The sequence below is a fragment of the Haemaphysalis longicornis genome, unplaced genomic scaffold, assembly GCF_048455015.1.
Source record: "Haemaphysalis longicornis isolate Haplotype H1 unplaced genomic scaffold, Haemaphysalis longicornis Haplotype H1 scaffold_3, whole genome shotgun sequence".
In the NCBI taxonomy this organism is placed as follows: Eukaryota; Metazoa; Arthropoda; class Arachnida; order Ixodida; family Ixodidae; genus Haemaphysalis; species Haemaphysalis longicornis.
The window spans coordinates 89,890,495-90,034,673 of record NW_027526335.1 but is presented as its reverse complement, the minus strand read 5'-3'; the positions used below and the strand labels follow the sequence as shown (position 1 = coordinate 90,034,673).

General features: G+C 46.4%; 1 protein-coding gene and 1 non-coding gene across 4 annotated transcripts; both read right to left on the bottom strand.

The window, feature by feature from the left end:
• Window positions 1–52,049: 52,049 nt before the first annotated feature.
• Window positions 52,050–52,122, bottom strand: Trnai-gau (transfer RNA isoleucine (anticodon GAU)). Its single transcript has one exon. It is a non-coding gene; the product is annotated as a tRNA-Ile (tRNA).
• A 35,257-nt stretch (window positions 52,123–87,379) lies between these two features.
• Window positions 87,380–122,099, bottom strand: Up (Troponin T, skeletal muscle). Of its 3 annotated transcripts, none has more exons than XM_077703747.1 (12): window positions 121,940–122,099; window positions 113,909–113,957; window positions 111,957–112,073; window positions 108,115–108,201; window positions 105,825–106,016; window positions 103,938–104,159; window positions 102,397–102,467; window positions 101,045–101,066; window positions 99,537–99,617; window positions 96,795–96,917; window positions 93,964–94,213; window positions 87,380–87,574 (listed from the first exon to the last, which is right to left on the bottom strand). In XM_077703747.1, exons 2-11 carry the CDS (start codon window positions 113,933–113,935, stop codon window positions 93,986–93,988), a joined length of 1,170 nt encoding a protein of 389 aa, XP_077559873.1. In that variant the 5' UTR covers window positions 113,936–113,957; window positions 121,940–122,099; the 3' UTR covers window positions 87,380–87,574; window positions 93,964–93,985. The 3 variants fall into 3 exon arrangements, with proteins under 3 accessions (XP_077559873.1, XP_077559872.1, XP_077559871.1); XM_077703746.1 differs by lacking the exon at window positions 99,537–99,617 and adding an exon at window positions 99,267–99,347 and having other exon boundaries at window positions 93,960–94,213; window positions 121,940–122,098; XM_077703745.1 differs by lacking the exon at window positions 99,537–99,617 and adding an exon at window positions 99,267–99,347 and having other exon boundaries at window positions 121,940–122,098.
• Between the last annotated feature and the right edge of the window lie 22,080 nt (window positions 122,100–144,179).

Here is a 144,179-nt window from a genome sequence, read left to right as displayed (position 1 = left end):
CGTGTCTTTTAGGAAGGCCAAAAAGGCTTTTCTAGCACTAGAGGCACGTTTGTAAGAATTCTAGGGACTAATACGCCCCTCAGTTCAGGTCATACCGAGAGCGACCGGCCCAAAGACACTGCGAGAGACACTCTTTGCGTCTTAAAGGGACACTGAAGTGATATGTAAACATTGCGGGATTACTTGCGCAAATTGTAGTCCGGAGTCCCCAGACCATGTTTCGACCACCCTGGGCGCGTTTACGCGATTTTATTTAGTAGAAAAATTAATTCGAAAATGCTGTCCTCCTCTCTTTACGCTCGCCCATTTTCTGCGGCGTTTTCGTGTGACGTCAAGAGGAGCCGAGCTCGCAATTGGCTGCGCTACTGCACGGCTCCCCTGCCTCAGTCGGCCCAGCGTTTCGTCCGCCGGCCGCCGACGGGTCGTCGCAATTCGTTCGCTCAGTTGAAACGAAGCCAGGACACGTTTGTGAATGGTAGAATCTGCCTTTCTTTACTTGGTTAGTTTGTACACTCTATCTAGCTCCAAGTCAAGTTCGCTTCACACAAGCGCTGCACAAGCGCACAGCAGACTGGTACGCCTGTAGGAAATATAAGGCCTTTTGAAGGCGGGAGAACGGTCAGCGAAGTCAATATAGGTACTGGAAATAAAATCAACTGATATTTTTACCGTACAGCGTAAAACTAGGGTGCGGGAAGCACTTTTTTGCGCTGGGCGAACAAGCACAGCGGTCAGCAGCACGACTACGCATCTGCGAACGCTTTTCCGTCTACGAAATGCAATTGCTAGACGTGAGCTATTGTGGAAACTCGGGCGACGCTTACTGCACGAGCGCAATACAACAAATAGTCACCTAAGCTGCTTGAAATGCCAAAACTAAATAAAAATGTAAACTGGTTGTACAATATATACCCTATATTACCAAGGCCAGCGGAGCCCGCTCCGTGGCCGAGTGGTTTGGTGCGCTAGATATGCCACCGCGAGTATTTTGCAAGTAAGGAGTTCGAATCCCCGCGGGTACGTGCTTTTTTTTTCTGTAAGTTAACTTTTTCGTTTCCCCTCGATGTTTTCTATATTGAGTTCACCTTTTTTTCGGCCGCAACGTTCATGGCTCCACGAACTAGTTCACAAAACGCGCGCAGGCTGGCACTGGCGCGCTAGCGAGTTCTCGTTGGCGTGCTGTTGCCATAAGCACCGACTGCTTGCAGGCAGTGGGCAAAGGCCAGAATGAACAGACCCTTGGCCTGGTGCGAACACGCTTTTTACGATACAGGCATGAGGGAGGCAAGCTCCAAATATGGGGGAAAAGCGCATGACATTTGGGCGTCTGCGGGGACGCGGAGGGCGTTCATGCACTGCGTAGGTTTCGGCTAGTGAATGCTACGATTCCAAGCCGCCCTAGGAGGCTTATCTTTAAGCATTTTTACAGCTGACAACATGGCAGAAGCGCGGTACGACGGTTACTGAGTTATTGAGAATGCCCATCCAACAACGCCAATGGTTGTGTTTTACAGAACCGAAACCGAAACCGAAACTTGTTTGGTTGCTCACCTTGGGCATCGTCCAATCACGGTGCCCGCTCCTCCTAACGTCACAGCTTTAGTTGGTGCGGCCGACGCAAACCACGCATGGTAGTTTTTCTTCTTTCGCGCTTTGTAAAATAATTACCGATTTGTCAATCGTAAAAACGATGAAAAGTGTGCTAATTTGAGCCAGTCTACGCAATGCAAGCAAAAACGGGAGCTTGACAAATTCACTTCAGTGTCCCTTTAAAATCGTCGTTTACAGTTTCCCTTTCCAACCCCCTTCACAGGGGGGATCGGCGCGCATTTTTGTCCCCGTATTGTTTATAACTTATATTAATGACATCGTGGATCATCTTCAATAAGCTGATTGTGCGCTTTGGGCCGATGACACAACATTATCATGTGCCCACGAATCCCTCCCGCCCTTGCTTCATTGTTAAAGCGTGGTTTAAGAAAATCCATGGATTGGTGCCAGAAGAATCACCTTATTTTAAGCCCCTCAGAAACTATTATGTTATTTAGATCGCAACACGAGCGGGTCCTCTTTTCACCAGCGACAAATCTTCGTTCTGACTCTATTCATGTATCTGACCATGTCATTTTTCTTAGCGTTCATCTTGATTGGAATCACGAAATTTGCAATCACTTCAATTACTTAAGACGAAAAACTGCTTATGGAATTAAGCCCTTATAAAGGCTCATCAGTTGTTTTCACATCGAGCGCTTCTATCATTATATTTTGCTTTTATTTTTGATTGTTGCATCGGATAATACGCATATTTATCAATTTTCTCACGCCGAACATGTCCAAAGCGCAATCATCCACATAATCACTAGAAGCTTGTTCTATCCCAACGCTAGCGTACTTCTTGGTCAAAATAACGTATTATCAATTTGCGGACTCTTCCAATATAACCTTAGTATATTGTTTTCAATCTGATGACAAATCAACTTCTTTTACACTTCATTGATTTAGGTTGTCTCACCAATCCCAACCAGACTAAATTCGCTGCGAGCTTCAATTATTTGCTTCCCTCAGTTTCACCAAATTGCGGAAAAATGACTTCGCCTTTATCCGCAATTTCAAACAGGAATAGCCTGGGGGATGCAATTACATCACTCTCATCTTTATCATAATTTAAAACGCACCTTAAGAGCTTCTGGTAGTTTTGATCCATACATGGTAGTTGTGTAAATGTGAAACTTTGCGTTTTTATTATTATTTGTTGCACAATTGCGTGTTGTCGGTTCTATTGCAACTGCATATTTGTGGTTCTGTACAGCTGGTGGGATACAAAAATTTTACCTTCCACGTAAGTTACATTTCAATTCAATTTGCATCTGCATTTTTTTTCTTTTTTCAAGTTGTTTTGCAATACTCGGCCATTGAACTGCATCAGCTATTACCCCTCGTGCAAAAATTGTTTAGAGATTCCGCTTAGATGCGCTGTTTCATCTATTCGTTTTCGTTTTTTTTTTCGGCTGTTTCGTCTATCCAAACCGTTGTTTTGCTTAAAACTCTGACGACATATATAATATATTGTATTGCTTTCAGTATTGCTGTTATCTTTTGTTTTCTTTTTTTCATTTATTTGCCTTTTTGGTATTTCTTTTCTTTTCCTTCTTTTGTTTCAATTGAGTCTGTCTTAGTAATGTTACAACATGAGTCCCTTGCTTCGTATTGGTCTGTGGTTACTTTAACTCTAGGAGTGTAACTCTCGGATTTCGGACTACGTAAATTCTCTCTGGCTGCTTTCACTGTATTTTTTCTATGTATGGAGTCACAACATTTTTAGTAACCCCAAGTCATACGGTGTCTCGGGTAACATGTTAAACACCTTGTAAGTCCCTGTCAGAGAGAACCTTTCGCGTGAGAGTCGGTAGTGCACTCTCAAGGGTTAATGTGCAAGAAAACGGCGTGCCCCAACGTGGAGTATTAAGCTGAACTCTTTCCATAGTTAAGATGAACTCTCTTAGGAAGGCATTACCACCCACAATATCTTATGATATGTATGTAGACTACAGCCAAATATCCTTGAAATCATGTAATATGACAATCTGTGAACGTCAATTCAAGCTTGGCATCAAGAAACTTGCCAGCTGGGCAGACGAGAATGGTCTTACACTTACCCGAGAAAAATCTGTCATTGTGTTCTCCAGGAAGCCTGGGGTCCATGCGGACCCAGACATTACTGTGAACAAGGAGCGCAAGTTTTTAGGTGTTGTGTTTGACCACAAACTCACATTCGTTCCTCACAACAACGAACTTCAGCATAAATGTCTGAAAACAGTGAATAGCCTTAAGCTTCCCTCTCACCAATCCTATGGTGCGGACAAAGAACTCCTGCTGCGCTTGTATACTGCTTCGGTTAGGTATCGTTTGGACTATGACAGTGTGGTGTATGGGCCGGGGGCTAAAACAGCATTGCAAATCTTAGATCCAGTGTTACGCTTACGGCTTCGTCTCGCGTCGGAGGCTTTCAGCACCAGCTCGGTACAAAGTCTGAATGTTGAGTGTAACAAGTGGTACCTTGAGAGCCAACAGATGTACATGAACTTGATGTATGCTTTTAAATTTTGATCGCCGAATAACCGTTCTTTTTATCCTGTCTTTAATATTACATTTTACCTGACTTTGTCCTGTCTTTAATTTTACAGCCATAAGCTCAATTTAAACCCTCATCTCTGTTGGCATCCCCTCGCAAGGGTCTCATCACGAACCAATCACCCACACGTTATTATGCTCTACACACCAAGAATTGGCACATTTAAAAACACTTTTCTTGTAAGAACGATTGTCGACTGGAACTTCCATGCCGCAGATTTCTTTGAAAATGTAGACGCAGTTGAATCTTTTGTTGCTAAATTAAAATTGTCATTGTATGATGTAGTTCCCACTATCTAAAAGCCGGACAGGGCTTACAGTATTGTGAATAAATAAACATCCACATCTCTGCTGTTTGTAAATCGCCCGTCCATCCCTGCGCCCTTTTCTCTTAGAGTGGAAGAGCGGGTTCGGACCTCAACATTTCGTTTTTAGGTGTGTACAGATCATCTTTTTCAGACAATTTACCGCCTTAGCGAGCGAGCTCTGTGTCGTGTAACTTTTTTTTTATGAAACTTGTCAAAAATCGCGTACCGCGAACTGCAATCACGTTTTGTCCGTGCAGTTTAACCCTGTAATGCCCAATGTATCATAAGATACGCCATCTTTCGAAATTTTCTACTCGCACCTGGGCCTTTCGACCGCCAAGAAATGCCCACTAGTGTATTTCAAGAATCTATAGCTCGATAACTAGCCCCATTGAGTCCCAAATTCAGTTTGCAAGATGGATTCCTCCGTCGTAATTGGTCCCAGTGGGTTTGCACCTACATTCAATGGTTGTATGATACACTTTTTTTGCCGGGTGTACGATACATTATATACCAACTTTATATGTAGGTATACATATACCTACATGTAAATTGATATACGCTACATTGTATACCTACATTTTCTATGTAGGTATATATATGCTTACTCTTTATGCGTTTATGATACACTAGGTTATTTTGAAACCCTGGGGGAAAAGTTTCTGTTTCTTCGCAGTTTTTTATTGTGTCAGTGACAACCTACAATGTAACAACGCATTAGAAGTTTTAATCTATTGTTTTCATTGGCTGGGCATTACAGGGTTAAATACCCATCTATAGAATTTACTGTGATGCTTCTAAAACCTACGCTATGGTGTCTTGTGCTGCTCATGGTTCTAATTTTAATGCCGCCAGAACCATGAGCATACATACCACCATTTTTTAGTAGAAGCATATGGAATATTCCTTATTTTACAACACATCCTTGAAAATCAAATTCCCAATTCCATCATCAATACATATCCTTGGTTGTTGTTTGAGAATTGTCATACCACAAGACCGGAAAAAACCTCCTACTTAATCTCGTTTTTAACACCATTATGTCTGTTTATGCACAAAAGCATCAGCTGTTCCTGTGCTGTGTCCCAGGACACGATGGGATCGCTGGCAACGAGTTGGTAGACGAGACGGCCGCTGCTGCTGCACCCAGGAATACTGTAAGCATAACAACAGTACCCTATACAGACCTCAAGCCACACACAAGACAACACTTGCGTTAAACATGACAAACACAGTGGAGTGAACAGAAAGACAACAAACTACACGTAATAAAGCCACACTTGGAACAATACACAACTGAATCACACAACAGACACACAGAAGTCGCCTTGGCTAGGCTACGGATAGGGCACCCTCATGTAAAGCACTCGTCTCTGCTCACGGGAACTTCAAGACACCAGCGCAGCAGGGGCGCAAAGGCCCTTTCCGTACTTCACGAATTCATGAAATGCAAGGCACTCAATATCACACGACGCAAACATTTTCCTGAGCTGTACAGACAACACATCCCGCTACACCCATCACTTCTTGGCCGACAGCCCAATGCTTTCTATAAACGTGTTTTGAGTTTTTATCACACGTCAAGTTTTTATAGCTCTTTTCATATCAAGCAAAATCGCCCTGGCCCTATACACCAGCGGTCTTCATGGATTTTTAGTCACCTCATTTTTGCTTTTACTGAGATCATGTAGTATTTAATTGCACATCTGAGTTATCTTCAAAGAACCTTCTCTTCGGCGCTTTTTGCCTTTGTCGGCCTTGAACTATGAAAACCAAGCCATCATCATTTTTTTCTGTGATAATATAGTGAGGGTCCCGATGCAGTATCAACGAGGGGACGCTCGTTTGGAGAAATCGGCTCATGTAACCTTCCTCTTTTACAAGAGTCAATGAACTTATCTTTCTACAACGTTTGGGTTAGTTGCCTTCTTCCAGATTAAAACTTTAAAGGCAGTCTGAATCCTTTCTGCACAAAATTTGGTTGTCGGCGATTTTTATGCTACTTCTTCACGGCGAACAAATGAGCACGCAATTACAACACTTAGTGTAACCGAACACAGTGCGGAATACCAAAAACAAAACTCAAAAATACAAAATTATGATTCCCGAGTTTTCGAAATTCAGCAAGAATAGTGCCTTCTTAAGTACTCAGGCCCTAAGCTGGCCTGTTGAAAGCGACATCAGTTTCCGGAAGGACCTCTGAAAGCACACATACTTAATTAAATTTTCCATCGTCTTCCTCCTCCTGCCCTTCCTTCTCTTCTAGTTTCGAGCTCATTTGTAGTATTGTTTACAAGCCGTGCTATATTTTAACCCAATAAGGTCTCTTTGCACAAAATAGGTCGCACAACTGTTTTCACGTGATGTCGCACCGAAGTGCGTGCGTGCGTGTGTGCGTGTGCGTGTGCGTGTGCGTGTGCGTGTGCGTGTGCGTGTGTGTGTGTGTGTGTGTGTGTGTGTGTGTGTGTGCGTGTGCGTGTGCGTGTGCGTGTCCGTGTGCGCTTGCGTGCGTGTGCGTGTGCGTTCTGATATTAAAACAACGAGACAGTGAGTGCCTGTGTGTCTATTCACTGCCTCTGTTCTCGTGTGTTTGCCCCCTAATACATGATGACGCCGATATCGCCACATTAACTCCTCACACCAGTATTACTTGTCGCTACCAGACTATACCAAAGAGTCAGTGTTTTCAAATAACGCTCCTTCATTCTTTCATTTTTTTGCTCTCGAGCGTAGAATAAGTCCGGACACTTTCTGTTCGGCTTCGTACAACACTCGTTTGAGATAACATTGAGAACATGGGCGCTCCACTCACAGCGGGCCTCGTCTTAAAATACTCTTCAATACTCTGCCTAAGTCACTAATCCAGTTCTTCCTTTCGGGGTAGAAAAAAATGAGAAGATAAATGGCGCCTGAATTTGCATTTCAGTGTCGACTCCAACCTTCATTTCCATACCTATATCGCGAGCGTTGTTAGAGACGAGTGCACGCGCACCACCTTTGGCGCGAGTGACGCCCAGCATGCAGATGGCACGGGCGCCCCAAAGCGTGACCCGAGTGCCGATGCGAATCGTGCTTCTATAAATCAATCTTTCAAAGGGAAGCGACATGGAAAGGGATCGCCTGTTCCCTCTATGCAGAGAGGGAAACGTCGCTCGATATGCAGAAATATTTTTCTCTCGCCACCTTTGAACAGTGTTCCTCGAGCCGTCTGTAAATGTGCGGGCTGTACTTTACTTACCTGGGGAGTTAAAACAAAAATGTTTTTAAACGTGCAGCACTCTTTGGCTAGCAACCGTAGTTTTGGGAAGTTCACACCAAACTTTCACCAATGCGTTTCCTGTTTTGTGGTTTCTCATGGTTAAAAAAACGACCAACGCCATCTACGTGGCATCTACAATAGCAAGCCTTACGACAACATAAAACAATACGACATCTTTCGAAACCATTACGACTGGGACATGCTCAATTCATTTCAACACTAATCCGCATCCATGTAGCCTTAAAAACGTTGGAAAATAAATTATGATGGAAACTAAATGATGGAAACTAAAATTAGAGTGCACATTTATGGAAAGTCAACGTCGGACTGATCCCTTTGAAAATAAACTTGAAAAACTGGGCCTAAAGGATGGCATCAAAGCGAGCAAGAAGAAAAGAAAATTGGCGCAGCTTACACTGTACTCGGGTACAAGTTAAGAATGGCAATGTAATTGGCCGAGGCGCCTTATCACTGCAGCCGGTTGTTACTCCGCGCGGCGCAAATAGCTCGTTACTGGGAATATTTTGAACATGGCACAAGCCGTTTTCGTGATATTTTGGTCTTAACATGCTTATAAACTACTGCAGTGATGACTAACAAACTAAGTGAGAAAAGTCAGACGATACCACGCATTCATAGCATCTCTTTTCAAAACGTGCGCCGCAGTTGACATCGGGGTCCTTCGCTTAGGCGGAGTGATGCCGTAGATGAGCTATTGCGCTCTTAACTTCTTCACGAGTACGGTGGTGCAAGGCTGGAGGAACAGCGTAGCTAAAGGTCGACCCTAGCTTCTTCGGGCATTGCTACGTTTCGCTATGTTTTGCTAGGCTTTGCTAAATTTGTTAGGCTTTGCGATGTTGTTCTTTGTCTAGGCTAAGTGTTGAGGGGTGAGGCCAAGTTTAGCCGGATTTTGCAAGGCCGTTCCGGTCGTTCCTTCACGCTGACAGCGGATCCCAAGGGGAAAGAAGGAATGTTGACCCCAAGCTCCGCTCTTTATGCAGCCCTAGTGCAAGCTGTGGCAAAACGTTTCTCTCTTTTTTATGCATTTTAGTAGTCCAAGAAAGACTATCACCTTTAAAAAAGGTATAGTAAGGGATACGCAAACGTGTACGTCCTCACGTGAGCAGTTGCGAAAGCAGGCTTCACTTTTATAATTACAGGCGACGCAGTTTTTTTTCGGTATTTTTTTTTTTTTTTTTTGCAAATGCCACCGGATCAAGCTCAATCTGAAAGAGCTCCGCTTTTAAAATAAAGGAATAACAAAAAATCAGAGTATTTAAGGATGCCCACATTTGAAGCGCGAATGCAATGCGCTGCTGCCGCTGCAAGCATTTTGTGAAGGCGAAAGTTAGTGTACTCTCTAACAATTCGAGCACTGCTTCCACAAAATTAGCATTCTCGGTGACTTGGGTTCACCTGTATTCTTCACGTGCCGTCACGTGCACCTTTCACGGTTCATGGCGCCAGCACCGCACGTCCTATAGGCTCTTTTTCTCGGTCACTGAAAACGTGCTGTGTTAGCGCCTTGTTTACGCACTCTCCCCAGCGACCCGGATTAAGTTCCCGTATCAACTTCCATGTACCCTAGGTTCTTTTCAAACTAAATTGTTTTCCTTCTTTGTATTTAGTACACATACGCACTTGCACAAATCCCGAGATATTGTATATGCATTTTACTTTTAGAGCTGCAGCTGTTTTCTGTGCGGGACAATGGCAACGCATAATTTTCACGTAATGAGAAACTTTCTTTCCGGAGGACCCCGGGATTCCGGAGTACCTTTGTTCTTTCCAACTCAATCAGTTATATGTTTTATAAGAGATACCCTGGGAAATTTTGCGTCATCTGGCCTTCATTGACGTCCTTTTTATCATTCTGGCCCGGCGGCCATTTTGGGGCCATGATCGCCGGATTTTCACCCGCCGCGGTGGCTCAGTGGCTAAGGCGTTGCGCTGCTGAACACGAGGTCGCGGGTTTGATTCCCGGCCGCGGCGGCCGCTTTTCTGATGGAGGCGAAAAGCAGAAAACGCCCGTGTGTACGAGATTTCGGCGCACGCTTAAGATCCCCAGGTGGTCAAAATTAATCCGGAGCCCTCCACTACGGCGCGCCTCATCGCCTGCGTTGCGTCGGTGCGTTAAACCCAACAATCAATCAATCAGCGCCGGATTTTCGCCCAAACTATAGAGTTAACAAAAAGTTCGCATTAAAAACTTTTTAACTCGTAAGAAATAACAAATAAAAGGCTGATGGCACAGTGCTTATGATTCTCGTTCCTGAATCTGAGGGGAACCAGTTCGACCCACAGAACTTCCGAACTGCCGAAACCACGTTGTCCGTCCGATGTTTGCCCAGCTGCGCATGCGCCAAATCTGCGCATCTGCGCACGACACCTTCATGGCGATCGGCATGCAGCGACGCCCACACGGTCGTGTACACAGTTCGATTTGCACACCTCGATGGACAAACAGCGACAGACACAGGCCGTTAAAAACAGCCTTCAATATTACAATATTGACACCTGTCGCTACAGAACAGTTTTCGCGACTCGCACTAATTGGTGCGAAAGGGCCGACGACAGTCAACACCAAAAAAGAGCAACGGAAGTTTCGCACCCAGCAAATAATTGGGGCGCTCAAAAAGAAAAAAAAAACTGCCCTTGCTAAGAAAATCTAAATTTCGTTTAAAAAAAACCATTTCATAGTCTGGTGTGTTAGACTTCGCATTTCTCTCGTATCGAACATACCCAGAGTAGGAGTGCCCAAAGTTGGCACCGGTTGCAACTCTGGAGTTTCGCCATGTTCCCTTTCCTTGCAGCCATAACTTATTTTATTCCCTCGCTTAGGTTTCCTTTCACCATATTTTTTTTTTCCATTCCCTGTGCCGGTTTACATAGGATAATTCTCACAGATGATGCCGACAATGCTCAAGGCGTGGCACCTGAAACGCCCCTTGCTCGGCTGAATAAACCCGCTTTTGAGCAGTTCGGTGCCAGCATCGTTCGCTGAATAACAAAGACCCGGAATGAATGATAATTCAGCTCTACAGCTCGATCAGATCAATAACAACACGGCAGCAGCGCGGGCAGCCATTCTATCGGTACAACTATGCGTCCTTTTCTGACTCCGCCCACGCCAAAACTTGCGGCATAGTGTATTCCGATCAGCAAACGTTTTAACGAATACTTCGAGGTGCCAACGAGAATTATACTCAGCGATTATAGTGCCTGTAAACCAAAAAAAAAAGAACATTTTAGGACGAGTAAAAGAAGACGCAACGTATGATAGCCTTTTCATAAAAGGAGTCATATGCGGTATAAACTTGCGCTAAATGTGGCGCGGGAAAGTTTATCTTTAACACGGTGTTTCAAGAATATGTGAGATCGAACACGTATCCACCATTTGGGGGCAGAAACACTTTTGAATTACTAAAGAGGTACCTGCACCTGTGCCGATGCGGCAGCGCAAATACAATTTCGCTCGAGTTCTTTTCCTAGGCCTCTTTTCTTCGGCTAAGGTGCTCATTGAGCTCTGCACGGAACATCAAAATTCGTTATTGCCAAGTGGATGGATCCTTTTAAAGAGCTTCGCTAGAAGTTAAATGTGTTAGGTTACTTCTTGCGGCCAAAGAAAGGGCTCTTAACGGGCATGTAAGCGTCGGTGATTAATGGCCTACAAGAGTCGGCGTGAAAAAGTATCCACAGCGCAGCTGTAAGTCCTTAAGTGATTAACATTTCATGTCGGTGTCTTTGCTGAAAAACGGCAAGTTCTGATGAACGCCCTATGAATACTGTCGCAGTCGATGGGAATGTGCGCTGAGTGTTTTTATAGACGATAGTTTTGCTCGGGCTACTTATAAGCAATATTTTGGTCTGTCTGTCTGTCTGTCTGTCTGTCTGTCTGTCTGTCTGTCTGTCTGTCTGTCTGTCTGTCTGTCTGCCTGTCTGTCCGTCCGTCCGTCCGTCCGTCTGCCTGTCCGTCTCTCTGTCGATTAAGACGCCTGGTGTGGCTAGGACCGGAGATAAGGTGAAGGAAGAGAACAGAGCGACGAGGCGGAACGGAGGTTGCAAGTCGGGGCAGGAGGAGCAAGGTTATCGGCGAGTTCTCTGCTGGGACAACCAGGAGACCTCAAGGCCCACCCATATCCTCCATTTGGTCTTCAAGATTGTCAACCACGTCCCTACAACATCTGCAACGTGACTAGCGAGCGCACAAGCTTCAACGCAGCTTAACCATCTCGCAAAGGCCTGCGCCCACGATAGGGGCCGCGCACGTGAGCCCGAAAATTGTTAAGTAGGGATTTCTTTTCTTACAACTATGCTTATTTGATTAGTTTGGTTTTAATTTTGTATGTCCTTTCTTGTCTCGTCAATACAGTTGGTCCTTGTCTAACGTAACCCGTATCGTTTCTTCTCCACCAGTTACGTCTAATCCTACTCATCAACAAACAACCTGCTTTACACCCTGTCAAAACTTTAGGGGAGCTCTTGAACAATACGTTTATATATTAGCAACGCATTTCTAAACTATAAATCGGAGGACAATCTTTGTACTTGTCGAGATTGTTGAGCAAAAAAGAAAACATTATACACAATCGAGCCAATTCTCCAATACATGTGATATTTGCATTGTGCTTTTGATTAAAAACACATGGCTCCTTGTCGTGTGCGACAGCAAATAAAAAAATACTCTCTGAAAAAAAATCTCATCTCAAATTACAAAAAAACGCTAGCGGCGCCCCTTTGTGGCAGTATTCAGAGTTTAAAAATAACAAAACGTTCCAGTAGATAGCGTGGGCTGTAGAACCCTGCCAAATTGAACTGAATTGAGCAAACCACCACTTGGTTTGTTGTGGGAGGGGCGAAACGAGAGAGGAAGAGCGGGTTAGGTAGGCGGGAAAGATAAAAGAGGAATTTACGGGGCAGGAACGGCAGAAGACAATCGTCTAAGGATGAAATTTGCAGCGAAGTGAGCAGTTACGTAGCCAATTTTTTTTTGCCTATTTTTGTGATGCACGTCATGCAACATGTAGTAGCCTAGGGGTATGGAGCGCGTGTCTGCAGTTTCTTTATGTGTCATTAATGACGACAGACTTTCTTGGTCTACTTAAACGCAGAAATTTTGGTCTGTCTGTCTGTCTGTCTGTCTGTCTGTCTGTCTGTCTGTCTGTCTGTCTGTCTGTCTGTCTGTCTGTCTGTCTGTCTGTCTGTCTGTCTGTCTGTCTGTCTGTCTGTCTGTCTGTCTGTCTGTGACTCTATTTAGCCACCCGGCCAAAGTCAAGCGAAGTCTGCGCAATAGTCCTATACACTCACTCCCAAATCTAAACGTCCAAGTCTGTTGCTAATGTTAATACTTTTCAACATTGTTGAAGAAGAACAAGACATTCCGCAAATATAAGGCAGAAAATGAGTGATACTTACAGTGTTCCTTTATTAAACAATTCACGGATGCTTGGTTTGTGTGATAGCAAATGAAATACCACATCAATGACAGAAAATCGCCGCCTGCTGTTGCCCTCGCTACCTGGCGATATTTAAAAAAATCAAACGGCAACAGCAATGAAAGGTTCCACTAGATTGGTTCCACGCTCCGCTTGGAAAGCTCGTGGAGTAGGGCAACGTGGTTCTATAAACGTTGAAGTAGGGTGCCTCGATTCACGCAGGGCTCTGCCGCACGGTAGCGCTGGTATCGAGGCAGGCGACCTGGAGCAGTGGAACGCAGTAAATTTAAATTGACTTGCGCAAACCTCTGGCGTGTTATCTTGGGAGGAACGAGACGGGAGAGAAACAGCATGAGAGGTGAGCGGGAAAGAAAAGGAAGGCATTTACTTGCCAGGGGCGCCCGTCAACGATCGTCTTCCGCCAACATTTGCAAGGAAAGGAGCAGATACGTGAACTTTTTTTTTTGCTTGTGTACGCGCGGGTATGGAATGGGCCGCAGTCAATGGTGACTGAGTGGGCATCGACTTAAGTTTAGCTGTTTCGTGAACATTTTTACGGACGCCAGCCGAGTGCACGCCCACTCAAAATTAGGACTCCCGAGAAGCAGCGTGACTACGGAAGGGTGGCAAACAAAAGGAACAAAAACGGATATACGACCAGGGTCTCCAGGCTGCCAAAACTGATTAACTTTCTTCCCAAAAGACTGGGTGCAAGCGCCAGGAGCATCCGCATATTCTTGCTCAAGAAGCTCGGTGTCAAAGACAAGCCAGGCTAGATGTAGACGCGGAACCCACCATGGTTTGCTTCAGCGACCATAAAGCCATTAATGTTACTACCATCACGGAAAAGTAATAAAACATGTCACACCCTCTTTAGCAGGTGCAGTGTTTTTGCGATAGCTGCACTTCAGCTACACTTGCGCAAAACCGAGAGAGCGAGTCAGTTTTTTTGTTTTCTTTTTTTTTTAGTTAGTGCATGTTATTTGCGCGCACCTCACTCTGCATGAACTTCAGTGTGAGCAAGCGCCCGCAAAGCTTAGGATCTGTTCGCGACGTCTCTTACGCATATGTGGGAAGGAAAAGTATCTAAGTTATTGAAAATGCCGGCTTAAAAGTATTTTATTCACTGTATCTTGCGTTGAATTATTTAATAAGCAAGGGGTCTTCTGGGCCATTTCTGGACAGCCGATGCGAATGAGTGAACAGTATTTCGCTGCCTAACAGCACGTGCGTAATACCACTGCAACATTTTCATACTTCATGCTGGTTAGCGATTTTTTGAAGCGGAAGGTGTGAGGGGACAGAAAACTATCTTGCTGACGTGGAGAGCTCCGTCCCAGTTGCTCTTATTTTCAGTTAACATTTGATGCATGCCCTGAGGGCATGCCGTTGCTTCCCGGTCTACCTTTTCATGACACGCCATCCCACAAGACCGCTCCAGCGAAGTGATCACTGGCGTGGTACATACATGCGTTTCAGTAACGTATGCGCTGGCATGGCAGACATCCGAATTGGATACCCGTATGCTGCAATGGTTATAGAACCAACGCTAGCTCAACCAGTCTTGCTCTTTTTGAGAACAAAAATATATACCTTGTTCCGTCACGACGAACGAACTATGCATGAGACGGGTCGCAACACCTCTCCTAAATCATCTATGGAGTGATTACATTAGAGAACAAACATGCGTGTACACGCGCCTTTTCTGCTCCTTTTTCAGATTTTCATGCAGTTATGCGCAAGCCAAAGAATAAATTAAATCAGCAATCCGTTTTCCTCTAGAGTGCGTACTTCACGAGAAAACAATTTGTAAAGGTGACGCGACTGAGGCTCGAGTTTAGGAGGCCGCATTTTTTCCAAATTTGGGGCTTTCCGCACGGCAAGGTTTCATCTGTCTGACTTAAATTTCTTTTAAAACAAAAACTACACCCAAATGAAAATCAGGTAAAACCAAATTGCGGGTTCGGGCCTGAACAATAAAGTGCGAAAAAAATGGGAAATCGCGCTAGACGCTAGACTGTCGCTAACGGCGCCTGTTATCTCGTATCTGTAACTCCGAGGAACTTGTAAGTTACAGGTATTTGTACATATATCTGTAAAATATTCCTTGTTAAAAAATATAAATATACGCGAAAAAAGATTGACTGCTGTGCTTTTACTAATAATGCATAATTTTAGAAATCAAAATAAAAAAACCGGTCTCCATTTTTTTGGAAATTGGGAAAAAGAGACACCTCAAGACGGCCAACAATAGTGCTGAAAAACATCTTCCATCATTTATTTGTACCAAAGTTATAAGCGGCTCAAATAACGCGTTGGAGGCTCGTCTCCAAACAGTGAGCTCCGAGACTGCCGCTGCTTTGCTATATTCGCGCTTTGATAAAAAAGTGTCTATCCGTCTACGCAGTCACCTACCGCGGTGGCTCAGTGGCTAAGGCGTCGTGCTGCTGAGCAAGAGGACGCGGGTTCGATTCCAGGCCGCGGCGGCCGCTTTTCTGATGGAGGGGAAAAGCGAAAACGCCCATGTGTACGAGATTTCGGCGCATGTTAAAGATACCCAGGTGGTCAAAAGTAATCCGGAGCCTTCAAGTACGGCGCACCTCATCGCCTGTGAATCGTTGGTGCGTTAAACACCACCATCAATCAATCAATCAATTCTGTGGCCCACAGCAGGTACTTTTCAACCTTTGACGTCCTTTAAAAGAAAAAGTCGCGTTTTTATGTATATTTTTTATCTGCATGTTTCACTGAATAGGCGTTAGAACAGCTACGGCTGTGGCGAAGATGTGCCAAAAAGCGCGCCTTCGTGGTCGCAACGTTTCTTTTAACAAAAAACAAAAAATAGGGTAATATAAAAAAGAATTTTCTTGGTGTGAAACTCCCGTAGCAGGCCACGTGCCGGCTACTTATTAAAATGGGCACTTGTTAAAAAAAACCACTTGTTGAAAGAATGAACAACTAAAAAAAAAACTGCAATTGATTTTGATGTCGCAAAAACGCAAACATTAACGAGTGCACGCCTACAGCGTGCGATATCACGCTGTGCAATTTAGTTATGACAGAGTTCCGGTCACAGCACGAGTAAACTGACCGAAAAAGTCGTAGGCGTGAGCGCTCTGGCACGACTAAACGCGCGCGCCTGGTAATCGCTCGATGACGTGGCAGAGATTCAAAAACGTTTCTTTTCTACTTAAGCCTCTCAGAAGACATGATCGTAGCCATAAAATGAAAGTGCAATTCCTATAACGTTTTCGTTACAACATGGACGTTTGCACATTATAACACAGCACACCAAATTTCTTGTAACTGGCATATGAAAAGTCTCCTTGCTGCTGTGGTATGCAACCGAAAAATAGACAGGGCTGCATCATAAAAACCACAACAAATTTCAGCCAGCTTTTCATGTTAGGTACTTTATTACAACCGACTCTTAAAGGGGCCCTGAAAGGCATTTTGAGCACACTAAATGACCTAGCGCAACCGTTAGATTGGGTCGTCAACGTCCTCTGTGCCAAGTATTACTCGTTTACACGCAGCGGAAAGCTCACACTTTTGTTGCAAAGTTTGTCGTTTTTTTTCTCACCCTTTCCTTCGTGTTTTTGGACGCCGCCATCTTCACATGTCTACATCATCGATTCCCAGATGTTCGTCATGAGCTAGACATCCTGATATTGGGCGGCTTTCTCACGCACTTCCGGCAAAGAGATGAGTCGTCTGCTCAGCGTCGGCTCGCCGGCTGATCTGCCAGCGGAGTGCCGGAGTGCTTGGACATTTTACGACAAACGAAACAAGTGTAAAACAAACGCTTAACCGTTTGTATTGAATGCAACACGGCCATAACACGACATGGATATTCTCTTACCTGAGTACGTTCCATAAAGAAAGCGTTGAAGCCCCGTGGCACTTCTTTCGTGCAATCGCAGAGCACGCCCCGAGCCGAATGCCCGGGTTTGACGCATACATTTTATTCAACTTCAAAACAATCCAGAGATACGTTTCTAACGAACACAACGTCACAACATGCGTTGAAAGTCTGAACCACGATTGACAGAGGATGGGTTGCCTCCTGCCCGTCGTAAATTCGGTACTCACCTCGCGCGCGGTTTGCGGGGACGAACAGCAAGTCACTTAACTCTGGCGCACAAGCCGATGGCTTTTAGCCACGCACACTGCACATACCCTATGCGAGGTTGAGTCGTACGTCGCTGGAGAAAGATAATCTAGACCATGGGAAGCACTATCCACCCGCAGAAGCACAACGTCGCATTTCATCGCGAAACAAAGGCGTCCACAACACACACAACATCGCCTCCTGTAATGCCAAACGCATCTCGCACTTCCCAATGGGAGTGAGTGGTACGCCTGCAGTGCCCACATGTCGCGAAGTGGGGCCCCAAGCTGAACCGGGACCACGCAACCGTCACTGACTTCTGGAGTGGTTTGTGCCTTGTTGCCAAGGCAACCGATGTTTGAGATTGTCAAAGAAATGGCGCTCGCTCCAGCGCTAGAAAGCTCAGAGCCGCGGCGGAGCATGTTTTGCCAACGTTGCCGCTCTCCACCACGCGTCGCCCCAAGCTGAACTGGTCACATGATTGAAGCGTTTTGTGCACGGGTTCTGTATCGGTTTAATATGACTTTTTCACATGCCGCCGGCAGGAATTACCACCGCTGCAAAATAAGACCCGGCACCAGCGGGGCCAAATCTGATACGGCGCTTTTTGGATAAACAGTGCGCGGTGCATCAAGGGAACGAGCACACGACCCTCCCCGTGCGGCTGCGAGTTCGCCGCCGATAAAAAGTCATGTGCCGCCAGCAAAGTACACCGCGAAAGGGCAAGGCCAGGCCGCCGCATACATGCAGCCAGATTTTTCGTTCGCTTTTCCAGCCTTGCGCGGAGTGCGGGATTCCTGGTGTCAATAAAGCTTTCCCGTAGCAGACGACAGTCTGAGCAGCGCAATAGCGGAAGTACGTCGCGGAGCGCAGCATCATGGGAGGCAAGGCTCGCGCGCCGTCAACAGCGGAGAGTAAGTCGAAAGGAGGAGGAAACGCGGAGCGACGATAATGCGCGGTTTTTGATTTACGATTTCTCAGCTAATACTGATCGCTTTAACAAAATTTTTGCTGGAGGAGATTGCAAATACATTGCTTTATTTGGGTACATGTACGTTCATGCATCGGCGGAAGGTATTTCAGGACCCCTTTAAACTACCCATGGTAAGTTCGCGCGCTCGCGGCGTGCACCTCCCAGGATCGACGCGTCACAGCCGCTGCTGGAATTAAAGTTCTCCATACGCAGAAGCTCGCCATATTACTGGTTGTTTCAATAGTCGGTATATCTGTGCAGACCGATGTTATGGCTTTGTTGGAGTTCGCCCAACTTGTCTCACCTGCGGAAATGTGCCCGTCGCGGAGGGGCAGGGAGTTTTTCACTTTTGTTGCCATTTAAGACCAACGCACCGTCCCTGATGCACCTGCCAAACACTGGGTCATACGGCAGTCGTCACACAAAGAAAACTCTTTCGTTTGTTACCGTACCCTTTCCTTTTTTGCTAAAAGAAACGTTACGCCCGCAAAGGCACGCTTTCTTGCGCATCTTCGCCACAGGCGAAGCTGCGTTAGCGCTTATTCAGTAAAACAGGGCAAATAAAAAAAATAAAAACGCAAATTTCTCGATTAGAAGGATGTGAATGGTTGAAAAGTACCTGGCGCGGCCGCAGAATGCGAAGAGTTACTTTTTTTTATTGTAAAAGCGCGAAGCCAGAAAAGCATCGGGTGTAGCGGCCCTCACGGCACACAGACGCGTCTGGCCGACGTGATTTCAGCCGCTTATAACTTCGGTACAAACAAAATTATGCAGGATGTTTTTCAGTATTGTTGTTGACCCTCTTGAGTCGTCTCATTTCTACGAATTTGAAGGAAATCGAGGTCGGGTTTTTTCTTTATTTTGGTTTTAAAGTTACGCATTTCTACAGAAAGCACAGGAGCCAATCTTTTTTTGCGTGAATTTATGTTTCTTCTAGACATGCGATATTTGACACAAATATTTAAAAATATCTGGTCGAGATTACTTATCTCTTACAAGTTGCTCACGGTTACAGATACGAGATAAGGGGCACCAAAGTTTGCGACAATATAGCGTCTGGTACGAATTCCCATTCGTTTTCTTAATTTTTTGTTCACGGCAGAACACAAAATTTGCTTTTACCTATTTCTCATTTTGGTGTAATTTTTGTTTTAAAACAAATTTTAACCAAACCGATTTAACTCTGACATGCGTAGAGCCCCAAAGTCGGAAAAAACTGCCTCCGATGGAAATCGCACGTCATCCGCGCCACCTTTGCAATTTTGTTCTCGCGAAGTACGCACGCTGGAGGAAAACGCATTGCAGTTTTAAGCTAGTCTTGGCTGTGCATAGCTCATAAACCTGGCGAAAAATAACAAATGCGCGTGTACACGCTTGTTCGTTATCTCGTGGAGTCACCCTACAATGAGTGAGACTCGGCGAGAGCGAATTGGTACGGGAGCTTTTTTTTTTGTTGTTGTTTTAATTCGGCAGCTTCACATACACTAAAACTCGGTTATAACGAACAGCGTGATTCAACGCGATTTGTTCGCTATACGAAGTAGTTCGATGTAACCAAATCCGCTCATAGAGAACTTCAGTATCCAATACATTATAAACAATGCGAACAGTTTATTGAAAACATCATAATGAAAGAAAGACCATGCCATTCGCCAGGAATGGTAATCTGCTCCAAAATATATTTATTGCCGAGAATTGCACACCTATTTCCAGGAGACAGTGATTTCCACCTGAACACTGCTCTTTGCACCATCAGTGAGAATCGCATTCTCGACACGCGAGATAATTTCAACGAACTCTGGTCCACTTCCCTGTATTTCGGCTCAGTGTCTCCGCAGCGCATTCGTCGGAGAAAGGACAGCTGGGAACGTCGGACGAAGGCGATCCTCCGGTGGCGGCTCGCCGGTGGCGGCGGCACCACAATGCCGTCAGCGACTATTTCTAAATCCAGCGGGCTCACTGACGCAGCAACCTCGTCGTCAACCGTCAAAAAGTCCTCCAACCCAGTCGAAAATGACAACAGTAAATTTTCCGTAGTTTGTCGTTTGTCGTATTTTTGCGTGTCGTACAGACATCTTGTCGTATTCCTGCCGTTCCATGGCTCTGATGTTTTTTGTGTGTCGTATTCCTGTGGGAATTCCGATGTTCTGTCATGAGCCTGATGTTCTGTCGTGTGCCGCAGTCCTGTCGCAGTTGTGAGGTTCTTTCGTATGCCGTATGTCTTGTCGCAGTTCTGATGTGTTGTCGCAGTCCTGTCGCAGTCCTGATGCTAGTTCGTGGTATGCATTCGTGACGCCTGCTCCAACTTGTTGTGCAGTGCATTCATCACATTTTGTGTTGCAGCAAATATCAGTGTTTTTAAATCTGGCCATGCGTTGTATTCGGGATATTCACTGAAGGTAAGCAGCCAAAGCAGCCCAAATATTTCGTGAGCTCATAGAACAAAAAAAAAACTACAGAATCCAAAATTTTATTTTACAGTTTCAATCGTGCAGACACCGATAGAGTTCCATGCTCTAAATACAAAAGTACAGTAGTACCATTAGAATCGGCTTTCTGGCCGAGCGCCCGGTAAATCGGAGAGTTCTTCCCAAAGCGCAGCGTCCCGGAGACTTGTTGCAGCCGGCGCAGAAGCTCGTTGGCGGGCGTCGTTTGGTGACCAATCGCGCGCTTAGTGTTCCATATATCCAATGTTTAGTTCATAATAAAAAAATGTGTTTTAAATGCATAACGGCAGAATAACTTCGAGTGTTTTTATGAAGCATAATTCGCTCTATCCGAGTTTGTTTTATTCGGGTTAGAGTGTAATGTTCCATAAAGTCTCACTGACAGACTAAGTTCGGGAGTAACGACACAGAAAAACGGCAGTGTGGAAAGAACGTTTACTGCAGAACCAGAATATCAGGAAAAGAATGCCTTCGAGTCGGTCATGTCAACAGAGTTCGAATACCGACACCCTCTATCTGAAGCACTTTTTGACCTGGGGCTGCTTACGGGATATGGAAACCTTAAAGGATGCCTGTCGCAATGGGCGCTGCCTAAACCGATGGGAAGCTCGAGATCCTCGAAGAGACTTTGCAAAAATCGAGGCATTGTTCTGCACCCCCAGAAATGCTGGTGACAGTAACCAATATTTCTGATTTCACCAGACACAATAAGGTGTGGAAAGGAGACATTCATATTACAGGAAATCAGTTTTCAATAATACAAACGAGTATCAGGTTATGGTTTGTTTTAAATGAAGCGCAAGAAAAAGCATTCGGCATTCTCGTCAACACTTTGAATCAATGAAAACTTTGCTCTTGACCTCTTCGATGCACCCTAAAGCTCCGAAAGGCGTCATAGAGAACCGTACCAAAGCGAGTGGGGCCGTCGGCGTAAAACTTATAAAACGGTTGACGTGAGAGCGCCGAGAACGGTGGGTTCGACATCTGCGTTCTGTACATCGTCATTTACTGCTCTTCGACCGCTTTGACGCACAGCTGGTTGTTTCAGCTTTTGCTAACCTTAAACTGTCTGCTTAACTGGTTTTCCAGGCAGACGAGTTTGGTGGCCTGTCAATGGTCTTGTTTTGCCACTGCTGCGCTCTTCACCTAGCAGGAACGAAACAGATGAACAGAGGGAAACAGAGGTAAGAGATGAAAAAAAAATTGTGTTTGCGACTAATGCCTAAAGAAAATGCTAGGAAGGCACGCTATTTCTTTTCCGCCTTCACCGAAACAACTCTGTTGTTTATGCTCACTCTAGCGCGGAGAGTGCGTTTTCAAGCGCTGACGGTTCTAATCTCGAACCCGGCCTTTTTGCAGCAGCGTTCGCTGTACGCGGCTGTGACTTTAGGCGCACGTGCCTAGAAAGGCTATATATATCTGCAGGAAAGAAAGTGCCCACGTGACTTCCTAGCTGGCGCAAGGAACTCCCACCCTTTAGCCTCGATCGGGCTGACTTTGGCGGGGAAGAAACATAAGGCCACCAAAGGAGAACAACAGAATCGAACTGAGCTTATAGGTTTCGCTCGCCCACTTGACTTTCTCGCTTTTGGCGCGCGCGTGGGGCCAGACATAAGACATCGAGATAAGGTGGATACGTGAGTTGTTTCTGCGAGTTCAGCAGCTTCTTTCCGGGCAGAAATTGTCGCGTACGTTACTATATGAAGGAGAAATAAAATAAAACTTTCAAACCTTTTCCAGCGATATACAGTAATGAACAAAGAGATAGCCCACAGAAAGGGATTAGAGAGACCTATAAAAGGATGAAAACAACGCGCGAGTGGCTAAGATGCAACCAGAATCAATAGGTTGGGCTCGAGCAGTAAATTGGGAAACCCCGCTTGCTTGATATCTGTGCCATTCGCCCAATGCTTCACCTATAATTGCAAAATGATGACGATCGTAAATAATTGTTTTTTAGTAAGAATGTTGGGTTGCAGATAAAGTAACGGCATAAAAAGGGGGGAGGCGAATGATACGTGGGAGATATCGTTTTTTGCCAGCGGTGACGTCTAGACCAGTTTAGGGCTTAAAATCCTTGACACAAGCCCGTAGGAAGAATCGCACGCCTGGCGGTTGGGATGTTGGCGATATTCCTGGCCGCTCTATTGCTTCTATCCTTCATGCCTGCTGGTTTTTTTCTCGTCAAAGTTCCTCTTAGCAGGCGTCATTATTTTGGATGTTCTTGCAGCGATCCTACACCGGGGTTGTGAGGTGCGCTGTAGTTCAGGACCGCGGAATAATTTAGACCACCTGGGATTTCCTTAACATCCCCCGAAATCTCGTGCCATGCATTCGGAAAGGATTACTGCATGCACAAGTAAGTGTTTCTGTAATAAATGTGGGGAAAGAAGGGAAGGGAGAGGGAGAACGCCGAGACTTGGAAGATGATAACTTTGGGCACGGTGGTGGCCTCAGTCCGGTGCTAGTGATTAAACAAGAAGGTTCGCCGTCATGAAGGCACCTGTGGCCCTCCAAGCGTCACTGCCAAGCCCAATCGATCCCCTCCCGCCGCCAGATCCCCTGACCTTAAAGGAATATCACCCATACCTGGCTTTCCTAGGCTTCTTGCTGGCTGTCACTTCTCAAGGATGTATATCCCCATTTCTCTCTCGTTAACTGGCTCGTCTCAAACGAATCCCGCTCTCACACACTCTCTTGCGCCTCCTATCTCTGTTGGGGGGCCTACCCTATTTAAAGCGGCCCAAGGAGACGAGTGATTACTGCTTCACTTATAAGTCAAGCAATGCGAAGCGCCAATAACAAGGCGTGTTCAGCCTTGCTTCAGCACTGCACAGCCTTTGGAGCTTTTGGAAACCAAAACTCATAAAAATGCACCCCTTTCTGCCCATGCAGTACTAACAAACAGATGGATGGGGAAGCGATAGGTAGCGAAAACCTTCTCGGGGGTAAATTGCTCAACTGGAAACGCTGGGCAGTTCTCACGCAATGCCGGTGAACCCATGAAAGTCTTGCCAATTTCCACCACGCCCCACCCCCCACCCCCCACCCCGCCAAAAAAAAAAAAATACGTTTTACCCTCGCCCGCTCACTAGGTGCTCGCTCAGCTTGCATACCTACGTGCCGCTTTGAAGTTCCCTGCATGCCGCATCTTTTACTTTTATTTACCTCAATTTTACGTCCCAGTGCTCAAAAGTTGTTGCACGGCCGCGGGGGCCAGTTTTCGGTTACCAATTTCGTTCAGGCGGCATGTCAAACACACGCTGCTTCTCGGCGAATGCACTGCGCGAGTTATAGCGACCAACGGACCCGAACGGAGAGAGATTATTTCTAGCCACGGAAAAACCTTTCGCAAATTGACCATTTTTCACCGCCGGAAAGTGGACCCGGCTCGCACGCCCGCGGTTGCACGCAGGCAACGAACCGGCGTGCGTGTCGCACGCAGTTCCCTTTCCGCCCCCGCAAGCACTCAATACCGTCTAGACAGAAAAAGGCCAAAGCGCAGACGCATTATTTAGCACATTTTGTTAGGATTTGGGTGCCCACGTTTACACCACAATGAGGAGAAAAATGTGAGGGAAATCTACTGTGTGTAGGCCTAAATACGGCGTTTCTAGCTTTCCCGTGGTGTCGATAGGCAAAGAGTTTCCAGATCTCTTATCAGGAGGGTGTCGATGCACCTTCAGGTGCGAGTACATTGGAGTGAGCAGCAAGCCGCAGTATCGCTTCATCTTACGCTGCATCGTAAGGGAGACGCGAACAACGCGACTGTGCATCCCTCAGTGGCTGGGTTAGAGGATATGGCGATTGGTCACATATGGATGCACGATGACCTAACCACCCAGACAAAGGAATTCTAGAGACGACATATGGGGGCTTTGTTCAAGCCTCCGAGAGGCTGTTGCCCCTGCTGTGTTTTTCTGCGGGGCACGTGTCTTTCCGCGAGAACAGCGGCTGTTGCGGCAGCAAGAAAAAGGTTCAGAGAGGACGTATCGCGGTATTCAGGCTGCGACGCCGGTTGGTAAGTACGCTTCGGAAACAGAACGCGCCAACAGTGAATTGGCAGCGCCGTTTTCACCACTCGCTTTGTAATTTTTTGTCCCGGAGCGACGATTATGATCGGCGCGCGATATTTCGCTAAAAAAATGTAGCTGCCAGACGAAGCTGTCCGGGTCACTTGGCCAGGACAAAGGAGAAGGAGAAGAAGAGAAAAACGGGCTGGCGCCGCCGGGCGACAAAAGAGCCTAGGACGATTGAAGCGCTCTTTCTCGCTGAACCCTTTTCTCCCTAGAGTTCCGGATCCCCCCGACGCCTCTCGGATGTGTGTGGAGAGCGCGAACTTTCCGTCCGGAACGACCGGTCTCCCGCCAAGCGCCGAATGCGCGCAAAACGTTTGCTCGCGTGTTGATTGAGTGTATACGATGTTGCGACGAAGCCCTAAGCTCACTCCTCCGCCTTCTCGCCTGCAATAGCTTTGCCCCTGGCCGTCATTGTCAGATGCTCTTCTTGCGGGATAGGGCAAAACCTTCGTTGCGTAAACGCACGCTGGTGGCTTCTCTTGGCCGCTTATCTTCCCGAAGCAACAGGAAAGATCACCTCAATCGTTACGCCGAAATGCGCGAAGTTTTACACTGAGCGTAGGAGTCAACAAATAGCGTGGGCTGCATTGGCTAGTGTTTGGATTTTGATTTAAGTCTAAAACAGTTAGTTGGATTTAAGAAATTAAATTCAATAGAAAGTATTGCCGCTGATGTGAGGCTCAAGCAAAGCTTAGGAATTGTTGAGAGTAGATTTCTCTGGGAACACAGTTGCTGATGCTGCGTATTAATTTCTTGCAAAAGACGCCCGTCTAAGATGTCATCACCTGTATTTTCGGTGTTTCGATCTTTTCACACAATTTACAGAGTTTGTGCAAAATCAAATCGTGTTCATCGTGTTCAAACGAAATCAGTCCTAGAAAAATAGGGGCTTTTCGAAAGAACTTTTACCGCACCCATTAACAGAATTGACAAACGGCACCTTCAGTACAACTGTACGCACAGTGCCGCTGTGTATGTATTCATTCATACCACGCGGGCTTATCTGGCATAATTTTAACTCCCCTGCAACTAAGAAACACTCGTTTACCTTGTACAGCAATGAAACGGCGGGGCCACTTATTGTAGTACACTCGCTCACCCCGCCAGAAAAAAAGAAATTCTATTTTACCAAGCCTGCAACCTGCGTTTACGCTGGCTAAGTGAGAAGCTTTTTGTGCAACTCATCATAGATGGCAGCAACGCCCGGGCTTGGTCGGTCGCTGGCTAAGCTCTAAGTGAGGGCTGCAGCATGCATGTGCTTGCCCCTACGTTGTAATAACCGCAGCAAATCCTACCCACTCTAAAGTTGCAATAGGAATACCGCAAAAAACCTAACAAGAATTCCTGTCATGCAACAAAAACCTTTGTTGGGACAACAGAACTCCTCTTGTTCCGACAAAGCCATCTGTTGTTACGACAAACCTTTCTGTCGTAACGACAAAGTCAATTTTCTCAATGACATACGTTCTTTTAGTGACAACAGAACTGTCCTTTACGCTACTCTTCCCAATGGGCAATAACACTCAAACCATGTGCAACTACTGATGGAACATCAGATCACGACAATACAGGAATTCGGCATGACGGGACATCAAACTTAGGACAGGAATGCGACACACGACAGAACATCAGAATCACTACACGACAACAATACCAGAAGACGACAGTACGACACGTGAAAATACGACAAACTACAGAAATTTTTCTTGTTTTTTTCTACTGCGTAGGGAATAAAATGTGAAGTACAATAGTTAATAATGTACAGGTGCCGTAAAAAGTAATTAGAACATGGTCTCGTAAATTTACAGACATTTCTTCACCCGAAAACTGCTTGGCTGCATTGGTGTGCGTTTAAAAGAGTCCTGCCTAATAGAAGAAGCTTCCTGTAAACCGGTACTGGCTGTCGTAAAGCCGGTAAGGCAAATATTTTGTGATATTCCCAAATCCTTGTTCCAAGTACTTATGACGGCACCAGTACGTAGTTGGGTTGCCTTGAAACACGCTTATAGATTAAAAAGTAATTAAGATCGATACCATACGCAATTAGGTAAACAACGAGGAAGTTATTAGAGATACCATGTCACAAAATTGAGGAAAAAGTACCCTCACCCGATACGCAGGTTCACTTCGCAAGACGACGCTTTAAAGTTTCTGACGGCATTAGCATTGCGACTGAAATAATTGTTATTTGTAATGTTGAAATCTTTCGATAGTAGCAGGATATTGTTACCTTCGTGTTATTTATTTCGAAATAAAGAAAGCATCGTTTAGCACACAAACTAACAAGGAGAGCTGTAAAAAATGCCTCCTTTTAGTTACAACAAAGAAAAAGACATTAATTCGTTAGCACCCGTACAAGCACCGCCTCAGTTTCACCGGTTGCTCCTATAATTTTCTCTTTTGTAACGAGCAGAGGTTCGGGTAAGCATAGGGAATCAATTGGGAAAACGGTGAAATGAGCTCCTAGGGAATGGTTTACACAAGCTAGAAATTATGTTTCACAGCTTGAATAAAAAACACTCAGAAAAGTAGCGTGACATACATACGGGACCTTTCTCTGTGAAAGTCAAGGAAAATAAACGCTGATGATCTTATAAGCTCAATGATTCGGTCACCGACTGCCATACATAGATTCCCCGACATGCTGGAGACTCCCCAAGGAACGGGTGTCACCGTGTGTGCAATCTTGAATCCCGGAAAACGTGACCGGTACGACAAAAAAAAAAGAGAAGAACGCAAATCCGGCTGTCTTTTCCGAGTGAGAGGGGTGTGTGGGTATTGTAACATTTACTGAGAAAAAAATCCAAGGCCACCTCCACTAGCGCTAAACCTAGTGAGAAGCGAAGCATGCAGTTTTTAAGTGTATTCTTGGCGCCTTGGCGTTTTTGCCAGCCGAGATGAAACCGCTGGGGGTAGAGGTCTACATGATTGATTGATTGTAGGGTTTTAACGCGCCGACGCAACGCAGGCGATGAGGCGCGCTGTAGTGGAGGGCTCCGGATTAATTTTGACCACCTGGGGATCTTTAACGTGCGCCGAAATCTCGTACACACGGGCGTTTTTGCTTTTCGCCTCCATCAGAAAAGCGGCCGCCGCGGCCGGGAATCGAACCCACGACCTCGTGCTCAGTAGCGCAACGCCTTAGCCACTGAGCCACCGCGGCGGGTGTAGAGGTATACAGCTTTGCTGTAAAAGTCTCCGGTCTTTGAAGCAGAAAGCTCGCTAGCGCGAGGCGTAAACGAGTTTACACGGTGTTTTAGTACCGTGACTACATGAGACGAACGACGATTACGACGGCGACGATGATGACTACGAGAGGAGACGCTAACAGCCCCAGCCCCTAAGGGGCTTCGCCCCTAAAACACGCGAGTAAGAAAAAATCAAAACCCCTTTCGTAAAAGAAAGATGGTTCAAATCAGAAGCGTTCTCCATGGAAACTGAGTCAAATAAAAAGTCCATGCTCACAAAGTCAGAAAAACAAACTGCCCAAGTCCACTTCAACTCAGCCAAAGTCCAACGCCAACGCCCGGGTAACGAACCCAAATGAAACGCTGAGCGACCCGAATGCTTTCATTGAACGTCCATCATCATCAATGATTCTATCACAAAGCTAATGTGTCGTCCAGTGCTATAAAGCGTCGTGCGTTGTGCGTAAAGACCTCCTATTGTATTCGTGTGTGATGTGATTGATGTGCCTTTGCGGAAACCCGTTGTGTACAGGTGGTTTTTCTGCAGTGCGTTCTGACGTAACTACATGAGAGCTAAGCCAAATGCAGCGTATGAAACAGCCACCGGAGATCAATTACGTTAAACAGTGACTCTGGAGTAGATATTACGAGCCGCGGAAAGCTGAAAAAAAGAATACCAGGCCACCTCCACTAACGTGAAACCTGGGGAGGGGCGAGGCATGCAGTGTATAAGTGTATTCGTGGCGCCTTGGCGTTTTTGCCAACAGAGATGAAAGCGTTGGGGGGTAGATATATACAGTTGTGCTTTGAAAGTCTCATGTCTTTGAACCACTAATCTCTCTAGCGCGAGGCGTTGGAAAACGAGTGTCCCGGTATGTTCTCTTAATACGTGTTACGTTCCAGGGAGAGGCGTTTGAAAACGAGTGTCGCGAAGTGTTCTGTTAATACGCGTTCCGTTCTATGGCGAGGCATTGGTAAACGAGTGTTTCGTTGTCTTAGTACCGGGACTACATGATACTACGATGACATGAGACGCCGACATCCCAAGCCCCTAAGAGGCTTCTTTCCTGAAAAACATTGGTGCCGTATTTTTACAGTGAATCTGTCTTGTGCTACGCTCTGAACAAAATTGAGTGCCTCTATCAGGTCATCTCGAGAAAAGAATCACATGGGCTCACTCTACAGCTAATGTAATATGCTCTGTAGCTCTCAGTCTAAAGCTCTTCAAAAGCATTTAAGTGCATCGTCCACCGAGACAATTTTATAATTACGCCGAGCCTAATTTACGCGTTATAATTAGTTCAAAGTGATGTTGTAAACCCTACAGAATTCCTGCACGCTGTTAATGCATGGACTCTATTGTTACAGAAAACGCTCTACCAACTGAGCTAACCAGGACGCCAGCCGTGTGTAGTGAGAAAGCGAATTGATGAACAATTCGTTGAACTAGGCGAAGCCGTCTTTTATTCTCTTCCCCCCCATCCACCAAACACACTTCTCCCAAAGAGTTCAAGCAAAGGAAAATAATAAATCAAAAAGGGTCCTTGAATTCTTTAGGAAGGGGCGGCAACAGATGAAGAACGAACGCACCCCTGGCTTTTCCAGGTAACGCTAAGCGGCAACCGATGACACCCCGAGAGGGAAGTAAGTTAATCAGGCGCGAAGGCACTGAAACGGACATCGCCGTGCTTCAAAAAAGAGATGTTCCCTCGTTCGCTCGACGACTCCGGCGGGACGAGTAAGGCACTGCCGGTACCGGGAGGTGTACATGAGTAAAAATAACTACGGCAACTTCGCTACACCCCCCTCTTACGGAAAAGAGTGTCCCCACCCTTGAACAAAATTACGGCAAAAGCTTTAGACAAGGACACATGAAAGCAACTTAAAAAAACACAGGGAACAAGATTTGCATATACCTACACGCAGGGGCTGAGGGCGGAGATGAAATCCGCAGTCGTTAGCAGACTGGTTCCCGGCGGCATTCCCGGTTGCATGGAATATACTAGAACAGCCAAGCCTGCGGTTGCGCCCGAGAATCTCCCAGAGTTTGTTGTGAGCAGCGACTCTCCGATGGATCGAGGAGCGAGCACAACACCCCAGTGGATGAAGGCCTTGCATAGGAGTTAAGCATGCTATGACGGAAACCAGCCCCAAAGACAGAGTTGGTGCACTTTCCGGGCAGGATTCCTGTGTTTTAGGCAAAATCCTGGGATGGTTTCAGGTGAAAGTGTTTGTCTTGGTCGCCGGGCATGACAGCGTGGCACAGATGGCCCGTCACAGTTAACACTCGGCCACATTAGCTGGTGGCAGTCTGCAACAAATCGCATTTTCACACACGGCTCATCTACACTTGCGCGCAGTTCGAGGCCACCCTAAAGACTCTTTACTAAGAAACAATAAACATGTTTAGTCTCTCTCTCTCTCTCCTCTGGGATGTTTATTTGATCCACTGGCCAGACGTTCTCTCATCGCCTCGAGCGGGCAACGTCATCTATCTCAGACGGGCTTCACGCCATCAAGGAAGCCATTCGGTAGATTCTCCGCCAACCGCCGCGGCAATGGATCATCTTCAAAGACTTCAAGTCAGCTCTCCAAAGCTTTCTGTTAAACCTACTGTTGGACTAGCTGGTATCGAGACAAGAGGAAACGTAGAACGTTGAAGTTTAAAGGAGCCATGAAGAGAAAACACAAGTTTGGTTCATTAGAAATATTGCCTCGTTAGAACCATACTGACACCACTTTTAACGCCAACTTCGCTCAAATAAGCTACATAATTGGGAAAAAAGGGAATGACCATACGACCCACCAGCTCATTTCCCGCAACAGAACCTATGATATCACACTAGAATGCTCTGCGATTGGCGGAGGCCGGCAAAAGCAAACGCAAGCTAGGCAGGGCTTCAGTTTACATAGTGAGCTATATGCCCGTTACACATACTGCACATTCCTTTTATGACACTAAGAACGGTGGGGTAAACGGTTGAAGTTCCGAACAAACACGCAAACGTGTGCGCCAATTCGTACGAAACTACCGCGGGCCGAGCTCGACATCTCGCCGTCGCGCAGACGAATTTTCGGGTTCGAGGCTCTTCGGGGCCAACGAACCGTTCCAGCACGCACAGCCGCGACCTTGCTTGGTGTCTTAATCCCTTGACAGGAGGCTGGCCGTCATATCGTCAACCAGCAAAGGTAAAAATAGAAACGAGGGGAGTAAGGAACAGCAAGCAGCGACGAGATAGTGCCAGTCGTCGCAGAAGTTTCGCAATGGTGTTGGCTTGCTGCTGTCGTTACGAGCTCGTTTCCAGTTTACAACCACTGAAAACTTCAGTTTGTTCGAGTACTTTACAATGAAATTTCGTTGCTGCGTCCTGAAATGCCCATGTAGTACGAGCAAATTTGTCGAGGGAGTGCGACATCCCCGCCGGGGAAGAGATCTCCTTTCATGTGCTGCCCAACGACAAACCTTGGCGAAGCAAGTCGCTACGTTTTGTGAACTTAGCAAACGGAGGAGAAAGGGAGCTAAAGAAAGTACGAGTGTGCTCGCTTCATTTCCGACGAAGTGATTACGGCAGAGAACCTTACGTTAGCTCACTCCTGGGACATGCCGCCGCTCGTCGCCGACTTCGTCAAATCGCCGTCAAAGCGCTCTGAGCTTGGAAAAAAAAATACCGTACACACCGCGCATTGACGCTCGTATCTTTCTGGCCGGAGCAGAGAACTCGCGCGAACGGCTTTCCATACACGACACCGGCCAACTGGCATAAGCGATACTGCTACTGAAATTGAACTGTTATTAACCGTAATAAAAATACGGCACATACGTACCAGTCCGTATTCGTCCGTCGCGACGGGGCTGACGAGGCAGCGGTGCCGACGGCTGGGCGTTCGTCTGTTGCGAGTATCGCGGAATGGTCGCTTTCCGGTCCATCCGTGTATCGCACAAAACCTGCCCCACGTGCACTTAGATGCATTGAGCGTTCAAGTGGTGTGAGGTTGTTAAATGCAAGCCCGAGCTCCTCGGCGAGAGTTTTGTTGTCCGGACCAGGCGATTTCATGACTAGGGCTGCGGGTGCACTAGGTTTTACTAGTACTTCTAAAATGGCCGCCGTCTCGGGTTCCTGTCTGACTCCCGCGTGTGGGTGCTATATGGAGTCGACATACTAAGTGTCTGTTTCATGGACCGGCTTGTATGACGCCATTGTTCACATCACGAAATGTGCAATTTAGCGGGAGATTTCAAATTTTGGCTTAAATTGCCTTATTTCTCAGTGAATAAAGCGTCATTTGCTTCCGGGTAAGTGCTTGGGGTACTATGAAACACCTAATCTTTCGAATAAAACAAACTTTTGTTTTCTCTTCATGGCTCCTTTAAAGAACGGCCACAGAATCCAGGGGCAAACGGAACGGCTGATGCGCTGTAAAGCGACTGTAAAATTTTAATGACACAGAAAGTGTATATATGCCCCTGCCACCATTTATCACATCCGTGTACCCACGCGTCTCCTATCAAATCACACAATTTTTAGATACTAATTTTCCCTTAAAAGAAGTACTGACGCACTCACCCTCAAGGCCCGACACAATACAAAACGCTTGGCAGGTTTCCCTTCTCACTCTGTCACGAGACTTGAACAGCACCTTCGTCCTACGGAAAGCTGGAGCGCGCTTGGACTTAGTGCAGTGCTGTGCAAGATTGCCCAATACAGCCGTCAGCTGACACAGCGCACGGTGTTCCTTCCGCCACTCATTAAGACGCCATCCCGATTGTCCCATATAGTACTTTTGGCATGTAAGCGGAACTTTGTACACCGTGCTCACAACCTTGCGCAAGTCCGCTACTCCACAACCCTTATCACTGCTATGGCTTTTTTATTGCACTCTAGCGCTTTGTCTGCCAGATTGCACAGAGATCCAAGTTTATCTGGCGCGAAAGGCCGCGTTCAGACTGTTGCCGCAACTGTCGTAATATCTCTAACGATTGACGTCATTTCACGTCTCAGCCAACCGAGCAGCGTGACATGCTGTTTTTTTACGTCCATAGATCACGAAATGGCGTTTACGTTGGTTGTCTGAACATAGCCGAACAGACAACTGGACATCATGTCTGGCACCCCAGTTAATACGATGGACTAAAACATGTATGTACGGTATCACCACCATACATCTGTTTGGTTTTTTATCCGTGGTCTGCTTTCCGTTTACAACGTCAGATATAATCGTTCTTGCAACAGAACCTATCAAAGATGGTTGATAGTCACCTTTTTCTTAGCCTGGCTCTGTGGGTATCAAGGCTTTCTCCTATGGCATGAAAACAGGATTTTTTTACCGCCTGTGAGACATGCTCTGACTACGCCGCGATTTACTAATTTGCTATGCTCAGAATCAATTGGAACAGCTGTTTTTTTCCCCTAATATTGTAACACCAGCAAGTGTGTCCCGGTTCGAAGTTAAGTCTTAAGTCTAAGTATTGAAGGCAGTTATCTGTTCGTAATTCAAAGATGAAATGTAACCCTTCGTGCACTTCTTTAAACATGCCCAAGACATTCTGTACAACACCTTCAGTAGCACTTCCGGGAGCCACGCACATTAGAAAATCATCCACAAATCTGAAGCACCTAATCATACCAAGGCGCCTAAAGCTTGCTTCCAACACACGGGCAACCCGCGCCAAAAAGATCTCACATAGAACAGGTGCAATGCACGAGCCAATGCTGATGTCATATTTAGGTACAAGCATAGCAGCATCTAACTTAATTTACAAAGAGCCCAGATACAGGCCAATCAGGTCAAGAAAATGTCTGGTACCTATAGCAGATTCATTTTAAAATCTAACCTTCCGTAAATATCGATGCGTTGGTCTGTCGCTGCCATAGCGGCGGTGCGCGGCACGCCATAAAGAAGGTCTGAAACATCGATAGAGACACATGACAGAGTTGTACAAGTTACGGGTCTTCCACGGGAAGCCTTGCTGGATGCCCTTGCAGGAGCTTAGCAAGTGCATTCTGCCACGTTGGCATGTCCACTAAAATTGTCCTGAAAGGAAATGTGTTTTAGTGAGTCTTGATGCTGAAGAATGGCTTTACGGTCAACAGTTTACTTTGCCTGATGCTTGCCGCCACCGCTTCCAGGATAAGGTCATCGCAAGCTTTTGCAGCATTGGTCTTCAATTTTAGTCGCAACTCGTTGACTTTCCGCGTTTCTTTAATTTTTTTGGAAACCGCTTCAAGTGCTTTCTCTCCAAACTGGATTTCTTCTAGTACAGCGAATGCACCAGTTTTATCCGACTGTGTAATCCTCAGCTTATTGGCACTAAGAAGCTCAACTACCGCTCCTGCCTCCACACCCAGACTTTTTTTTAGACGAATTGTGTGAAATGATCATGTCCACACATTCGGAAAGGCACATTTACTTCTTATCCTGACTTTCTCTGTTGGTCCCCTTGCGCCACATCGCCAATAGTTCCACACGTTTTATAGTGGGGTGTACAGCATATGTCTGCCTCTTTTCCAGAGCATCCTGCACTCGGGACGGAAGAACGCAGTTCGAAAGGTTGACTACTTCTTCTACTCCTTTTTTTTAAACTTTCGTCTGCTTTGGCAAGAATATAAACGACCTCCCGAACAGACGTTCTTCTTGCTTTTCGGCAAGGTCAAAGAAATACCTTGTCATGCTCCTAGAAGGCCCCGTGTCCAGTACTGTAGCGCAGATGACCGTGATGTTTTCCTGGTACAGTTTCAGTTGACGGCAGGTCTCATCTCCCAGAATCCTGCACAATCTTCTTGCCCTTGAGTCAGCTGGACTGATTCTTCCTAGTAGCATGCTGATCACGGGGGAGCTAATGCCATGAGTCAAACCGTAGGTTAGGATGCCTGTGCGGCATCTGGCTTCAACGATTACGGTGACTAAGTGCCAGATCCGGGGATGTGGGGGAGATTAGGAATATACAGCCCCGAAGTACTAGAAGTGACTTAGTAAAGCTCTGTGTTTGGCTGGTTGGCATCGAGGCACGAGGAAAGGTAAAGTGCTGGAGTTTAAAGGACGGCCACAGAATAAAGGGACAACGAAACGGTTGATGCCCTGAATAGAAAATGTAAACTTTTAACGAACTAGAAAGCGTATATATACCCCTGCGACCACTTATGACATCCGTGCATGTACGCGTCTGTTATCAAAACCAAGCATACGTGCGGTGGTGACACCGCCCATTCATAAGTTGTCCCGTGGTTCAAAGAAAGTAGAGGCCAGACATGAGGTCCAGGTCGTTTGTTCTGCGTCATATACACATAAAACCTAGTGCAGTCTTGTAGAAAAGCGCTAGAGAGCAAGAAAAAAGGCGATAGCGCCGATAATGGTTGTAGAGTAGTGCACTTGCGCAAGTTTGTCAAGTGCTCTGCCGGCACGGTGTACTAAGTTTCGCTTACATGCAAAAAGTGCCACGTAGGACAATCGGGACGGTGTCTGAACGGCTGAATGATCCCTGGGCGCTGGCTCAACTGACGGCTGTATCGGGAAATTTTCCACAGCACTGCGCTGAGTAAATGCACTCCAGCTTCCCATAAGACCAATGTGCTGTTCAAGTCATGTGAGAGAGTGATAAGCGAAATCTGTCAAGTGTTCTCTTCAGTGTCTGGCCCCGAGGGAGATCGCGTCAGGCGTCCGTCTATTTTATTCCTGGCCAGGGAAACTGAGTATCTAAAATATTTTATGATTTCATGAGACCCATGCGTACAGGGGCGGGATAAGTTGTGGCAGGGGTACATATACGCTTTCTCGTTCATTAACACTTTACAATTGCTAGTCAGCGCATCAACCTCTTCGTTTGTCTCTTTATTATGTGGTCGTCGTGTAAACTTCAGCGCTATACGTTTTCTCATATCTCCGAAGCCCGCAGCGCCCAACGACTGCTTCAGCATTTACGAACACCCCTCTCGTGAAATAGCATACTAGCACCATCTAGACCAATAAACTGGATATCAAATAACATTTCAGCAGATTCCAAGTGACTGCCGTATTCCAGGAATCCAGAATGCTGATGAAGCTGCTTGCAGAGGCCTTCAACTCCATAATATGAGGAGGGCATTCTTCATTTGGCATGATGACTCCACTATAACGAAGGCACCTGTCTTAATGAATCAAATCAGTCTCGGGTCTCTTCCAAGGTACTTTTATGACTTTTTTGCACTACATAAACCCAGAGACCAGAATGAAGCTGCCAGAGCTATTTCCGCGGGGACTGGAAGCTTTATATCCCCGACTACGCCTTATCGCAGCGCCTACAAAATCACAACCATTTTAACTTGGTGCAACCTCAAATCGTTACTCCGATATTTCTAGGTCACTGGAAACCGTGGAACACCTCCTGTTAGAGTGCCCAGCTTATACGCTCGCAAGGTGCCGTTTGGGGCAGGAAATCGAGCCCCTAAGCCCAGGACCAATTCGCCGAAAAGTACTGTTCAGACCATGGCTCTCCCCTTTAGTGCAACGCAGAGCTCAAGTGGCGTTATTCGAATCCCTGGATGAGATCGGCCTATTAAATCGGCATTGGTATTAAAATACTATCATGATGTTCATTGAACTGTTCACACAAACTGAACGCTGTCATTTTTTCACTTCTTTTCTCGCGTTTCTTCTCCCCTGTCATCGATGCGGCCCTTCCTATCGTCGTCTACCCTTTCCCCCGCTGAGTAGCATGTAGGTGTTGAGATTCTGGCAAACGTCTCGGCTTTCTCCACTAGGAAAGACTCTCTCTCTCTCTCTCTCTCTCTCTCTCTCTCTCTCTCTCTCTCTCTCTCTCTCTCTCTCTCTCTCTCTCTCTCTCTCTCTCTCTCTCTCTCTCTCTTCTCTCTCTCTCTCTCTCTCTCTCTCTCTATCTATCTATCTATCTATCTATCTATCTATCTATCTATCTATCTATCTATCTATCTATCTATCTATCTATCTATCTATCTATCTATATAGTCTGCAAAGATAAAAACTCACACAGAGCGCGAAAAAATAAGGTTAGTAGAGGCAGAGACACACGAGAAAGACGTAGAAAATAGAAATAAGTTTACTGACGTTTCAGGAAGAGGACTTCCTTTCTTCAGGGTCAGTAAACTTATTTCTATTTTCTACGTCTTTCTCGTGTGTCTCTGCCTCTACTAACCCTATATATATATATATATATATATATATATATATATATATATATATATATATATATATATATATATATATATATATATATATATATATATATATATATATAAGAATGGGCAGTCAAGAAAACCTCGGAAAGCAAAGGGGAGGATGTGGTAGGTCATTGAAACAGATAGCGGGCATTTTTTCTCCACTTTCTGGTTTTCCAAATTCTCTATCTGTTTCAATGACCTACCACATCCTCCCCTTTGCTTTCCGAGGTTTTCTTGACTGCCAATCCTTATTTCTGTCTTATTTTCAACGAGCCCCTGATTTCCTATTCTGATTCGCTACATATATATATATATATATATATATATATATATATATATATATATATACAGAAAGAAATGCCGGCAGTCTACAACGCCAAAGGCGGCATAGGGGAATGATTAGACTATTTCTTACTGTTAGTGACGTTACATATTTTTTTTATTATTAATATTAATTGCGTGAGAAAGAAAGAAAGAAAAACATGCGCCCAGAGTGGGGACCGAACCCACGCCTTTCGATGAGATCTCGAATGCCTTACCAGTTCGGCTATCTGGGCGACTGTGTTCTCCTTCACATTCTGGGGTATTTATATTTACTACAACTGTATCTGACGCTTGAGGGTGGTAGCCAGCGCCACTCAGACTACACGGGGAGAAGGGGACCTTCTTTTCAACCCCCGGGGCGTGACGCGAACGTCTACAGCCTGTCATAAGCGGGTAACTGGCGGGAAACCCTCTTATGCTACCTTGGCATCAAGGCTGCCAGATCCGAGGCCCTCGCTAAGCTTTCGCACGATAAACGGGTTGGGAAATGAGAGGCTCGTTTGGAAATACAGAAAGAAATGCCGGCAGTCTACAACGCCAAAGGCGGCATAGGGGAATGATTAGACTATTTTTTACTGTTAGTGACGTTACATATTTTTTTTTATTATTAATATTAATTACGTGAGAAAGAAACAAAGAAAAACACGGCGTGGGTTCGGTCCCCACTCTGGGCGCGTGTTTTTCTTTCTTTCTTTCTCACGTAATTAATATTAATAATAAAAAAAATATGTAACGTCACTAACAGTGAAAAATAGTCTTATCATTCCCCTATGCCGCCTTTGGCGTTGTAGACTGTCGGCATTTCTTTCTGTATTTCCAAACGAGCCTCTCATTTCCCAACATATATATATATATATATATATATATATATCTCGGTATGTCTGTCTGTCTGTCTATCTATCTATCTATCTATCTGTGTGTGCGTGTGCGTGCCGCTCTCTCTCGCTCACAAGCAATAAACTCGGCAACTTTCTCAGTAAAATCTGAAATCCCAGCTTTTAAATTTTCACTGCGACAGTTGCTCATGCGGCAGTTTTCTGAGTTCAACGTTTAATGCCTGTTGAGAAGAAGCTCCCTCATTGGCGTTTATCCAGGCATCCCGATATTATGACCGTGACGCTGATTAGGGTTGCAGATGCGCATAGAGCCGCAAAAACATCCAGGTGATATTTTTCATAAGAACCGAAATAGTTAAATTCTGTATTAGAGATTATTAAACTGTTAGACGATGCCCCATTGCATCATTAACGAGCCATTACTCCCCGAAAGCACGTGCGATGTCTGAGAGAGCCTTTGCGAATTTATGTACGACGTCGGTGGTAACAGAAACAGAGCGGACAACTAACGGGTTATTTTACAAGTGTGTAGGTAAAACATTTCCCCAAAACCCGACGCTGGATACACATTCCAAACTCCTCGTCCTGATTCTTTGATCTTTTGTGTGCACGGGAGTGTGGGTTTTTTGTATCTGTTACTTTAACATGAATTAATGCTTGAAGAACAAACTTGTTTCGCTTACGGGTGTGGACGAACAAACGGATTCTCGATTTGGTGCTGCTCTGGCGAAATCATGCCTCGATGAGGGTCTCCGAGCGTGTTTATCCTTCCTCAAACACACCCAGCGACGGTAGACAAACTCCAGACGCACATCTTAGACGCAACTTTCGCTTCACTGATCCCAAGCTACCACTCGCTATGCTCGAAGCGTGTAGCGTTGTGCCAAAGAATCTGCAAGCATGTTCAGGCAACACCGACCCAGGAAACAGGACGCGTTACTGATACTCGGAGATTTATCTTCACCGAACAACTCGCTATAGGCGCGCTCCACGTCAACTTTGCGGGCTGATTTATTTTCTTAACTTGTTAACTGACTAGAGCTGCAAACCCTGGCTCGATAAGTTACTAGTAAGGCTTTCCGCTGAACCAGTCGTCGTTGGTTCAGGCGGCTTCAATAAAGCTTCCATCGGTCCCCTTCGTATGCAGATCTTTGGGTGGTGGATTAGGACAAATATTTAAATTTGTCGGAGCACTAAGACGCGCCTTGTGTGCCGGGGGCGGGGAGCTCGTGGAGTGCGGGCCTGCGAACAAAGCGTTTTGTGTCCCCAGCTGAAGAGATTACAACTTCTGTGGCGTGGATCCTCGCTCAAAGAGTTTCACAAACAAAGGACGTTGTATAGAAGCAGTCGCAGCTTTGCAGGGAAGAGCTTTGTAATGACGACTCTGTATCCCCTTCTTTCTCTCCTTCTTATTCCTCTTTATTTTGTTGTTCTTCTACATCCCCTCCTGCTCCTTCTCCTCCAGCGAATCTTTCCCGCCCCTTTCGAGTTCAAATAGTTCGCAATTTGCTCGGCGGGAGCGATGGCACTCGAGAAAAGCAGAGTAATGCAATATTCAAGCTGGCAATGACACGTGCCAGGAGTTCTTTCTTTGTTCTTCAGGAGAACGCTCTTTGTAGAATGTCTCGGCATTTTCTCCATCCATGGCATGTTTTCTGCTCCCAAAAGCTATCACTGTTCCACTTCTTAACGGGCCTCAAGTGTCCCTTCATCTTCAATCACTTATCGTCATAAAAGCAATCAAATGAGAAGACTGGAAAATGAGCAATAAGCCGTCGGAAAAATTCTCTTTGCAGTAGTGCTTCGTGTTAAGTGCAACTGTCGCCACCTTTCTGAGACGGCGTAGAGCGAGCTTGCGCCATAAGAGAAATTTCTGCCTCTTAACTGATGTGGCCAATCGAACGCCGTAAACACCGGCGCATTACGCGCTTCCACCTTATATTTGTTCCGGTGTTTCCCCGAAACACTAAGACATACGAGCAAAGATATCCAAGCCCCTGACGTGCGTTAAACGAAATAGCGCTTTGTTGTTTACGCGCTGAATAGCTTCTAGAAGCTCATGTGCTGTTATGGCAGAGGCATTATGAAAGAACTAAGAACGCAGTAAGGGGTTTTTAAGGTGATAGCCTTACATGGGCCGTTCTGGGAAAATTTGGCATCAGCGTCGTCTTCGGCGCAGTCGGCGTGACTTGAATCGCGCCCAAAATCCCTGTGGCTGCGGAGTGAGCGCATCTACCCCTATTTCCTTTCATCGTCTGCGAAGTGTCATCTCCCCCGAAAGAAATTCTCCATTGGCTGCGTGAGCAGGTACCGCCCGGATGAAGGCCCCCATTGGTGCAAACTAAGGCATGCATCGATCTGATATTCCTTTTAGCTGAGACGTCTCATGTGGCTGGGAATGCAAGTGTGCGGTGTACTGAAGTTCTCATTGGGTATTTGACGTCCTTACATTCATCCTAATGTCACACTTTAATGTCTAACGTCGCCCAGCGGTCCGTGCAGCTTGGCCACAGTGAGTATGACGCCTCATGGCACGCCATTAGAATAATCATTAGGCTCTTCTTTTCAGTGCAGAGCACTTTAGGGGCTCGCCTTGTCGTCGTAGCTCGCTCGCTGGACCCATGTAGAGCCACACGGCGTTCTGTCGTAGCGGCTGATGTCGCGGCATAACCCAGAGGCTTCAAAAGCCAAGCGGTTTGTATTGTCATAAGCGCTCGAAACTTCTGAACCGCTGGCGCTTGTCAAACATCGCCCCCGTTATTTAGCGATAAGAGAACTGCGTACATTTGAGGCAAAATATTCGCAATTAACCGGCAGCGGCCGCGTTCATTTAGTTAGGAACGCTCGCTGGGTCAGTTTTTACGATAGTAAGCGAAAAAAATACTAGTACTACAACGCCGGCACGTGCGGGAGGAAAAGCAAGCACAAAAAGAACAGAACTCCCGCTGGGGCAGTTTCAGTTAAGGGGCTCGCGAGCACTGCGAAGGCGGGAAAGTTGAATTTCATTGAGTGGTAGCAGTCAGTGGATAACGGCGCTACCGCCCATTTTTGGCGAATCACTGCTCTAGACTTCCGACAGCTTTCACATTGAGTGGAATGGCTTTAACTTTTACTTCATATCTTTGCCATGTGGCATATATGAAGAAGGTGTAAAAGTGAGGAGAGAGAACAAAGAACGAAAGAGAAGAAGGAAGTATGGGAGCAAGTCAAAGATAGGACAGTAGGATGACGAGAGAGAAGGGGTAGAAAAACCTCAGGTAGTCAGGAAATTTATGACACTGGACAAGCCTGCAGGTACGCATACAGTCCGGTTTTGTGTAAAAAGTTCAGCAGCAGCCTGCAGTAGAGGTCTTATTGCACCCATGGACCGGTTGAAGTCACCCAGTTTATCCCACCGAAGTCCAACCACTCTTAACGCGCTGTCCTTAGCTGTCCTTGTTCCTGTGCACATCCACAAGAGAGGCTTGACGTCAGCTTCAGTCGCTCTGGTGGATTAGCCTGCGGCCGTGACAGCCGCCGTCGGAGGCTCACAGGCGTTTTTCCAATGGTTGTGTTTATAGTGCCGTCCAAGGATACTATAAGCACTCCACTAAAGTGACGCCCACCGGAGTGCTGATAAAAAAATAAGGCATCTGGCGCTAATTCCCCCTCCTATAACGTACCATAACGTAAACTAACCAAATATAACGTAACGAACACAAAAAAATTATTTGAAACACAGAAAAGTAACCTAAGCCATGAAAATAGCAATTAAAATCAAAGATGTGAAAAAAAAAAATAGAAGAGGCAGATGCCGGACTCCGAACCCCTGCTGTTAGAAACAGGAAGCTAAGACGGAACCTTTACACCTTGCACAGCGACAGACGCTCTAATCTGTGCGAGCCATGTCTCATAAATTTGAATGTCGTTGGACCCCACTCTAGTCGTGCGCCAGAATGTCACGGCCGATGCAGCAATTACCATTAGCGGTGGCGTTTAACACAAACCCACAATTCTCACGTACCCAATCAGGAGGGGGGGAGGGGGAAGGGGGTTTACAAGAGGCGATGACAGTTGCCGTCAAATGCTCACAGTCCATTCACCAACTTAAGATCCCATAAGACCCCATATATGGTGATTTTTGGTAGGGCATTCATTCCTCACATGCCCACTCAATGTTGGTCAGCAAGGCTACCGCCTACAACATACGTAAGGTGTCTTTACTATCTTTGAATCTTCTTTGCCTAATTTTACCCTCTAGTCTTCCGAAGTAGTGCTAACTGTCGCTACACAAATGTTCGCGTCGTCATTACATTCATTCATTTTGCATCCCTGCATTCGCCTTGTAAGTAAGCGAATGCAGGGACAGCGTAAATACTGACTTTTAACCCCATGTCTCAGCGACGTAGGAACGACGACAGCCTGGAAGCGTCAGAACGTCGTGGTCGAAGGTGTTTTGCTTGAACGGTATGCAATGGAGAAGTGTAGAGATGCTGTCACGAATGTTCAAAAATTTTAATTATAATTGCACCTGAAGATTGTTTCGCGCATGCGGAAAAAGGAAATAGTGTGCGTGTACAGGATAATTAAAGAATTATGGTTCACTTTAAGGCAACTTTGCCCTACAGGGAGATGGTTTCCGATCAGAAGTTGACGCTGCGAAAACAACGATTCATCCGCAAAACTAAACATGAAACATACATTTTCTTTTAGAAGTAGGAATAATATTTGAAACTGGCAACTTTCCATTTTTTTAGATAACCAAACTGGATACTGTAGTCATAAGGCATCAATAAATTTAAAATTACAAAGTGGAAACAGTTAGCACATCCTGAATCGTGCACGAATCGTTCAATCCGGGTATTTATGCCTGTTTCTAACAGTTTCATAAAATTTTTACAAGGCGTCAGGACAACCGGCGCGAACTATAATTGATGGTTAGGTGGTTACTTTCTTAAAAAGCAGTTGAAGATCCATTAGCGGGCCTTTAAGAACGCGTTACCATTTCCTCCGCCTCCATCGCGAACTTCAGCCTCGGCCCAATTCGCACAGCTTGATCCGGCTTCACAGAAACGCCGCGCGGCGTTTATCGCACGTCCCCCGTAAATCGCGCCAGCCATTTTTTGCGCACTGACCGTCTCAGGGTTCCAATCTCCTCGCTTTAGCAGCCGCAGTGAATGCCCGTCGTTCCTTTTCTTCCCACCAGTACCACTACTTTGTCGCCGTCTCTTACATCCCTTCCTTTTTTGCCACCTGCGCTGGCTCCAGACTTGATTCTACAGCATGTACAAGCGGTCGCTCGAGGCACAAGACCCTTTGAGGCAGAGGAAGCTGGTATGCCGCGCTTCTACTTCTCGTCTCCGAGGTAACATGGCCAGCGTTGCGAAGGTCGCTCTCTCCACGCCCTATCTGTATCGTTATCTGTTCCTCTATCGCTAATGGTCTGTTGACACGAACGCGCATAAATTAACGTAGCGTCGCGAAGGTTTTGCTGGCATGCCCCATTTATTGTTCACGCAATAATAAGCAGTCTTGACAGCTCGAGCATGACTGCGCGCCGCTCACTGCTTAATTTTCGTCATAGGTGAGGGAGCACTGAGTTGTGGGCCACTCCGCAATGGCTAATAACGCTACATCCCCTCCTCCCTATCCTCCGTCGAGGGCAATAGTGTCAGTTGAGGCAGCATTAAACAGATGAGTACGGTAAAAATGAGAAATGAGGTGAGGATAAAAAGTGGAAAAGTCCTTTCCGCAGTGGATTACGCTGATGGCTTTTACGAATACTGGCCTGCTAACCCCACTGACCTCAAGGCGACTACCCAGCGTCGCAAGTGCTCGAAGCAGAGTCGAACAAGAGCTAGCTGGTGTCGTCACGGCTGGTCTGAGTTAGTCTTCATTGGCTCTTACGGGTTTGGGACACTGGTGGTGGAGTTCTGGTCGCGGTGGTCCTCGGACCACCCTCCAAGGCCACGATTGTCGACGCTTGGAGGGCTCCAAGACGAGAGGCAGGATGGTGCCAGCGCAGCGTCCTCCACCAAAGCATGCTACGAAGGCGCAGGAAGAACGATTCGAACTATATATATATATATATATATATATATATATATATATATATATATATATATATATATATATATATATATATATATGTTGAAAGCAATTTGGCGGCTTGTAATGGTCGGCCATTGGAATGCGAGCAAGGCTGCACCACCCCACTGCTTCATCTTTGTCGGAGTAGGCGGAGCACAGCGGTGTACGACATTGTCTAGTTCGCTTACTTCTCGTGGCGATATTTCTGTATTAATTCACGCGGAAATGTTTAAACTTGTTACATGGCGGCAGGACACAGGAATTCAACCATGGAAGATGCGAGAGACGTATTTACACTATGTACGCGATGTCGGTCCTGAGAAAGCCCACACAGCCGGCTCTTCTTCCCCTTCTTTTCCGGGGTTTGGCGATAGAACGGGTCCAGCAGGCTTCTGTAAATGGCGCAGCCGGCTGGCTTCCGCAAAAGCAGTTCACAATAGGGTGGAGTAGTAGGAGGACGAGGAGGAGGAGGAATAAACCCTCATAACTGCCCGGTGTGAGTAGCCCTCAGTCCGAGACCCCTTGGAGTCTACTCGCCTTCGCTCTCTCCATCAACGTTTGCTGGTCGGAGAGGTCAGGGCTGGTCAGTTGCTGCGCCCACTGCTGAAAGGAGGGATTGGGGTTTGGTGTGAGATCTGGCGTGTGGTAGCGCTCCCAAGGAAACGCCTGACACGGCAACATTGGGCACGAGGTCATTTCTCAATCGTGGAGAAGCATTTCCTAGTGCATGTAGCATAAACAAATCATAAAAAAGCGTGTGCATCAGAAATCGCCGAACCACTGTGCCGCCCTCTATAGCGTGTGCATCTAAGTATAAATACGCAACACGAGGCGACCTGCCCAACATCTTCAAAGGTAGTGGGCTCTTGCTCACAATCTCAGCCTTCAGCTTCTGCGTCGGCAGTGTCGCAGAAGCACAGACAGTGATTCGAGTAGCTGCAGTTATACCGATGTTGAGGGCGTAGGCTTCCCGCCGACATCGGTGGAAACCTCGTCGAAAAGCTAAGCCAAAAGAAACGCTCTCATTTTGTAGCGTGAGCTACACTGGCCGAGGTTGAGCAGTTTCGCGTGGCTCCTGGAGAGCTGCGCTGCGCATGCGCGAGGAGCAGTGACCTCACACCATGCACAGAACGTTGCTCGCTGCCCGGCGTCTTTCACACACCAGACGCGCCCAGAGTCATGGCCGACCTCCGTCCGGCACGTGTCCGCCCAGTCCACTTGATAATCATGCAAGGGGTGGCCGGGTGTGGAACCGATGGCTTGCGCCTGTGGAACCAACTTAGCTCTGGGGCAATTGGTGACGCTGCGCCGGAGTCGCTCGATAAATATACATGTGTCCCATAATGCGTATACTGTGCGTGTTTCATTGAAGCAGCAGTAAGCATTATAACCAACCGGGAAAGCTAAGAATAACCAGCTGAACCTTAGCTCACGCTACGTATATCCTGGCATAGCCGCACTAAGCCACTGCTAATTTTTTTTTTTTTTCATATTAGAAGGACATGCTAAGCAATCCTGTGCAACATCGTCATTATATAGCGTATTTTAGCGACTTATTCGTCTGGTTCGTTTAGGTCGAAATTCGTTGTAGCATTACGGAAAAGTTGCTCACAACTCAGAGTCACGAAAAGTTCGTGTATAATCTCCATTGTTGCTCAGATAGGAGGTATATTCAACGCGACAAGGGAACAGAATACTTTTAAACAATTTCTCTTTAATCTTTCCACCCCCTTGTTGTAACGGTACTGTAATGTAGAGATAAGATATGGCATCTAGAAGGTAGGGTTATGATGAGCGCTTGTTTTCCTTGCAATCACTCGGTACTCCCCATCGTACTTGAACCCGATCATGAGAAGAAAATTCGTCTGGATAATCAGCGGGAATGGCCTACACATGTGCACGCGAGACGCGAATGAATATAAAATGTCTTATGGAATGGTTTACCACAAACCATAACGTACTCAATTAGCCGACGGCCACATTTTGACACCCGCAGCGGTAACAACATCACCGGACGAACTTTCTTTTTCTGTGAACGTTTCATGGTGGTTACCACAAGTTACAGGAATAGCGGGGTGTCGTTTTATGGTGACCGAGCTACAAGTTTTACGGCCGGGCACTACGCGGCCGCACACTTGTAGGTTACGACTTCCACGCCACATCCGCAATCTTCAGAAGAAGGCTCTAGCCCCTCGGAAAGCCGGACATTCAAAGCATTGATGGCTCTTAGCGAAATATATATATATATATATATATATATATATATATATATATATATATATATATATATATATATATATATATATATATATATATATAGCAAATCAGAAAATGGGAAATGAGGGGCTCCGTGAAATAAGACAGAAAATAGGGGTTGGCAGTCAAGAAAACCTTCGAAAGCAAAGGGAAGGTTGTGGTTTGTCATAGAAAGAGTTGAAGAATTTTTTGAGTCGAAAAGAAAGTGGTGAAAAAATTCCCGCTGGGTGGGATCCGAACCCACGACCTCCAGAATACCGGTCTGTCGCACCAGACCGGTATTCTGGAGGTCGTGGGTTCGGATCCCACCCGGCGGGCATTTTTTCACCACTTTCTTTTCGACTCAAAAAATTCTTCAACTCTTTCTATGACCCACCACAACCTCCCCTTTGCTTTCCGAGGTTTTCTTGACTGCCAACCCCTATTTTCTGTTATATATATATATATATATATATATATATATATATATATATATATATATATATATATATATATATATATATATCTCAGGTTGTCGAACCGGAACCCAACCGTCTTTTTTGCCGGAACTGAATCCGAACACGAACCGTTATTTTTTCAGCCCGCTGAACCCGAACCGGAAATGAAGCACCAAAAAATAAATAACGGCTATCGCTTCCCGACGAAACGGTTCACGACACATTGTTGATAATGCATGCTCAATATCATCCGGGGCTTTCCCCTATCATGCAAGATAAAATTCGTAATTTTTTTCCCCATTTCCCCCTTCCGACCCCTGATTGTGTTAATGAAAGATTCACTCATTCACGCTCACCGGCTTCTCACCTTCAGAGCAATCGCAACCCTATCAACACTATGCATTGTTGCAACACAAATAGGGAGCGCACCAATTTAGCATTGATATGTTGCTGCTGGTACAGCATCCAGAGTGCAAGGCTGAGCAAGACGCATCTTGCAACGGTTACAAAGCTCCTACTTTTTCCTTCCCACCCTGCAAACACTGCTTCATTCCCTAAGCAATGGCGAAGGCCCACAATCTGAACGCGCCTCCTTGGTGCATTTCATGATGTGCTAGAAAGGTTTCTCTCGCACACCTAGAATGCGTAAATACCTGACATGTGTTATCCCCGGGAGTGGATCAATGGCTGAGCCGTGTGCACTGGCAAGAATGCATGTTTGATTATCGCCCCTGGCGAAAAACGAAAACGTCCGTGTATCGATATCCCCAGGTAGCCAAAAGTTTTCCGCCGCAGTGCATTATACAACGCTCCTCATACTACAGGCATAGTTCGGACCGTGAAACGCGCCTATATTTTTTTGCAAGTGTGTTTGCGCGGGAAACAAAAAAAGATTGATCACTATCTTCCCGTAAGGGAACCCTGAGTAGTATGCGAAGCAGCCATGGGGTTGACTTAAGTTCCCATTAGTTTTCAGTTCGATCGCGGTGTTGCGGGAGGAGAATGAGGGGAGCGGAGCGCGCGCGCGCGTCATTTATACCGCGGAGCTACAGTGGCACCCCCAGCGGAGTATGCAGCGGCTACCGTCGCGTCTCTAACCCTAAGCTGCTTCGCATTATCGCGCGCGGAGCCGCAGGTGTTGCAATTCGTTGCGCAATCCCAGAGAGGAGAGGAGCTTCGGAGAGGAGAGGAGAATGGCGGAAAGGAGAGGAGCGTCGGAGAGGAGTGGAGGAATGCCTCGCATACTACTCAGGGTTACCCTACGGGAAGATGACGGCGGTGGTTGAACGCTAAGCTATCTCGTGATGGATTCTTTGGTTGGCCAATCCCAAGGGGCATCCTGCCACAATCATCATCAGCGGTGCCTGGTCAGGCATGCGCAGTGGGGGTGCGGATGGCGGACAACGACGAGGGAGGGAGGGACACAGCCCCGAGCGTGAGATTCTTCGCATCTAATAAAAGGGCTATCATTTGGTTTTAAATTAATGGCGCAGAGGTCATACACAAATAATTCACTACTTTTTTTCACTACCGTCACCAATCGAATATGGAAAAAACCAAGAAGTAGTTTTGCCCTGACGGCCCTTCATTAGTCGTGCTTTTCACATCACCAAACTTGCCACCACTGCACAAATGGCTAGTGCTGTGGTGCCTAAGATAACCGTTAGCTTCTTAGGGTGCGTAGGACGGACAAGTTTATACCGGACGTTTCTCGTCTTACGTTGACTTCAGAAGTTTCTCATAAACTGTTATAGCATGCCGCTCAGTACAACTAACAAGGTTATATTTCGTGCTGTGTAGCTACTAAACCACAGAAATTACGGAGCATGCTTTAGAGGCCTGTGATAAAGAACAACCTTAGCTTTTATATGTGAAAGTTCGAAAAAGAAAATCTACAAAGGCCTTTTTCGGTATTGGTTTTCAATTTAGAGTAGTATGCCCGACGTACCTGTGATGCAGCGCACTTTTAAAATTCAACAACATTTTTCTGTAAACAATCTAAATTGGCACAAATAACACAAATTGATGGCATAAATTAATAAAAAAAAGTGAACCCCCAGCTTGTGTAGAGCCAAAAGTGCGATCCGACATTTCGGCAATTTTGGCAATGTCAGGTTTGTAATATTTATAAGAAAAAAACCTCCCACAAGCTCGAAAAATTCGTTATATAATTTAACCGTATTGAAAGCCGCGGCAGAAAAAAAAATGTGTGGCGATAGCTGCAATAGTTTGTCTTCTGTAAAGGTAGAAACATAATTACATGCGATTCGTCCTACGCGGCTGTGACCCGTTCCGGTTTTTTTTTCTTTTAGGAAGGGAACGCTCTTTCGTTTAGACAAATCTAATATCTAATTCCGTGACTAAAATGAGCGATATATACATTTTCGTACCACATTAACAATAGCGACCATACAACTCCTGCCCATCTATCGTCATAATGGCTCGATGAGAAAGTGGCTGGTGAATCACCCCTGCTTCATGTTTCCCCTGATATCTGACCCAATTGCCCAAGTTGTCTTTGAAATTCCGCAATTGTTATGAAAAAAAAGCAGTATGTAGAAGTTTTGTATATTGTTTTTGTTATCGCTTTACACTCACTACTCAACATTTTTTTAAACTTTCTTGCTAATTCAACTCATCGAACCGAAACCGAAACTCAACGGGAACGAAATCAATTCACCCGAAGCTGAACCGCCACCTAAGCGGCATTTTTGTAGGTTCGACACACTGATATATATATATATATATATATATATATATATATATATATATATATATATATATATATATATATATATATATATATATATATATATATATATAGAGAGAGAGAGAGAGAGAGAGAGAGATCATGAGGTTCGATGGGTCGTATACAGACTGCACTGCGAAATGTGTGGCAAGCAGTATATTGGCCAGACCGAGAATGCATTCCGACTCAGATTCAACAACCACAAATCCCACGTCACCTCACAGCCGGATCTACCATTTTCCAAACATATGCGCCTGCCGGACCATTCCATTGAGCATATCAGAATCACTCTCCTGCAGTCCGGCTTCCGCTCTTCCCTCGAACGCGAGCAGAGGGAGTCCTACTTTATACATAAATTCCAGGCATTCACCCATGGCATCAATGAGGACCCGGGCCGCCTGTCATTCTTGCGACAAAAAGCTGCGCCTTAGACGCAAATATCGGGACCTTGCGGGCAATGGAGGGGGTGAGCGCGGACCCGAGAGCGTGCATACAACTTAAAAAAGAAAGCAAGAAGGAAAAAAGGAAACCCCGCTTTAGGGACGAAGTCAAGCAAAACAAACGGGTAGAACGCCGCCCCTGCGCCCCCCCTTCCCCGCCCGTTCGGCAACCACCACCAGACTAATCAGTGACCTTGAACAGCTGTGAGCGCGCCCCGCGGGCCCGCCGACGCACAGCGGCCTGAATTATGACCGCCGCACCACTGACACAGACAAACGGCCGAAGAATGCACCGCAAATGAAACCAAATCCCAGTGTGACTTGTTCCGCGGCTCGCTGGCCGCGTAGCAAAGCTTGGCTGCACCACTCGGTTTCGTCGAAGCGGCGCCAAGACGAGAGCTTCTGTAGGTTTAACCAGTAGTAAAACAAAACCGAAAATGGGACAGAAAATTCCGAGTATGGCGCGGGGACCATGCGTCGACTGGGCGGGCCGTGCATGCATGCGGCCTTGGGAGTTTGACCGAATCGAAGATCCATGCCTGTGCCGCCATCTTATGTCCGTCTCCCTTCACCCCCCCTTTTTCCTTTTTTTTTTTTTTTTTTTCTCTCCCGCTGACTACTTTTACACCATTTGCGGAGCGCGCAGGACTCACTCTTGTTTTTGATATTGTGTTTGCTTGTGTGCCTCTTGTTACGTGTTTTCGTGCTGCCTTTTCGTCCGTGTTCTTTCCCCTTCCCTCACCTTCCACCTTTCTAGCCAATAGGAATGTCTCACTTGCTCAAACTGTTTGAAACACCCCTCACCCGCGACCTCTCCTGCAGGGATGAGGGAAGTAACCCTCCCTCACAGAAGTTTTTGTATAAAGACGCAATGTGAGAAATTAAAATACAGCCCTGAAGAAGGAGTTTCTAACTCCGAAACTGTTGGCAACAAAAACGGGAAACGTGTCAGTCGACTTCTTTCACTATATATATATATATATATATATATATATATATATATATATATATATATATATATATATATATATATATATATATATATATATATATATATTCTCTTGTCGCTTTCGAATTTTTTCGAATTCTTTGTGTTTGTGTGCGTCTGTCTCTTTGTTAGGGCAACATTAAAAAGGCCCTTCGACAGCACAAAATTTTGTTTTGAGAAGCATTGGACTCCGACTGAAACGCCGACAAGCAAGCAGTTTGCTCGAAAGCCTGCAGAGGCCCCAACCCCGTTTGGTACAGTAGAATGAATAAGAAAAATTGATGGGCTGGAAATTTTAATGTTTGAGTACACAAATACAAGCTATAGATATACAGCATCATAAAGTAAGGAACAGGAGTAATATACAATAAATTACATTGGAGTACATCAGAGTAAAGTATAAGAAAGTGCAGTAGGACAATCAGAGTAAAAATATTGTTGCGTTTTAAACATACACACAACCACAAAACTAGCGCATTAAGCGACAACTCTAAACAAAATCCACAGTTCTAGCCATTGAAGCAGAAATTCTGACTAAAAACGTATTCTTTCACCTGTGTTTCAAATTTGCTTCTGGTGTGTTTGTAATCAATCTGAGTTTCTATTCCAGAGGCCCGACATTTAACGGAACTCGAGAGACACGAGCTCTGGCGACGCCCACAAAACATGGTTATAATATATATATATATATATATATATATATATATATATATATATATATATATATATATATAACACAGAAATAAGAGTTGGCAGTCAAGGAAACCTCGGAAAGCTAAGGGGAGGATGTGGTAGGTCATTGAAACCGACAAAGAATTAGGAAAGAAAGGAAGAAAGTGGAGAAAAATGCCCGCCATGTGGGATCCGAACCCACGACCTCCAGAATATCGGTCTGGTGCGATAACCCCTACGCTACCGGCGGGGCGATTTTCCCCTCCACTTTCGGGGGTTTTATGTTTAGTATTTTTGTTTCCTGTGCTTTGGGGTGGTAGCCAGCGCCACTCGGACTACTCGGGGTGAAGGGGACCTTCTTTTTTAACCCCCGGGTCGTGACTCCAGTGTCAACGACATGTCGAGAGTGGTCGACCAGCGTTGAACCCTCTTAAGCTTCCTATGGCACCAAGACTGCAAGAACAGAGGCCCTCGCTTGCATGTAGCGAATCAGAATAGGAAATGAGGGGCTCGTTGAAAATAACACAGAAATAAGAGTTGGCAGTCAAGAAAACATCGGAAAGCAAAGGGAAGGATGTGGTAGGTCATTGAAACAGACAAAGAATTTGGAAAGAAAGAAAGAAAGTGGAGAATATATATATATATATATATATATATACAGGAAGAAATGCCGGCAGTCTACAACGCCAAAGAAGGCATAGGGGAATGGTTAGAATATTTTTTACCGTTAGTGACGTTACATTAATATTTATTATTATTAATTACGTGAGAAAGAAAGAAACAAAAACACGCGCCCAGAGTGGGGACCGAACCCACGCCTTTCGATTAGATCTCGAATGCCTTACCAATTCGGATATCTGGGCGACTGTGTTCCGCTTCACTTTCTGGGGTATTGATATATACTACAACTGTATCTTACGCTTGAGGGTGGTAGCCAGCGCCACTCAGACTACACGGGGAGAACGGGACCTTCTTCTCAACCCCCGGGGCGTGACGCGAACGTCTACACCCTGTCATAAGCGGGTAACTGGCGGGAAACCCTCTTATGCTACCTTGGCATCAAGGCTGCCAGAACCGAGGCCCTTGCTAAGCTTTCGCACGATAATAGGGTTTGTAAGGTAAGGCATTCGTAAGGCATTGGTAAGGCATTCGAGATGTAATCGAAAGGCGTGGGTTCGGTCCCCACTCTGGGTGCGTGTTTTTCTCTTTCTTTCTCACGTAATTAATAATAATAAATAATAATGTAACATCACTAACGGTAAAAAATATTCTAACCATTCCCGTATGCCTTCTTTGGCGTTGTAGACTGCCGGCATTTCTTCCTGTATTTCTAACGAGCCCCTCATTTACAAACCCTATTATCCCTATTATATATACATTTACAAACCCTATTATATATATATATATATATATATATATATATATATATATATATATATATATATATATATATATATATATATATATGCGTGCGCGTGCGTGAGTGCGTTACTAGAGCTTATTGTAGCTTCAGGCGTCAGGTAAATGCTACTGGCTTCCTGTTTACCCTTTCACATAGCCACTCTTACTAGAACCGACGAGTAGTCGGAGGAGCCAGCCCGTTGATTTCGAACAGGTCTGTTGTCGTTTTCTTCATGTCCCCCCTCTTTATTCCCTCTTGTCGGAATTTTCCCTTTCGAATTTTCTCGAATCCTTTGTGCGTGTGTAGTTCTGTCTCTTTGGGAGGGCAACATTAAAAATGCCCATCGACGGCACAAACATTTTGTTTTGACAAGCATTGGACTCTGACTGAAACGCCGACGAGCAAGCAGTTTGCTAGAAACGTTCTAATTTCCCCCTACTCCTTATGACAACTGAACGCAACCCTTCCCGTAATGTGAGTGTGTATACTTATAATTATATACACTATTTACGAATATGATCCCGTATGAATCCCGCAGGAGTGTCACCAGGCGCTCAGAGGGAGCGGGCGTGCTCGCTTCCGTAAACCACCTTTCTGGTTGTTGTTGACCGGACTAAGAAATTAGAAAATTGCAACGGCTTAAACTGTAAATAAAAAATAAACCAATTCCACACAATGTGAAAGCTGTCTGAAGTGAGAAGCAGTGATTTATCGATGTTTCCCTTGTGTTATTTGTGTATGTACATTATGTTTTTGTTGTTTTTTTGTAGCGCCACCAGTATAAAATTTCCCAATAAAGGTGGCATTGCTCCTACTCTTCCGCCAAGAGGGGTTGTGGGGCCCGTCTTGACTAGTATCAGCCTGCGTTAATACCGAAAGTACTCAAGAGAGGGCGCTGCCGCCACCTAACTGCACAGATATGAAGTAGTGAGAGAAATCTGGAAGGGAGTAATGGTACCAGCACTCACCTTTTCAAACGCAGTAGTGTGTGTCAAATCAGAGATTCAATCAGGGCTAGAAGTAAATCAGAGGGCCGTGGGTCGATTGGCATTAGGAGCACCCAGTAATACAACAAATGAGGCAGTGCAGGGAGACACGGGAGGGGCAGCCTTCGAAGTGAGAGAAGCACAGAGCAAAATATGTTTTGAAGAACGACTTAGAAATATTGATGACCAGAGATGGGCGGCCAAAGTGCTACGGTATCTTTACATGAAAAGCGTGTACACACAGTGGAGGAAAAGAACCAGAAGGCTCAAGACAAAGTATATGAAACCTGGAAGTGCAGGCGAAACGACCAAAGCAATAAAAAAATGTACTGAAAGAATCGTAGACAATGACCTGGACAAAGAGGATGGATGCGAAGAAGTCCTTAGAAATCTACAGGATCGGGAAGCAGGAGTTCACAAGGGAAAAATCATTCGATAATACCAAAGGGAGTGCATTGCTTTTTGAAGCCCGGGGGGTTGCTTGCGGAAAAAACGCTTATCCGCGAGCCAGTACGGGAATAACTACGTGCAGCCTGCGGAAATGAGCCAGAAACCATGCGACATATTGTAACGGAGTGCAAAAGTATCCGTCCAGTTCTCAGTGAGGGAGCCATCCAGCTTCCGGAGACCCTTGGCTTTAAGGTTAGCGGAAAAGTGAATTGGACAGCAGAAGAGGTTAGTAAAAGAAGGTTACAATGTTGGTGGGAAAAGAGCAGAGAACAATCTGGGAAGACATGCGAAGAAAGAGGCCAGACTAGCACAGAAATTGCGTAAAAGTATTTTCTTTTTATTTTGACATTATGTTTTATTTATTTTGTTTGTATTTTTTGGCGAGGTGATTGTACATTGGCGTTGCGACTAAGGCCGCTGTGCAACGCCACCCCGTTACAAAGGGGAAGCCACTAAGCATCATCAAGCATCATCATCATGCTTATAAAGAGACATCGGATTAAGTATTTATTTATTTGAGGTAATTCATGCCTTAATTTACGATGTTTTTCTATTATTGTGTACTTATTTGCGGCCTAGCAACGTCCGTGGCAACGGCGCAGCGCGAAGGTCACCCCGAACATTTTGCATATAGGTAACGTGCTCCTCTGTGGCGCAATGGGGTAGACATTACTTTCGTAACGCGAGAAACCCCGGTTCGATCCCGACCAGTGGAACCGGTTTTCTTTTCGACGCCTCTGTTTGGGGGCGTGACGCTGCAATCCCGGACGGCCTACGACGACAAACGTGGCCCTTAGGTGCTTCGCACTTACAACAAATGTGCGGTTCGACGGAATTTTAACCGGGGTCTCCAAAGGAGCAGCCATAAGCGATACCAGAGAGCTATCGTCGCACGTTGGCAGCGTTGGAACAAAACATGTCAGTGTTGTTGTTCCTATCTTGGTATTATATCTTGGTACTTGGGCGATTGACCAGGAATCGGGAGCTTTAAGAAGCTGATGTGCCCCCTGCGCGAAATTCACAAAGCTGGAAATTGGAAACGTAATAGTTATAGGATGGAGCGTACGTACCGCCTTACGATTGAAACCTGACGGCGTGTGAGTACAACAGGTGCACACCAGCCGCGTGCGGAACCCTGATTTAAGCAAGTCTGTAGCGTGTTCCAGGCTGCTTGCTGAAGCAATTCCCGTCGTAAGCCGGAGAGACGAAAGCGGTAAAATATACGCAAGCATGAGGTAGCCGAAAAGTAGCCGGTGAGCAATCCGAGCTTAAAGACAAAGAAACGAACGCGAAGAAACAGTCGCAAATGCGATGTAGCAGTACACAAGCTGTTGATTGATTGATTGATTGATTGATTGATTGATTGATTGATTGATTGATTGATTGATTGATTGATTGATTGATTGATTGATTGATTGATTGATTGATTGATTGATTGATTGATTGATTGATGAGTATCGCCAGGCGTTCCCCTTCGGAGCACGTGAGCAGGCTCAAGCGTCCCGAAGATTTTTTTTTTCTTGACTCGGTTTTCGTGATTTTTCACGCAGACCCAAAAATTAAAACATTCCGATTGCAATGGGAGTATTTCTAAAACAGTTTATCAACTTAATATTTCGGTGGCATCAAGAACTTTTATCTCTCTTTCTCTCTCTGTTGGATTCTCGCCATGTCATTGTGTGTTTTGTTTTTGCTTAGTATGTTTCCCCTTGGTTTCTACATCTCTGTATTGCTTAAAACAGCTCCAGGCTACATTTTGACCCAAGAAAACCTCGCTGAGCTCAAGAGAAATAGAAAATTCGACAACAGGTTTTACACTCAAGACCCAAAAGAGAGCGTCTTGGGTCGGGGAACGAGCTAACGTAAAAGATATCACAGATAAAATACAGGGAGGACTATGTTGAGCGTAGGTCGGGCAGCAGTTGGACCACACGAGTGATTAAATATTTTAACCAGAAATGAGGTAAAAAGTAAAGGAAGGCGTAAAGCTCGTTAGCAACATGAGCTAAGAAATTAATTGGGGAGTGAACAAATCCAGAGGACATAAAATACAGGCACTTGGAAATATATGGGGGAGGCTTCCGCCCTGTATGAAGTTCTTCGACCGATGTGCGTGGTCCGCAAAAATAAGTTTTAGTACTGCATGAAACATCAACATTCGGACGTTGATGATGCAGATAAGTACGAATGAAAGCAGAGATCGGTATGCACCTGCTTATGCCATGATGCAAGGCCTTGACCAGACCATGTGAATAACGTCACAAATCCGTGCGCACCAACTTCACCAATACCATCAACATCATCACCATCATTGTCACCACGTTTGATCTGGCGTAGGAAGCTAAGCATTTTACCTTGGCTGACATCGCCAGATACAAAAAATATAGTTCTCCATCTTTTTCACTCTCGCTCTCTCGTCAACGCAACTACAACGAACTTCTTACTAACCATCAAATGACACACTGCTTACGTTTATTTAACATAGGAATAATGATAACGGTCACAATCTCGTTCCTCAAAAGAGGGTGGGAAGCTATTCTTAATCTGCACCGGCTACACTTTTGAACTCAACTTAACTGACGATAAGTTTTATTTCAATCAACATGTAGAACCAGCAAAGTAAGTCTTATTTCAACCAACACTTATTGGTGCAGTCTCAGCATTGCGACGCCAATGCATATGGCGCTGCATTGGTGCGCTGGTGCTGTTTCTTTTTCTTAATCTACACCAGCTACACTTTTGAATTCAACTCAACTGATGATAAGTTTTATTTCAATCAACATGTAGAACCAGCAAAATAAGTCTTATTTCAACCAACACTTATTTGTGCAGGCTCCGCATTGCGACACCAATGCATATGTCGCTGCATTGGTGCGCTGGTGTTGTCAAGTGTAAAATATCCCTAGTTGCTTGAGAATTAATAGCAAAATAAAATACTACGCTCTTGTCGCAATGATAAGCGGTATCATAGCTCCTATATTCATAGCATACAGTCGAGGGCCGTGAGACCAAATGAGAAGTGAAATTGTTCTGTTGAAGGAGGACAACCACGTGCCTTGCGCTCCTAGTAACGTGAGCAGCGCATTGAAGACGATTTCGTGCGTGTTTGCCCGTGTTACAACCAACGCATTATGTTCCATAATATTCCATCTTCCTCAAGAATCCTACAAAAGAAAAAATCAACCTTCAATATTCCGTTTCTTCCGGCATTCTTGTGCTACGTACAACGCGTGCAGGATTATAGAACAGGCCGAAATTGCGTCCGGTTTAGATTTCCGCCGCTAGTGGTTGGCCTTGAAGTTTTCTTCGGAAGAAGTGCTTCGTTTCTTCTGTTTTCAAGTGTATTTTTCTATGACACTTGATTCCCACATTTTTTTCGAAATTGGACCCCGAATGTGTGTTTGCAGGGATAGATTCTTTGAACTGCCTTCTAATTCTGGTTGCACTCCTCACTTTGCCCCCCCCCCTGCCCCCTCCCCCCGGTACGAGAACAGGTCTATGGGAGAAAATAGGAGCCAGCCTTTTTTTTACTTGCGTGAGCTTTCTTCCAGCAACAGTGGACTTTTCTGAACAACAGACGGAACGGAATACCAAGTTTTATAAATAGCTATGGCACAGTCTAAGTGCGTCAGAAAGAAATATATTGTGCGCTTGTCCCGGGCGATATCTTTGAAAGTGCATGACAAGCAATAAAAAATGTGCACGCCGCGGCATCAATCTTTGAGCAACCCGAATATTTGCGCAAAATACTTCTACCGCCACATTCACATGAGGTATGTTTACGTGCTGCAACCGAGACGAAGGTCGGTGGAAAGCTTTCATGTTGGAGCGTACCAAATTACAAGCAATGAGAACGTTCTGTGTGCAAGAAACCGTGCACGTCTCATTTCTTGCCCGTGGTGGGCGGGGAGCTGCAAAAGGCAGAAAAAGATTGAGGAAGGAATGCGTCGTAAACAGCGCTTAAAGTCCTTTTCGGAAGAAAGGTTGGCGGCAGAGTACGCGCGATTCGTATTACACGGGAGCATACTGCACATGGGCTGCAGACGAGCTCATTTTAAGACAAAAGCATAAAATTGCTATTTTACGTACGCGCGTTGCGACGTTCAGAAAATCGGTTGTCCGAAAAAAGTTGAAGTAGCTCGAGCCGGGGAGGGTAAGCCCATGTCAAGCGGCAGAAAAGGGAAGCGTAAGTGCATGAGGAGGGTTGGAAGCGAGCTGTGAGACAGGGCCACAGAGCGTGTCGGGAAATGGGGATGGCAAGCGAACTGTACGAGCTTCTCAGAATTCGGTCCAGGGGGCTGGTCAAGTGGTGACTGTTGTAGCGACTGCCGGCGGCAAACCTGCGGTACGGGCTTCAGAGGAGGCTGTCCTGGGCACTGGTCAAGTGGTGGCTTGCGGGGCCGCGTAGTTCAACCAAAAGTTCAACAGGAGATCAACACGAGGCTCCTGCCGCCGGCAAACCAGCGGAAAGGGTCTCGGGGGTGGTGTCCAGGCGGCGGGTTGACAGTCGTGTCCGCATTGTTCAACGGCAATTTCAACATCAGATCAACAGGAGGCTCCTGCTGGCGACAAACCAGCGGAAAGAGCTTCGGAAGATTCTTTCCAGGTTACTGGGGAAGTGGTGACAGTCGTGGCCGCATAGTTCAACAGAGACTTCTACAGCAGATCAACAGAAGACTCTTGCCGACGGTAAATTAGCGGTACGAGCTTCGGAGGAGGCTGTCCAGGAGGCTTGTCAAGTGGTGACAGTCGTGGTCGCATATTTCAGCTGTAAATTTAACACCAGGTCAACGGAAGGCTCACGCCGACCTTAAACTGGTGTAAAAAGCTTCGGAAGATGCGGTCCAGGTTGCTGGTCAAGTGTTGACAGTCGTGGCCGGAGGATAGTTCAACAAAGGGTTCAGCAGCAGATCAACAGGAGGCTCCTGCAGACGCCAAACTAGCGGAACGAGCTTCAGAGGATGCTGTCCAGGGGTCCGGTCAAATGGTGACAGGCGGGGCCACATAGTTCAACATTTAGGGACTGTTAGGGACTGTTAAGGACTGTTGCTCCATACCTCTGCCTCACCAAAGAAGACTTGGGCTCCCTTGAAAAACGCATCCGCATGGAATTTAAATTAGCATTGGGCCTACCTATGAACATTTCCACTCAGGACTTCTTCAAATGGGGCTTCATAATTCATTTTCAGAAATAATTGAAGGCCACCTTGCCAAACAACTTGTCCGGCTTACTCAAACACTTGCGGGCCTTGATTTACTCTAACACCTATGACCCGCGCGCGAGCGTCTATACTGCTCTTGTTTTTCTTTCTCCCCGAGGCTTTGGGGTCTGCTATACGGGTTTGTTCAATACCAAACAACATGCACCCGTATTTCCACCCGGGGGGAAGACAAGCATGCAGCCAAGCCTACGAGAACATCCATGAGAACCGTCTGGAAGTCGCGTACACAGACGCTAGCTTATATCCAGGCGGGCAGCACAAAGCTCCAACCATCACCACCAAATCGGCCCTATTACCTGTGCGTCAATTAATACAACATCCATGAAGATTTCTGAAGATCTCGCGATTACACTCGCACTCATTCACACCAAGAGCTTGGTCATCTGCCTGTCGGAGCTTATGGGCGGAGAGGGTAACTCCGCCAACTTTCCGCCTCCTCTCGTGACATCAGCTACAAAAACCGTCGCCCTTTTCTGGACACCCGCCCACGGTATATTGACGAGCAATAATTTTGTCCATCAGTAAGTCTGCGCACTCTCCTAGGGCATCGGTCGCCGGTCATCACTTGGATTCCCTGATGAGGAAACCACTCCGACTTTATAGGTCATTAAGGCTTTGTATTACTGCTCAACAGAAGGTTCAAATTCAAATTTAATGATTTTTTTTCCGGAAATGTACAACGAGGCGGGCTGGGACTAAAGGCTACGAAAGCCTGCAGAGGCCCCAAGCCCCCTTTGGTACAGTAGAATGAATAAGCAAAATTGACGGGCTGGAAAATCTAATGTTGCAGTAAACAAAGATAAGCTATAGATATACAGCATCCTAAAGTAAAGAACAGGAGTAATATGCCATAAAGTACATTGGAGTACTTCAGAGTAAAGTATAATAAAGTGCAGTAGGACAATCAGAGTAAAAATACTGTTGCGTTTTAAACATACACACAACCACAAAACTAGCGCATTAAGCGGCAACTCCAAACAACATCCACAGTTCTAGCCATTGAAGCAGAAATTCTGACTAAAAAAGTGTTCTTTCACCTGTGTTTCAAATTTGCTTCTGGTGTGTTTGTAATCAATCTGAGTTTGTATTCCAGAGGTCCAACATTTAACGGAACTCGGGAGGCACGAGCTCTAGCGACGCCCACGTAACATGGTGATAATATTTCGAGGCAGAGTTCAAGCGCTTTAGAAATGCGATTCATGCTCATTATTGGAGTGACGTAACCGGTACAGGGCAGCGCGCTCGAAGGAGCCGCGACTATGGCATGCCGCATTTTTTAGTGCGTTCGCTGGCTCCACCGTTGCACTGGTGGCTACTGGGGGCATTGACATCCAACTAGTTTACTTCATCGCGATTTTATTTTATTAATCTTTACTTCACTACAATCTTCATTAAATTTACATTTCCGGCGTTCATTTAAGCTTTTTATTGGGAGTTTGCAGTCCTAAGAAGCAAGTTCTGCCCATTTCTGCCGTTGGTAGCAGATAACGCAATCACGTGACCAAACCCTAGTTGAAAAAAAAAGAAAGCGGATGATGGAAACAGGCCATATTCAAAATAATTGCTATTCGGTGTTACGTTATATAAACCATCCGTCTGCTTGTCGATACAAAATTTCCTTGAGGCCCTTACGTCTGCTTGCGTGCTTTCAAGGCGAAAGCTTGGCGATACCTATTAACAACTTATTCGCTCATAGATTGTACTTGCGTCTTTTTCACCGGTTTCATTTCTTTGTCTTTTGGCACGAACTACTTCGACCGGCTTCTTTTCTGCTATACCGTGCATGCGTCAGTTTCTTCTCTTTCATTTCTTGCTGAATGACGTCAGCAAGAAGACTGGAACACACTACAGCCTCCCTAGAATAGGGGTTCTGCGCGGCTGGTGTGAAGATGTCCTTCTCACGTGCCATCACGCTCACGTGTCACGCGGCACGCAATATTCAACTTTTAATTTTCCAACTCACGCTTTTGCTAATTTTGAAAACTGGACCCATTAGCTCCTCAAAACTTCGAACTGTGGGCAAATCGCACAAGCGGGCACGTGCTATGAAAGAAAAGTACAAAACAACCGCAACTTTTCAAAATGGTCTGCTTTATTTGGCTTTGCTCTTCTGCGTTCTTGTCCGACGAAGCTCTCTAGAGTCGTTGGATTTTTTTTCCAGCGAAGCTGTTTAGCAATTCTTTGAATCGGTGTTTCACAAAACTGAGTATAACAGCGGAAAGAGATCACCGGCACCGACAGGATTCCAACCTGTGTATGGCAGATTGACGAAGTTAGACATAGTCGTCTTACCCACTCAGCTACGACCGCGAGTTAGTACCCGAAAGCCAAATGGCTTACTGACTCAGCTCTTACTGTGGGGAGAGAAATCAAGCCGGTGGCTCGACACAGAAATAGCAACAAAGATGGAGTGAAGGTCATTCCGGCAGCAAAGAAGAAGCGAATCGGCTGCAATCGTGGACCTAAACCCTCGTGACGGTCGTGAACTGTAAACAATGTACCACTCCGCAGCAGCCGCCATTAATGGTCTTCTCAATGCAAGCTCATTCTTTTGCGAAATGCCCATTCAACAGCAGATCAACAGAAGGTCCAACTAGGCTTTCGCCTTTACATGGTTAGAAAGCTCTAAGCACTCCCCGTAATTTTATGCCTTTTAGCAGCATAACCAGACGTTTGGTCGATAGCAGAAACCACGCTTTCTGCTACGTTACCTTATCGGTATGAAGGTATACCTCATCAACAGTCTTGTTTAATGATGATGGTGAATCGATTTTTATGGCGCAAGGCCGACTAAGATCAAAGAGCGCCAAGGAAGAGTTGTTTTATGAGGACGAAGAGACAGTAAGTATAAAGCTTTTAACTAATAATAAACGTGAAATTACATAAATGACCATAAAGATGACTGATGTGAAGGACCAGGTTGTCAAAATGCATAAGTCATGACGTGTAAAAACTTGACATGGCTAAGAAACTTCAGAGTTCGCTTTTGGGTAATTATGGGGTCGTCCCCTAAAAGTAGGATGGTTGTAGTGGAATGTGTTGTCTCTATCGTTGTGGGAAGTGTTTGTGGTGTTGTCTAGTGGCTTGCATTGAATGAGGATGTGGATCCTGGATAGGCAGTCTCCACACCTGCTGCAGAGAGGTCTCGGAGACCCAGTGTGCAGGTGGGAGTGGGTTACATGCGTGTGGCCTATCCGTAATCTAGCCAAGGAGAACTCTGTGCATCTGTTGCGTGTGTTCGTGGTGTCTGCTCCCAAGCGTGATTTAATTACGTGTAACGTGTTGTCTGTCTGTGTACTCCCGTATGTTTGTCAGGCTTTGCGAAGGTGTCGTTTGATGTGTGGCTTGATGTCAGTGTAGGGAAATGGGAAATGGTCAGTGTAGGGAAAAGTATGTTGTGTCTTGCAGTGCAGCAACGGCAGCCATTTCGTCCGCAACCTCATTACCGACAATTCCAGAGTGGCCTGGAATCCAGCAAATAGTTATTTACAGGTTTGAGGTATATGAAGATATAATGACCTTAAAAAGCAAGATTAATTGCATAGCTTTTAGATCGCTGTCTAGATGACAAAGCACGTGCAAGACGAAGGGAGTCTATGTACATAATAGGTATTTGGTGTTGGACAGTGGGATGTAAAATTACTAATATGCCGTATGCTTCTGCCGTGAAAATACTGTCACGGATATTCATCGTTTTACAGACATGAAAGTTCTCTGTGTGCGCAGCACAAGAAACAGCAGTAGCAGTATTTGACGCATCGCTGTAAAATTTTGTTTAAGTACATTTTCTTCTGAGCAGCATTTTTTTGTTGTTTTGAAGGTGCATCTCAAAAGGTACACCTTTAAATTTTCATACCTGTTCCCATGAAAAAACCTGAGCGTAGTCGCTTTCAGCGTGGCTTTCAAAAAATGGACTCATCCAGCTCTCGAAAATTATAGAAATGCCCCGTGGAGTCTGCCAAAAATTAATTTAAGTGAAGCTCACTACTTCATGACAAATCTAGAAAATGGCTCCTTCTCGCATCGTCAATCTGACCTCAAGTTCAGCGAAGGTCAAGCGGGCGTTTCTTGCAACTACACAGTGAAAGCATTTATTCCATCTTTCTTTCCAGAGGGAGAAGTGATGAAAGGCAGAGAAAGGAAAGAGTAAGGGCACGTTTCACCAGAATATTATACAAGGAGGCGCTGGCTGCATCTAAGTTCATCATTGCGCGTTCACACCTACGGCGCCGACTGCGCCGAGCAGCCTGCCTGTACTGTCTCGCGGTTCACTGGCGTTCACTGCGCGCTTTCGCCGCGGAAACAGGGCTAACACTCGACGCACTTGGTTTAATCGCGTTCAACAAAGGCAAATATATAGATCGTTTCATTGGGTGAGGGGGAACGTACCCTCGCACTCCGCGGTCGTGCGCGCTGGCCTCCTTTCCCCACGCTCTGAACGGTGAGCACCGGTCACGGCGCGCCTGGCGCGGCCGCTCATCTGCCTTGGCTGCACTTTGACGCCAATGCACGGGTGGGTTTGTCCCTAGTTCACGCATCATTTTAATGAAATGTTGCCGATAAATGAGTCACACTGGCAGCTAGTGAGTTGCGCACTTCAAAGCAAGCAAGTTTTTTGGCAATTGTGTTAGGGTGCAGGTTTTATCGGTGCACGTATACACATGGGAGAAAAGTGGGCAAAATTTAATGGTCTCGGTGCTTGGGACAGCAGACTTCTTTTATACAGGTTGTTTTTTATGCGTATGTCCCTTACTTGTTCTTGTGTGTGTTTTATTGCGCTGTAACTTTAACTTATGCAGGATAAATTGACGTCACAACGTGGTAGGGAGGAGGGGGAGTAGTAAACTTCATTAAGGCGAGCCTCAGGTGATGATGTCTGCCTGGTGCGGGGTTTCCTCTATTCCGGGATACCTTGGCCTGCATTGGCCAGCAGGGCTCTTTCCGGAGTTTGGCCAGTATCGGAGCTTGGAAATATATAGCGAGGAAGTTTTGTTTGTAGTTGACAGCGGAGGCGGTGGAGGGTAGGGTGTTGATATATCGATAAGATTTAATACATACTATATAATATGCCAAATAGTTACAACGTTCAACCAAACCTACCTGTATTACACCCTACATGAATTTGAAACCAGCAAGTCTGTTACCCGAACATGTGCTTCTACTTGTTGCCCATGGGCGCCAGGCGTCTTATGGTTAGATTGTTACTTCTGTTTTTGCAGAAAAGCGATCAAGGTAGCTGCTATACGCGATTACAGGTACGCACACAAACAAAACAAAACTTGTGGCTAAGTATTCAAAGACGTTTGTTCGACACGGCATCGTTTACCATCCGTGGACCACGCTACCTGGAGGCGAATTTCAGCTCCACCGAGGCCCAAGGAGCCGACATTTCAGCCAGATCGCTTAAATTGGTTCTATCCAATAACTTTCCTATTTCAAGTGTATTACCGACACAGTGTACAACGCGCCACAACGAAAACTTCGCCGAGGCGCAGCTAGCGTCCTGTGGAGCAAACCCCCGAGCCAGCGAATCGGCCAGCTACCAGGGGGCGCTCCGCAGCGCACACAAGAACTTACATGAGCACATATTCGTCACAGCATGAGACATGTGTTGTATGTGGCAGGGATAAAAAAAACAATCGACCACATAGTAATAGGATGCCAAAAGATTCAGCCGGATAGAATTAGAGGGAAAGTCCTACTTCCTGAGGCACTGGGCTTCGCAATTGATGGAAGCATTAACTGGTCAGCAGTAGGCATTACTAAGCAGCGGCTAGAGTATTGGTGGAAAAAAAGCAGGGAAGTCGATAAAATAACATCCCAGCCAGGGGTAGCGGCAGGGTAGAATTAAAAAGAAATCCGAGTTGAGGGACTAAATTCAAATTCAAACTACTAAGATAGGCTAGATGGCGCACTCCGTCACCCCGATTCAAAGGGGAGGCCTTTAATCATCATCATCATCATCAGGTGGCGGCGTTCTCGTTGGAACGGTCTATACCTTAATTCTCGTCACCTCTACGTCGCCTGCTCAGAAGCTTCGCTGGTCATCTCATGATTTTGTGATTTGTTGATGCAAGGCAACGAACAAACCAGTCTTCCAATGTTATCGGCAATGATCAGAAAAAAACATCAATTTCTCGAAAATACAGCTAAGCTTTCATAAGAAGATATGCGTAGGCACGTATTGTAATACCACATAAATTCATTATCTTCTGACCAGAACCGAACCAGGGTTATTTAAGATTGAGTTGCGAAAACAGCTTTAGTCTTCGATGAGCTTGTCTAAATTTTCAGGTCAATTTTTTGCAAGGTTGATTGATTGATTGTAGGGTTTAACGCGCCGACGCAACGCAGGCGATGAGGCGCGCCGTAGTGGAGGGCTCCGGATTAATTTTGACCACCTGGGGATCTTTAACGTGCGCCGAAATCTCGTACACACGGGCGTTTTTGCTTTTCGCCTCCATCAGAAAAGCGGCAGCCGCGGCCGGTAATCGAACCCGCGATTTTTTTGCAAGGGGTAAGGCACAAGGGTGTAAGGGTGTAAGGCGCACTGCTGCTAACTACTTTGTGAGGAGACTGAACAGACAGACCCCCGGGTAATTTAAATACCAAAACTTTAATTTCGAATTATCGCAAAACGGAATAAAAATTGGCTGTTGCTTAATGGGCCCCTCAGATGGGTGATTAGGGGCGTCGATGGTATCGGAGCGCAACGGCTATTTCTTGAACTAACCTGTGACGTGTTAGTCTGACATTGATTTCAGCATTTTTTACTAGCTTAAAAACACCAGAAAGCTACAAAAAATATCTTTCATGTCCGTTTCCGTTTATGCTATGCCAGATATTTGTGTTATACCGAAGTGTAAACCGATTACACACCCGGCTCGACACTCACCTTTTCTTGGCCGAAGGATACAGTGAGCGCACGAGCAACGACGTCAACGACGTGCGCGTGCGAGCGCTCCGTTTATGGTATGAATTTCATCATCTTCATTTCTTTTTTTGGCTGCTGCATCAGAAAGGATTCTTTGCAACCTCCTCTGTGTTTCGAGCGTAGCTTCGACGTTGTTTCAGTTATGAGGTTATAACGAACGGCGCGCCAAGGGAGCGCCGCGCTGAAGACGAAGGCGGGAGCTCCTCACCCAGCTCTTGGACGACGCCGGACACTGCTCGTGATCGCGACGCGCACGCTCATGTGCGCTCACGCTGGCTGAATAAATCAGTTCAAGCCCAAACGCTGTCGTGGCTGATTGTCTCTGCGCCGGTTGCGACAAGGTGAAGAGCATGCGCATCCCGTAACGACAACTGCTGCCTGAGTTTCATTTCATTGCTTCCCATCAAGTCACGATCGCAGGGAAGTGTGGTTTGGTGCGCCCGGCCTCCTGAATGAACCGTGTTGCCTAGTGTCCTTAGCGCGCTTTACCGTGTACCATGTTAACCGTTTGCTCCTGCAAACTAAAGGTGCACTCGGCGGTTTCTGCATTCCGGGTTACCGGCTGCCAACAGTGCCAAGTAGCGACATCTGGCGAATTCGTCTCAAAACATATTCCACAAAAGTTTCTGCCCAGAATTGTTCGCTGACGATTGAAATAGCTTGAATCTTGGGCGTTTTAGATTAAACTCTCACAATACAATAATTTTCTTTTAAAAGGGTCGTATACTTCTGCTGCAGAGCCCCCCAAAAAAGAAGACATGAAGTCGACGCCTCCATCTAGTGGGAGCGATTAGCACCCCGTAAAATGCGTGACCCAAAATTCACGCCTGCGCTAAACATTTCGACAGAAAATGAGTTAGATATGTTGTAATGATTCCGCAGGGACCTACATTACCTTGCCCAAAGCGACTTTAAAAGCGTGAAAGAGCCTTGCTAGTTCATAAATGCATTTGAAGAATTGCAAACGTGGGAGGCTGGAATAGGAGCGGAGATTTTGCTCGCTCTTCTGAAAAAAAAATTGTCATTTATCGTACTCCTGATCATCATTTAGCAAGAACGTAATAAACAACATCAACTAAGATTACTTGCATGAAGCGCCGAGCGCAGTGCATATCCTGTACCGTAAAGTTCTGAAATAACGCCCATCTAAAGTAGAGTACTGATATCAAGTGAAAAATTCGAGATGGGTGAACTTTCGGGTCAGGTGCGAAGAACTACGAAAAGGTGGCCGCACCGCCAACCAAAACGGCGGAGATATCAAGAAAAATTCGAGATGGGCGAACTTCCGGGTCAAGCGCGGAAAGGACGAATAAGTGACCGCATCAATACATGAATACATAGATGATTTTCGTTTATTTTGTTCACTCGTCGGCGCTAAATTTAGCCATCGATTTTACGGGGTGGGCGATATTTGGGGTCTTTCAGTAAATTGAATATTTCACCCGTAAAAGGGGGGTGGGTGATGTTTCGGGGGAGGGCGTTCTCTGGGAACTTCACGGTAATCTAGTGAAGGCGGTGAAGGCGCGAGCGTACATTTCGCCGGCACTGGGAGCTCGCTATTACGGTCGCTAGAAACTCTAGCCACTGTATCGCTACGCAGCGACGGTAAAAGTAAGTTACCGTTCACGGTAACTCCCGCGCATGTAATCACGGTATGCGCAGTACCTCCTGCTCAAAGTGCGTAAGGACTGGGAAGTTAGTTAAAAATTCCCCCGCATTTCCCCGAGGGGGAGAATGTGAAAGTGCGAATGCACGGTTGTCGGCCCGCTTGCGGCGCTTGCGCTCGGCCCCCGCAGCCCACCGCCTCGCCGCCTTCTCTTCCATCTCTTCCATCGGGTTTGTAGTATCACGTGTACACCACGCAGTTATCAAGCCGCTATAACGCCGCTGAGTCGCCAACGCACGCCGCTGACGACGTAGTTTGAATGCGTTAAAGATATAAGGCGCGTCACTAACGCTGATATCACGTCGCGTCCGTGGCTTGGTCGGTAGAGCGTCATCAAAAATTCGCGGACATAGCCAGAGAGAGAAAGTGTTTATTAAACTCAAAATATTTACAAGGCGGAGTTTTGCCTCTCGACAGAGGGCACAGGTCTCGCCGGGTGATAAAAGAACATTGAAGAAAAAAAAGGGTTGTGAAAGGGCAATGGAAAAGTTAAAATATGATGACAGGCTATTAAAAGTCTGTGTACAGACTATATACATACACACGCAGGTTATATACAGACTATTTACATACACACGCACTCACACACCGACACACGCACACAAAAAATATAACAGGGGTGGATAGTGGGTGGGGTCTGGCTTCGACAGTTCATGGGCGGGTGTTGAGGCCGGACTCGTCGAGGTACTAGAGGAGCAGCCTGAAGGCCTCTCCGTGCAGCCTGAAGGGTCCCGGAGGACGCAGCTTCGGGTAGCCAGACACTAGTTTGTTCCGGGCAGCGGCGCACGCAGGGCAAGAGCAGAGGACGTGATCCAAGGTCTCGGGGTCGGGGCAGTGGGCGTAGGTGGGCGTGGCCTTGCGACTCTGCCCGTGGAGGCGGGCTGTGGTGCTGTAGCAGCCGGTGCGGAGCAGAAGGACGAGGGACCGCTCTGCTTGGGATATCCCACTGGTGGGAAGGAGCCGCGGGGCCTCACCGGTGGCCACTCGTTGGCTGGGGTGGTGGGCGGCCACCTCTCCCCTTATGACGTTTCTGGCGACATCATAGCGCACCAGGGACGCGGAAACTGGACCCATTGGGGAGCGGGGGGCTGCTTTCGCTAAATCGTCTGCAGCCTCGTTCCCCGGAATACCAACGTGGACAGGAAGCCCCTGCAGTCGGGGGTAGCAGCCCTGTCCCTGCAGGTCGCGCAGCTTGGCAACTAGCGACATCTCGAGGTGGCCACCTCGCCCCCGTGGTACAGATGCCTCCCTCAGGCAAAGTAGCGCCGGCCGGGAGTCGCAGAAGATGGGGGCCGCTGGTGGTTGACCTTCAAGTAGCATGTCCGCGGCCAACTGCTGGCCTGCCAGCTCGGCCGCTGTGCAGCTGGTGGGGAACGGCAGCCGGCATTGCCAGTGGGCTCCTGTGGCCGGGACAATGCAGGCAGCAGCACCTCGGCCCTCACTTGGAAGAACCGAGCCATCTGTGTTACCAGGAGCTGTTCCGACGGTCCCAGGTCTATGAGAGCAGCAGCTTCCTGGCGAATCCCGACCTCTGGCAGTTTCACCCGGGATTTAACTCCTGGCAGCGTGATTGGGACGTCTAGGGGTACGGCTGCATGTGGCGTGGGGACAGAAGGCAAGCCCTCTGAGGGACATCAACGTAGTCCTCAAATAGAGCGGCCATGCTGCCTATTCGGGATTGGCCACTCGACCACTCTAGTCAAGCCTGGCCAGCAGGAGGTTAGCACCAGGTGCTCTGTGCAGGCGCTGCACATGCCGCAGCGCTGTCTGCGTGGCGAGCAGCTAGATGGACCAGCTTCCCGTTTCCGCCAGGGGGGTGCTGGCCACTGGGGAGTCTCGTGGGAGGCCGGCGCAGGGCCGAAGGCCCTTTCGATGAACCAGCTCTAGGGTCTTCCACTGAGTGTCCGTGAGGTTCACCAGGGCGAGACAGCGCAGCTTCTGTAGATCCGGAGCGCCCACTGGTGGGAGCACCCTCTACCTTGTGCCAGGAGCTGGTTGATTCCCCTAAAGGCGCGGGTCATCTTGTCCAGTTGTGCCTCAACGGCAGTCCTCCATGAGAGGGTTTCGTAGATGGCCAGGCCGAGGTAGACAACTTTGCGTCGCCAGGGCGCGGATGGATTGCGATCGCATCCCTTTTGGCCTCGGAGAGTCGAAGTCCCTTACTCGTCAGGTGGTTCGCCACTGGGTCGAGGGTCGCCTGTAGGGACGAGTGTGTACCCGCCTGCCGACTTTGGTAGGGCCCCAGGTCCAGACTACCACATCGTCGGCATAGATGGCCATCTCTACCGGGTACTCTAGGGATTCCGGAAGACGGCTGGGAAGGTCCGTCATGGCAAACTTGAAGAGAAGTGGGCTCAGGACGCTTCCTTGCAGAACACCGGTCCCCACTTCACGGTGGGCTCTCAGGGTCTTGCCGACGCGTACACGCAGTGACGGTCTCTAGGAAAGCCACTGACATAATCTCTAAGCCTCCCCTCTACTCCCATGTGATCAAGGGCACCATGGATGGTTTGGTGCGGTAGAGCGTCAAAAGCTGACGATGTCCAGGTGCAGGAGGTACGCCCCCTCTTTCTTGTGTCAGACCTGTTCTAGGAACGACATCACATCTGGGAGGGCGTCAGTGGTGCAGCGGGACCTTCGGAAGCCGCTCTGCCTTTCGTCAAGAGAATCTCGTAGGCTTGTTAGCCATTTGAGTCTGCCCAGGACCACCGTATCCATGAGTTTCCCCACCGCTGAGGTCAGAGAGATGGGGCGATACGACGAAGGGTCGCTCGGTGGTTTGCCAGCCTTCAAAACTGCTGTCACAAAAGTTATCCTCGAGTTCTCGGGGATGGGGCTGGTCCTTCAGACATGGTTGAAGAAGTGCAGTAGGCGCAGCTGCTGGTCGGTGTCGAGGTATCACAGCATGGTTTATGTGATGCCTTCGGCGCCAGGCATGCTGCGTCCCCGAGGGCAACGCCGCGCAGCCGCGACGAGCTCATCCAGTGTTATGTCTGCATTGCAGGCCGCTTCCATCCGAGGGTCAGCTGGTCTCCGTGGTGGCTCGACGAGGGGGACGCTGTATGGTAGCAGGTAGCAGCCTGCTCTCGTGTGGGCCAGCCCGAAGATAGTGGCCATAGGGACCGGCGTTGGAAGTGCGTACATCGTGTTGGCGCTAAGGGCAAACTGCTCCGCAAGGAGCTCAGTCAGCTCTTGCTCCCTTATCCCTACCCCTATGGTCACGGAGTCGACTGGGCGAAGAGCACTGGCAGGCTGTGAGAGACTTGAAAAGCCTCCATGCCCGCGCAGGGTCCCGGCTGCAGAGGCTTTGCCAGCATCTTTTGCGCTGCTGCCTGGCGTGCCGTCTTGCTGCTGCGTTCAGTCGTCTGAAGGCCGTCCAAAGGGCAGGGGTGTTGTGGCGGACGGGCTGCTTCTGGGCTCTGGTCCTGGTGGCCCGAAGGTTCCGTGCCTTAACATCAGGCACGGGCTTTCCCTGGGTCACTTCGGTGTAGATAGTGGCAGCTTCCGTGCAGGGGACAACTTCTGTTAGGAGGGTGCTGTCGTCTGCTGTCTGCAGCCGTTCCCTCAATTGTTGCCTGAAGACGGTCCAGTTGATCGCTCTGCAGCGTCTGGTGTCAAGACGCTGGTAGAGGGAGGACGGGGGAGGAGGAGCGGGAAGTTGTCGGAGCCCCAGGTGTCGTTTGCCGTCTCCCAGTTGTAGGTACAGCGCTCGGACACCAGTGCGAGGTCAATGCACGTCTGAAAGGCTTGGCGGACAAAGCTGGGGCTGCCAGTGTTGATAATCAGCAGTCCTGCAGACACCGACGCGTCTAGGATGTCCCTACCACGTCTGAGGCTCCGGCGGCTTCCCCAGTGCCAGTGGTGGGCGTTGAAGTCCCCGCAGGTAAGGCAGTCACGACCCAGGTGCCTCCGTAGTCAGCCCAGGTGGCCCTCTTGGCCTGATGTAAATGCTGACAACCGAGGTGTCTGTGCCACCCATCTGTACTGTAAGGCCGACGCACTCCATAAGGCCACCAGCAAATTCGCCCAGGTTCAGAGCCAGGCTTGATAGGTCCCGTCTCACGTACAGGGCCGCCCGTGACGTCAGTCAGTAAACTTTATTGATGGGAAAGGGAACGAGGGAAGGGGAAGATAGGGCTAGAGAACTGAGTGGGGTCCTCCTTCCAGGGCCCCAGTTTAAGCTACCCGGATCTTCGCTCTCCGGATCAGTTGGCAAGGGCTGCCTCCCATGTCTCCATTGTGTTGGGTTCGTGGGCGTTCTCCGGGGGCCATGTAACGGGGCATCCCCAGGATACGTGGAAGAGATTTGTCACCTGTCCACATTTTTTGCAGTGTTCGTTTTTGGTGTTCGGAAACATTAGGGCAAGTCTAGACTTGTGTATGAAGGGGCTTGTTTGAATTTTTCTTAGTGTTTGGCTTTCGTAGGTGTTAAGACCTTTGTGTGGAGCCAAAGCCTAGCGGCAGGCAGAATACCCAAGTCCACGCAGCGGATTCTTCCACCAACCCTGAAGCTCAAATACACCATCATTTGGTGCCCCGGTCACGAGGGGCTAGACGGAAACGAGATGGCCGATTAGGTGGCGAGGTTCCAACATACCGCAAAGCGCGCCGAGTCAGAGCACTCGTACAGTCTTCCCTTTTCGGAAACATCCCCGCAAGGCTAATAATAAAACCACTACCACGCAACATGCACCCCAAACATCACATAGCCAGGAGAAAAAAAACGGGCTGAAGCGCTCCACAAAATACACAGCAATAACCCCAATACCATCTATGTGGACGCTGCAGAATACAGGCACCATGATGCATACGCAGTCGCTATAACAGACCTCTCTAAAAGACTTCTAAACTCGGCAACTATACGAGCCACCCGCCCAGAAACGGCGGAAGAGGCGGCCATAGCCTTAGCCTTAATACGGAATCCCACCCCCAAGACAATCATTTCTGATTCAAAGACTGCAATTCAAAATTTCGCCACTGGCCGATTATCGCGAGTGGCACTCAAAATTTTGGGACAATGTCCACCCATATCCCCAGGCCAGACAATTCACTTGGCCTGGGCACCCGCACATTCCGGCCTCGAGGGAAACGAGACGGCCACGAACACGCCCGAGAGCTCACGATCGGGGGAGGGCCTAATCTCTATCCCTATCACGGGGCGCGGTCTGCGAGGGATCGCCTGGTAACATTTAATGATATCACCACACACTACCGCCTCTCCCGCCGGATCTACCCACCGGCGGACCAGCAATTAGATAACCGCAAAGCTCACATTTGGCGTTTGCTACAAACGAACACTTTCCCCAACCCAGCCCGTCTTACCCACGTACACCCAAGTCTCTACCCAACTGCAGCCTGCCACCTGTGCGGTGAACACGCCACCCTATCTCACATAATATGGGCATGCCCCCAGGATCCGTTCCCACTAATCACCACAGAGGAGCACTGGGAGGCCGCGCTCCGCAGCTCCGATCCGGACCTTCAGGTCCGGCTAATCGACAGGGCTGAGGAGGTCGCTGGTGAGTGGATGCCACCGGCTACAAGCGCGACCTGAATGGCATTAACCGAAATAAAGTTTTTCTGTCTGTCTGTTTCGGAAACCCACCAAAAACTCCTCGCCAGGCTTTGTCTCAGCAGGCAGAAGTTTCCCCCACCACGCAAAGGCGGACATAGAAGCGAATTCCAGCGGCCAACCATGAAATGAGCCCTTCGCCTTGGGCGAGGTCGGACTTCTGCGTCATCGGAAGCCGCCAAGCTAACAAATAGTACTGTCTCGTCGGGGTAATACCTTTTGTTAGCGTGAGCGAATATGCTTACTATTTTTGGACTTGCTTCTACAAGAAATATAGAGTAGATTTCTGGCACAAACAAAACCACTTTGAAATCAATCTCAGGGCCCCTCTAACTCAGTTATGCCTGGGTGTGCGTAGCGAGAGGTACGGTTAATGTTATCGTTTAGCTTGGTTCTCTGTACGGTTACGACGCTTCTCGAGGCGTGCGGCTCGTTCTTCCTCCGTCTCCTCGGCTCGCTGCCTCCTGTTGGTGGCGTTACGACGACTAAGCCTGAATTATTTCAGTCTCTCCGACTCACTTCCCACATACGACGACGACTCCCACCGAGCCGCCCCTTTTATAATACTAAGCAACGCCGGCATCTCCGCTTTTGTTGCAACGCGTTTTCACCGCCGCCTCCTCTGACGTCAAGCCTGATGGTGCGGCGAGCGGCGCTGCCAGCTACGGCGGTTGCTAGGCAAACGCTCAGCTCGCGGTGCGGCCACCGGCCACCGCGGAACGGGGAGAATACGGCCATTGTATCGCCATTACGAAAACAACGCCCCATATTTTTGTTCGTCTTCTGTCAACGCTATCAAGATACAACTGTCGGTGACGCTAGCTTGGTATGCGCTTTCGCCAACATTGATTGATTGTAGGGTTTAACGCGCCGACGCAGCGCAGGCGATGAGGCGCGCCGTAGTGGAGGGTTCCGGATTAATTTTGACCACCTGGGGATCTTTAACGTGCGCCGAAATCTCGTACACACGGGCATTTTTGCTTTTCGCCTCCATCAGAAAAGCGACCGCCGCGGCAGGGAATCGAACCCGCGACCTCGTGCTCAGCAGCGCAACGCCTTAGCCAATGAGCCACCGCGGCGGGTCGCTTTCGCCAACATACCCGAGGAACAGTTTCGCGTTAAAATTGAAGAAATCCTTGTGAAGAAAGCTCTAGAGTATCGAAGTTGATACGGGCGGGGATTAAACCTAACTACATTAAGGTTTGTTGAGTAGGGCGTGTCCCAGTGAGCAAAGAAACGATCGCTGTGACCTATTTTATCTGGAGGTCGCGTTGAGGGGAAGGCTTTCAAGTTTGAGTCGGGAGGTAATTAAGTGAGAAATACTTAAATTTCATTGTTTCAATATAAAGTTGCCTTAAAATACAATCGCCATTTTCTTCCCGTCTGTGTCGCCTGTAGAAACAAAAAACAAAAAACAAAAACAAGGAGAACGATCCTCCATTTGCCGCATGGCGCGTGCCCACAAGCACGGGGACGAACCGAAATTTTTGCGGGTTCGGTTCAGGTACGGGTTTAAGCCCTTCGGGTTCGGCTCCCGAGAACTATTCTGTTCCGGTTCGAGTGGTTAGAACGGGTTCAGACGGGTTCGGAGAAAAAAAGCACTATACTCGGTTACAACTCAAGAACAGCACCACCTCATGTAGTTTATCACTCCGCCAAAACGCCAGACCCATGACGTCAGTGCGCGCCCGTTTTGAAAGGGGTTTGCGATGAATGCGTGATATCGTCTGCCTTGTCTCACGCAGTTTGTATGTCGTCACTGAAGTCGTTTATAAGCATATTAAGTCGAAATAATCACGGGAACGGCTCACGCCATGTACAAAATATTCCTAGTAACGCCCTACTTGCGCCGCGCGTAAAAACCTCCGGCTGCGGTGATAAGGCACAGCGGCAACTTCCGGTGCCGTTCTTAAGTTGCCACGGAGTATAGCGTTTTCTTTAGTTTTTTTTTTTTTGTGTTGCGTTTTCGCTTCTTCATTTCTCTGTCAGGTCGGTGTAAAACTAAATTCATAATGTAGGTTTGCTTGCCTATGTTGACTTGGCCAATGGGTCTGTACAATCCACTACAAAATGTTGTCCATGGGGTGCCAACGATTACAACACCAACTAATGAAAAATAAAAGATTCGCAGGGACGCTAAAGGCTGCTTACGTGAGTGAGGGTGAAATCATTACTCTTTATGGCCATAAGTTGATATTTAATTTATTTTAGTTCAATAATACAATTTAATTTTATTTTATTCTTGGCTCATAAACCCACTGTTTCACAGACCGCGGTTGGTTTCTTGGGGAAAACAACAACAATGGCTCTACGTAGCCGCCGGGCTGTCGCCTTGGGCTCCACTCTCATCGCCGACCAGTGACGGGCCGCACCTCGTCTCCAAATAATGCCGCCTTGGGCAGCCTCTTTGGCGGGCAGGCAACTTTTCTGGACGACCCAAAGCCTGCCCGTCCGCCACCTTTTTGGTACCATCACACACATGCGCACACATACGCACGCACGACACGCACACGCACACAAGCACACGCACGACACCTGCACACCCACGCACACAATCACAATCACACACATGCACACGCACACACGCATCACACACACACACACACACGCATCACACACACACACACACACACACACACACACACACACACACACACACACACACACACACACACACACACACACACGCGCGCGCGCGCGCGCACACACATACAAACACACATGCACAAGTGCGCGCACACGCTCGCGCAAATACACGTATTTTCGCTGAAGGAGGCAAGTAATGCTTTCACATTAAAAAGAAATTGGTTGGCCTGCTACCGGTTTCATGTACCAATAATTTCTATGGAGTTATATCTTCCTCGCGGTAGCATTACCAGTGTTAGAAGTCGAAAAGTGTCCAGTGTCGGCGTCATCCTGTACCTGTCAAGCGTGGAAGCTGACGTTTGCAGGGATTTCATTCTCCCCACCTTCCACCTGCTAACAGACGTACGAGAAGGAAGGAACGGCTATAAAGTAACCGCTTTAAGGAACGACTATAGGGAAACACGGGCAATAGCAACTTGCCAATGACACTTCAGCTACAGGTGACAGCGATTGGGTTCTAGTAAAGATAGTAGCTTAGCGGAGTCACAAGCAGTGGTAGTGGTCGCTGGTACTCTAAGACTGCAGAACGATTGCAGAAAGGAAGAGAATAAATGAAAGAAGGCTATCCTAGCTCCTTCCCATCAAACCAGTTTATCGCTCTTTCCTTCTGTTTCAGTTTAGTTGCGTCCTTTATTCTTACCTTATGTAAACACTTGTTTCGGAAATCCTTGGATGAATACAAAATATGCATTAGGCAACTTTTTCACTTTCTTCAGTGCTAGATGTCAGTCTTACGCAGGCAACAACATAACAGCGCAATACGTGCATAAAGAAGGACATTTATACAGCATTTAGGTTGTCTTCAATCATAAGAGTTCTGTATTTCTTGTGTGCAACTAAATTTTCTGATTGGTTGAGAGGGAGAGCGCCGCAAAATTTGCAAATGCCAAGGAGATCCAAAATATCGAAGTTTGTCCGAACGACTCAATACTTTTCCGTTCGTTCTAGCAGTTACGAGAATAGTAAAGCTAACCGTTCCCGGAACCGGTTCAGAACGGTTTCTTCGATTCTTTCCGGTTCTGGTTCGGTTTCGAAATGGCGGAAAAAACGCGTGTTCGGTTTGGTTCAGGATCCGGTTTGACCAACTTCCCACGAGTGATTCTACCACAACACCCCAAAGACACAAACCTTCCCCTGAGGTTGGCCAAAAGCAGGAACCTTAACGGAAGGAAAAAATAACTGTTACTAATAAAAGCAAAGGTAAAATTAGGGCTTCAAATAAATGATGATGTAACCTACATGTGTCTACATGTCCGTCGTTCCGGGACCCTTTGCGTCATGTCATCCCACAGAGTTTCGGGGAAGGGGGGGGGGGGGGGGGGGGTAAGCACCTCAATGATACCGCCGCTTCAAGGTTGCTGGCTCAAAATGTGTCGCTAATGTGGTAGAGAAAACTGACGGAATTCTGTAAGGAGTTCCTTAAGCCCGTTTTAAAAATAAACTCGCGAGATTGTGAGCTTGCGTGCCCGAAGCCTCGTCAGCCGAAGTTTGATTTTTCGCGTACAGCAGAAAGCTAACGTTGGCGCTGCAAAGTTCGCCATCCCTTCACCAGGCTTATTTGGAATTCCCGCAATCTTTTCCGTGAATTACGCGCCACCGTGAGCCCAGCAAGAATACTGACGTGTAAAGGCCGCCCACTGCAGGCATTCTATGGAACACGCCGCTGCTGGTGGCGTTTCCTGGAGCGGCGCTGTCAGCGGGTCATTGCAGTCTGCGCGACAGAGCTGCGGTTTCTGTGGCGCGTCAGCGTTCTATCGGTTGTGCTTGGTTCAACTATACTTAGCGTCCCCTTTTCATGACCCGCACAGTGAAAGGCTTTCGTCGCCATTTCGGCAACAATGAGCCCTGTTGCTAATGCGTCGGTGCGTTCAAAGGACTATACCCGGGGACAAGTTAGGAACGGCAATAGCTTATGTAACGACTCACTCCGCCGAAGCGACGCACCCGGATGTCAAAGGGCGCTCGCGTTACGAAAGGTGAGGGCCAAAAATGTGCTACATCGTCTGCTTTTTCGCAAGTTGTTTGTTCGTCGCCGATTCAGTAGTTTGCAAGCACGTCAAGTCCGAAAAATCACAGCAACTACTCGTGTCACGTCAGAGAGGCCATGCAGACATTTGGTTCATTCGAAAGATTGCCTCGTTAGAGTTATACTGACTCCACCATTAACATAAAATTCGGTGTAATAAGTTATATAATTAGAAAAAAATGGAATGGCCATGTGACCCACTAGCTCATTTCCCGCAATATAGCCTGTAATGTCATACGAGCCGGCTCTGCGATTGCATGATCCCGGCAAGAGCAAACGTCAATTAGGCAAGGCTCATAAGCTTGCCGAACGCGCTATTTGCGTGTAAATGTAGGGCAGAATGTTATTACAGCAGTAATAATGATGGGGTAAACAGTGGAAGTTACGAAATTACACGTGAACATAGAAGTACCGATGCATACTGCTTTTGGTAGTGCGCGCACTATGTTTTTTTTAGTTGCACAGCGCTGCGGCACTTTGTGGTTGTCTCAGACGACACTGTCCGATTGGCATAAGCGACGGCGTCCTCCGTGACCGTATTTAACGAGCGAACACCATGTTTCACGAAACCAGTATTTTCTACGTTAACAACAACAAGCCAGGTACAAATACCGTCAAAAACAAAGCAAAGGCAGAAAACGGCCCGCCGCAGTATGGTCGCGCTATCAAGGTTGACTAACGCTAAACACCGTTCCCCAGCAGCTTGTACACCTGCACTTATTATGTCTATGCAGACGTTCTGAAAACACGCAACTTTAAGGGAGAATCATATTTTAACCTTAATTCACTAATTTCTCAGCGAATAAAGCATCGTTTGTATCCGGACAAGCGCTGGGGGCACTATCAAACACGAAATCTTTCGAATAAGGCAAACGTATTTTTTCTGCAAGGACCCTATAAAAATGCAGAAACGCACTCTTAGCGCAGTGCGGAGGAAAAGCCGGCTACGGTGATGAGGCGCGTGGGCAACTTCCGTTAGCGCTAGTATTAAACCAAGGGTATTAAGGATAGCTGTATTAGTCCTTTTTGATTAGATGGCGCGTCATCACCCCGCTGCAAAGGGGAAAGCAATACCAATCATCATCATCGTCGTCATCGTTGAAGTTCTGTTGTTGTACCGGAGTATAGTTTGTAAATGGAGTACGGTTTTCGAAAACTGAAAACTCCAGCGGCCCCAGCGAGGGCCAGAAACTAAGGGAAATGTTTTAATGTTTTATTTTATTATGCTGCTGGCTTAGGAGATCTTACAGTTCCTCAAAAATATATATTATCCGGTACAATAAAATGAAGTCCACATTTTCTTTCACTGGTTTGCCCGACAGGTCGTATCAAGGAGATCAATGCCGTATGCGTAGTTTTAGAATGTTATGTATCGCGCGTCGTGCACCTGCATTTAGAAGGGTGCCTGAACTCAATCAAAAACAGCTAGTCTCTAACGGCCAACACATTAGTACATGGTGTAGGGCACGTGGCTTCAAACTGTTATGAGATATATATATATATATATATATATATATATATATATATATATATATATATATATATATATATATATATATATATATATATAAGAGAAGAAAAACTTCGAACAAGGTAAAAGCACGATTGTGGCCTACGTTTCAGCAAAGAGAACTTGCTTTCCTATATATATATATATATATATATATATATAGAGAGAGAGAGAGAGAGAGAGAGAGGGGGGGGGGGAGAAACGTGGAATAGCGAGACAAAAAACCTTTAGCATGCTTTGCACGTTAGTTCAGGCCTGTACTTGAGGTTAAATCTCCGGCGGGCAAGGTCGGACGGTGGCATCGTTTTCTACTGCTACTCATTACGCATTGGTTCACCTGAGCCATTTCAGAAATCGGCAATTGACGCCCACAGCAGCACAAGCAGGGTTACGAACCGCGTGAAAGGGACTAACCAGTCAACGTACATTTTCTTGCTACAAAACCTGCGCATACTTTATGGAAAGGGGTTTCGTGGGCGGCCCTGCTTGTCCGTTGCTTGGCGAATGGCAGATGCGCGCATCTAAGCATCTCATATCGAGGAGTCGTCTACAGAGACGTTTAATGCAACGAGTTTCCTTCAGAGGCTGAAGTACACAGGCATATTCACAAGAAAGTGTGCTACGACACACTGCAACTGCTTTCCCTTTTAGTATACGTGTCCGTAATCAATTTAAAACATTCGGAGAGTTGGTTGCACGGTTGTATACATCGACTGCGACAGCCATAGCAAACAACACTGGAGCAAAGCACAGAAAGCCTAAATGCAACCTTAGTTCTCTGTATACTATACATTGGTTTTTGTTCAAGCTTAAAACTTCTGCCGAAATGTTTCAGAAAATTGCTCCCAAGTAAATCTGTGAATGGGGTTGTCTGATGACAGCCGTCCTCGGTAAATTTATGCCTTAGTTGAGCGCACAATGGATAGCACCGTCTTGCTTAAAAGCTCTAGTACAGCATATGGGCGCAAAGAATGCAAACTTGGCGTAATTCTCCTCATTGCCCATGTTTTAGGAACGCTAGTTGCAACCTTATTCAGAGAATACACCTTTCCCCCACAAATATACATAGCCGCCGATTATAAATTGGGAGCACATGTATATATCTAATACATCACAACGAATGAGCTGTTGATCAGAAAAAACAAGCGCTGGCCACGATCGTAAAGTCAGCGTAAACGTGTCGTAATTTAAGTTGCATATTCTGAAAGGCGAGTTAAAAGAATCTGAAGTCTCTTTATAGAGTGGTATTAACAAAACATACCTAAAAAAACGCCAAAAGGGGAGCTCGCCGATACGCGCTTTGTGTGGGACCGTAAGGAAAACGCAGTTATGCCTTCAACGTCCACACTAAAAGTTAAGAATGCAGAAACCCTGATTTCACGTTGAAATGTTTTACTCTTTGACTTGTATAGGTTTGCTTTTTCCTACCAATGCCATAGACGGTTTTACCCTTCGTTTACTTTGCGGTTTCGCTGAGAGCTCTTCAGTGACGTCACAAAATATCCGCAGCACAATCCACAGTCACAGCAAGACGCAGTTTCAACCAGGAGCAAACCATTTCAAAGCCGCTACACGCGTTTTTCGAGCTCGCGTTTAAACTATGAGGCAATGACACAGAATGAAACATGGCATTTCCCGGGGGCGGACACTCGTTGCAGAATACCAGAAAGTAGGCATGGGCAACGACAACGACAGCAAACTTTGTGTCATTTCTTTTATCCTTGTTTTCGGTACTTCTCGCTAACTCTATCTCGTTGTTCACTTGTAGATATGTATCGATTTCAACTTTCATGACGGAAGTTTGAGTCGAAGACATTCCAAAAATACGAAAGCTTTATAAGAAGGTACGGCGTAAGCATTGTTATCATTCGCCTGCCACGCGTGGTGGCTTCACGTCTGAGTATCATACAACAGAAAAGATGCCGGTTATGAGCTAGAGTGTGACACTTCTGTCGGTGTGTGGCCCCTCGATTTGATTTCAAAGAACGTTATTTATGAGGCATTCCTGAAGAGAAAAAACCGCGAAAAATAGAAAGGAGGAATGCTTTTAAAATTACGAGACGTGTGCACGTACTACGTTCAGACAAAAAAGAATTCTTTCAGCTTTCGAAAATTTTGATGCTACAATTATGAGCCAATTTATGCAGAAAAATACATTGACACATTACCTTTTTTAAAGCAATTTGACTCGGGAGTTCCACAAAATTTCTCTGCGACTTTTCACAGGTCTATACTCAACAGATTTCATATCATCGATGGATGGTCGGATGGACGGACGGACGGACGGACGGACGGACGGATGGATGGATGGATGGATGGATGGATGGATGGATGGATGGATGGATGGATGGATGGATGGATGGATGGATGGATGGATGGATGGATGGATGGATGGATGGATGGATGGACGGACGAATGGGGGGATGGGAGATTGGGAGGATGGGCGGATGTCTAGACAGATCCGGAAAGGGAAAAGGATATTCTGGCAAGCTGCGCACCTTTATGCACCAAGTGGTGGCGCACATCGCTGGTATATATCCGCGTGTATTGACGATTTTCCGTCCCGTAAGTGAACCATGACATCTTTTATCTGACAAAAACAAACCACATTCGGTGCACTAAACAACACCATTCCGCATGGTTGGACGAGTGCCCTTCTTATTGAATACAAACCCCACCTGCGTTTAAATACCCTCCGCACTTGTCCGGGCATCGCCACAGCGCCGCTCCACATTGTTTGGGCCAGCCGCCTCTCTCCTCGGCCGTGCGCTTCCCCAATAAATGCAACGGCGACGCCCCACGCAGCCTGGCCCAGCCGCAGGTCTCCTTCCAAGTGCATTTTCGTGGATGCGGCCCTTATTTGTAGTTTCCGAATTGCCCCTCCTTACGCGAGTGCGTTGAAGATCTTTGTGGCAGCCTTCTTGTTGCCATCTGAAGTGAGAAAACCCAATGGTTGGATTCTCTGCGTTACGCGAGCAGCTTTATACCCCTCACTTGCTGCGATTCTGCTGCGCTAATTGCCACTTATACGCAGACTCCCTTTCCCCTCCTCGTGGCACGTGGGCGGAGTGGTTCGATCCCACAGAGGTCCCCCAAAACAGTTCCTGCTCGCTCTCCGCAAGCTCATGAAAAGCAGTGCCCGGTACCCAACCTCAGTCCGACACTTTACCACCTCCTCATTAAGCTTCACAGGATCATTGGGAGGCCCTTTTCCAACACGTTGAGGTAGTTCTTCGGGCGGCTGTTAACAGCTGCTCCAACCCAGCAACGCAGAAGCCTTTATAGGAAGGCAAATAAAGCTCTCTCTCTCTCTCTCTCTCTCTCTCTCTCTCTCTCTCTCTCTCTCTCTCTCTCTCTCGGAAATTTTGAATTGCCCGCGTAACCACTATGATGCAGCGCACATTTCCCCACCACGGACTCGGTTCTTTGCTCAAGGCGAATGGGGCGCTACATGCGAAGCTGCTGAGGCGTAGGGTTGTTTCGGCGACGCGTTCAAATGCGCCGCCATTGTCTCCGTACACTATCCCTTAAAGAAATCCGTTGTAAAATGAATCTTGTGCAGAGAGAGAGAGAGAGAGTGAGAGAACGCCTTTAATGAAAGCTGAAGAGGTCAGCCCCACTAACGGTTGCTAACGAGTTTGCTACTCCAGATGGGGTGAATACAGTGAGGTGAAAGCGAAAAATAGAGAGAAAAAGAAAAGAAAAGAAAGAAAGGGGAGTAAGAGGAGAAATGCACACATATACAAATTGTACATGCTCATAGACTTCACAGAACCTCTTCTAGCCCTGTTTCCGCAAGAAAAGTAAGCAGTGTTTTTGTACCCAGCACTGCTTCGCTGCTTAGTGTAACCTTGCCGGAATTTTTTCTGTCCGTCGTCATCGTTGCCAAAGCTGAGAGAGAGAGAGACAAACATTTATTTTAGTAATGAGCAGGAGGATGTTCTTAGGGCCTCCACCCAGTGAGAGGCATCCTTATTCCAAGATGCCTTGGAGCTGGCTGGCCGTCCGGGCCCGTTCCACCAGTCGGCGCTGGTCCGAGAGCTCGGAGCTTCGGCGCTGGTCCGAGAGCTCGGAGCTGGTCAGCTGCTCCACCCACTGCTCATATGTAGGATTGGTATTTGGGGTTAGAGTTGAAGTCCGTTGGCACAAACAAACAAATATTAAGCAAACGATAGCTTCTTAGGTTGGGAGAAGCGGCAGTGTCTGATCCAGAACCGTCATGCAGAGAGTGACGAAAAGTTATAGTGAAGCCTGCCGGAGTAGAAATAAATAACCGAAATAAATGTTCAATGCAGACAGTTGTTGAGGAAACTACAGGGCAGAAACTCCCTAAAGCGTATACCCACAGCTCGTTGGATTCGTTTTTTATGCAGCCGAACGCGCTGCTACTTTGGTCGAATTTTTCATCCGGCTAAACGCTCTCCTTCCTCGGTATACATTTCTTAATCTTTCGTTTGTCGGGAAGCTCTGAGGCTTGACAAAACCACCGGTGGCTTCCTCGCCATCTAAGCACTCGCCCGCTTCCGAGTCTCGACCCGACAGCGGCGTGTTTGCACAGAGCCAAGTTCTCGCATGTTCGAAAACAGGGCTTCCAGATCTCAGGCAACTGCGCCTTTCACAACGGGACCCTGCAGCATCCGGGGCTTTGTGGAGGCGACGAAATCCCCGAGGCGCACCGTAAAAGCCTCACACTCGCCAGCGTCTGCGTGGGTGCACGACACTGGTTACATTCTGCAATCGTCCTTACATGCACTCCATGTCGCAACCTTCTCTCAGAAAGACACGCAGGTGCACCGGTTGCTTCTAAAACGCGGTTTGTTGCTCTTCCGACGCAATGGAGGTAAACCTCTAATCTCCTACGCACTCCTCTTCTGTTTTTCTTTTTCTTTTTTTTTCGAGGTACTGTTGTGAATTCCTTCAGGCACAATTTGCATCACTCCCTTGCCTATCTTTGTGATCCCTTAGTCGCGCGGACCAAAATCTTGGCTCCAGCTCGAAGACAGGCGAACATTTCTTTCCGTGCCAGCCGCAACGCTCGGGTAATAAATGATGTTGAATGTATGGCTAACACAATCGGTTTCAAAACTATATTAAATTGCGTGAAGCGCCAGAACCCATGAAGCTTTATCTTCTATGTCTTCGGTGGATTTGGAACTTGCGATGAATTGTACGGGAATTCGGATGCCTAACCAATACATTTATGCTAAAAAGAAGCTAGAAGTTCTTCAGAGTACCCGTAGTTCTTTTTTGTTTTCTTAATGCAGCTCAAACAAGTGTAAATCGTGTTTCCTAATTTAGGCAAGGAATTCTTCTTTTTTCACCATTCATGACTACGAGTTATGTATAAAATTTTCTTATGAAAGCTACTCTAACTCCTTGTTGCTGCTACAAAGCTTAGTTAGCGTTTTTTGTTATACTTGGCATGTAGATCATCAACTGTTTGTCGCTGACTTGAAGACATGCTCAGTCTTCAAGTTCACCTAAAAAAAGTTAGTCTGAGTAAGTGATGAAGCGTTGTTCTCGCGCTGTAATAAATCCCCACTAAGCTTCCTTGGATTACGCATCACGGGGTTTGTGCGTCAAGCACTACTGCGACGTCCGGTGGCGTTGTGTTCCTCGACAAAAAATAAAAAGAGCAATACCTCGTGCATTGTCATGCGTCTAAAATACCTCTATGCTCCGCGGAAAATAACTGCTTTTGTTCGCAAACGTCTAACGAAACCATTCTCATCGGAGGTCTCACGTGTGAGTACCGCTGTCTTGCAGATCACGTTTTTCTTTGAAGTCCGTAACCATTCAAAACTGGTATATAACGAAGGTGAACGTTCATATATAAGAAGCGGCGGGCAAAGACGTCGTATTATATGCCGGTATCACGCGAAACGTATTACCTTATCTAACGTTCATGTCAACGATTATGCCCATAGGTATAAAACTCGCTAAGATCGTAAGAGTAAAACGAACGCCGGATGCCTTAAAGGAGCCATGAAGAGAAAATACAACTTCGTTTAATTCGAAAGAACTAGGATTCAGTATATCACTCAGCTCCGTTACAGCCACAAAAAATGTTTTTTTTTATCGAAAAAAAAGCAAGAATTATCTAAAAACATTCAAATTTCGCGCCACAGTGACGTGTTATGAGCAAGAATGACGTCATACGGGCCAACAATAAAACATAATTTTCAGTGCGTTAACTGCACATTAGCATTCAAGTGATGCCATCAAATGGAATAAGAGGCCCCATTACAGACGTCCAGTCATGTGTCGTCGCGACAGGTGAGTTAGGCGGCCGCCAATTGCACAAACAAGGTTCCGTGACGTCATAGAAAAGTTGCGGGAAATTGGCTAGGGGGTCGCGACTGCTTCACACGTTTTCTTTAATATCTCCGTTATTTGTTCGAAGATTGCGATGATATTGGTATCATTGTTATCGGGATTAAGCAGTCTTTCTAATAAACCCAACTTGTATTTTGTCTTCATGGCTCCTTTAAGTTGCTTCATAAAAGCTAATATCACCTTGTCAAAAACTGAAAACAACTGTCTTTTTATCTTCGCTGCTAAAACATTTTTACTCAGTTTTGCAGCTAGTTGCACCGCAGCAAGACGCCGCCGAATACTGCTCGATATGTCTATTAAAGAAGAGGCCCCAGTAAGTGTAGGTTCTCACATTTTACGAAAATGAATGCCTACAGCTGCAGTTTCTACCCGTCAGATGTCTTCAAATTTTCGGGCCAATAGACTATTTCGAAGCAGGTGAAAAAAGCAACACGAAAAAGTATTTGTGAAACAAAGTTTATTTTGTTGCGGGAGTCTCTCGGTTTCTTTTTTTTGTATTTTTTACGGCAATTGCTTGTTTGAACAGAAGTAAACACATTTAGGTGAAAACAGAAACAACGAAGCATGCCTTCAATCTTTTTCTCAACAAAGATGGGCAGCTCGAACGTCCATAAAGAGAAGAGAAAATTTTGAAAACCTTTTTTTTTTTCTCTCATCCTAAAGGGCAACAACAGCCAAGTGGGCCCTGCGTAAAGGAGTCAGCGTTTTTACGGCTCTTCATCCTGCCCAATAGGGACGGACGGAACTGGAGACATAATTTTCAATATCGAAAGGTGTAGAGGAACTTTATTAGTTGGCGGTAAAGCGCTCGGAAGATCACCGTCACGTTATCTTCGGTTGCTCTGCTGCGCTTTTCGTTCCATTCCTTCGCCTTGATTCCTTCGTTTTCGCTTGCCTTGAAGTAGGAGATTTTGCTGACGGTCTTGGCGATGCCACGGGAAAGGTGTGAGAGCTGCAATCAAGAAGGAAGAAAGCAACTCTTGTAAAAAACGCACGAAATTAACAAATCGATGCCCTTTTAGCATTAATGGCAAGCCATTGGGATTCGTGATCGTCTGAAGCCTAAACCATACCTTTCGCTATAATTGACAGGATGCGAAAGATAATCCAAACCAGTTATGCTGAAATAGAGTGTATTTTGCGCTAATGTAACAGCGACATTGTGATGCTGTTAAGCCTTTCAGCGGTGATATACGTGCCCCAACTTTCTTCTTGCGTAGTCGCATTGGACAGTGTTGTCTCGGATAACAGTAAATACCCTTTTGTTAACGTAGACCAGTTTGAAAGATCAATAACGAGGCCCAAACCGTCAGCCATGTTCTATTCTCTTCGATATGTTTGCTTGCTTGAACGAGGCTCATCGCCCTTGGCCAGTCCTCCTAAGCGGTTAAACGTTGACATAAAATGAGAGAGAGAGAGAGAGAGAGAGAGAGAGAGAGAGAGAGAGAGAGCCTTTAGTGAAGACTCTACGTCAAGTGGGGAAGTAGGAGGAGAAGGTGGGTGGTTTGTGGCTTGGGACATCTTGAAGGAGCACAGCTCAAACAAACAGGTGGGCTCCTTGAGAAGGCGGGAGAGGTCGGGTGGTGTAAGGAGAGCTGGTTCACGGCTCTAAGCCGCTGGCGATAGAGCGCTTTTTAGAGAAAAATGTAGAATTAAAGCCAGATGGAGAGTTCCAGTGTATATAAAGAGAATGTATTTGGAGGAGGCTTGAAGGTTCAGAGTGACGGGTATGAGGGAGTTGCAGATGGGACATCGAGGCGGCGTAGATTGGTGCAACATTTGCTGAAATTCTCTGGGTTTGCTAGCATTTTGCTAGCATTGGCAAAAAATATTTCTTATGAGAATTTCGGCTGATCTTGGGAGCGGAGGCAGAGCGGATAAAAAAATTGGGCCCATCTCCCCGCGAGGGAGACTCGAGTAAATGCGTCGCATAGGGGGTGGGTGTATTGCGTTAACGTTTAGTGTTTGGGGAGTTGGTGGTAGTGAATGCGTTGCGTTGTATCAGCAGCTTCTTGACGTAGTTTGAATGAGTCAAGGATATAAGGCGCGTTCGTAGCTTCCCATTCTATGTCGGCTTTGTGGCGCAGTGGGTAGATCACCATGTACATTGCGTTCCGCCCGCAGGGTCGAGGGATCGAAACCAGGCGCCGGATAGTATTTTTTTATATAGTGTAGGGGGAGGGGTGCGGATAACGACGGTGCGGACTACGACGGACGTCAACGCGGGTGACATCGTGAGTTACTGAAATGCTCTGCATTTAAAAGCCGGTAGAAGTGAGGGTTTTGGCGCAGTATTTTTATTTTTTTTGCTACCGTAGAAGCTGTATGGCTGCCGGTAATGTCACAGGAGACGGAAGAGCCGAGTCGGGTAGCAGCCTAGAGGTTATACACCCCGTGCAGCCAACTGGGCTGTCTGGTTCCCCGGTGATGATTCCTCGTGTCCAGGTGATCAGTCGATGCGAAATGAATGCTGCTAGATTTCAGGATGGAGATCTGATAAAGGATGGGAGGTCAGATGAAGTCCATGAGGTGCAAGCTAGTGGAGCAGCAATGGGTACGTCGGTGTTAATGTCGATTTCGTGGGGCGTTTACTGTTGCAGGGGGCGTTGATGCGGGCGGCGTTGACGGGGTGGGCGTTACGCGGGACGGGATGGGCGGCCGTGGCGTCCGTGACAGAAGGGTGGCTCCAAGGAGCCAGAGGCAATGGGATGTCGTGGATTGTAGTGTCTTGAGATTGCCTCAGGTGATGATGGAGACACCTTGATGAGTTAATGATCATTTGTGAAGGGATTGATGTACTTGCACCTGAATGATATTTTTGAGGGTGGGGGGGCGGAGCGGGGAGAGCAACAGCAGTTTGTAGGTTTTCCGAACGAGTGTGTTTTGGTATGCCACTGATGGTGCGGAGGGTGACTCTGCGCAGATGTAGAAGTGTTCTCGTGTGCATTTTGTTAATGTCGTAGGATTGGGCTACGTAAGTTATGGTACCGATGCCGACAGGGTGTGCTTAAGTTTTAGTTGCCTTCTGGCTTGCTCCCCCAAATCTGTTCGAATGGCGATGTGTGGCATGTTAAATTGTTTTCCATTTAGCTTTCAGTAGTTGTAGCCATACTGACGGGATATTTTGTGCCTGCATGAGATTCCGAGTAATCATATGGGTTAAACACTAGCAGTTATAGAGGTACCGGCGAGAAGAAGAGTTGGAAGATAATAGTGTGGAGTGCGGGGGTTTGTGGCCAAGTACGGGTAAGAATTCGTTTTTTTCAGGGGCCATTCCGAAACTAAGATTGGCCAAGAAGCATCCACGGCAATCTGATCTGGCTTGGAGTTCGGTCTGCATGTTTTCGGGGCATGAAAAGTCGGCGGATTCAGTCCATATGGTTACGTCGTCTGCATATATTGTGAAGCGCGCAGCAGAGTCCCATTCGAGATTTCGAGCTACCGTCAATATGGTACGCTTAAACACGATGGGGGAAAGTATGGATCCCTGAGGTACCCCGCGGTCAAGGTAGTATGCATGAAGAAACTAGCAGCCTGGGTGATATCCATGAATTCAAATTGGCGGAGCATTCAGAAAATTTCGTATCCAGCTTAGAGCCCGGCCGCTTGGGTAGGCGTGATTGCATTATTATGGCAGGAGATGATTGAAAAAAAAGTGTCTCTTTATGATTACGTACCTTCCCACACCAAAGCACCCCACATAGTAAGCTGTTGACAGTTGGCTCTTTAAAAAGCACGTTGCATTCAAAGAATAGCGTTTCATTTCCGATACTCAGAGCTCGCTGACAGGTTTCAGCACAGCGTTAGAAATAAGGCAAAGTGCGCTGCCTTTCAAGCTGTGAACGCGCCCGTCCCGTGGAGTTTCGTCACTTTTTAAAGCTTAACAGTCATCGTACCTAGGTTAGAAAACCAGGTCAAAGTGAAGAAAAGGCCGCAATGTGCCGTCTACGTTACTCTGAAGTCGAGAAGGTCGCGGTTTCAAATTGGCGTACTTAGATAGAGCGATTTTCAGTGGCGCAACATCTATATGAAAAAGCTACTGTGCGTATATGGATACCGATAATAGCCATGAGTATCGCTCTATTCCGGCTACTGTGATATATGTATTGCACCAGGGCTCGTTACAATAAGTACTCTTGAAGCCGTTATTAATTATTGAACAGCTTCTGTATTAGACATAATACATGCCTTTATTCGCAGTTTGAAAGCGTCACTTTTTGTGGTGGAGCACTAGCGTTTTGCAGACGTGCTCCTTCCGAGCCTGTACTGGTGCTCGGGATGCCTATTATTTCAAAGCACTGCTACTCCCAACAAGCAAACTCATTGTATTCGAAACGATCGTTTCGAATACAAATATAACTCGAGCCATATTAGCAACCTCCCAAAGAGAGCTACCATTATGCATTTAAACCAATAAATTTTAGTGAGTCCTTTGTCGTAAAGCTCTTTCTGTAATTCTTTGGTAAGTGAGTAACTCCACGGAGTAAAGTAGGACGCGTCGGTAATCCAATATAAAGTAGCGAGAAAAGACATATACTAATAACGCACTGTCTGATTATTAAATTCTCGCTTGTCTTGCGGATTTTTTACCAAGAACCTATGTCGCGAGCCCAATGTTTTCAGAGCAATCGAGGACCCTGAGACTGAAGGTCAGTGCGTTTATCGATAGCTCGCCGCAAATTTTCTTTGTGAAACGTTTAGCGCCAAACTCAAGATATGGCTCCGCCATAGGCCTTACCCTAACGCCAGACGAAAAATTTGCGGGGAAGATAACGGTGCCTTCGCTAATAATGAAAGTGGCGTCGGTTAGGGAGGCTCCGGATTCACGCCTTGGGGCTGGCCCCTGCGTTCTTTCTTCTTCTTCCCCGCCCACTTCTGCGTCCCCCGCGTGAGACTAAGGCTTTCTCAATTAGCTGGAACTGCCCGGTATATATCGCCCCGACCGGCCGGCAGCTCGAGCGCGTGCGTTTAAAGTTTTGACAGCGCCTGTTTAGCGTTCATTAGACCTTATTGCTCCGCAGAGGCGCAATGAGCGCCGGTAGGCGTCGAGTTGCCTCGGGCGGGCACCCTCTATAATTAAATCGTCCCGTAAGAGCTAATTTTCCCCTTTTCGCCTTGGGTGGGTTTGCCTTTCGAGAGGGGGGTGATAAAATTGCCGGCCACTCAGCAGAAATTAAAAAAATAGACGAGCCAAACTTTTCTTTTTCGCGCATTCGTCTCACTCGGAGGGCGCGAGGGGAGAGAGGGGAAGGAGTGCTTCGGGTAGCCTGAACAGCGCCAAAGTGAAGGACCGCGCTCGTTATTACTGAACCGGAGCCTCCTGAAGAACCACTCTTCCGCCTCTTGTTTATACTCAAGTTGAGAAGTGTTTTACCCGCGCGTTTCATTCGTTCATTTTAAGCTTGAGAACATGATGGAGGATATAAGTGTGAAGAAAAGCAAACGTTATTGGTCCGGAGGATTTCTGGGTGATTTAACTTCGGGTGCGTCATTATTTCTTCAATCATGTGCCTTTAGTCAAGGAAATCAATATTCGGATTGTGCTCAATTGTTACGCCAGCTGCAGTACTGTTTCAAGAGCAGAGCCCTTCGTCCTGCTGAAGGTACTCAGTTCGAATGTTAAGCCTTTGTTCTGTCGCTTTGCAGTGTGCGTTGGTACACGCTCATAAGTACTCCTCTGCCGTTCTCCCTAACTTCGGAGAACTTAATATTTGTCTGTTTTGGTCGCTGAGACGCGCCACAGTTTAAAACGTGATGATAAGACGCTGAAAACACCCGTGCCTTAGATGACGTGACCATAGGAACTAGCTAGCAGGATATTATTCGTAGTTTTCGTGTCGCTGTCTCGCAATTTTCACTGCTGACGTGGCTTGGCACGCGCCCTACTATGGCTACCTAGACAAGCATTTCTACTGCGAAGTAGTAGGTGTTTACCCCCCCCCCCCCCTTCGTTTTCATTCTGGTAGACACTGTACTCTGCGCCACTCCGGTGATCCTTTTCGTCACCGCCGACCGCTTCTTCACAGCTGTTTTTTACCGGTGTCTTTCAGGTTTAAGCCCCCGTCCACAAGCGGTTGTCGGTTTATGCGTCCATGGAGGGAGTGGAGGGAGGAAGGGGCCATTCACGCGAAGCTATAGGTTTCATGCCCTCACTGATGACATGTTTGTTGTGCTGGCGGGAGGCTTACAAGTGGACGATAAACAGTCCAATGCGACCTGTTTCGTGTCTTCACTGGTCGAGCGGATTGAGTTGTGCGTCACATAGACAGCAAGATGCGTAAGATGCGCGAGGAAAACAGAGTTCCATGTTTGTTTACTAAAATAAAGCTCGAGTCGTTCGAAGTTTCATTAAGCTAAATGGCTAGGAAGTATGCTCAATAACAAATTACAAACAAACGTGGTTTATTTCCTGAACACTGTCCACGGCGTCCAGCTTCGCAGGGCTACCATCTTCACAGAATAGAAGGGCACTGATTTCTTGAAGTAGTTCTCTTTTTATGAATACCGAACACACGCTCACTTACTTTACTCGGAGTTTCATTAGGTTAGGCACGGTTCAACAGTCACTCCTGGGTTGCGAAGTGCTCAGGAGGCTGTGAATTGAAAATTTCTTTCGTGCTGTTTTCGGCACGTATGCTGAGCCATCGGATAAAAATGCCGTGGTGTGAAGTCAACTTTGGTATTCACCTGCAAAGCCGATCACTGCAAGGTTTCGCGGACTTTCGCAAGTTCGGTGAAGGCAACACAGACGCAGAAACCTTCGCGCGTAGCATTCCTGGCAGTTAGTCTCCTGTTGTTCTGGGAACGTTCAAAGACTGTCAAAGTTTTGCCGTCTCAGCCCGGCACTCTACAAATCCGCTGCTCTGGTAGAATGGTATTGGCATTTATTTTAGCAAAAGTCATCCTCCACTACATCGATGTTGTCAAGGAAGGCCATCTGCTCTTTGCAACAGCCGTTTGATTTATTTATTTATTTATTTATTTATTTATTTATTTATTTATTTATTTATTTATTTATTTATTTATTTATTTATTTATTTATTTATTTATTTATTTATTTATTGATTGATTGATTGATTGATTGATTGATTGACGTCTTCGTTTTAAAGTGATAGCATGCATCATTCCGGTGTTTGGTTTAAGCCATCTTCCAAGTTAATCCTGTCTATTTGGAGCACGCTTGCGTATATTACAGCTAGCGTCATCGACGAAGTAGAAGATTTTCTGTGCGATTTTATCTATGCACTTGTTATCCTAACTGCATTTACTTAGCATTTCAGTCGAAGCCCTACAAACCTTCCCTCAGCCCTTGAAATGAAACGAATGATCTCACTCACTCACCGGTCCTGGGGGAGACGGTGGCTTATTCCTCCTCCTCCTCTTCCTCTTCCTCCTCCTCTTCTTCCTCCTCGTCCTCTTCCTCCTCTTCTTCCTCTTCCTCTTCCTCCTCTTCTTCCTCCTCCTGCTTCTGCTGCACAGGAGCGGGCTTGGGCGCCGGGGGAGCGGGCTTGGGCGGCTCGATCTTGGGTGGCTCGAACACGGGCTCGATCTCGTCCTCCTCATCCTCGTCCACGCGACGGATGTGGCTCACCTGTGCGACGAGTGACATTGTATTACTGCTGCAAAACACGTCCATCTCGGAGGCATTACTTTTTCTACTAGTTGCCCACCCACTTGCCACGCTGTGTAATGCTGTCTATCCCTTTTCTCGTGATCTTTACCATGCCTACAAAACCGTGTTCTTCGTTCTTGTTTTCAAGAATCCTTAAACCGTAAAAACATCCGTGTTATGTTATGTCTCTGCTTTTAACAGAGGAGCTGTTACTACCCGCAAGTTCGCCGTTGCATGGGAAAGTGCCAAGAAAAGGCAGAGCACTCAGTAAGCGCGTGCCCAGCGGCGACCGCCGAGCGTCATCGGCACGCGCAGTGGCTTTAGCAAAAAAAAAAAAAAAAACTGGCAAACACCCAGACCAGCGAGAAAAAGGCCAACGGGTGTGAGTGTGTTCCTCACGACGACATCTGAGTCTCCGGCGCATGCAGTGGCCTTCGCAACAACAACAAAAAGAACTCCACTGCTAATGCTAAAGCTGTAAAGAAAACCCGCTTTGGAGAGGTCACCGCGGCGGCCGCATTCTCAAGAAGCGATTATGGGTAATTGGAGACATGGCTACAAGTATGCCCATCTCTCCCGAGACGACTAGCAGATCCCGCCCCCGCTGCCTCGAGTTGATGACGGAGAGAGAAGTCTGCAATGCTGGTCATGAGTTGGCATCTACCACTCGCCGCGAAGAAGATGACGACCTTTTCGATGCATATAATGACGATTACTAGCACCGCAACTATGCAAATAAAAAATAATACCGGAACTTAAATATGTGGCCGGCAATGCTCACTTACAACAGCTTCTCCATTCAAGTCTTGCGCGTGGTCGCAAGCTTCCCGGAATTTTTTTTAGAATATTGTTACGCTATCTTTTAAAATATAAGCAACATTTCGGAACATCCTCGAATACAATCATTCAATTGCTTGCGTTACCATCGTTGCTTTGTGTACCGCGAAATAGATATCCCGGAGTATTGAAAAGGGCCCTTCAGGCACCTGTCTTTCGTTTCATTCAGTGACATTTACTACGCCAACTCAAAATCTTTTTCAAAGGCGTTTGAAGGGGAAACGAAATTGCTATCCAGCTTATACAAAAAGAACAAAATTATTGTTCTTTATGCTCCCATTTTATGCTGGGGAATAGTTCTTCGAAAGAGGGTGATATTTTGAAGAAGAAAGGCAAGCGTTCTTACGAGCACTGAGAGCTGTAGCTTCTGTTGTCTGCAGGCACGCGCAATCGTTTAGTGCCGGTTGACTTCCTTTGATCTTAAGCTGCATTTTAGGCGAACTAAAGGGAAATAACACCCGCAGTTTGTAAAGCGGTAAACTATGGTGAGTGAGTGAGTGAAGACTTTATTGAAGTCGCCTGCTGTGGTGTCCCTAATGGAGCACCATGACGCGACCTACGTCATCCAGTCAAAGACCCTTTACTCGACAGCCGCTCCCTCTACTCCCCTCGAGGTCCTTCAGCCGCCCCTAGATGGGGGACCGGGCCATCTCGGCTTTCGACCGGCTTCTGCCTTTCAAGGTCCGCCAGGATCAGCGAAGTGAAACGATTACCGTGTAAATAAGTTTGGCCCTGAAAATTTACTAAATAAATCTGTTAAACACTAGCAAAATTTTAAATTACTTTGCGAAGATCATGTTGGCGATGGAGTTGACACGCGCGAACTCTCTCACCTATGGGACGGCTGCGTATGATAACTAAAAGAAGTGACTTAGGCTTTTGCATAACCCTCCACTTCAGTGCAATTTAAGCTGGCTCTCCAGGTGCGTTGGCCCACAAACTTAAATTATCTTGAATAAGTGTTATTAAGCACTACATTTGTGGCGAAGCTTTGTTTGGAATAACGACTGGGCGTTTATTAGTGTAGTTCTTGAAAAAACGTTCCAAAAGCTTTTTTGAAAACCTTATTGCAGCCCAGCTAAACAAAAGCGACTATGCTCGGCTTCAAGCATACTAACCCGAGTGCAAGGTAACAAAGAAGGACTTATTCGTACGCTCTGTCCTCCAGAGGCGTACCACTCGAAGATCTGCTAGGTGAAGCACGCAAGCTACATTCAGTTTGCTTGTGAAACAAGAAATCAGTTGTTATTTTTGTGCGGAAATTTGGGCAAGTTGGTACTGGGATAAATGGGACATGTTTTCTAGCGCCAGAAAGACGGGAACTTAGAGAATAATTCACGATTGTTCTAGCATTTTTCCTAGCGTTTGTCCGTATTCTTCTCGAAGTTCCCGTATTTTTGCGCTATAAAATATGTCCCTCTTATCTTCCGGCTCACTCTCACTCACTTACTTACTCCCCCACTCACTCACTCACTCACTCACTCACTCACTCACTCACTCACTCACTCACTCACTCACTCACTCACTCACTCACTCACTCACTCACTCACTCACTCACTCACTCACTCACTCACTCACTCACTCAGTCAATCAGTCACTCGCTCACTCACTCACTCACTCACTCAGTCAATCAGTCACTCGCTCACTCACACGTCTCCTTGTACTGTTAGACTGTTGATGTGAGAACCTCCTTTCGGCGCTTCTTTGCCATGCCCGAGCGTACCTGCTTGTTCTTGGGGTTCTCGGGATCCCACTTGGGCAGACCCTGGCGGGAGCCCTCCTTGAAGGTGAGCATCTTCTCCTCCCACATCTTCTCCATCTCGGCGTCGGTCATGGCCTCTAAGCCCTGCGTCCGGATGCGAGCACTCCATTAGGCCACAGCCGCTTTTTTATCCACCGCCACCTTGCTGGTCGGTGCGAAATGGGCTTTCCTGTAGCCAACGAAGCTGTAGTCTTATCTACGTAATAGGCCTACATGCAACATATAAACGGCGCTGGTACTTCGACGCAGTGTTTTTCTGAAAAATCAGAACTATACTTACACAGACTGCGTGGGAGCTGACAGGAAAAAAAAAATACGTCAAACTTTGTTCCACCTTGCTAGATTCTCCGACGTTCAGGGTATTTTTTCTTTGCTTGCGCAACAAATACGTGAGCATCCTGTTTTCGTATCGTACACTGTTCTTAAGAATATCTTGTTTCATGCCTTCGATTGTGCACCCAAAGTTATATTGCTCTTTAAATATTCCCAAGCTGATTTCAGGGGCTTTAAAGTTGGAACGCATAACCAGTGAAAGGTTACGTACAGTACGTTCTTCTTTTTCGGCGATCACTAGACAGTGTAAATGGGCAGTAACCTTAAGATTTGAATTTTTTCTCGGTGGAAGTTCACTCATCCTACCGACGGAAAGTAAAAGAGTGAAAGACCTCGTACAGGTCTCTTACGGGGCCAGCTCGCAACAACTGACTCGCCGTACCTTGCACTCGCGGTGTGATAGCCAAAATGCAACGCATGTAACGCAATCCTGTCCGCAAGACTGAAAGGTCATGAAGGCGGCATCACAAGAGCTTAAGGATGGTGCACCCTTAAACTTGTCAACGTCTGTTATGTAAAAGAGCATGCATTTTGAGAATACGTGTAGTGTGTACTACAGGAAGGTTGACACAATCCAGAAGTTTGACAGGCCAGGTCAGCACACGTGGGGTTCACGCATAAGCGCATGCATAACGTCAAACGCTGTTGTAGGAAACTGGGGTGGTACCAACAGCCGAACATGCAGTTTCGGGCACACGCTCCAGAACAAGCATGCTCAGGAAAAGCAGCTGGCGCCGAATCAATGTAAGACACCGATGCGCAAGTCTCACTTCTTGTTATTGTTGTCGCTTCAGTCGAGTGACGGAATCATTTGGACAAGTAGGTTGATCTCATATTACTTCCGCGATTCAGTAGGAACAAATTTTTTTTCAGGCTTTGTCAGTTTATTCTTGTGAGTCACTTCAAATTGTGAAAGTGATGGGGACAATGTTCTTCAGGCTAGACTTTTAAAGTAGGGGCGTGCCAATGAGAGATTATTTGCTGTTCGCAGCCTTTCAAGCAATTGTTTCATTGCATCGAATGGAGTTAAGAACATTACTAGGTATGTGGTTAGATGAAATGTTAAAGCAAGTCCATACCCCTTTGTTGGCTTTCTGACTTCATTTGCGGAACGCATTAGTCGGTAGTAGGAAAGGTACGGGTTGCATTAATTATTTCTTGAGACTGTCTTGGCAGTTAGTTGCTTAATACTGTCTCCAATCATACGTTAAGAACTTCGAGGCAATTAAGAGTTATAATAAAGAGAAGCTGCACAGGTCGCTCACTGAAGTTTAGAGTTCAATTGCATTAAACTTCTGCGCCAATAATAGGCGAACTTATTAGGAATGAAACCGTTGATATTCTGTATTCCCTTCGACTGGTAAGGAGAAACTGGAATGTCATCTTTTTCAGTAATAAATCAGTAGCGGTTGGTACATACAGGTTAGGTTTTTGGTTCAAGATAACTGTGCCTACACTTCAGGAGAGGTATAATGTCGTGTAATTATTCACTTAACACCGTTATTAAAAAAAAAGAGAGAGCACGAGCGGACATACGGAAGACTAATCTTTCTCTTTTGAACATAAAATTTTATGTATAGTACGAATTTTTTGTCTGAGCTGTTACGAAACGTGTTTACCGCTTGCAATGTCTCGCAGGCTTAGATAAGTTACAGCTCGTCCGTAAAACGTCACGGTTACGAATAGTTTACACCCGATATAGCTGTTCGCTTTGATTCATCAATTATCATTTACAGCGCAATGCACACATTAATAAGCGGAACATTCTGTCAGCCCAATTCATTTTCATCGTAGCTATTTCCTGTGCTTCATCAAAGGGCCAATGATTACCACTCTCTTTTTTGTATTTTTGTGACCTGTTGAACGTGTAATGGCAATTAATGGATTCGTTGCCGTCTGCACGCGGCATACCGCAAGCCTATAGCTTCACGACAAATCTAAAATAATGACAGGCGGGCGACCTCCGCCACTCCAAGCCCGTGTGCAGCTTCTCTGGTCAGGTGTTAACTTCTCGAAGTGTTGCTGGGAGCCTCCAAAACTAAGGGGCCGTGCTCGTGTTACGGGCACCGGTGGAACCCGATCCCTCTGCGCCCAACGTACGCCAGCGAAGAGTTCACGCTTGTCGGTGAAGGTGCGACGATCCGTCCTGCGCTCGTACTTGCTGGCAACCTGAATCTTGGGCTGCGCCACAGGGCGCGGGGGCGTGGTGCAGACACAGGTAGCACGGAGGCGGACACAGCGGGGCCGTGCGGGGCAAGTTGGAAGTGGGTTCACGGAGGGAATACGACAGCAGAGAGAGAGAGAGGGAGGAAGAGAGAGAGAGAGAGAGAAACACAACACCATGAGTGAGGCTATGGGCGCGCTACTCACGCCGTCGTACAGCTCCCGCTTGTCGAAGAAGGACCGTCGGTCCAGCCGGCGCTCGTACTTGCTCGACACCTGGATCTTGGGCTAACAGCGACGGTGCTTAGCATGGTTGCCATTCAAATTTTCTTTTTTTAACTCATCCACTGCCCACGACAAATTAGCCTTTTTAGTTAGAGTACTTCGCGGTCTTTTAGTTAATCCTTAGGGGAAAGCAAATGAAGAAACAGCATCTTTAAAGTGACTTCGCTCCGAGAGTGTAAGCTTGGACCAGATATTTTAGGTATAGCGTAGTATATGTGATTCAACCGCAGGAACATTAGGCGGACTCTACTTTAATCGGTAATGAACTGAATGGTATATCAAAAGGAGATTACGTATAACCACAAAAAAGCTGACGCCATAGGTGGTCGTACTAATGGCCGAGAAATTTACGTCCCCTTTTATCAAGTTGTTGGTGGCTCACTTAAGTGCGCGGCCATCCACGTATAGATTCTCATATCTACAGCTGCCGTGATGCAGAAGAAGCCTGATATTTATTGTTTTGTCCATTCTACTTTGCATATATTTCCATGGATAATGTAGAAAAGGGGCTCTTAGGACAATGGTCATAAATGCGTCTTTAAACGGTACGACAGCTGGGTCAACGAATCGTATAGAATATATATAGCTTCCTCTGGTTCAGCCCGCTAAAAAGCAGGAATGACGTGCTAAAAAAATGTAGTGCTGCTGAGATAATGATAGACAAGGTGTAATTTCAAGGTGCGCTGTAAGTGCGTCTCGCACGCCAAGCACTAATATATATCCAGTAAGGTGTGGCAACAGTAAAGTGGTGACATTAAACACTTTTTGCTTGGAAACCACTGCATCCATCCTTCTCAGTCAAATTTCCGGTGAGAGCCTCAATTTATGGCTCATTCTGTTTAAAATAAAATGATGGCGGGAATCACCTGATTTCTTTTCTTTTCTTTTTTTTGACAATCTCTCAACACCACATGTCGCCTGAGTGAGATAACCGGTCCAGAAGATTTTGTTCCCTTTGCGGATACATGTAAAAAGACCCGGGACGGCTGAGACTGCGCCACTAAACGAACACGTTTTTTTTTATCTCAATAAAGCTAGGGTGCCTCGGTGTCTCTGATTATGCGAAAAAATATATATACCAAGAAATGCCACCTTCCCGTAAAGCTTGAGCGCAATCAAGCCAGTTTTTTCTCCGAAATAGGTTTTTAAATACGCTCATTTAATATCCAAGCACCCCGTATGTTCATTTTACACAGGTTCTACGGCTGCATTATCCTACACTGGTTGACATTATAGACGTTTTGTATGGGCGAGTATACCCTGAATATACTGGACAAGGTGATATCGATAAATAGCTTGAGCTTTGTATTGCTAATTATTGGCTGTAAATAATTAATTTCAATTGATCTCTATTGCCAGGGCGTATTTATGGATCCCGAATTTGAATTGCTCCCAACGCAATAAGCAGTGTAAAAATTCCCAAGACTTACCGGGTGTTTGCCCTGCAGAGCCCTGTAACAGAAGTTGGATGAGCATCAGTGCCCGTATTCGGATGTGCACATTCAAGAACGTGCAAGAAATGCCCCAGATCGAAGATAAGAAAAATATAAGATGCCCACAAGGACAACTGCCTGTCCACACTTGGCTCTGGACATAAGAGAGCTTCAGTAAAAAAAAAGGCCTCGAAACGCACAGAATTCAGACTTACTCTAATGGTTATCTCGTAGTTCGGGAGTACGCCCTCGTATTCTACAGAATTACCAATACGTTAGATTAGGGCGCTTTGAAAATTTTGGCATTGGCGTCTTATAGCTTTTTTTTCACAGTTTTGTTAAAAAGCCCTTCTAAGTACGCGATGTTTTTCATTATTTCACACGGCGGGAAACTTCGAATGAACATAACCGTGAAAAGAGCGGCGCTTTCACACGCAGCCACATCTGAGAAGGAAAAACCACTTAACCATGGGAAATGTACTATATTTCACCCCTCTCTGAGATGAACGCATAAATATGGTGGACGTGATACCCCGGAAAAGCCTTCTTCCTATCCATGTTGTGGATGTATTAAAGCGTGCATTCAAATTTTCGAGATGTCGACGCATGATAAAGGTCCCCAGGTGGTCAAAATTAATCCGGAGCCCTCCACTACCGCGCACTTCATCGCATGTGTAATGTCGACGCGTTAAACCTCATAATCTGGTTAATCAATCAAAGCGTTCATTCAATTAAACAAGCGTTTTGATCACATTCCATACTTCCGTCCAACCCCACCCCTATGCGTTGGATTAAAGTTTCTTTTAATATGAAGTTCGGCACAAGTCCTATACGCTTTAACTATGTCACGTGACAGAGGTAATATTCCGCAAACGGGGGTCAAACGAACATGTTATATCTATTTAACCTCTCTCCCACTGTCTGCAATTCTTCTATGCCCATCATCACGTCTGCGACTGTACAAGGTTATAGCAAAAACAGAAAACCTGCCCAAGCCCTGTACCGCGGGCGCAGCTTTAACGGCACTAGCTTTGTGAGCACGCGCGGTGGCTTCTATAGGAAACTTTGGTTTTCACGGCTGCGATATACATGCTATTTTGAAATTTTTCAAGTGCTCGTACAACATATTTTGCAAGTCGTATCGTAAAGCGACAGGTATCCGGGCATTATTCGGTTCCAGTGTTTCATCTGGTAATAATAACATGCCATGCGAGTTTCGGCCCCCTTGCTTCGCTACTTTAGAGTAGAAAAAATTATGTAGTTTTGGCGAACGAGGCTGCTTTAGTACGCACGAAGAGAAACAATGCCAGTGAATGAAAAATGGCGTTGTCGAAACGCAGCGCACTTACTCAGGGTCGAGACCCTTCTTCAGCGCCCTACTCCTGTTGATTTGCCTCTGACGCTCAGCCAGTTCTTTCAACTGCAATGAAAAGGAAACATTCAAATTCAGGTGAATGCCCGTCTCGCCATATTTCGACATAGATACAGCTTACAGTGAAAAACATAGGGTGAAACTAAATCTTTTATTGGCGAATGTATGCAAAGAGCAGAGAACAATTCACGGCCAAGCCCAATGCCGTGCTGCGTGAATTCTCCCCTACGAAATTTTCTCCCCTACGTGCAATCTCCCCTACGCGTGCGTTCTCCCCTGCATTTACGAAATCTCCCCTCCGGGTAAGGAGGGGAGATTTCGTAAAATGTAGGACTTAGAAGTTTTGTCAGACAGTACTGGAACTGATTATGAGTATATCGCAAGAGTGCCTTTCTGAGCTTTTTAAGACGAAAAGGTATTATTCCGGGATTCACGAAGATTTCGCTTACGTCATATCCGTCACGGGAGTGACGCCAGTACAACGAAGCAAGCGGTCTGTAAAGGGTGCACCCCTGCGCACAGGGTCTTCTTGCTGGGAAGTCACCTTCAGTACTAAAGAGTATGTTATACTTCAGGTTGTTCGTTTTCAGGTTGTATATTTTAACACGAAAGTGTTTTATGCCGGGATACCCCAAGATTCCACTGACGTCATATCCGTCAGGGAAATGAAGTCAATACACCTTTGCCGAAGCGACCAGCCAGCAGGACGTCGCTCGCCAAGCACAACCACAAGACAGCCCCCGACCCGCAAATCATGCCCAGCCGCAGATTTCGCTGCACATTTCCCTTTCGCCTTTTACCGATTCCTATGACAAACAAATCAACCCCAGTTTTTTTTTTTTTTTTTGAAGCATTCATTCAAAGCTTGCAGTTGGATTCAGGTGACTTACATTTTGCTTTCTAGAAGGGGTCGATGTCAGTGCTAAATATTTTGGTACGTTGCACGTACGATATCAACGCACTGTAACCTGAGAGGCCTGATGAAGTACATGCTAAGATGCGATATGCATGCTCTCTGGAAGCTTCGAAAGCTTCCCAAATCTGGTACAAAAGGCAAAATGCAGCGCTTTCATTGCCGTTTAACCGTCATCTCGATGTTACCCGAAAAATTTATCTAAATCACTGCAGTCTGCTGCTATCTTCACTACCTTCACTGCTACTTTCATTGCTACCTTCATTGCTACCTTCACTGCTACTACCTTTACTTCACTACACTTCACTACTCACTTCAGTCTGCTACTACCTTCACTATATTCACTACAGTCGGCCACTACCTTCACTACCTTCGCTAAATCACTACCTTCACTACAGCCTGCGATAGCTGCCCGTAACGGCTTCATAACGTTTTTACAGAATAACCCTAACTGAGAAAGCATGAAAAGAGAAAGGAGAAGCATGCACTCGTGGGACCAGGTGGCTTTCCCGCATAGCCAAGCACTCGTCGCCCGGCATGCAAATCATCGGAGGCTAACCAGGCTAAGTGTGGGAGTAAAAGAAGAAGATGGGAGCGCAACTCACGTCGTAGTCCTGCCTCTTCTGGCGCTCCTCGAGATCGTACTTCTCGGACTCGAGGCTGACCACCTTCTCCCACATCTGCTTGGCCTTCTCTCGCAGCTGCTCCACCGTGAGGCCCTCGATCTCGAGCGGCTTTATGCGGAAGGACAGGATCGCCTTCTTGTCCTCTTCCATCTGCTCCTTCGTCTTCCCCATCTCTCCGCGGGCGTACATGATGTTGGCGAACTGCGGCGGCCATCATTGCAGGGGAACATCAGCACGCTAGATCACACACTCATGGTGGCTACGTCACACTGTAACGGCTTGCTTATAGGGTTCGAACAGTTGACGCAATGGTCGTAACGCTATAGTCTAAAGCCTATGTCACTTTCATATTCATGTGGAGTAGCAAGCCAAGTTCGCTGCCAGGCTGACTTCTGCTCATCATTAAAGGCATTCCTCCTCCTCCTCCTCCACTCTATTACTGCTTACGCAAAGTTCTGACTGTTGTAATTTTCGTAACGTTCCTAAATAAAAACTTCATCTGAGCTTTTGCCAAGCAAATTACGTGGTGTGCTCTTTTCTAAGCCTATAGCACAGAATACGCCCGATTCATCAGTATTATAATCTGACGGCTACGTCACTCTGTAAAGGCTTACGCCAGATTTTGGCTGTCATCGTAACTGTCGTAACGTTCCTAAACAATGACGTCATCTGCCGTGGCGGCCAATAAAATGACGCGAGATGCTTTTCGAAGCTTATAGCCTACAGCATGCCTGATTCATCGGTATCCCATTCTTACGGCTTCGCCTCTCTGTAACGGGTCACGGTATGTTCTGGCTGCGGCCGTTAATGTTGTAACATTACTGAACAATGATTGCCTGTCGTGACCGCGCTGATTTGTCAGCATTTTCTAGATGATATTTGGTTACAGCTGCGCTAATACTTTACGGCTGAACTTCACGCTGTCATGACTTACTTTGGAGCATTGAAAAATAGCACTAAGGGAGCAGCGTCCGTCAAAATCAACATGCGGCTACACGACTTCAAACGGGGATTCCCTTCATGTCACCTTTTTTATTCCTGACAGCGCAAATTCGTAGACAACTACGTTAACCTTAAAGCGTCCTTGATTATTCTGGAATTAATTTGCGCTGCTGCTAAGAACCAAAGTAAGTCTTCATTAAACATTCCAATTACCTTGAATCGGTATGGAATACACGTCCAGTACTTGTATGTGCGTATCTAATAGTCTTTATTAATCCATGTCTGCCTTTTGTTCATTGGCGCGTGTGCACTTCGCTTTTCCCGTTTGACTGCGATAGCATCAGGACGCCGTTATTACTATGCCCTCGAGGCGTGTACTTCTGTAAGGAGAAAGGACGCTTCTCTCAGGGAGGCAGCAGAGCGAACGGTTCCGTCCTTTACCGTCCAGATCGCGATTCCACAACCAAGTGACCTGTGATGATGATTATGTAGAAATGACGATTGTAATGGGTATGGACAGGTGAGAGGTTGACCACACCAGTGGACGGTGGACGGGCATGGTGTGGGGCAGTCCACAGGTGCACAAGTAAGCGCTCACAATACCTTCTATACTCAACGCTGCCAGGTCATTGCCCTCTCACGTGCAAACGACTTGCTCATGTCTCTTGTCCACAGTATGACGCAAGCAGCGGTTCATTAAAGGAAAGGCCGGAAAGAAGCCGCTCCATTCTGACCGCATCCACTAAATGACATGCATCTCTCGAAATTATGAAACAGTTGCGTGATAGTTTCTTCACTCGCTCCCTCACTCCCTCAGCTTCACTCCCCCCAACTACATCTTTAACCGCAGCGAAGACTCTACGTGCGGACACTTCGCGCTCGTTCGAGTTTCCGAGCGAGCCGCGGTGCTCTCGCGTGGCTGACCTTGTCGAAGCCGGAGCTGCCGAGCGCAGAGGTGCCGCCCATCTCGTCCCCTTCGCGCTTGGTGATCACGAAGTTGGGCTTGACGGGCTCGGCTTCCCGCTTCTCCTTGGCTGCCTGCATGGCCTGCCGCTTGCGCTCGGCTTCCTCCAGCCGCTTGCGCTTGGCCTCCGCCTCGCGCGCTTTCTTCTCTTCCTGCGAGAAAGAGGGGATTACAGAGAGCGTTGCCGAAGGAGACCTGCTGACCAAGGCATACGATGTGCTTCGCTTAGTCGTGCCCCTTTAGCCTCGCAAGGAAACAGGTGTGTTGGCTTTCTGCCTCGTAGCCTTGGCCGCAGTAATTACGTCGGGTTACACACTTGCCAAAAGATGGGGAAAAAAAGCGGGACTACTCACCTTTGCCTACGAGATCGTTCAGAATCACGAGTCGCTCTAGAGGACACGTTTGAAGAACAAAAATGTATTCAAAATAAACACTGCAAATATTAATTTAAATATTAATAAATAATTCGAACTTCAGTTAGATTAGCTAAATTGCATTAATTGAAAGTTAACAAGTTAATGCTAACAGTAAATGCTCCTTAGAGGTTCGTTGTCTCTTTCGGGGATTTTCATGGTTTTGAAGACCATCTTTATCTGTTTTTTTTCGTTTTCATATTTACCAACAATGGTAAAAACTTTTTTGTCGGCGCGCCGGACACACGTTTTACTTTTTTTTATGCCTCTTACAAGTGAAGGGCCAATCAGGGACCATAGAATAGTAAAACGTGTATATCCTTTTTACTGAAGTTTCCCAAACAAACCGCTCACAGTAGCAATTCTATACTTTCAGTGTTCGGGAAAAAAATTAATAGGAATGAATAAGGGAGAAGGGATATGGGACTCTCCGTGGTGCCACTTGTAAGAAAAGAACGAGGCTAAATCATGTGCTGCTCTCCGTCGTAGTCTGTACAGGCTCATACGCTTAACATCATAACAGCAGGGAAATTATCGAGCAGAATTCACGATGCACATAGATTCTGGTGTGGGAGAAAGCGGGAAAATATCCAATAAACCTTGGCGTAACCCTGTTGTAGAGGCAGTTGCTAGTTTACGAATTGCAACCTACGCTGCGGCCCCAGCAAAACGAAAGTGCGGCGAGGGAACAGCAGCCAGTTCGTCTCGACACACATCCGTCCACGAGCACGTACACATGGCATTGCTGAGTTGCTGCTTTGCATCCGGTGACTGAATTTTGAGCAAGACGGTAAATAAGAATTGAAAGTGGACAGGATATTTTTGAGCCTCCTCTCGGGAGAAGGCAAGAAAATGTGTACGGTCGTCTTGCCTGCGCTATTCTTATTCCAGCTTTACTGCTGTTCCAATTTCGTGGAATGTTTTCCGGGATTGCATTCGGGCACCTGGGCTCTGCTTTCAGAAAAAAAAAAGCCCACAATTGTCAAGAAAATAACAATAATAACTGCCTGAAATATTTTCTACTGGAAACGTTCAGGAAGTGGAAAAAAATCTTTTCGAGGCGGGAGGCCGGGAGTTTGTTTAAATTTTCGGTATATCGAAATCTTTTCTTTGAAATACGAATCGTAACTCCATGGATAGGCACGTGGAGCGTCTTGGATCAAGGGGATTTTGATTTTTAAACAAGTATACAGAAGGCTCGGAGCCCAAGCGTAACTATATTACAGTATTTGTCAACGCAAACGCACCTTAAGCTTCCAATTTCACAGAAGCTAGCATATTCTACTGTCTATATACGAATCGTTTACACCAGTAAACGTTCTTTACAGGCTTTGAAGAGATATTCAGGTGCTGGAATTGAGAAGTGATGTTTTCAATATTTTTGCTTCCTTCATCCAACACGTTTTTTTTTAGAATAAAAGCTAATCCTACATAACTACAGTGTTCCCACTGCAAAAAATTAAGTCCGCTGAGCCCTAAAGAAAAATGTTAAACAAGTGCTGCGGGCTTCCAAATGTTTTTTTTTATTTATTTGAGGATGTGTGTGTCAATTTCCATTCTACATCCTACTGTTTTTAATAAGAAGGAACTTTTCGACGTGTCTTACGTTCTCCGTCAACAAAAGCCACATAAGGCGTTCGCGAAATTTTAGCCGTGTTCAGCCTTCGTACATGTCGAATATCATCTACACCATTATTGCAATTCGCGCACAAAACAGATTATGTTGAGCTGGACAAAAATGAATGTTTCATAAGTCACCGGAAAAGTCAATTCTATGTGACTCTGAATGCACTCTGCTCGCGAGGTTCGGCGATGCCCCTTCAACAGTACCACTCACCATTTCCCTGATTCGCTGCTCCTCTTGCTTCTTCTTGAACTCCATCAACTTGGCCTCCTGCTCTGCTCGTTGTGCTTTTCTTTTGGCCTGCGAGCGGAAAGAAGGGTGATAAAGCGGTTGACGTAGACTCGACCGAATAACAGGTGTTTTTCTTTCTCCATTCATGCGGTTAACCAACGACCTCACCGGAAACCAACTTGAAGAGCGACTCACACGACTTCCCAGAACATTTTGGGGATCGTCGTTATTGATTTGTAGGAAGTAGGCATGTCGGCAAAAAAGAAAACAAAAAAATTGGCAGTGGCATAGCTCGGCTATGCCAGGATATACGTAGCGTGAGCAAAGGTTCAGCTGGTTATTCTTACCTTTCCTGGTTGTCTAGGATTAGCGTGATTATCATGCTTACTGCTGCTTCAATGACACACACACGGTATGCGCATTATGTGACACACGTATATTTATCAAGCGGCTCCGGCGCAGCTCCACCAATCACCCAACAGCTAAGCTGGTTCCAAAGAAGCGCGCCGGTGTTGCTGCGACGCACGAGACATCGGTTCCACACCCGGCCACCCCTCGCATGATTATCAAGTAAACCGGGCCACCACGTGCGGAACGGAGGTCGGCGAAGACGCTGGGCGCGTGGGCTGCGTGAGAGACGCCGGGCAGCGAGCAACGTTCTGTGCGCCGTGTGAGGTCACTGCTCCTCTCGCATGCGCAGTACAGTTCACCAGGAGCGTCGCGAAACTGCTCAACCTCGGCCAGTGTAGCTCACGCTAAAAAACAACGGCTTTTGAAATCACTCAAAGTGCACGCCTCAATAATAGACAATAACTTCTTGACCGCGTTTGTGCGTACTTGATGCACCGACATAACGTGTTGCGTTACTGGAAAGATTCTGCGGCTGCTTTTACCTGCCTGGCAACGTTAGGGTGACCGAGATTACCTATGGCCTTCATCCCAGAGGTGAAAGCGAATGGAAAAACAGGAACAGTTAAGACGTCACCGAGACTGCTTGGCTGCCCTGTTCTAGAAGAAGGGGTAGAGTAGGTGAAAGGGAGTGCTTCTAAGAAGGAGAAAATGGGAGCGAAGATACGCCCGCACTCAGTCTTCCTGACAGGCGCCTCAAACATTCCCGTAGGCCGGCTGTGTCCAGGAAAGGAACTAGAGCTTTGGTCGCCTTCTCTGAGACCGATGGGGCTTTGTCTTCGATTCCCAGTGGGGTGGAGTTAGGCATGTCCTGATGGTCTTGCCTCATCGGCGTCAATTAACGGCCCAATTCATCACGGTAAACGCCCACGAACGCTTCCGGTAAGTACTGTGCGATGCCCGGCGGCTTCACGCAATCCCGCTATAAACCAGTACCCAACGAGAGAGCGCACTGGTTTAGCTCTCAATTACTTGCACCTCGCCTCATGCAACGAAAACGAAAATCTCCCTGCTTTGTTTTTTACTTGCTGTCTTGCCCCTTCTCTCAGCGCTCGTTGTGTGGAAGTTTCATTAACGTCAAACGTAACAATCACCTATAATTTATTTCTGACGCTTCAGCACTACTTCTCTGGACTTTTTTTCGTTCTTGACTAAGTCCGAATCGAATACGTCGCAGCGAATGCATCCTTCGCGTTGTTGTACGTAAATCTGCTACTCCTTTCTCACCGCGCCCTATCAGCACGGCCGCATTCGAGTCCCTTGTAGGTCTTTGGACAAGGCATCATTCGACACACAATTGCAGCACTCTTTTTTTCCTCACGCTTTGGTTGGAGTAATATGCATCCTCTTTTGATACATTCCAAGTAAAAGTAGAATGTGAATCAATGCCGCCTAAGTTGCGGTTTTAACGACGCATCTATCTTTGTGGTTTTTACTGCCTACCTAAACCCGCCGACTACAAGTTTCGCCCTAATGGTGGAAGACGAAACCAATCAGGGTTGGAAACCCAAGACGTGAGCTTTCTAAGCGAGGAAACTGAGATGCACATAGTTTAATGAGGCGATCCGCTCATCTACAAATATCGGGGTCCTGAATCTCACTGTAGCGCGGCTTGTGCCGGGGAAAGTAGATCACGTGTCGCGATTTAAACAAGCTTTCGGTGGCGCCAATGTGGTCGTCACAAATGCGCAATTACATGACCAAAGAACCAAATGGGTGGAGAATGAAGTGCACAGGCATGGGCAGGTACACATGTAAGTCGTTCTACCTATGTACTCGGAAGCGACATGTCCTCAGTATGTAAAGTGTTTACATTCCACTATTATTGCCTTTCCTGTTACTGAGCACTCGAGCGTAGGCATTTATAGCCAATCAATTCGACGAACTATGGCTGTACGATACGAACACTGCGGGGGTCGCATACTTTAGCAGAAAGTATACTTCAATTTAAAAGTCTTTCGATATTTCTGTGCATCTATTTAGGCTACGTGAATACGTTTCTAGCGGTCTTGTTTCTATTACCGTTTGGTGTAACGGGATATGCTTTTTGCCAATCTTAACTCGCCTATTGATGAAAAAAATCAGTCATTTGCTCACTCTGCGTACTGAACCCTCTCCAAACAAGAATCGAAATAAAAAAACGACAGAGATTATTTTATTACCAATTGTACGTTCACAAGTTATCCGTTTTTCCATTCACTAGAAATTTTCGTTGCTTCGACGGCTCTTCGGGAAGACGGTGCCAACTTGTAGCAGGCATTGGTGCGTCATTTCATAGCATTTGTTTTCTTTACGTCAGCGCGTACTCTGATAACTGCCGCACAGTAAAAATTCACAGCACTTCGGAAATACCAAGCGCGGTAGGTATCGAGTACTTCTCTTCAAAGGATGCAAGGCGGGCTGCAGGGGGAGCTGGGCTCGCAATGCCCTCTTCTTGCCTTAGGTCTATAAACATTTTCATTTGGCTTTATTTTCGCCCCTAAGACTTTATTTAAAAGTGAACTAAATCGCAATAAGTGTTTTTGTCCAAGTCCTCTGATTTCTGGAGTAGATATAAGTTCTTGTAAGAAAAGCATCCTTTTCTTGAATGAGGTACCTGATGCACAGTTTTCAAGACACTCCCTCAAATTATTCTGACAATCTATGGCCTGCAAAGTACGTATCATCTGTACATCATCAGGGTACCTCTTGGCATTTCGACAACGAACTACCTGTCGCGGCCTGCTCAGCTCCACGTACGAGATACAGGAAAGCGAGCGAACGAGTCAGTGCACTGTTCGCCATGACAGGGCAAGCGACTGACTCTGGAACAAGCCTTAACTCTCCATTTTTCCCACAAGTGATGAAATGCCTTCATCGGGCAGTGCAGTAGTTCCTGTAAGAAATGTTAAAGTGAACCTGCAACACTTTCTTTCAACTTCTTTTTGAAATCCTAAATGCTTGCAGAAGGTAGTCACCCAACACACCCAGTACTTAGATTAGGGGGTCGCAAAGTACCTCAGCCAAAAAAACTGCTCTATGTTCATCAGATAACTTGGAAACTCGTTCAAAAGATTTTTCTCTTTCCCGGTCTAGACTTTCTTCGACGGCCAGAATCACGTCACTGAGGCCATGTAGCGGCTGTTGGCCGGTTTTCCTTCAGTTGCTGCAATGAACGCTTTTCGATAGCAACTTTAAAAATAAAGCCACAAAAATAAAGCTGAAACGGAAGACTTACTGGTGCGACGAGAAAATCACGCAGTGCCGCTCCGTGCGGGTGATAACTGTAGCCTTCGCAGTGCTTCCAGACGCGAATTAAAGAGTGAAAGCGGTTATCGAAAGTGTTGAAGGGTCCCTTTAACTCCTAACGCGCCGCTTTCCGGAGGCGGGTTGAATGCGCCGAAACAGGGAAAAAGATGATGCGGGGCGCGCGATACCTGTCGTTCTTTGAGTTTCCGCAGTTCATCCTCTTCCTTGGCGCGCTGTTTCTTGCGCTGCTCCAGGTACTCCGTCCACATTTCTTCCTCCTCCTCCTTCTTCTTGCGGAGTTTCTCCTGTGGACACATTGCGGCACAAGCAAACAGGGAAGTTAGCCTCGAAACACGCTTTTAAGGGTTGCCTGGGAGTCCCAACTTTGGACTTAAGGGGTTCAACACGGTAGAGGAACGTTTGAGAACGAAGTAAGTACCCGTCACCTAAAAGACAACATAAATATAAAAAGGCTCCATAATTATCTCAGCAATGCCGCGACATCTCATTAAAAAAATACTTGCGGCTGAGTGGTTGGAAAGGAAAATGCTAATTCTCACGTTCGGGCTATACATAGTGTTTTACGTAACTTAAACCAAATCATTGCACTCGAACAGCGGTATTTCTCAGCGACAAAGCATAATATTAATATGTATCAGGAACTACATGCCCCACGCTTTTTATTATTTCTATTAGCTGCGAACTTATTTAAAATAAAATATTTATGTTAGAAAGGGTGCACACACCATCAAATGCTCAGTTGTGTTGACCTGCAAAGCGTAAGAAAATACTAGTGCAGGGATTTCTAAAAACATTTTGTTGTTACTGATTTTTTTTTTTCACTGTTTTAATGACAACCAGCTAAATTCAAACTACCGGCTTGGGAAGCAAAAAATTAAGCCTCGCATGGCTCAGCACGCCTTCGTACTGGACATTGCTTGGCCGTGTCCCATATTTTTTCTATATTTGGGCATTTTTATATGTCCTAACTTTTACAAAAACTTTGGTGCTTGTCATGATAAAGGCGGCTCTGTAACTTCATAATAAAAATTTGCTGTTGACTCACGAGTAATAATTTAATTATTTTAGTTCAAACCACACTTCATTTAACTGAAATGTACGAATATAGTGTGTGTTGCACAAGCCACTCCGGATATTATTCAGATACCTTGGTGGCAGAAAGTGTGAGGTGTCAAAATTCCCCCTAAGGCCAATATGCGTCATACAATCTGTGTACATCATGAACATCGAGCTGATTCCTACTCGTAATTTTTGCGCAATTTCCAAGAAATGTTTTCGAAAAGCAAGAGCCATGGCTACGGCTGAACACTTACTCCTCCAGTTTTCACCAAATCCATCGCTCTGAGGGCGCTCAGCATTTCTCGGAAATTGAAACGCCGCGTAAACAGACTGGCGCGGCCTACGCGCGGCCTACGATATTCCTACACCAATCACCTGTTTCCTGAGGCGGAAGCTTTCGCAGCCACTTTTGCGGACCGACGCAATTAGCTGTCAGGCTAGCACGCCGAAGATAGGAGCACTGGGAGGGGACCATAATTAAAAAAGGCAAAAGCAGCAACTAACTTTACTAGCCAGTGTTATGAGAAAAGAAAAGTCACTCTGAAAAGCAGCGACGGTGAGTTGTCCCAGACAGAAAACATTATGGCGGGGTTTCTCCGCAGTTGAGACGCCTCAGAGGCTCACCTCGGTAGGTTTCATAAATTTACTATTTAGGAGCATGTCACTCTGGAAAGCTAAAACACACAAAATACACTCTTAATTAGACTTCGCCCTTTGATATTATTTCTCTTAAATTATGAAAACACTGCTTCTCTTCCGTGAGGCACCCTTAAGCCGGCGCGGAAGGTTTTCGTCCTGGTAACCCTACTTCTCACAACTGCCTTTGTACATGACACGATGAAGAACTTCATGCATACCAGCAATCTCACAGTGCGAAATCGCTTAATGAATGTCGGCTGTCACTTGCGTTGGGGTCCAAGAACGCTAATTTTACAATATCTCCAGAGCAAAATCCTTATTCTGTTACTCAAGCTCGAGAAACCGAGACAAGCACAATGATATCACGCTAGACAAATTAGCTAACGTAGACTATCCCGTTACTACACAGCACAAAGCTTACCTCCATCAGCATCTCAGCCTCCGTCATCTTGGTTGTTTAGGTGGTACTTCTGGAAAGAAAAATACCAAGAATATATCGTACATTTGAAGCATGACGCCAGGAAAAAACCTTTGTTGTACTGACAACGTACAACAATAAAAGTGTGCTATATGTACCAAGATCTGTGTTGTTGGGAGAGTGTAATAAAAATATACAAAGTAGTACCTCGTTCGTCTAATTTTATATAGAAATATCTATGTGCGGACGTTAAACAAAGCAAATGCAAATTTTACCGAAATGGAACCCAGAAACGAAAATTCGGAGGCATTCTGACCTCTCTCTTGACGCGGCTTCTTTACTATGACATTCTGATTACCAAATAACCGTGAGCACCTCGATTGTTGCGACGCATACAGGCATATGAAAACTTACAGTGTCCGAAAGTAGGATATCCTTACCCAGCCATAAACAGAAAACAACTTTCTGAAACTCTAGAATTCTACAAAATATACTTGGAAACGAATTTGGGTACATTCTTAGAAATAATCTGTTCGCTACGTTATTTCTCTTGGATTTCAAGTATCTGCCTTATTTTGTAAAAATGTAGAGAGAGAATATATCAGGTTGTTTTCCTCAAGGAACGGCTCCTCAAATTCTTAATAAGCTGTAGGATCACTGATCCTTCGGTTTGTTTGAATTTTATTGTGTAATAGAAGTGGCTGTATACCTGCATTTAATTTATTTCAAATGGGAACTGCAAAGCAAGAAACTTGCAATTTCAAAAATGATATGTGTGAACAAATGCCCTTGAGCCACTGAGGCCACTGTTTTCTTTTACTTTTTGTGTAAAATAGAATCTTTTTCCAGGCTTGGTTCATAAAATATTTCCTGCGAGCTCCAATACAAAGGTTAAGTAGAAAGGAGAGAGACGATTAGTGCCGTTGCGTTGGATAATATTGCTGCGACATGTTGGGCTTAGCCAAATCAGGCTACCCATAAAGTGAAGGAAGGTTGGCTTCTTTGCACAACGATAGTGACGCACAGGCAGTGCACGCTTTACAGGGGTTGCTGGCTCTGAATTTTATATAAATAAAGATTTTTCCCTCACTCACTCACTCACTCACTCACTCACTCACTCACTCACTCACTCACTTCCTCACTCACTTACTCACTCACTCACTCACTCACTCACTCACTCACTCACTCACTCACTCACTCACTCACTCACTCACTCACTCACTCACTCACTCACTCACTCACTCACTCACTCACTCACTCACTGTGCTTATTCTGCGCAGCTTCATGTAACGACACTTTACACCTTACTCGTTTCGTTTTTTTTTCACAAGAACGAGGACACGATAGACTGAGGAGCGCGAAAATTTGGGAGTAAAACATTGAATCAGCTATCACTCGCTGGAGGTCTTTGGGAGAGTATGTCGTCCTGCCGTGGACACAACCTGGCTGATAATATATATAAATATATATGTAAGTGATTCTACCCATCCCGGCAGCACTCTAGACCTGGGGGAAATGTAAAACTCAGTTACATCTGTAAATTCTTGAGAATGTCGACGGCGGTCACATTCTGCGGGTAATTCAGTATCTTACGTTCTTTTTTTTTCACTTACACATTAGCACTTGGAAAGTACCGCAAAAGCACGCGATTCCAGTGACCAGCTTGTGTACTTGCAGTGCACGCGCGCGTGCGTACGCGAGTGCGTGTAAGAGCGTGCTCATAATCCGCATGGAAGTATGAACGCCGACAGCTATTCTTTTCTTTCCAAAGTAACATGCTACATTCTTACTTTATTTCTTACGCGGTTCCTGCACAACAGGTTGTAGTACGTACGTACGTACGTACTATGTTGATCACAGTTACGGTGAACACGGGAGCGCGTGTCATTCGGTGCGCGGGAGCCGCCTGTCGGCGTTCCGGGTAACTCCGCACGCATGCGCAGTTCGCTTGCAACGAGGCTATGTGATGCGCGGGCGAAGTTACCCGGAACGCGCACAGGCGGCTCCCGCGCACGGAATGACACGCGCTCCCATGTTCACCCTAACTGTGATCAAGATAGTACATATGGGAGGGAAATGCCCATGTCTCACTCATCGTAGATTGCTTGAAAATGGAGCGCATGATATTGCTGGTTTTGGCCCTTCCTCCCCAATAGGAGGCATTCCGAAGAGACTACTGCGCGTTTAGCAAAAAAAAAAAAATAGATACACGTTCGTGCAGTTGTGTTTCCAAGTTTGTTAGCGTAATTTATCATAGTAAGGACGTAACGCGGACGTGAATGTTTCGTTTCTTCGGTGTAGACATTATCCTCCTAGTAGCAATAGCAACTACCGGATTTGTAATATGTTAGCATATTACTCAATAAAGCACGGACGAAGTTACGAAGACATGATGCCCTCTGACTGATTTCCATAATCAGTTATAACCTAAAAGCTACAAAACTCTTAATAATAAAATTATAGGCTTGAGCCTCGATCATACCAATAATGAAAATTACGTGGCGAGTGCCAGATCCATGCCATCAACGTTTAAGTTTCTGCAACCAAAATTTACAATGGCCAATCCCAATTTCTAGTTTCATATAAAATCCTCAAAGATGGTAGCGCCGAACTGAAGTGTTACGATTATATGCACCTATGACTTTGAGAAACATGCACATTAGTATGCTTGAGCACAGAGAGTGTCTTGATTGCTTCATGTTTGCCTACCAAAGAACAACTTGTATGAGTATGTTTTCGACGCTCTAAAACAAACTCACTGTTCAATTCGGGCGGAGATAAAAAAACAGATTTCACGTTTTCCTGATTATCGCATTGAATCGGTGAGTGGTCAAACTCTGACTTCCGAAACAAAGGGGGTGGGAAAAGGGTGATGGTTTACGAGTCACACTTCCTCGCAAAGGTCGCTAGCTCGAAGCGATAACAAAGCACCCACCAAACCGCGGACGAAAGCCTCAGCTAAAATATTCAGCAGTGATAAATACAAACAAAAATAAAATTATGAGGTCGCAACAACAGCGCTCCCCACGACCCTTCCCAGCGTCATAAACATTTTTGACACCGTGGCATCGTTCGATCGTTCGATCATAATACACTTTATAGTCCTATCAAGAGCGAAAACAAGCAGGCTGGTCAAAAGCCGAGGGAAGGCGACTGAGGAATCTAGAGCATTATCCCATCCCGTCGGGAGGAGGACAACAGCGCGAGGCCGCAGAGCGCAGGAAGCCGCAACGAGACACCGAGTCCATAAAGGGTGTTCCCGTCCGGGACGTCCCAGTAGCGCGCAGGGGGCTATTCTGGGCCCGTGCCCTCGTCGCTGGCGTGCTCGGGCGCCGCCGGGCCGCCTGAGCGCCGCCGACTGACTGGATCGCCCAAGTTCCTTCGCGTGGCCCGCTTTTCGGGTGCAAGTCCCGCCGGCGTGGGTCGATGCCGACTGAAGACATATCCAAGGGCGCTGATGCCTGACGTCACGGTTGGCCTATACGTCGACGCATTTCTTCATCTTTGCTTTGTGAAGCTGATTTTTTTTTTATCCCACTGCTCACTTTTCTTGGCGCTGGAACAAGAATGAGTCTAACGCACTCTGTAATGTGCAAGTCGTGGAATTAGGGTCTGTCGGCTGCGCTTTTTTTTACCTTTCTCTTTTCTTGCATAGCAGTTTGTTTCATTTGCAGCTTTATGCGAATAGGGACGCTTAACTTTTCTCCAGCAACAATGGGAGTGTCTTTTGTAGCCATACGTGTTTATCCCCCGCTTTGGAACCGTGGTTTTGTAAATTTTTTTCCTTCCACCTTTTTTTTTTCAAACACCCAACTGCTGTCATCGGCGTGTTCAACCACAATCGATGCTTCCTTTTTTTATTTTTTTTTTCTCACCCGAGACTTCAGGCATGATTCTTTCCCGTAAAGAGCTACATTTGATGAACGGAGAACAAGAAAAATATTCAAAAGTTCGCAGTTTTTTCTCCGTATTATCAAGTTGTTGAAGGCCTGCCTTACCGAATGACCTTCGCCACTCTATACTTTACCACTCCGTGGTCTCATCAACGCATTATCGCGAACTTACTTTTAAACGTTATTTTTAATTTTATATCCATATTCGCTGCAGCGGCTGCCGAGAAGGCAATAAAAATATTTCTAATGCCATATAAATATTAAGTGACGTATTTTTCTCACATTAACAAGAACGCTATCATTTCAAATCACCGTAACGTACACAGAACAACAGACTAATACCACTGGTCTGTAGCCATTTTATAAGCGTCCTCCAGATAGTCAAATCAGGCCTGATTTGGCTTCCCATTCTATGCCCGCCAGTAATTATTTGTTACAAGATTTTTCTTTTTTTTTACTGTTGTTGTTAAGAGCCATGCAGGCAGGCGTCTTATTCATCATTTTTAAAAGCCTTTTGTTAGCGTACTATAACGGGTCGAGATAGAATTATTGGAAAGACGTATTCCTTGTTTCGTACGTTTTGTCCGGTGTTTAGAATTACAACTTTTAGTGCGTTGAACGTTAAATACTACCGAACATGTTTTGAGCTCCTTTAAAACGAAACAGACGAAACAAAGAGCACCAAGTTCCCCAATGAAGCTCAGCGCCCTGACGCACAATTTGATTCTTGGCGAGTACATCCATTCAAATTTGTAAGAGAATACGTAGAGGAGTCAACAACAGAATTGAAGGGCGCAAAAACTGGAAACTACGCCAGATCGCCCCAGTGCCTGTAATGTTGTAGCGAGCAACCAACAATGGGTAGTGAAATTACTGGTATTCAGTACATTACTCATAAAAAGGCAACGTTAAATGATATCAATTTATGACTTTTCTTTTACTATAACTAATTATTTCTGAAACAGACATCTGGTTCACATGTGTCAGTAGCTTCTACGTGAAGGTCTGAGCGTCGACGCGAAGTTCTGTAAAACAAAATCGGCTCTTAACAGCTATCGACACGTTTATGCGAACTGATCAATGCACAGCGACAACAAAAAGCCATGAGCACCGGCAAAAGTGGCCTTTCCTTTTTGCTAACAATTTTTCCCCTTCAAATACAAAAGTGTTATCTTTCGTTGCCCCCGTGCAGCAGAGAGGATCTGAGCAGAACAATCTATTAAAAGAACAGAGAATGACCGCCGCACGAAACTATTTCTTACGCTTGTCAATCAAAGCAGAGTGAACAAGCGGTTGACAGCTGGCGTTGCCCGTCAACTAAATACGATACATTTTATCCATTCGGAAAAACAAAAAACAGTCGGAAGCATTTGTCGAGGTCATACGCTTTTTGTAGCTTCTCCAGTGGGAGCCCTTGAAACAATTCCGTTGTGTCGCTGACATGTGTCACCGATATGTCGCCGACATATGCCCGAAACATCTCTTAACTTCTGTTAAAAGTTCAAGTTCGCTGATTCGTGGTGAACAAATCTCCAGTTTTGCGGTTTGTTGTACGTTACAAACTCGACCTAATAAAAAAAAACAAGCTTGCACGAAATCTGCGGTAATGGGAGATGGGACAAAAGTCACTTGGTGATGGTAATAAGCTGCGCCTAAAAAAAGTCACCGGGTGCATTTGTTGAAAGCGCATTTCCCTCTTGCCCACTTTCTGCAGCTGGAGAGGGGAGGGGGAGTGTTGCGACAGAACACACAAAATTCAATATATATTGGCTGCCATTGGTCTATTCATCCTTTGGACATGTTAATTGTTTACTAATACATATGAGGAGAAGAAAGTTTTGCTTTTAGGTAAGTAATTTTCTAAATTACACAAGAAACGAACAGAAACGTTGGTAAATGAGAATTAATTCTATTTTATTCTCAAGGCTTTCTGGGTTCCTTTTTCCGGAACCGAACTCTTGGACATTTTTTTATTATGCCACAATGGCTATTTCTTACACGATCATCGAAACATTTATCAAGGACTTGCTCTTGCCAAACGTTCTTTTTTGAAGTTCGGCGCTTTTGTAAATTATGGTCAATGTGTTCTACTCCGAAATTACTGTTGCGGCTTGTAAGTACTTGATTTTTGGACCGGCAACCAAAAATATCTACGCTGCTTTAGCAATGTTTTTTTTCTATACCAAGACCGATTGTAAAGTACTAAATCTGGCCTAAAACAAACTTGTTTTCGTGTTTGTGACGTACTGAATCTACCCTGATAAGAAACTGGAATAAATCAAGCATATCCTGTCACTTCTCGCTCTGAATATACAAAAGTTGACGTCCGTTGTGCAGCATTATTGAAAATAACCATAAAGCATGTTGAGACCAACTTGGGTCGGTTTTTCTGCGCGCTCATTGCGTTTTTTGTAAAGAAAACTGAAAGTTTGTACAGGATAATTGTTCCGTTGAACTACGCCCATAATCTGCTACAAAACTTCACATAAATCTGGTCAAATAAATTCTGATAACATGGTAAAACTTACAAACGTCAGTGAGCTTATAGTCAACCCATTCGCATTTGACATGATGCTTTAGCAATAATGACCGACCGCACGTAATTTTTTAAGACTTCTACGTGCAACTGCTGGTGGGCGTCCAAGAGTATAGAGCATATTTTAAAGCTTAAACAAATTGCTCGCCTCTATAACGTTGTCTTCAATACGGTGGCGCTTTGTGTTTTTCAAACTAAGGAACAGCGGCGCTGGTGAGCTTAACGAGCAGTGTAAAGTCGTGCCCGTACAAACCAGGTGCGAAGCTTAGTCGAGACTTCCCCAGAGAGTTTAGCATAGCCCACACAAAGCATGACTGTAAAAAAAAAAATCTGTGGAAGCAAACCAGCAATACAAGGGACAGAAAAGGTCATCGCAAATTACTGCTTTGATTTTTTGTTTTCCTAGGCATAAATTAACGTTGCGACCAGTATTTGGTGATAATCCTTGGTAATTCCTTGATTCGATTGCTCTGAGACGATTACTCTAAGGAGGATCTAGATGTGAACAGATTAGGCCTAACACCCATTGTTTTTGTGCATGCGCTATCTGATTGATGCTACAGTAAAGTTACTGTGGTATTTTTAGCCCGACAGTGTCATCTTACTTTGAGTGGGACCTTATTTGCCTTAACATGAGAACTCTGGCGCAGCTGACAGAGATTTCGGGCTGAGAATGCGTTTTTATTGTCGCCATCACTGTAGAGATAAAACAACCCCGTCGTGCTAAAACACCGATGCACCCTGTTCTTGGCCATCCACAAATATTCGCACAATCAATTGTATCATTACTTAAGGAGATCAACCTTTGAAACAAAGCTTTTTGTGCAGGGGGTTTCAATTGATCTTGAATTAGCGACATGGTTCAAGCGATCTTGAATTATAAAGTAGCCCATCGCCAGAGTATCCCCAACCCGTCAACTATAAAACTTGCAGCTACAAAAAAGCGTTCAGTGTAGCCGCACATATTTGGTCACGCTATTGCGTTTTTTGTGGTTGTTTTTCCTTGAATCAGAACCTAACGACGGGAAGCCGCCAGAAACTTTCCCCAACCGGACAAAGTTCAGGATGTGCTTCTACATGCTTCTGGTCTCCCTGGTGCCACAGCCCCCAAACTTCTTACTTTCTTCGAAATTTCGACTTAACATTTGTTAGTGCATGCGCAAAGGTCCGCAAAGCTTCCCAGACGGAAATTTTAAAGCGCGTACAAGCATGTACAAACGTGTAATCTTGACGAGGTCCTTGACCTAATGAACAATCCTTTAGATTAATCACCTCAACTCTGTACTGGCCCAACCATACAATGCTTTACACCAAGACTTTGCAAACAAAACAGAGCGGGTGCCAAAATTGTTGCTATTAACGGCACAGAACGACACCGAGGCATCGTCAGTGACACCACTACTCGGCTTGCCTCCCGGAGCACAACGATGCCTTCCTTCTCCTCCCCAACCCGATGGACGATGGTTCCGCCGCAAGCACTCCGCGGGATCAGGAGACGGGAAGAAGCAGCAGCATCAGCCACAAGACAAAGCGAGAAATCCTGTGCGTTTGCGAGCCTGTGTGCTTCGAACAAGCTTCGTTGCCGGTGTGGTCGGCGCAGCTCACCTGGCGCGGGCAGGAAGGAGTGGCGGTGGTCGTCGAGTGTTCCCTTGGTCGAGTGGCGTCGTCGAGCTGAGAGCAGCCGCGCTGGCGAACACACCACCACACACGATCCGCACACGCCGACACCCGCTCCCAAGACTGCGTCGGCCCTTTCGCTTTCACCCACTCTCCCAGAAGGCAGCGAAAAAAGTAAATAGGGAACACAAAAGGGGACTAAAGCGCTAGGAGCGACAAGCGAAAACCATCCTTTCCTCGTCCGCTGAGATGGTAGAGGAAAGAGGGGGTGGAGCCCCGTTGAAGGTTGTGTACTCTACCCTTCCTCTTTCCCTCCTCGCTCTGGGAGCAGCGACAGCGAAAGAAACAAACCTGGCAGTTCGTTCAGAAATAGGACCCATCCCCCCCGACTGGGGACGAGACTGCGGCTTCAGCAGCGCGCGTACGTGCGATGGCTCTGGCATCAGTCTTCTGGGCCACCCCCTGGAGTCGAGGCTGCGGATGATATGGCTGTTCTTTTATTGACCTCCATCCTTAGCCTTCTGCGTTTCGCCTCGCTTGTTGGTTTACAGTTATTATTGAAACCTGGCGGTGGGTTCGAATCATTTAGGCAAGTCAACATAATGGTAGATGATGCTCCGGTTTACGCTATTTGTGCTCGTAATATATAAACAGGGTCAAATTGGGACATAACATGCAACTGAACGGCTCCGACATGACTGCGTAAGGGTAACGCAAAAAAAAAAACGTTTCTGAACTTGGGAACCCCTCCCAGCAATGCAGCAGGTACTGGAGGTATTGCGTTGTCCCTACACATCGGCTGAGGCTCGTTCATAGGCCGGGTATTCCGCGTCTTTTGCGTTCCCATACGCTGCCTAATCTATGACCAGAATGCGAAGGCACGCTTAGTTCGTGCTATGTCGGTCATATAGGCTTTGTATCGTTCCATGGATCCCGCTTGAAACTTATGTGCTATATTTGCTTCGTCTGTTGTCCTCAAACAGATGTTGTAATACCGCTTTCTGCAGAAAGCGAGAACGTGGCGTGAAAATCAGGATATACTGGACTTCTTCATTATAGCTGTCCTTCTTTAGCACCCATTTCTATAGTTTTTTTTCAGTCGAAGCAGTTGCCTAATCAATACGTTGTCCTTGCTGCTTTTCGCTTATTATATTTACTTTTTGGCAGAAAAAAGGAAACCAAACATTTGTACCTTATCCGTATGCATGAAAAGAACTCGACAACATACAACTAAACAAGTGAGACATATTCAGTCTTAGGGCTGTACTCCAATATAAAAATGGGGTGGGTAATTCGGATATTGACCATAGATAAGTGAGACATATTCGGTCTTAGGGCTGAACTCAAATATAAAAAATGGGGGCTAATTTTGATATTGCCCACTGTGTGCATTCATTCTTACGTGTTATGAATGCTTCGGCATACCCAAATCCCTCTCCCCAATTTCTTTATCGTTGCTACAACTGCACGTGTAAATCGAAGTTCAAACATTTGGTTTGCCAGAGTGATCATGTGTTTCTGTTTTCGGGTTTTCTTCTTTTGGCCGTTCGCCTTACTCGATGAGGCATCACTTATTCCTGTTTATGAACTTTTCTTGCAGCCCATCTGACAAGCACGTAGTACTGACGTTTTCTTCTCTCTTTTTTTCTTGTCAGTACTCCGGTTTGTGTAATCGAGTTTAAACCCCCAAACTCGGTAGCCCCAGAGCTCCGGCTGGCATGAAATCCATGCTAGGAGCTGTTGCGTTTGAACTTTCTAATAGCAACAACTTTGTAACTTACCTCGTGAAAGGATGAAAGTCTGCCATTTGCAGCATTTGGTTACCACAAGACTAAAGTGCGTTTGTGAGAGTAAGCGGTATGTGTGCCAAAGAAAATCATCCGATCTTCTCATCGTTCAACAGTCCATGACATACTGACACACAATAACATAGTTACCGGTTATTGTAGACACTCCAGCCACTCACTGCCCAACACACACAGACGCACACATGCACGCACACACGCGAACACACGCACATATTTTCTCAAACTACTTCTCACCTGACCCACAAAATGATGAGTCATTATTGTTCTTTTAAAAACGGGGAGGGTGGTTTGAGTCCTCGTACTGCTCAGTGAGGGACATGTATCCCTGATAAAGAGAGTGCTTATAATCCCTTTATCGCGAGGGAATTAGGATTATACGCACAAAGAACCGGAGCAGTATTCCGCTGCCCCTTCTTTAATTAGAATAATCCCCAACTAGCACACTTATTTTTACCGACAATGGCTACCCGAAGTCTAGATTGAGTATGGTGAGGCGATTGCATATGACGCTACATTTGCCTCTCTAGTTTAGCCAAAATAGCGCTGCTGTATCAGATGAGGAGTTGAATTGCGATCCGATATATAGTCGTGATGATGGGGATCCCGATGTGCCTAGCCGTGTCTCCCTGATTACGAAAACACCCGCACCTGTACCAAACATGTCACAGGGGGCACAAGAAACGTAGCAAACCATGGCAGATGGTGACGCGATGTATTTACATCATGTCGGCGATTAGATGGAAAGCGAGAGAGCCCGCGTAAGATACGTGCCCCACACAGTTTCGCCTTGTTCCGAGATGGGTGGGCTTCGAGGTGTGTCCTACTGTCCCCATCTTATTCCACTTGGGACATTTTAGCGAAGATTATGTTTTTATCAACTTCACGAGTTTTCAAACTTAGCTCGGTTTGCATGGTGCACTAACCAAAAGGCAATTAGACAGACCAACGTTAAAATGGCTACGTCTAGAACGGAAGAAACTAAAAGTTGCGTAAGGCAGTCATGACAGTCATGGCAGTTAAGAGGGGAAAATGTCGACGTCAGTTCTCCGGTGATCAACATCCAGCGCGTATGGCGCTCGCTGGCCGAAGCCATACCGGCGCTAGTCGAACCGTCTTACGTCAGCCGCGGGCCGGTGTTTCGGGCAGCTACAGCGGGGGTGGTGGAGCGCGCCACGTCGTGACGTCATCATAAACGTCCGGAGGGAAGTTCGCGCAGTAAAAGTAAACCGGGCGCCCGTCGTCCAGCGCGTACTCAAACCGTCCGAAATAACCGAGCCTACGGCCTGGCTTCGCGTTCTTACACGGTTCTCGCCGAGAAGTTGTCGGGTCGGCTGCGGAGGATGCCTCCGTCGAGCCGAGAATAGATGCCTGGATAGAGGGAGAGGAGGAAGAGGGTGAAGGCGGGAGATTCAAAGAGAGAAAGAGAGCGCTGAGGGTAGTTGGGAGAGCAAGGAAAGAGTGTAGTGCTGGGTTGTAGAAAAGGACGTTGAGGGGAGGGTTGGGAGCCCCTAATATGGCGCTGACTCTGAGAGGGGCTTCTGCGGATCGCTGGCCGCTGTGCGCTCGCCTCCGAGAAAAAGAGAAGAAAAGAACTCCTCGCCTCATTTCGTTACTTTCTGCCTTGCTCGTTCTCTCTTTTTTCGACGGAGAACTTTAGCCCGGAGCTCTTGTTGTGAGAGTCGAAGAAGTGCTTTTTCGCATAGCCAGCTTTCGAACAAACACGGTATGTGGGCGTCCCTGCGCCTACGCTTTTCCGCCTCGAATAACTTAAATCCGCAAACAAACATACTCTGGTTCGGATTTCATTGCGCACGCGTGCCCAGAGAAATGTAGGCAGTCCAAACTTACGCTCTTTCGACGGCTCTTCAAAGTTGCGAACGTGAATCTCGGCGGGCACGTTGAATTCCGCGTCGTTGCGAGGTTTCTTGCTTAAGTTCCGCGCTTGTGATTCGGCTCTACATGCAAATTCCATTGTTCGCTACTGCCTCGAGGCACTTGCTCTGCCTGCTTCCAAGTCTTCGTTGTAAAGTGCACGTGGAAATTACAGCAACCTTGAACCCAGGAGAAGATGACCCCGTGGCACCCACAACCACCGAGGAACTAAAGTAACAGAAATATCAGTACCGTAGAAGTTAAATTAGTCTATGTCTGGTCTTTTGTTTAAAAAACTAGAACAAAATTTCAGAAACCCCCAGATGGAATTGTTGCATACACGCTAAGCCGCTCTGCTATACCACAGGCCCCTTTCAACTTGGCTTCACGGCCACACACACGCAATGCTGAGGAGGCATTTCTCAGATTTTATATAAGCGCTCTTATAAAACTAAATGACGGGATTTTTAGCGAATATTTTCCCAAGACCCCATGTGTTCCTATAGATCGCTATATACTGGGCCTTTTAGAGTGAGCTTCACAAAAATACCCAAATGCATGCTGGTACGACAATTTTAAGCCCAATACAAGTAGTTTAATACCAAGGTATGAAATGAAGGCTCTAAGGATTTTTTATTTAAAACATTTTTGTGCAAGGCGAGAGGGGGATACATTTAGCGCTAAAGCCGGACAGACAGGTTTGCTTTTTGAGTGCACATAAAAGTGCTGAAGAATTTAAAGCGCTTATTATAAATGCAAGCAATTAAAAGACGACCCCTGACAATTGTAATTTCATGCAGCAGATATAAGTACAAGCTGCTGCTATTCATGGAATAATAGAGAACTGGTTTGAAAATACAGTCGGGGTCGTCACTCTGCTACATAGCGACCACCTGCTGGAATAATTGTTCTCGATTATTTCCTGCAATTTCACCTTCACATTTTATAATAACTACCTAGACCCCGAGAAGAAATGTCGGCTTTTGCTTTTTTCCCCTTGCCTCAGCTACAAAGATTTAACGTCATAATGGTGTGAAGTGAAACAATATAAACAAATATCATCTCACATGTAGTCTTTAAAGGAACACCACAGAAAGATGACAGAAAAACAGGGAAGACGTGACGGGTGCTGACTCGCAACTTATATTTATTCACCGAAACTAAGGAACACATGCACGCAAGGCAACAAACAAAGTATGTGCTATATAGACTATGCTGTTCTTCAATGAAAAATTGCTTGGAGAACCTGTTCGTCCCGCGCAAAATTATTACGAAGTTTGTCGGCTAATTGTCTGCTTCAAAGCTTCAAAGTCTCTTACAAATTGTTCAACATTTTTTTTAATTTGCTACGAACTTTCTGAATAGTGGCATGCAAGTGCAATTAAATTGTAATCGATGCTACGTTTTCCAACGGCCCTGTCTCCACAAAACCCGCTTTGTTGCACTACACTACTGCATAAATGAATGCACGCTTTGCAGGTAAGGTTGCATAAGATTCTTATTCTCGCTTTGAGCACTCGTATAGCAATTTTGGTAGCACTCTCGTACAGACACCTAATCTATCATTATGCTACCAGTATATGGGGCCTGTCGGAGAAGCAATTCCGTCAATCCGCAAACCGAGAGCAACAGCGAATCAGCCACACAGGGCGAACGGGTGACTTGAAGCTCAGAAGATGGCGGCTCGCAGATTTTTCGGAGATGCTGCACGAGCATCGTAAATATGTCGAGTAATTAACTGCACCTGCTGATGAGTAGCTTGAAAAGGAGTGTGAAGCAACTGCAGGGCTGTTTAGGCGGCAAGAAATTCACGACTGTTTCGCACTGTGGTGGTGGATGACCAGCGGGACTCCGTTCCAGCTTGGAGCACCGTAATGGCACGATTCTAACGCGCACATTTGTAAAGACGATAGTCTTTCTTCGGCTACTTAAACGCAACAATTTTGGTCTGTCTGTATATCTATCTGTCTGTGACTCGATTCAGCCAGTCGGCCAAAGTGAAACAAAAGCTGCGCAACAGCCTTATATACCCACAGGCAAATCTAAACGTCTAAGAACGGTGGCAATGTTCGTACTTGTCAAGATTGTTGAATAAGAACAAGACATTAGGCAAATGTAAGGCAGAAAATATATGCATAAGTGATAATTACAGTGTTCCTTTATAAAAAAATTTATGGATGCTTGATTTTTGCGAAAGCAAATACTACATTCACTGCAGAAAAAAAATCACTCAGTCGCCTGCTGTCGCCTGCGCCACTATAGCTTCTGGCGGCATTTTAAGAAATCAAGCGGCAACAGTTACGAAAAGTTCCACTAGGTAGGTTATACGTTCTGCTTGGAACGCACGTGGAGTAGGGTTCTATAAGAGTTGAAGGAGGGCGCCTCGATTCACGCGCGTCTCCGCCGTACGGCAGCGCTGGCATCGAGGAACCTGTCCTGGAGCAGTGGAATGCGGTAAGTTTAAATTGACTTAAGAAAACCTCTAGCGTGTTTCCCTTGCGAGACGCCCGGCGGAAGAGGAACAACGTGAGAGAGGAGCAGGAAAGCAAAGAGAGGCATTTACTTTGCCAATGTCGACGAAAGACTATCGTCTTTTGTCGACATTCGCAAAGAAAGGAGCAGATACGCGGGCAATTTTTTGTGTTTAAAGTAGTTTTAAAATTTCTGTGCGCGTTACGATGGGGCTCAAACTCTCACTCGGATTCAATGTTCTCCTCTTGCTTATCCAGCAGGAGCTGGATAAGTAAGTTTATGAAGCACAAGGGACTGTTAGCTGCCACAGTTGCGTGCGTGAAATCAATGTCTCCTGCCAGGAATGTGGTGACCCACCGCGGTGGCTCAGTGACTGAGGCGTTGTGCTGCTTAGCACGAGGTCGCGTGTTCGATTCCCGGCCGCGGCGGCCGCTTTTCTGATGGAGGCGAAAAGCAAAAACACCAGTGTGTACGAGATTTCAGCGCATGTTAAAGATCCCCAGGTGGTCGAAATTAGTCCGGAGCCCTCCACAACGGCGCGTGTCATCGCCTGCATTGCGTCGGCGCGTTAAACCTTACAATCAATCAAATCAATGAGGTATGTGGTGTCATGTTTTTTAATGTCTGTGCGTTACAATAGGCTTCGGATGATGTATGCGACTTTTCATTAGGAAGCATGCCTGCGTGGCGCAGTCGGGGTGCGCTAGAACCGTGGAATTACGGCACACGTATCCATTTGTCGTACAGAGCCATGGCATAGCACCGCGCAGTAAACAATCTTTACACATCCTACACACTCTGGTTGTTGTCAAGTCAACCTCACATTAAAGGTACGCGGCAACACGTCAATTGAACTTTCACGCTTCAGGACATCTCGAACGTTAACAATCACCACCAAATCGTTGCTGAATCAGTCTGTCGCACACCGCAAAAGTGAATGCGAAATCTGCGTCCACAGAGTCCCTCTGAAATTTTGCATACGCACCCTTGTGCGCGTTCAACTCACTGGCGTGGTACCTCCGTCGCTCTGCCACCTTCTCTGCCTCGCGGCACTCGTCTTATAGGCGGCCACTCGGCTTATAGGCGGCCCCTCGAGAACTCTCTTCTCTGCTGCTCGCCGCAAGCCACTGGCCATCTCCCTCGCGAATACGGTCACGGCGTTTACTTCACAATGGCCTGGTCCTCAGGAATACACACTACACGGCGCTTCTCCTTCCTATTGATCAGTCGATACATCAGGACTTCATTCAAACGCGTGCCGCCGACCGACCCCCTTGTGCGCAATGACGCAGCTGGACTCATTATCGTCGTAAGCTTGCGATGCCGCACACAAAAATAGACTTTATTTGAAACCATAACTCCCACAGTTTTTTGGCCGTAACATGAAAAATCAATGAAAGCTTGATCATATACAGATGTGCGGTAAAAAAAAATTATCATCCCTTTTCAGAGAAAGCTGAAAGAAACGTGAAAGCTTTCTAACACCAAACTGCGCCAAACGGGCTCCAAAACCTTTGGTAAAAGTGTATCAAAGCCTAACCTTCGCTGAACGTGCGTTCAGTCATTCGTCAAGCTTCAAAGACTCAAGGCAAGCGCAGACACACACCCACAGGGGAAAATAGCTCCGCCGTTAGCGTAGTGGTCATCGCACCGGACGGTAATCTGGAGGTCGTTGGTTCGGACCCCACCCGGCGGGCATTTTTCCTCTACTTTCTTTCTATCTTTCTACACACGCACGCACGCGCACGCACGCACGCACACGCACACGCACGCACACGCACACGCACACGCACACGCACACGCACGCACGCACGCACGCGCGCACGCACGCACACACACACACACACACACACACACACACACACACACGCACGCACGCACGCACGCACGCACGCACGCACGCACACACACACACACACACACACGCACGCACGCACGCACGCACGCACGCACGCACACACACACACACACACACACACACACACACAACACACACACACACACACACACACACACACACACGCACACGCACACGCACACGCACGCACGCACGCACGCACGCACACACACACACACACACACACACACACACGCACGCGCGCGCGCGCGCGCACACGCACACGCACACGCGCACGCGCACGCACGCACGCACGCACGCACACACATATATATATATATCTATATATGATCTAAATGTACGCCGATACGTGGTTTATGAGTTAGAGGTATACTATTGAACTACTTCTTCATCATCGATTTGTGTATTGTTTTATCTAGAACCCTTCCTTTCTCCCGATTTTCATGTAACCGTTCTCACAAAATAAAAGCCATGTTTCACTCCCGCGCTGTGTGTCCAGAGATCTTGTCAAAGCTTTTCGACCGGGGAGCTTTTCGAAACTGCTGCACAACGAAAGGATCGACCGATAGCCATGGCGCCGCTAAAAGAATCAAATGTTGCCACTCAGAAGAAAGTAACGAAAATCACAGTTGGCACAATGTGCAGGTGCGGAATGATAGAGGTATGCGAATAAGGTCGAATTGCGGTCTTATGAAGCCGGAGCAAAGGGTAAACGTCTAGCGGATCTCCAAGTTCACCAAGGAGAGGGCTGAGATGCACGCGGAGTGGTCCACCACTCTATTTATCTTCTTTTTTATTTTTTCTGCTGGACAGATTGTTGTTGTCGGCCAACCCAAACAGTGCTGGCCCATTATATCCTTTGAAGCTAGGTCTCCCTCAATACAGCGAATTTTTCAGGAATGCTTGCCTTAGAGACACTACAATAGGGAATTTGAACATTTCCGCTGTTACTGCATGTATTTCGCAAATCCCGCAGATTCAACCGTTTGTACACCTTGAATCAAAAGAAGTAAATTTTTTTCAAGAAAGAAATAGATCGGCGAGGCAGAAACTTAGCCATGGAGGTAATACGATTAGTAGAATATTTTCCGCGAGAACATGCATCGCCGTTCAGCATTGGAACAAATAGGCTGAATGTATTCTGATAACACCCCTTTTGCCATACACGTGGTTTTATATTTTGTGTTCACACTATGTGGAATAATTACATCTCATAAAATTGAATGCTTAGTTTAATTTGATTGTAAGGATAAAGCTTACTATACAAATAATATGAACGCCATTGGGACGTAGTAAACTTTTGTCATCGAATTTTGGTCGTTGTACAAAAGATTTTGAAGTTGGTCGGGAAAGTATCAGTTTTACAAGAAAGTGTATGACATACCATAAGCTGGGTAAAAGCTTGAACGCCGGGTTTCGCAGCTTGGATAATTGAACAGTCCTCGTTGTTTCCATTTTTTAAAGAAGATAGTCTTTCTTGGGCAACTTAAACCCAGAAATTTTGGTCTGTCTGTCTGTCTGTCTGTCTGTCTGTCTGTCTGTCTGTCTGTCTGTCTGTATGTCTGTCTATCTGTCTGTCTGTCTGTGACTCGACTCAGCCACCCGGCCAAAGTGAAACGAATCTGCGCAATAGTCTGATATACTCACAGCAAAATCTAAACGTTTAATTCCGGTTTCCGAATTTGACTGATTCTCTTTTAGCCGTTTAGGAGCTAAGAAATTTGATGTTTCACTCAGGTAAATGGTTTCGACATTTGAGCCAACTTACGTCGGTTAAAAAAATTGGTAGAGGTGATTGGCCGAGGTCGTACGTTTCAATGTGACATTGAGCGTCATCTGAACGGCGCAATTTCCCGCTTGCTGTACCGAACGGTGCGCAGCATTTGTCGTCTGCGCGCCGCCTCTCCGGAACAAACAGAACCAAGCGACAAATATCCGGCCGGCGCCAGTCATAAAATTAGCTGCAGCCCCTACTCTAGCCACGCGCGCCTGTCCTGCTCAGACGCAATAATGACAATCCCCGTCCTGATACCCTTGGCTGCAATGAACGAACTGCGCTAACACTCTGAACTCCATGGCTTAATTTCGAACCTGGAACAAAGCCCTAGATCTGTTGTTCTCAGAGCGAACTCGAAATACAATTGGAGCGCCGGCGCCCACTCACAGTGAGCCCGAGCCGCCCCATCTAGTGTCGACGAAGGGAACTGGGCTTTCTTCGCATTCAGCAACCGCCTAGGGGTGGCGCGAAATGCTGCGGAGAGTTTCAGTTTTGAAAGTCTTCCGTGCTTCGCTTCTTATATACCAGCCGCTATACTGAAGTTTTCACCGTTTCATACAGAATTCAAATTGCATTCGGGAGATATACCATTTCTCGAAAAAGAAACATGCAGTTGGTAAGGCACATTCTTGAGTAAAATATTGGGTGATTAAGTGTGCCAAATGCTTAGTCGAAGGATTTTATTTTTATTTTTATTTTCCCCTCTTCTCTATGCTCACGCTGCACAACACCCCGGAGACGGTTGAGCGGGAGATTATAACAACGCGTTTCCCTTAAGCAAGTACGCAACCCCACACGTACCTTCCTACCATCGAACTAGCCTCGGACGAGTCAGCTTTACGACGACTCAGACGGAAAAGACGATGGCAGAACTTCGCACCGCCATCCGACAAAGCAAGGTGAAATTGTCCCCAGGACATAATGGAGTCACGTGGCAACACATCCGTAACCTCGACGAGCCTCAGCTAGAACAACTTCTTGGCCTTATAATTCATTTCTGGAACACAGGTGAAATTCCTGACACCCTGAAGCTTTCCCTGGTTAACCTCATTCCAAAGCCTGGAAAAGACCCTTCTGTCATCTCCAACCTTAGACCCATATCTCTTACACCCACGTTATGTACACTGATCGAACGCCTGATTAACAACCGGCTACAATACCATTTGGAATATGTGAACCCATGGTTTCACACGTCCCAAACTGGCTTTCGTCCGTACCTAGGGACACACGATTGCCTCTGGCTCTTACGACGGGTAATCAACAGATCCCCGTACGACCGCGGACTTCCTGACTACGTCCTTACTGCAGACCTCCGGAAAGCATTCGACAGAATAGATCAAATGACGATTTTGACTGAACTGGCCCAAGCCTTCCCCGGCAAAAAAGCACAAGTTTGGGTTCGTAACTTTCTCCACAACCGGCCCGTTCAATTCAGCAGCACGCTCCCTGGATGGACATCCAATACACCCACCGCGGTAGCTCAGTGGCTAAGGCGTTGCGCTGCTGAGCACGAGGTCGCGGGTTCGATTCCCGGATACCTACTACGGTGATGCACTTCTTCCTTGTGCGGCTAAGAACGAAGGCGCAGGTTCAATTCGGGCCGCGGCGGCCGCTTTTCTGATGGAGGCGAAAAGCAAATACGCCCGTGTGTACGAGGTTTCGGCGCACGTTAAAGATCCCCAGGTGGTCAAAATTAATTTGGAGCCCTCCACTACGGCGTGCCTCATCGCCTGCGTTGCGTCGGTGCGTTAAACCCTACAATCAATCAATCGGACATCCAATACCTGCTACAACGACCAAGGTGTTCCACCGGGATCTATGCTCAGACCGTCTCTTCAACTCTTCAACACCGTCATAGCAAAGTTAGCCAAAACTCTAGAACAAGAAACGTCAGCCCGTTTCGCAATCTATGCTGACGATATTACAATATGGGCGGAAGGTAGAGACTACTCGTCAACATCCGACATGCTGGTTGAGCTGCAGGCGGCGGGGAACAGCCTCAAAGCATGCATGCCGAAACTTGGCTTAGAACTCGCCCAAGAAAAGACGGAACTTTTAATGGTATCAAGTGATACCAAAACGCACTCCATGAACCCTGCACTGCTGTACATTGGAGACACAACTATCCAAGCGACACGTGGCCACGGACGCCTCCTCGGTCTCCCACTTGGCAGTAACAATAGTGCTAAAATATGGTTGAAGCACTCACGACAGAAATGGAAACCCATGCTCAAAGTAATCGCGAGACTGTCTAATATGGGGGTGCAATTCAACAGGCATGCCTCTCCATGGCCCGGACAGTTGCAATCGGCACTCTCGCATATGGAGCTCCAGTATACACCCTCAACAAAACGAACACAAAACACCTTCGGCTGCTCCGTAGAGCCACATTGCGTACCGTCACAGGCCTCCCAAAACATACAAAGACGGAAGCTCTTGAGCGAGCAGTTGCGCTCCCTCCTATAGCCATAATCATGAAAGAAACTCGTGAACACGGAGACACCTAAAGCGGGCTCACCCTACAAGGGCTCCTTCTCGCCGCATGGGACGAGCAAAAGCCTATCCCGGTCATCGACCTTCCCATCTCTTTAGCACCCTGGACAATTTCGGAAAACATCACCAGTAATCTCACCAAACCCATCTCCCGCTCTAGAACGGCAACAAGATCTAAACGTAGCACTCACTTGGAGAAGTCCAAACTTCCCAATGAGATCTAAATCTATACCGACGCCAGTGTGGCAACTTCGCATATTGGCGTAGCATGGACCTTCCCTGAAAACCCATCCCTTGGAGGCATGATGGTGCAACTGCACTGGAAGGCAAACTGGTGCCCTTAATCATATTTGCTACGACCATAATACCCGACCACCAGCCAAAATACGGATTCTAACGGACTCGTTCGAAGCAATTCAAGAACTTCACAAGTCACTCTCCCTGAACCCGCTAGGAAACTCTATACTCTTACACAAAGAACTCCTCAAAAGCCACAACGTGAACATCAGAATTGACTGGATTCCAGGCCACGAGGAGGCCGGCCCAGGGAACCAGTCCGCCCACGAGGCGGCACAGGAGTGTTGGAACTTTACGCCTCCAGTGGTTCCCCTTTCAGCCTCCACACCCACTCCTCCAGCCTTCCTACTTCTCCAACTAAAGAAACGTAAAAGATGGCGTTACCAACAGGTTACACCCCCTGTGTATCTTGCCAACATTGTCTCCTGCAGCAGATACGAGGAAGTCTTCATCAACAAGCTATGCGCAGATGCCGCCTACACTCGTCACGTTACCCAGAAATGGACAAAATGCCCCAACACACACCCACGATGCCCCTACTGCAACACTGACGCCAAATCAGATCTCCACCACCAAGTTTGGACGTGCCCACACTTTGCCAAACATTGCTCAGAGAGTCTAACAAACATTAATCCCGACACCCTACAACATGAAGCACATCCTGGATTAGACGCCTCTTTATTACGAACAATCGCCGCTTTTTGCAGTTGATAGTGGTCTTGCGCGAGTAGTCTAACTAGAGCCGACACCGGTGAACACTTTGAGGGCCCCATAACACGAATCCCCTCTTTGAATACAGACCTTGATAAGTAATACCCTTCCTTTAATCCCTCTCCCCACTGTACGGCAAACGCCCTCCTTGCTCCAATAAAAGATTCAATCAATCAATCAATCAATCATCGGAGCGCAGTTTGAGGGAGCGGACACTGCGAATACACCGACAACTTTTACCCTATGATTTTCCAAAGCGGTACTTAAAACTGCACAAGTAGCTTTTCTGGAAAGAAAGGTAAAAGACCATAGTACAAACAGCCAGCTAAATAAAACTTTTCGTTAAACGGACGTTCTGTGTGTATTGAGTTACAATAGCTTCGTTGAACTAGTTTTGCACACCTGCCGAGTATAAATAAATGCAGGCCATGGACAAAGGTTTCATTCATTCTTTCCTCAATTTCAAGTCTTTTTCTTCGAAGCTTGGGAAGTAGAGGATTCGATCTGTTAATTTTTTGTCGTTTCAGATTTGAGCACTGCGCAGGTAGGTCTTGGGCTCCTTTAAAGACAGCCTTGGCATTCTAGCTCACCAGGAGCTTCAATCTTACAAATTTAAACAAGCGTCCTAGAGCAGATTACTAAATATTTGTAGTTAGTTACGCAATTATCACACACTTTGCTACACTCATGGCCCGCCTGGTCCCACAAACACCCGCGAAAAATCTATCTGTGGCGCTTAAGGTTTGATTACAAGCTTGCTTTTAAAGAATGACAAGTTCAACCAAACCAGAGCAAGTTTTCAGCTCTGTTGTTCCTCAGATGAGTTAATTAAGCAGACGACTACAGCCCTGGCATACTGCAAACATTCAGCACTCGCGGAACAGAAAATGACATCTGTTCAAATCGCGCTTCTGAGAGCTATTTTAAACGAAAGTGTAAAGCAGTGTGTTCATCACGCGTACACGAGGGATAGACGTGTGGCCTCAAGCGAAACGTAGCCAAACTCAATTGCCCTTTTTTATATAAGGAATGGAAAGACTCAATCCAACATGACTACCCCTTTGCGGGTCTTTCCGGGAACTGATCATGACGGATGTCACCTGACAAGGTTGTTGGTACATTGCTGTTTGGTAGTCGCAGCAATTTGATTTAAAACAAGGAAATCCCTATCTTTTATTCCATCAACTCAGTAGACTTTTCTGACCCCTCTTATAAACAATCCTCCTCTTTCTTCGCTCCTACATATTTCTTTTCAATGACCACCTGTTTGGTCTGGTGGGATAGATCACAAATGCACATTGCGACAGGACTTGCACCCATTGTGTGTCGGTTGGAGTCGAAATAGAATACGGCTAACCTCCTTAGGCAATGAGTTGCTCAAGAACTCTGTGAGTGACTATTCATTGACCTTGAGCCCATCGCTTCCAAAACCAAGCCACATGCAAAACGTAAACATTCCGCCGACGTGTTAACCAGCCCTATTTTATTCATGACGCACTGTGCATATTGGTTCCAAGCTATTAACTCCATCGTCTATGACATGACATTACTTTTTAAGACTTTTTGTCAAGTTCCTTTACGTTGTTTCAAAACATTCTTGGCCAGTATTCATTGACCGTATATTTGACACCCGTCGTTCACTTTGGCGGTGCAAGGGTGGAACGATGCTAACGTCATCTCGTGCAACCCTGGGAAAGTGTGAAAGTATCTGTAGCGGTTAGCTTGAAACCGAGAACACCGAGGTTTACAACCAACAAAACTCACGAACTGTTGCGAATACTCCAATGACGCTCATGCTCTCAAACGCATCGGAAGAGACCTTTCTACCTGTTATGGTTGTTTCCCCCACAATTAAAAGTTCGCACACAATTCTTGTCTCTTCGCTATGACCACCTTGCCCACAGATGCTTACATCCTTGACAGTGGATGCGGTCTGCAGCGAGCAAGCATTCGTTAAAAGGGTCTGTTCCGTTACAATTTCTGTTCTCGTGTTTTTTTTTCGTGTATTTGCTTCGAAAAATACCAAAGAAATAAAGAGCAGGTCCCGTTCACTTCGCCTCTTTCGTCCCACACATGCCGCTTTCCGTCCCCGAAGAACACCCGGCTGATCTTTAAATAGTCCAAACCATAAAATGCTGCCTGAGAGTTAGCCTTCTGGAGAACGACGACTTTGGCTGCAACATATTCCCACGTGGTTAAAATACGTATGGCCCCCTTTGAGAAAACGCATGCGGCATCCTGGAAGCCTGTGTCTGCCTTGCAGAGAGCTGCTGGCAGCCGGAACCCATCTGTTGGATTACGCCCAACTGCATGTTACTTTTTATTTTTTCGATCTGGTGACATCCAGGGATCAACTGCAGCAAGCTCATGACTCTTCTTGTTTGAGCCCTTGTTTTGTGACAGTGCCAGGCATTTCGGGCGTAACAATGTCCATACGGGTTGCGTAATATGAACGCTTTACAAGAACTTTAAGATATGTGTAACAATGCCTAACTACTTAGTTTTAACAGCGACGATGTTTAGAAAATCGTTAGAGTCGGGTCTTGGCAGGTAAAAGTACCAAGAAAATCCTGAGCCCACGTGAGCGCACGAATGTTGTTGTTGTTGTTGTTGTTCCTTTTTGTTTGTGGCGCATACCCACTTGGGGGATTGGCCAGGATCGGGAGATATATTGGGACTAATGTGCCCGATTTAGGAGACTAAATTTTGGAGAAAAAAAAATTGTTGACCAGAATAATTGCACAACAAATACAGGAATTTGTAGAATGAGAGAGTGCACTATGCAGGAATTTGCAAGAAAAGGCTTTGCGGGATTTTGCAATAGGCTCTTATTTTGTCTGTTTACAAGAAGAACGGCTGAGCGCACGCACGTGAGCGCGTGCCTGGCGGCGACCGCTCAGCGTCCCCGGCGCAAGTTTGTCAAGCCAAGCACACCCAATTAGGGAGATTGGCCAAGATTGGCAAAAAAAACTTCCAGTGTTCACCGTAATCGGGGCAACACTTGCTCGGAACTAGAAAGACTCCAGCATTCGCCACAAACGTGGCAACACTTGCTATGGACAAGAAACACGCGTCATAGCGTACGCCCCTACAAGGTGATGTCCAATGATTATCACTTCCATAAAAGGAAGTAAGCTCACACTCATAGCAACAATGATGGAGGAAAGGTCATTGCGTCAGCGAAGAAGAATCAAATCGGCTGCAATCGCGGATTTAAACCATCGTGATGGTCGTGAAGGTTGCGTACAGCTTCGCTACCTTCACGTCTTACGCGTTAGTGTGAGCTTCTGTCATTTTTTAGTTATGTAGATGCCTAATGCTTTTAGTTATCCCATTACTCGTCCTTAACTTTAAACCTTGCTTATAGCAACGCCACTAGGTTTGCTGTAAACAACAGTGTCACTGTATTCTTTAAAATAAAGAGTAACTACCGCAAGAAGACAGTCCACTTTCTGTGCCACTTCCCGGCTTTTTCATTATTCAATTACGTACCCTGTCCCCAATATTCAAGAGCGTTCTACCGATTTAACAAGAGTTGCATTTACATTGCACCTCCTCCTCTCTATAACGCCCCGCCGGAGAGCTGAAGTTAATCTAAATAAAAAACAAATAAATAAAAAACCAAGTCGTCCATAATGCCATCTCAATAACATGTTATTTGTCATTTCATTCTTTTTGGGGTGAAGCCCCTTAAGGGCTGGAGCTGTTGGCGTCTCTTGTCATTGTTGTCGTAATCGTCGTCTCATGTAGTCACGGTACTAAAACACCGGGAAACTCGTTTACGCCTCGCGCTAGAACGTAACGCGTACTAAAAAAACCCGGGACACTCGTTCACGCCTCGCGCTTGAGTGCTTCGTAACACGTACTAAAAAAAACGCCGGGCACACGTTCACGCCTCGCTAAAGAGAGCTTCATGCTACAAAAACAAGAGACTTTTACAGCAAAGGTGTATATACCTCTACCCCCCAATGCTTTCGTCTCTGTTGTCAAAAACGCCGAGGCACCAAGAATACGCTTTTACACTCTATGTTTCGCCTCTCCCCAGGTTTCACGTTAGTGGAGGTGGCCAGCGATTTTTTCATTCGTTATGTTCAGTTTCTTTTGTTTCTTTTCTGCCAATATGATGTTAACTTTATATACACTGTTTATCGCCGTTTCTGTTAATGTACTGCATTGTTATGCTTACTATTATCTGCTTTAATTCCCATTTTACGCCGATCAGCGCAAGTGGTCGGACGTTTGATTTATTTATTTATTTATTTATTTATTTATTTATTTATTTATTTATTTATTTATTTTTTTATTTATTTATTTATTTATTTATTTATTTATTTATTTATTTATTTATTTATTTATTTATTTATTTATTCATTTATTTATTTATTTATTGATTGATTGATTGATTGATTGATTGATTGATTGATTGATTGATTGATTGATTGATTGATTGATTGATTGATTTATTGATTGATTGATTGGTTGATTGATTGATTGATTCATTGATTGATTGATTCATTGATTCATTGATTCATTCATTCATTCACTCATTCATTCATTCAATCATTCATTGATCAAATTCATGGAAGCAAACGAATGTGCGTGCCGATAAAATATGCCCCAAAACCCGTGTGTCGGCCGCAGACGCTGCTTCTCATGGTAGCGCTCCAATGCATTTCAGCCACCACTCGCCTGAAACCCAGACATTCTGCTCCCGACAGTACATCATAATCAGCATCATCATCATCAGAATCATCCTGTCTGCTCCCACTGCAGGGCTACGGCCTCTCCCACATATCTCCAATAATCCCAGTCCTGTGCTAAGTGCGACCAATTTATGCCCGCGAGCTTCTTGATCTCATCTGCCCATCTAACTTTCTGCCGCCCCCTGCCACGCTTCCATCTCTAGAGATACACGCTGTTACCCTTAATGACCAACGGGTATCTTGCCTTCAAATTACATGCCCTGCCCATGCCCATTTCTTCTTCTTAATTTCTGCTAACACGTCCTTAACACGCGTTTGTTTCCTGACCCACTCCGCTCTCTTCTTGTCCCTTAACGTTACACCTATCATCTTTAGTTCCATTGCTTGACAGTACACGCGCACGGAAAAATGTTTTCTCAGAGCTAGACGTACATTCTGATCTGTGCTAAGTAAAAACGTGCTGGACGGTCCATGCAGCGAATCCTGCTAAATCATTTCTTCTGTTTTTGGCAAAATTTCTTCAAGCTGAAGAAATTTCCTACGCACATGAAGTCCATACGAGGTGCCTAGGAAACCCAGAAGTCGGACTTTGGTAACTGCTTATTGAACATGGCGGACACTTTTATGGCCAAGTTTACAGACGTGTGAGTACCTTTCCGCTGTGGCGTATGCAACCTTATCCGGCCTGTGGGATGCCAGTAAACTGCGCTGCGCTGCGTGAAAAAAGTAAAAAAATGGACAGAGAAGCTAATGGGTGTAGATGCATTACTGAATTCTAAAACGCAGTCTGAGACAACGTGAAGGAAAGGGAAAGACACCCGTGCGGGCTAGCATTTGGTGACCGTGATAAAAAGTTTAACAGCAGAGGTGTTAAAACTTTTAGAGAGAGAGCGAACGAACTTTAATAAAATCTGACGATGTTAACGATGACAATGTTAGCGATGGCGATGATGTTAAAGAACTTGATGCGCGCGAAGACATTGAATTATTTAGAAACATTGGTCTAAACCTGTGTGCTGCAGATACGTGATCAGAGCTTTTGTAACCAGTAAAGCACGTTTGGGACATGCCCATGGTCCTAAAACGTCCTTTAGTTGAATGTCCACGAAAAGCGGCAGTCCCAAAGACACTGCGAGATACAATCTTTGCGCACTAAATCAAGCACATTCACAGAGCAGGTGCTGGAGGGTTTCTCGCACATCGCAGTGAGGGCAGATTGGCGGCGTAGTTCGTTTCATCTATAGGGGAAGTTGCGCGTGTATGTGACATTTTAGTTCCACCATGGAGCCTTACCAGAAAACTCAGCCCAGCCAAGCGCACGTCAGCGCGCTCCTCGTGAGGAGCGCCCGGCGCCGTCCAGGCTTGCACATGGGCTTGCGCCACGTGGGCAGCTCGCAAGAAAATACCAAGAAAAAATTCCGGGCGCACGTGAGCGTGCGCCTTGTGAGGAGCGCCTGGCGTAGGACAGCTGACCTCAGCAAGCATTCTGCCCAGCGTTAGTGGCGTGACCTCCGGCGTGCTGTTCTCCTCGCCAGTTCACGTGTGTTTGCGTCTGAAGTGGGGAGCACAGACGCCGAGTTAGTGCTACAGACGCCGAGTTCAAGAAGTCCGTAGCCACAGGTTCTAGCATTTGCTAATGTGGTCGACTTTGGGAGTCATGGGAAAGCCTGCGGACGAAACGATCCGGGCCTGCCAGTCATGGAGAAATTTCACCAGCAAGTTCGGAAATACATGTGAGGTGCAACAGCCACGTCTCCGACGAAGGGAGAGGGGCTACCAGCTGTGCTGTTTCTCCAGCACTGCAGCACTAATGCAAGCTGTATCAAGTTTTTTTTTCTTTCTTAGGAACGCATATAGAGAGGCATAAGCGGTATTCGTAAAAACCTTGTCCAGCAGCCCTGCTTCCAGATTTAACCACTAGGCTGCCACGGATATAACATTTAGGCAAGAAAATTGAGTGGCGGGAAAAATTCTAACTTTTTGACGCGTGCACGTGGGCACAGACATATTTTTCGCTGGAGTCAGGCATACACAACATTGTGACAAATAAGTGAACCCGCATGTTGTTGTTTACACTTAAGAGAAAACCTTGATATTTCTCGAGCAAAGTTATTAGTGATAAAACATACTAAGGAATCACAGAACTTTCCTTTTGTTCAACCAGGACATGTCGGAGGTAAACAAAGATGGTTTTGTCTCCTAACAAGTAACCTGTGAAAGTAGCACCGTGACATTCTCCTACCGTTTCGCTCCCAAAATGGCCGGGTGTCCCACTCAGCGTTTGTGACAACAAAATCAAATTTGTGCAAGTGACCGAAGTTACAACCGCCGATGGCCATAACATTGCCTCTGCCACCTCACCAATGCGAACTCGGCGGCTACCCTTGTAGGCCATTTGTTTTGTTGCTTTGCATTTTAAAATAGCCGCCGCCCGCAGTGTCGCGCTAAGCGCAATACGACCCGGGGTCAGAGTCACGGCGCCGCCTCCACGGATTCCTGGCGGCCAGGAATCCGCGCTGGCAACCGCCCCGACTGCAGTTAAAAGAGCCCCGCGCTCACGCAAGCGACGAGCTGCCTCGCGCGTCCTACTCACACGGCGGCTGCATCCGGCAAAATCGCTTAAAAGCGATGTGCCCTCTCTAAGTTTAACTAGGCGGCGCCTGGCTCCTTTTCGTGGACTTACTTGGCTGTTTACAGTACACTTCTGCCGCACTCCCATTTCTTGAGCAGACGAAACCGGTAGCCAGCATTAAAACGCCGTAGAGGCTTCTCTACTTGTAGACTGACCTGGTTCGGACCTTATTTAAAGCACGTTTAAAACTACTGCCGAAAAATTAAGATGCATTAAAACACCATAGAGGCTTGTCTACTTGTAGCCTGACATGGCTCGGACTCCATTTGGAGCACAGTTCACGCGACTGCAACAGGTTCAAGACAGCGATGTTACGCTACCCCGCACAGAGGCTGTTCACCTTTACCTACTATTTTTGTGCGTATAAATTGTGTCCATGTACTCTATGAGATTGTGTTGTTTTCGCTCACCTCGCACTGGCGTGGTGTTCTTAATTGCTTTCACTTCACGCTATCATATGCTTGCTGTTACATCATTTGCTCTGGCGGTCGGTTATTTTTGAGAGACACGGCACGTTTTTGGCGTCGATTTTGAAGCACCAGTCTGGAGCGACAAAGCTTGCCCAAGTGGGCTCTGGGTGTAGATAGTGCCAACTTCAGCCTCTTTCTTCATCTGTCTCTCCACCTTTCTATTTATCTATCTGCCTGTCTGTGTCACTCTTTCTCTGGAGCTCCTTAACAATTTGATACAAAGTATTCTACTACGGGCACGTTTTTTTTTATGTTCTCGAAAATCGACAATCAAAAGGGGTTCGGCGCCTGCAAAAGAATCCTCGTGAAGGTTAAGCTACGATCATTTCTTCCTGGGGACATGACGGCAACTTGGTTTCCACCCCATGACTTTTATTTACTTATTTATTTGAAATACTGCCAGTCTCTTTTGAGACCAGAGAGGTGGGCATACATAAACAGACATACACAATAACTGTATAACAGGTGGGTATATATGAATAAACACGGATAATAACAGTAAGGATACTCGGCAGATAACATAACAGTGGTGAATAAACAGTCTTTAAGCTGATCAAAAAGAAACATGCAGGTTTTGTTTACGCAGCCAGGCGTTCGGTGTCGACAAGAAAATAGAAGTGCGGAACTCAGGTTTCAACAAAATTTGGTCGAACAGATCTGAGAAGTGTACGTGTCTGAATGTAGCACTTTATTTATATCCAAGTAACGAATAACGAGCGTGCGTGTAGAACAAGTTATATAAAGTAAAAAAAAACAGCAGGAAGAACATGTTACAGAAATAAAACATAAAGGAGGAATAAACAGTCCAGAGTCGCTGCAAAAGGGTATTTTGCAACAAGCGATGAAGGCATACAAAGGCGTAAGGTGCTGTACATTGTGCAGTCTACTGCAGCGTAACGTGCATGGGAACAGGATAAAAGATTTCCAACTATTTGATGTTTTCCTATTAGGGGATACTATTCGCGATCCTTAATAAAAATTCAGATAATGAACCCGTGTTAGTGATAGACTGGCTTAAGCGGTTCTATTCTCCAATGGCGGGTAGAAAAAATGAATACTTAAAGGCATCGTTATGACAGGAATATTGTACTAAAGTGGGCGGGTGCTTTTGCCTTTTTTGCCGGCTTCCGGAGAG

Excerpts from the sequence above, each read along its gene's own strand:
- Up (XM_077703747.1), bottom strand. The coding sequence starts at position 113,935 with ATGACGGAGGCTGAGATGCTGATGGAG. Across the intron at positions 102,468-103,937 it reads AGAAGAGGCAGGACTACGAC|TTGAAAGAACTGGCTGAGCG; the intron begins GTGAGTTGCGCT and ends TTTTCATTGCAG. Across the intron at positions 94,214-96,794 it reads AGAACCCCAAGAACAAGCAG|GTGAGCCACATCCGTCGCGT; the intron begins GTACGCTCGGGC and ends CTCGTCGCACAG.